Genomic DNA, 144,179 nt, shown 5'->3' with positions numbered 1-144,179 from the left:
TCCATTATCTATAGATATTCCAGGCTTTGGACCATCACACTTGTTCACTTGTGTTGAACCCTGTAAGATTTGCATTATGCACCTGTTCAGCATTTAGCACACCTGTTAGTCCTTTAATTGGGTTGTCATCCAAACCACCAAAACCCACAAGAGAGCTTTCAGAAGGCAAGATCATTTACTTTTTGCTTTTTATACACCTTCGTCATAATACTTTTGGCATCATACATTTTGCACCATGACATGATTTTATCATGCCATCATGCAAAGTATTGTTCATACCCTCTCATTTGTATAAGCATAAGAAGGGAAGATATCCCCTTTTATCTTTGAATTGTGTGGCGGATTAGTCACCTAGTAATGATGACAAAGACTCCGAAGCCCTTTAAATAGAGGGCATAGTCAAGCTAAGAACAAGTAACGCCATATGTATGCAAAAACTTTGAAGTAAGCCTAGCTTCGAGTAAGTAAAGTAAACGTTTCAGTTTTATATTTGTGTGTGTTATAAACGAAGGTTGAAGTGGTTCGTCACTTCTTTTGCCAAAATATAGTGATAGGGAATTTTATGCCTTTTGTTATGCGTGAAAGAAGGGAAGGTGTTTTTCGCTCCCAGCTCAAAACACACACATTTTTGTTTTCACGCATCAAAAAGTATAACAAAACAAACATACAAAGCTCTTTACATTACACAAATGGATTTACAAAGTTCTTTATAGAAGTGATTATTAGTTTTCCTTCAAAACTTCATCAACAATGTCATTACAAATTCTTAGTACATCTTCATCTATTGTCTTGTTCATAATATCAATAAAGGTCAATGGCTCCTTCAGCTCTAGGTCATCTTTAGGGATGTATCCTTTGGGCCACAGCGGAAGGGCATCTGCTCCAAAAATTTTATTAAGCGAGCGTGTATGATTAGAATAAGAGTTTTAGTAAACAACCTAAGTACCTTCGAGCTCCTTTAACCTTTGCACCTCCTTGATTGCTTCGGCTTCTTTAGCATCTTTATCCACCTGCAAAAGCAAAAAACACATGTAACCAATAATAAACAAAAGCCCATTTGATGTTAAGTAAAACCTTTTTCTGCAATCTTTTTGGCTGCTTCTTCAGCTAAGTGTTTTCCTCCGGCGCTCCGAATTTCTGTAAAAAAATCTTCCCTACATTGGATGCTTTGGTAGAAGGACTTCTGATGTCGTCTATGAAGGTGTTGAAATCTGACTGACCTAGAGCCTTTACGTGTTCGCATCCAACCTTTTCAAGCATTGAAGCTATGCTTCGGGTGCCCACCCATGCACAGTAGTCTCCCCAGGTTTATAGTACTTCATCGAAGGCCTCTACTTTTTTGTTGATCCATTTCACCACCCTAGTGGCGTCTCCATATACCTAATCTCTCTGATCACCACCCTTCGCCCAAATTTGTGTTATAAATCTGCTCCCTATGCTCCGTGCTTTACTGGGGATGTCAACCAAATCTGATGGAGATAGGCTGAAGTTTGGCATATTTACAATTTTTGTGTGCATACATCGAGCCTTCAGAAATGCTGCAGCTGTGCCACGAGAAGCTAGCAGGGCACAGAAGTCACCATGCCCGGCTATTACTTCGTCAAGCGCCTCCACTTCGCCTTCAATATGTTCGAAGGTGCTTGATATGTTTTCGGCCGAAGGGGTAAACTTTTCAGCACTGGCTCCAACTGAGTTAAAAACCTTTTTCAGTCGCTATACGCAGCGGCTGCCAAAATCCTGACACATGTTTCAAAGTTCTTTCAAAGATTGCTGCAGCTTCGTATTCTCGGCAACTTCGGCTTCGTATTTTGACTGCAAGCTTTTTCTCTCTTGTTCAAAGCTCTCTGATTTTTGCAGGAGTTCCCTGTTTAATCTAGCATTTTTGGCTTGCGCCTCTGCAAGGGAACCTTCCATTTCTTGGAGTGGGAAAGTTTTCTTTTCAAGAGAAGCTTCGAATTCTTTGATTTTGTTCTCTAAACCCTCTATTATAATTTCGTTCTTTTTATCTTCGAGGTCTTGTTGCATTTGTAGTGATTTACTTAGCAGCATACTCTGTACAAATAAACCTTCATCAGCAATCTTGCTTCGTTGCAAAAATAAAAAAGTAAAATTTTACTTCATCACAAGAATTCTACCTTAAAGTTGGAATAAAACAAACTACCGACGATATGTTGTCGTCGGTAGCTGCTAATGTCAGCTTTGAGCTTCGGAAAACCAACACTCTTCGGTAGAGTGCTAATTATCTTTGCCCCGGTACAGTCGTGAACGCATCCCTAGGCCTCTTCTTCGATTCCACCAAAGAGCATGGCTCCTGGCTGGTAGCCACAAGAAATGCCATATTCCTGTAGATCCTTCCTTTCGGCCTCAGATAGTTCTTGTCCGACCAGGTTCTAAAGGTCGAAACCTTTCTCCTCCGAAGCAGCATCAGCAATTTTCTTCCCTTTGTCAGGCATTGGGGCCATGACCTGTTCTGCAGCCGCAACTATTTCTTCTGTAGGCAAACCCAATATCAATTTATCGATTCCAGAAAGTGTGCTTTCCAAATTAGCAGCTTCGGCGGCTGTTGCAGCTTCGGCAGAACCATTTGCTTTAGCGGTGGCCGAGGCCGATGGCGACGTTCGCTCAATGGCTTCCATTACGGTGCTGATCCTTCGCTTTTTCTGCCCATCCACCTTTTTTGTAGTTGAGGGCTCGTCCTTCTTGTGTAAAAGCTTCGTCAGTTCTAGTCCCAGAGGACTTAGCAGCGTGATAGGTAGAGATTCAGTCATTACCTTTAAAATCTCTTCTACTTCGGCAGCAGGAGGTGTTGAAGGAGTTTCCTCTTCCACCTCAGTCACCTTTGGTTCTGGAGTTGCAACTTTTCTTTTCTTCAAAGCCGCCACCTTCGGCTCAGGACTAGATTTCCTCTTCTTTAAAGTTTTCTCATCTTCCTTCACCATTCTGGCAGCTTGCCTGCTCAGAACGCTAACAATCCTTTTTCTTTTTGCCCCTTCGGCACCTTTGTTGAGTCGCTCATAATCAGGGTATTCAAATTTTAGAGCGTCCATTACCCGGTTTAACCTTCGTTTTGGCCGGGTGCCGAAGGATGCAGTCATTAATTGGTCTTCTTTTTTGGTATAGTTCCCCAAAATTTCATTGCACATAGTTTCAATCATCTCCAGCCATTCTTGGCAAGGCTCCTTCAACTGTTTCTCAAACTTAAAGCGATAAGGCAATCGAACAAGCTCAAGTTTTTTCTTTGTTCCCTTTAACTTCAGCATGCTCCAGTCACTTGACATTGGAGATGTTCTATTGGCCATATATTCTTGCACCAGATCTCTAGTGCTGATTTGTTCAGCCACCACCCTGAATTCTGCTACAGACAGCTGGCATGCTGACCCTAGCTTCATGTTGCACAGGGGCCTAGTCATTCCGAAGTTTAGAGATAGCGGGCACATAACCATCATCATCAGTTTCCCCCTTTTCTTCTCATTAGCTTTGATATAAAACCATTCACCTTTCCAGCCGGTTGGCCACTTGGTGCGATAACTGAGAACTAGAGCCTTCGTATCCTTGCGATACACAAAATTGTAGCAACCAAAGTTTTCATGTAAACCGTCTGCCCTGGCCTTCGTCTGGTAGTGCAACTCGTGCACTCGGTAGAATGCTTCGGCATCTGGGTCCATCCCTTGGCTTTGAAGGGTAAAATGAAGATGCTGAGCCTAACTATGGCGTTAGGGGTCAGCTGATGAAGATAAATTTCAAAATATTTCAGGACTTCTCCTATCATTTCGTTTAGAGGAAACCGTAATCCTGCTCTAAAAAAACTTTTGAAAACCACTACTTCATCATCCTTCGACGCTGGGGTAGTTTCTTCTCCAGCAAATGGAACAAGTTTCCGTTCAGCTTCTCCAAAGTAGCCCAGTTTCATCATCATAGGCACATCGGCTGCAGACACAGTAGATTTCTCAAAATCTAGATGGCTTGGTTTTGATGGGATCAAAATACTATAATCTTCTTCATCTTCTTCAGTGTCTCCTTCTTCAGCAACGGTCTGCTTAGCTTCGGCAATAGGAGCACCTTCGTTAGTACCTCCCTCTGTCATAACTAGACCTGTCTGTCTCATAACTTCAGAAATTGGAGCTGTCTCGGTGGCCTCAGTCTCCTCTCCTTCATGAGTCACCCTTGCAGTCGAACGCACTTTGGCCTTCTGATGGATTTTTTGTGGTTTTTACGAAGTTGATGATTCTTTTTGCAGTTTTGACAAAGCTCACCCTATTGACGAAGTTAACTCTAAATGATGAAGTGTTCGCTTGAGAGTGCAGTGAAAAAGCTTCGGCTATGCTTAAATTTTTTAACAGCACAACAGTGCAATGACAATGAATGTTGTGGTAACTCTGCACCAACCCGTTGTTTATATAGTGCTGCAGGTGGGAAGGTGAATCATCAAACCACCTATACTCGTTGAACGGTGGACCACTCGGTATTCGGAAGGCAAACCACTAGATTGTCTGCATTCGCTGAACGGTGGACCACCTGACGCCTGGAGTATTTTAATCGTTTCTCGGCAATGAGCTCAGGGAAGGTGTTTTTCGGACCTTCGGCATTCCGAAGCCTTTGAGATTTTTCGTGGATCGAGCTCATCACGAAAAATGATCTAGCACCGCAAAGGGGCTACTGTTGGAGGCCTTCTTCTGCGTCGAAGGTCCTCTAAGCAAAAACACCTTTGGCATGACGATATGCATGCAGACATAACACGAAGGTATATGCCGAAGTTATAACCCAGAAAGCTTCAGCATAATGATGCGCCTTGAGACGAAGGACGACACCGACTTAAAAAGGAAAAGACCGTTCAGTCCCTGATAATTTGTGTCATGTTTATAATTTGTTATCAAGGAAATAAATGTAATTTCGACTGGGCTGCGTCCCGTGCCTATAAATAGGTGAACAGTAACCCTGTACTGTTCACGCTGACTTGTAATCACTCGCACTTCATTCTTGGATTTCTATCTTCCATCAGGCCGAAGGTACAAATGTAATTAAATATTAATAATGTCTGTTCATGATTATATGTAGATAATATAATGATTCAATATGATTCATGTTCTCTCCATGTTTCATGTTTTCCTGTTCATTATTATTATTACATATTGAGATGATGAAGGTATGTCCTTCATGACCTTCGTCTAAAGATCATTATATCCCAAGGGAGATAATGCTTCGAAGGATGAAGGTCTTTAACCATTAACTATTTGTGTTGCCTTGTTCTTAACTCATAGCATGTTGAGAACAAGTCCCCAACAAACAGGATGGCAAAAGCAATGAATGTTGTGCTTAACTGCTAGTGTATTGGCCTATTTTATACAAAAAAGGCAAAAAAATTCGAGGATCCACATGCACTCTATCACTACAAGTGGACCCTCTCTAATAGACTCTTATGAACGCGTATCTTCAAGAATTCATTTTAAATAACAAGCTCTAGGAAGTTGTTTATGGACCTTTGGCACGAGGCATCCTTCATTTATTCCACAGTCTGAGCACATCATGCTGGGAGCACCTAGAGGGAGGGGTGAATAGGTGATCCTGCAAAACTTAATTCAAAACAACACGAACTTGATCTAAAACATGAGTTAGAGTGAGTTAAAACCAAGTTTGAGAGTCAAGAAGAAAAAAGAAGTTCCTTTCACTTGATTGCTCTATCAAGATTTAATTTAGACTTAGAGCAATATCACAAGTGAAGAATTGGAACTAGGTAGAGATAAAATTGTGGATAAGGTAAATGGCACAAGAGACACAACAATTTTTATCCTGTGGTTCGGTCAAGCAAAATATGCTTGCCTACTCCACGTTGTGGCATCACAATGGACGACGGTTGCACTCAACCCCTCTCAAGTGATCCAAATATCAAACTTGAGTACCACAGTTCTTCCTTATATCTCACAATATCCTGGTTGTGAGGAATCTCCACAAGTTGGAGTCTCTCACGCCTTACACAAATGATCACAATCAAAATCGGAGTAAGGGAGGGAATAGAATACACACACAAGAGCACAATGCAGCAACAACACGCACAAATGCAAAGAAGAGAGTGCAATGACAAAGCGACAGAGTAATGACTCAAAAATGGGCTCAAATCTCTCACCAACACTTTAGAGGCGTGGTCGCGGAGTCTCGGAGTTGTAATGTGCTCAAAGTATGCTGGGTGTACTGCTCCATGCGCCTAGGGATCCCTTTTATACCCCCAAGAGGCCTAGGACCCATTGAAGTTCCATTTGGAAGGCCCTGGCTGCCTTTTGTCTGCTGGTGCACCGGACTGTCTGGTGGCGCACTAGACATATCTGGGACCCTTCCCGACCGTTGCGTGCTAACATGGCTGTCTCTGATCACGCGGTCGACCATTGGCGCGGGCGAAGAGCCGTTGCTCGCCTGGCGAACCGGACATGTGCGGTGCACACCGGACTGTCTGGTGATTTTTAGCTAGTGAGCCTTAGCGTTTTCCCGAGAGCAGCTAGTTGGGCCAGTCAACTAGACCAGCACCGGACATGTCCGGTGGTGCCCAGTCTTGCCCAAATTATCCTGTCTTGAGCCAAACTTCTTCCCTACTTCTTAGCTCATCTTGAGAAGTTCCCTAGCACTTAGATGAACATTATTAGCACTTAAAACAATTGACTAAGTGCTAGAAACATACCTTTATGACTTTGATTCATAGAGGTTTGCAATATTCCCATTCTCAAGCCCAAAATTTCTTTTCTTATTTTCCTCAATTTTTGGACTTGAATGCTTCAATTTGCTTTCTAAACACCTATGGTCACGCTTATATGAGGAGTGTTAATTCACAGTGGTGTGTTGAGTAGTCAATCACCAAAACACTTAGAAATAGCATAAACGCATATTTTCTTTTCAATCTCCCCTTTTTGGTGATTTATGCCAACACACCTAAAGCAACTCAGAATTTCTAACTTAACCAAATATGAGCCAACTTTTGCATATTGAAGTCAAACTAAAAACCAATAGAATAAATATGGGATTAAGCATATTTGGATCATTTTGCCACCACTTGGTTTGTTTTCACAAAACAAATTCATTTTCTAACTTCTAAGTCAAAACACTTTAGTTTTGCAAATTAAGACATTTTTCAAGACTAGTTTTGATTAAAATCCAAAAGATCTCCCTTTTCCCATAAGAAAGAGTCCCCCCATAAGAGAGGAGTTTGCAATTAGGGGGCTCCTCTTGCTGTCGAGAGGGTTTTGATAAAAAAGGTAAGTTCAAAACACAATAATTTTTGAAATTGACAAGTGGAGGTTGATCCAGTTGCTTTGGCCTTAATTTCTCCCCCATTGGCATTAAGCACCTAAAACGGATAAACTAGTGGCCTAAAACCTCATTGCCTCCCCAATTGCGAATTAAGAGCAATAATACAATGAAAACCAAGGGCAACTTGAACAATGTACATTATACCGTTATGTAGTGGAAGCCTTTTTCTTTGTCCAGGTCCACCTTTTCCCTTTCAATCCACCTTTGAGACTACAACAAAATAGTTGTAGCATATCCCCCCCTTAAGATATGCATCAATGCATAGGGACTTGTTAGGTCCGGGGATGACATTCTACAACTTGAGCACCAAAATAACACAATTAAGCTTAAAAGAACATGATCAAAGGCATAAAGATACATGTATATTATAAATAAGTCCAAGTTCCATGAATCTAAGACATTTAGCTCACTAGCAAATCACAAAACCTTCTTTCGTCTAAAGGCTTGTTGAAGTTATCGGCTAGCTGATGATCAGTGCTAACATGGTAAATATCGATATCTCCCCTGTGTCAGTGGTCTCTCAGAAAGTGATGCTGGATGTCTATGTGCTTAATGCAGTTGTGTTCAATGGGATTATCTGCCAAGCAGATTGCACTCTCATTATCACATAGGAGTGGGACTTTGCTCAGATTGTTGCCAAAGTCTAAGAGCGTTTGCCTCATCCATAGTAGGTGCGCGCAACACTGGCCTATGGCAACGTACTCGGCCTGGCGGTGGATAGGGCAACAAAATTTTGTTTCTTAGAGCTGCACGACACCAAGTACCTTCATAGATACTGACAAGTCCCCATTGTGCTCTTCCTATCAACCTTGCACCCGGCATAATCAGAGTCTGAATATCCAATCAAGTCAAAGGAAGACCCCTTAAGATACCAGAGCCTGAAGTGAGGCATATGAACTAAATATCGAAGAATTCTCTTCGCGACCACAAGATGACATTCCTTAGGGTCGAATTGAAGTCTAGCACACATGCATACGGAAAGCATAATATCTGGTCTACTTGCACAAAGATAAAGCAAGGATCCTATCATAGACCGGTATACCTTTTGATCTATGACTTACCTCTAGCGTCGAGGTCCAAGTGTCCATTTTCTCCCATCGGTGTCTTGATGGGCTTTGCATCCTTCATCCCAAACCTCTTTAGCAGATCCTGTGTGTACATTGATTTAGAGATGAAGATGCCATCCTTGAGCTATTTTACTTGAAATCCTAGAAAGTATGTCAGCTCACCCATCATAGACATCGCAAACTTTTCATTATCACCCTACTAAACTCCCTACAAGACTTTTGATTAGTAGATCCAAATATTATGTCATCAACATAAATTTGGCAAACTAATAAATCACCATTGCAAGTATTTGCATGTAAAGAGTGTAGGATCAGCTTTCCTGACCTTGAAAGCATTAGAAATAAGGAAATCTCTAAGGCATTCATACCATGCTCTTGGGCTTGCTTAAGTCCATAGAAAACCTTAGAGAGCATATACACATGGTCGGGGTACCTATTGTCCCCGAAGCCAGGGGGTTGCTCCACGTACACCTCCTCCTTGATTGACCCATTAAGGAAGGCACTCTTTACATCCATTTGATACAACTTAAAGGAATGGTGAGTAGCATAGGCTAATAAAATTCGAATAGATTCAAGTCTAGCTACAAGAGCAAAAGTCTCCTCAAAATCCAAACCTATGACTAGGGCATAACCTTTTTCCACAAGTCTCGCCTTGTTCCTTGTCACCACCCCGTACTCATCTTGTTTGTTGCAGAATACCCACTTGGTTCACACACTATTTTGCTTTGGACATGGCACCAGGCTCCAGGCTTCATTTCTCTTGAAGTTGTTGAGCTCTTACTGCATGGCCATCACCCAGTTCGGATCCTGCAAGGCTTCTTCTACCCTAAAAGACTCAATATAAGAAACAAAGGAGTAGTGCTCACAAAAATTAGCAATTCGTGAACGTGTAGTAACTCCCTTGCTAATGTCACCAAGGATTTGATCCACTAGATGATCCCTTTGAATATTGGTGCGAACTTGGGTTGGTGGTGCATGTGGTACTTCATCCTCCTCCTTTTATTCTTGTTCTTATGCTCCCCTTGATCCATCCCATCATCTTGAGGTACCTATTCCTCATCTTGTGTTGGGGGTTGCACCATCATCGAGGAAGAAGGTTGATTTTGTACTTGGTGTTCCTATGGTCACACATCAACTATCACCATAGTCCTCATTGCGGCCGTTAGATCCTCATTTTCATCTATGTCATCAAGATCAACTTGCTCTCATGGAGAGCTATTAGTTTCATCAAATACAACATCACAAGTGACTTCAACTAATCCAGAGGACCTGTTGAAGACCTTTATTCCTTTGTATTTGAATAATAACCAAGTAAAAACCCTTCAACTGCTTTAGGAGCAAACTTTGAATGCCTACCTTTCTTAAACAAAATGTAGCATTTGCTCCCAAATACACGAAAATAGGAAACACTGGGTTTGTTACCATTTAGGGGCTCGTATGTCGTCTTCTTGACGAGGCGATGAAGATAGAGGCGGTTTATGGCATGGCAAGCCATATTCATGGCTTTCGACCAAAACCGCTTTGGCGTCTTGTATTCTCCCAACATAATTCTCATCATGTCGATAAGCGTCATGTTCTTCCTCTCCACTAACCATTTTGCTATGGAGTGTAAGGGGCAAAGAACTCATGCTTGATACCTTCCTCCTCAAGGTACTCTTATACTTGAAGGTTCTTAAATTCCGATCTATTGTTGCTCCTTATCTTCTTCACCTTTAGCTCAAACCCATTTTGAGTCTGCCTTAAGAAGCGCTTGAGGGTTTCTTGGGTTTCATATTTATCCTACCAAAAGAATACCCAAGTGAAGTAGGAATAGTCATCAATAATAATGAGACCATACTTACTTCCCCTGATGCTAAGATAAGCAACGGGGCTGAAGAGATCCATATGTATCAACTCCAGTGGTCTTGACGTCGTCATTATGTTCTTGCTTAGATGACTTGTTCCCACCTATTTTCCTGCTTGACACGCTGCACAAGGTCTGTCTTTCTCAAAACAAATGTCGGTTAATTCTAACACATGTTCACCCTTTAGAAGCTTATGAAGGTTCTTCATCCCAACATGCGCTAGACGGCGATGCTAGAGCCAGCCCATGTTAGTCTTAGCAAGTAAACATGCATCTAGATCGGCATTCTGTTTTGTAAAATCAACCAAGTAAAGCTTGTCGTCTTCTTCTAAAGATAGTTACATCAAAATTTGTAAATAAACAATCATATCCCATGTGACATAATTGACTAAAAGAGAGCAAATTATAACCAAGCAATTCTACCAAAAAGACATTAAAAATAGAGTGCTTGGTAGTAATTGATATTTTACCTACCCACTTTACCTTGCCTTGGTTCCCATCTCCAAAGATGATTGTGTCATGGGAATCCTTATTCTTTATGTAGGAGGTGAACATCTTCTTCTCCTCCGTCATGTTGTTTGTGCATTCTCAATCAATGATCCAGCTTGAGCCCTCGGATGCATAAACCTGCAAGGAATTTAGGCTTGGGATTTAGGTCCCTAACTCTTGTTGGGTCATTACAGGTTAGTTACATAGGATCCCAAATTCAAGTCTTACCTTTCTTGCTTTTGGGTCCCACATTAGTACCAAAAATTTTATCATTTTTACAATGAAGCACATATGAAGCATCATAAGTACGATAAAGCATAGAAGGACCATGAGATGCAATTCTAGGCGCATGAAAACAACATTAGGAGCACCACGCCTAGGTCTACTTATACCATGAGCATGAGATGAACTAGAAGAAGCATTCATGGCATGAGGAGCAAAAACAACATCATGACGCGTATATAAATTAGGATGATCAATACAAGCATCATGATGAACATTACGAGCATTATGAGAAGCATTCTTCGCATGAACATGCAAATAAGCATGATTCTTCTTTTCACAAAAAGGATGTGAGCTTCTAGCCATAGGGACCTTCCCCTTCTCCTTAATGAAGTTAGGGGCCTTTTGGCTATGTGTCCTTGGTTCCCTTTTGAAAACCAAGTCCATCCTTAATGGAGGGATGTCTACCAATGGTGAAGGCATCCCTAGCAAATTTAACCTTATCACATTCATCTTTGCAAATTTTAAGTTGAGCATGAAGTTTAGCAATATCATCATTCAACTTGGAAATAGTAGAGGCATGATCATTGCAAGCATTGACATCAAAATCCTTGCATCTATTGCAAATGGATACATGATGCAAAGATGAACTAACAACACTTAACTTTTCTATTCTAGCATTTAAATCAACATTTAAACTCTTAAGGCTAGAAATAGAGGTATGGCAAGAAGATAACTCAAAAGCAAGCATTTCATTCCTCTTTATTTCTAATGCAAGGGATTTTTCTACTTCTACAACTTTATCATGTTCCTCATATAGTAAATCCTCTTGTTTTTCTAGCAGTCTATTCTTTTCGTCAAGGGCATCAATTAAATAATTGATTTTATCTACTTTTGATCTTTCTAAGCCCTTAAAGGGATAACTATAGTCTATATCATCATCTGAATCATCATCACTTGAGGAAGTGTTCTTGGGGGTATCATGAGGGCGTATTCTTCTCTTTTTCCATGAGGCAAGTGTGATGCTCATTGGGAAAGAGGGAGGATTTGTTGGAGATGAAGGCGGCAAGTCCCTCGTCGTCGGAGTCGAAAGAAGAGAAGTCCAAGCCCCATTTATTTTTTATGTTCGCCTCACCCTTCTTCTTCCTATAGAAGTCCTTATTCTCCTTCTTCCCTTTCTTGTCTTGGTCCTGGTCATTTTCATTATCGGGACATTAAGCAATAAAATGACCGAACTTACCGCACTTGAAGTATGAGTGCTTTCCCCTTGATTTGTTCTTGTTGGGGTAGTCCTTGCATTCCTTCAAGACAGTCTTGAAGCGCTAGATTACAAGTGCCATCTCGTCCTCATTTAGACCAGTCGCCTCATTTTGTGCCACCTAGTCGAGGAGTGCCTCCTTGCTAGCATTCGCTTTGAGAGCAATGGGTTGTGGCTCATAGTGAGGACGAGGTCCATTGGCGATGTCCTTGATGTACCTTGCTTCCTTTACCATTATGCGCCCGCTCACAAATTTACCAAGAATTTCTTTGGGTGACATTTTGGTGTACCTGAGGTTCTCACAAATAAGGTTTACAAGGTTAGGATCAATGATGGTAAGTGACCTTAGCATTAGGCACATGACATCATGATTCGTCCATCTTGTACTCCCATAGCTTCGAATCTTGTTCGCTAGGGTCTTGAACCTGTTGTACGTGTCAATTCGCTCTTCACCCCTCTTCATGGCGAACCTCCCAGCTCTCCTTCCACCAACTTCATCTTGGTGATCATTGTGATGTTGTTCCCCTCATGGGCAATCTTGAGGGTGTCCCATATCTCCTTGGCCTTCTCCAAACCACTAACCTTGTTATATTCATCCCTGCATAGAGAACCTAAAAGCACAGTAGTGGCTTGGGCATTTCTATGAATTTGCTCATGAATATGAATAGCATCATCATTGTTATCATAATGCATTCCATTTTCTATTATGTCCCAAATACTAGAGTGGAGTGAAAATAAATGACTATGCATCTATGACTCCACCAAGAATAGTCTTCCCCATCAATGTGAGTAGGCTTGCCAAGCGGAATGGATAGTAAATGAGCATTTGAACCATAAGGAATGCGAGAGTAATTAAAAGATTTCTTAGAGTAATTTTGTTTGACCGTCTTTTTCTTAGACTCAATGGTGTTGTCCTCCTTCGGTGAAAATGAAGAAGCTTTGTTATCGTAGTACACTATCTTCTTGATGTGCTTCTTCTTCCCGTCTTTCTTGGTCTTGTTGGACCCAGAGTCGATGGTCTCTCCTTCCTTGTCACCCGAGAGGATATCCTTCTCCTTCTCATCGGTCACCTTCCCCTTGCTTTTAGGATCCATCTCTTCGGGCAGTTAGTCCCTTGATGAAGAGAACTGCTCTGGTACCAATTGAGAGCACCTAGAGGTGGGTGAATAGGTGATCCTGCAAAACTTAACACAAAACAACACAAACTTGATATAAAATATGAGTTAGAGTGAGTTAAAACCAAGTTTGAGAGTTGAGAAGAAAAAAAAGAAGTTCATTTCACTTGACCGCTCTATCAAGATATAATTTAGCCTTAGAGCAATATCACAAGTGAAGAATTGGAACTAGGAAGAGATAAAAATTGCGGTAAGGTAAATGGCACAAGAGACACGACAATTTTTATCCCATGGTTCGGTCAAGCGTAATATGCTTGCCTAGTCCACGTTGTAGTGTCTTAATGGACGAGGGTTGCTCTCAACCCCTCTCAAGTAATCCAAAGATCAAACTTGAGTACCACGGTTCTTCCTTATATCTCACAATATCCCAGTTGTGAGGAATCTCCACAAGTTGCAGTCTCTCACTCCTTACACAAATGATCACAATCAAAACCGGACTAAGGGAGGTAATAGAATAAACACATAAGAACACAACACAACAACATGCACAAATGCAAAGAAGAGAGCACAACAACAAAGCAATAGAGTAAATGACTCAGAAAATGCACTCAAATCTCTCACAAACACTTCAGAGGCGTGGTCGAGGAGTCTCGAAGTTGTAGTGTGCTCAAAGTATGCTTGGTGTACTGCTCCATGCGCCTAGGGGTCCCTTTTATAGCCCTAAGAGGCCTAGGATCTGTTGAAGTCCTATTTGGAAGGCCCTGGTTGCCTTCTATCTGCGGGTGCATCGGACTATCCGGTGGCACACCAGACAACCACTGTGCAACGACCATTGAATCGCCGGATTGGCTGCCTTCCTTTTTGGGGTGGGCATCGGATTGTGCGGTGACTCTTCCCGACCGTTGCCTGCTGTCTTGGCCAGCACTAGTCGCGCAACCGACTGTTGGAACAGGCGAAGAGTCGTTGCTCGCCTGGTGCATTAGACATGTCCGGTGCACACTAGACTGTCTGGTGATTTTTAGCTAGCAAGCTTCTACATTTTCCCGAGAGCGACTAGTTGGACTTAGATGAATATTGTTAGCATCTAAAACAATTGACTAAGTGCTAGAAACATACCATTATCACTTTGATTCATAGAGGTTTGCAATATGCCCATTCTCAAGCCCAAAAGTGCTTTTCTTATTTTCCTCAATCATTTGGATTTGAATGCCTCAATTTTCTTTCTAAGCACTTGTGCTCATGCACATATGAGAAGTGTTAATTCACAATGGTGTGCTGAGCAGTTATTCACCCAAACACATAGAAATAGCCTAAAGGCATATTTTCCCTTCACATGGAAAACAAACTAATACCGTGAGGGACTACTGTTTGGGGTCCTATTTAGTTAATGGTCCTCAAAACATTGATTTGTCAATTGTTCCTAAGTCTGTTGCAGGTATATCAAAGATTAACAAAGTCTACCTCTATTTGGACATAGCGTTCGAGCAGTGCACAAATTAATACGAAGCTAATAAGCTTTGGCTTCGCGGTCTAAATGCGTGGAGAAGAACCGACAAACACAAACGATGAAACCTTAAAGGCTTGGAGAACACGTCCGATGAAGAAAAAGACAGTAGCACCCTTAGAAGATCTTGTAGCTTACATGTATAAGAATAAAGGGCACACTTGAAATTTTGTACGAAGTTGTACTCTAGTCCACCACTATAAATGGACGTACAGTGTCATGCACACACACCTCTAGGGGACGAGGATTGAATCGTTCTGCCTATGAAGTTGTGATTCCTTAAACCTTCATACTATTGTCTTGATTCATGAAGGTATACATGTGTTAATTTGTAATCATGGAAAGAGAATAAAGGATCCATAGCTTTGATAACCTTCTCCCATATACATTTTTTTCATTGCCCAAAGGTTTTTATTGATAATCTTCTTCCTCCATTCTTCTCTCGTAGATAGAATGAAGGAACAAAGCTCTTTATTTCTAATTGTGTTGCCCTGTTTTGGTCCTTATTAGGAATAAAATAGCTGACCAACACATTCTATCATTAAAAAGAGGGAATAGTTCAAGGATCAGTTGTGCAAGGGACATAATGCTCTTGAGCAATTAATCATGATAATCAAATCTACTCGACTGGAGTGAGGAGGAGAGAACAAGGAAGATGGAATATGAAATACAGTCTGATGACTTGAAGCATTGATGGTGTGATGGTGAACCTAACACCACCCACTCTGAATGCCTTATCGGATATTGCATCTCTTTTTTTAGAAAAATGCATCTCCTACTACTACTATTTTTAATGCATATTTTCTACCGTAGTTTTAGTAAAAAAACCAAATCAAGAAATAAAATAGGAGCTTATGTTACAAATCTTTTCTTTGAAGTTGATAAAAATGATATAACCAATATATTTATGTTCTTCGGAAGAGTCTAATAAAATAGTCAGAATAATAACATTATATAATTATTAAATAAATTTATCGAAATATATATGAAAAATTTTAAACGACATACTCTTACTGGCTTACATAAAATCTTAGATACGCCACTGGCGTCAGCAAGGTGGCGTAGTAACTACCCGCCAAATACGTCGCATGGAAGAGCGCAAGTCAATTCGTGGAAAAAATGGCAGAGCCCGCGCAGCGGCTGTTATCTAACGGGACGTCGTCGTCCCTGAGTCCTGACATCTAGCTAGCAGCAGTGGTAGAGATTCCAGCTTTCCAAGAGGATAGAAAAACGGCATTTTGATGGCCTGAGCGGATCAAAATTTTACAGATTATTGGACAGGGACGGCCGGACGTAGGAGAGCAAAATCCGATTGCATTTGCTTGGCCCACAACTCAGGATCGAGCGCTTTTTTCTATGCATCTCCCCCCTGGAGCTTGGAGTACGAGATAATGCCTACAGCCAGCGGTCTTTCAAAGAAAATGCCTTGGACGGCTGGATGTGTCCAACACGCATTCGCTTTCAACGCATATTCTGAAGCCTGAAAGTTCACGTGGGGGGCTAGCAGACATCCAGGTGAAAGGTTCATAGCATATCTTTTGATATCTAATATGCTCATGATATATACGTAATCTTTACTCTTTAATTAGTCGCAAGGAGCACTACCGGAATTTGGCTCTTTGCCGAGTGCCATATTTTTTGCCGAGTGTTTTATTTCGGACACTCGGCAAAGAGCTCTTTGCCGAGTGCCACACAAAAAACCCTCGGTAAAAGAAAACACTCGGCAAAGAAGCTCTTTGCCGAGTGTTTTATTTTTGACACTCGGCAAAGAGTTTCTTTGCCGAGTGTCTTTTTTTGACACTCGGTAAAGGGCTGTTTGCCGAGTGTCACAAATACAACACTCGGCAAAGAGCTCTTTGCCGAGTGTTTTTTCTCCAACACTAGGCAAAGACAATTTAAAAATCACATTTTAAAGTAGTAAATTAATTCAAATGAAAAAGTTTTCAACTACAAATTTGTATAACTCATCATGATGTACAATTTATATATTGAACATTTCTTCATATGACAAAATAAAAATAAATTTGTTCACAAAACCTATATCTCTCTCGTAGTTTATGAAACTACGAGAGAGACATATAGAATTTGTGCATATTGTTAGAACCATCATCTGAGATAAACAAATTACCAAACAACCAAAATAAACTTTGTAGATCTTGTATAGAAGTTTATAGTTGACAACTTTTTCATTTGAAGTCATATTGTCAACGAAAACTATGTCTGAATTTTAAAAATTTAAAATTTGAATTTTGAAAACGACTTCGAAAGGAAAAACCACCAACATGAAAGTTGTAGGTATTGAAGAGTTATGAAACTTTGTAGTTGACAATGTTTTAGTTTGAAATCATCTTATTATGCAAAACTATGTTTGAATTTTGAAATTTGAATTTTTCAAACTGTCTCGGATGGAAAAACCACCAAAATAAAAGTTGTAGGTCTTGAAATATAATGAAACTTTGTAGTTGACAATTTTTTGATTTGAAATCATCTTATCATTGAAAATTTCGTGTGAAGTTTTTAAATTTAAAATTCAAATTTTATAAATAGTCTCGGATGTAGAAACTATTAAAATAAAACTTTTAGATCTCAAAAAGTTATGCAACTTTATAGTTGGTCACATTTTCAAATGAACTCATTTAGTGCCTTAAATAATCAAATTACTCTCGATTTGTTATAGTACATGAGGAATGAAAACGTAGTATAAACATAATTGGTGTAGTAGTGTAGTGGTATAGGAGGGTATGCGCGAGAGAGAGGTTGCGAGTTCGAATCTCACCATTTACAAAACATATAAGTTTGATTCAAAATAATAGTGAAAAATGATAGGGCAACAGGTAAGGTGATAGGGTAGGGTTGGAGAGTTGTTTCTAGAATTTAAAAAATGTTTTGCTGTTTTTTTTTATTTTTTCGATTCTTAATTTGCCGAGTGTTTTTCTTTGCCGAGTGCTTTTTGACACTCGGCAAAGTCTTTGCCGAGTGTCCGAAAAAAAACACTCGGCAAAGAACCCTTTGCCGATGAAATCTTTGTCGAGTGTTCTTTGCCGAGTGTTACACTCGGCAAAGCCTTTGCCGAGTGTAAAATAGCCTTTGCCGAGTGTCTTAGACACTCGGCAAAGAACGCGATTCCGGTAGTGGAGATTTGCTAAAACCAAAAGGCTCATGTCTAATTTTGGTTTTAACCAACTTCTGGACAAAATGATAAGTTTTCTCGTGTGTTTTTACTCTATATTATTTTTTTATATTTGTATTTTACCTCTACTTTAGATAAGTAATTTGGCAGTTTTGGCACAGAATTGACAATTCAATCAATATAAAACTCAACATCTTTTAGAAAACAACCGGTAGCATTTTAGCTAACAATACATATAAAAAGAAATTAATATCACACATCAAATTAGATCTATATATGTAACATGTCATCATATAATACCATATTAGAGGCCAAGTTGCAAGTCCAAATGACATGTCAAACACCAACATACGGGTCTAAATGACATGTTAAGAAAAAGTAAGAACTGTACACTACTACAGCAAACCTCTGTACAGGCGGTTTGGTTCGCCTCTACACAGGCGGTTCCAGGAACCGCTTGTGGTGCACCGCCTGTGATGTAAAACAACATCACAGGCGGTCAATCAAAAACCGCTTGTGAAAGACACACATTACAGGCGGTCCAGTTCAAAGGAACCGCCTGTGATAGACACACATCACAGGCGGTTTCTTATCCTAGCCGCTTGTGTTAGCCACACATCACAGGCGGTTTTTAATATAAGTCTGACTGCATACAATATAAATCACAGACGGTTTTCAATATACAGATTCATATATAGAATTTTTAAACACAGATTATCCACAGATTTCATACACAGATTCACACAGATTGCATACACAGATTTATACATATCAAGTTCCATAATACACAGATTCATCCACATATCAAGTTCCATCGTCATACACAGATTTATACACATATCAAGTTCCATAGACAACTAAACATCTCAAAGTTCCATAGACAACTAAACATCTAAAGTTCCTAACTAAAGACCTAAACACTGTGTGATATTGTGTACAAACTTAGTTCTGGGAATTGTTGCAAATTTCCATTTGTAGTGTAGAATAGCCCTTGTTGATGAAGAACTTCACGGCGCATAAAGTAAAGCAAGTCTCTTACAACCTTAGCCACGCCGACGGAAACCATATCTCTTTCTAACCATTCAGCATTGATCTTGGATTTAGGAACCTGCAATGAAAGCAAAAAACAAGCAGTGCTAAGAGTAATGTGATGAGCAACAATATAACATAAAAATTGCAACATAGACAATGATAGCGAACTTACATCCTCACGATTGACCATGTAATGGAAGGTGACACGACACCATTCGCATACATAATAACCGCACAGGACAGTACCCGGAGGTTGTTTGTCACCATATGGAAATAATGATATTGACAAATTAGGCTTGTCCTCTAGATGTTCGCCGCCAAGATCTTTCCAATAAAAACGGTATGCACTGCATATAAGAATAGCATTGTGAGATTAAGAATACATTTGTTAAGTTGTAATAAGTACAAGTGTGCAATAATAATCATACTTCTCTAAAATCTTCAAGAAGTCATTATACGTAGCCTTTTCCATTCTCAGTGAGTCGAAGACCACGACTTTACCATCCTTTGGAAAGATCATGATACAAATGTAGTGGTCACTATATAGACATAGACGAAAACACATGTTAAGATCACGATTGCCATAATTTATAGTTCAAAATTAAACCATGTCGATAACTTACTTAAAGTGGTGCGGAGCTATTATTAAGTCCTTGCCATGTTGTACATGATTATACATGGCTCGTCCAATGTATGCCGCCATTACCTTCATTTTCTTTCTCTGATTCTATTTGACAGCTTTCTCAAATTCAGCATCATCCAAGTCTTTGTATTCTTCTCCATGCCTCCGAGCAACTTCTTTGTAGCGAGCTTGGGATATCATCAACGGGTCAAGAAACCCTGTCTTAAGTTGTTTCTTCTTATCATCCATGTATTGCATCCTACGTGTAAAAGTGTTAATCGTTAGACTCTCGTTTATGTGTGCGTGTACAAAACTAACAAATATGAAAGTTTAGAGGTACTTACAAGCAAAAGAGGGTTAAGTAGTTGGTTTCCATCCTTTGTCGGTGGTACAATGACCAGAGATCGTCAAAGAATAAATGCCGCACAGGATCTATATGATCATTGCTCCAAAATGCATCTTCTGGCACAACAAATGTGAAGTCCTCGAGTTTGTATTTGTTGCTAGCCACCATGTACCACTCATGCATTCTAATCTCCGGAGTCGACAACTTAGAAAGTTGCACCGTCGTCAAGAACGGCCTCCCATTCACAAATTTTGGAGGAACATCCTCCTTCTTGTATACCGAGATATTGGTTTTAAGACGTAATGTTTCTCGAGTATGAATCATTCCATCTTCTTCCCATACTTCGAAATTGTCTATTTGGGACCGTGTGCCTACTCCATGAGATGCTGATTCCGCTTTTGATTGATTTGCCATAACTCTCCGCAATTTATGCAGGTAGCGTGACACTGATTCTGACGGTTTCTTGACATCGTCAGTGGCGATTCGCTGATGAATTTTCTTTGAAATAGTTGGCCCTTCAACATTGGTGCCAACCTTTGGTTCCTTTTTTATGTTGACGTCGACATTCTGAGGAACAATTTTGTCTACGTCCCCCTCGTCGAGTTCCTTCGCAAGAGGCGATATGATTGTTTCAACGATTTTTTTGGAGGTCGGTGTCATATTTTCCTGCACCATGGGGTGTGGAATGATCGAACTATCTTTTTGTTGCATTGGTGTTGAATTCGGCTCATCACCCAACTTGAGGTCACGTCGATACCAAAGGACCAACTCGTTCATTGCCTCCTGCAAAGTTATGATCCCCTCAACTGGAAAATCTATCTCCCAATCTTCACAACCACTGTCTGTGATTTCTAGAACTTGGACCACAGCATAGTGTGGCGGGACAGGATTATCCTTGTAGTTAACAAGTCCTGGTTTTACCAAACCAGTAGCAGCTTGCTTTGTTTTTGTCCCAAATCGATTGATTGGAATATGAAGAAAGCAAGGCTTGTCCTCAACAATATCGTCTACATGGTACTTGGTGAAGTCTTGCACAGATCCTGTAATACCCAATTTGTAATTTGTTAGGAATAATATAAATAGAGAAACAATTTCTCCTTATGTGAGTTTGACCTTTAGGTATCATCACGTGTGAACACCATATTCAAAAACAAATAATTAATAAAAAGATATACTATTAAATTGTGCACCATGCTGGATTTTATTTTGTGTGCATTTTATGACAAAATAAAAAAAAGATGTTACAAGAATTGGAATAAAGTCCAAAGTAGAATTGGACAATCTAAAAGAAACCATAGAAAAGGAAAGAATGAAAATTTTATGTGAGTAAAAATAATACAAAATAAATAAATGACATATTATTTCTATACTATTATTTTAATGTGACACCTGACTCAAGGGTGAAACTCATATGCAAATTCAAATTTGGAGATTCAAATGAAAAGGGAAAATTCAAATAGGAGTAAAAAGAAAAGAAGAGATAAAAGAAAAGGAAAAGAAGCTTGCCTTGGGCCGGTTTACCTCATTTCGGCCCACCTGAGCATCCACCCGCACGACCCAGCTAAAAGACCTCCACGCGCCGACCTGTGGGCCCATGCCGTCATCCTCTGAGCCGCATGGCCTAAACCACTTCCACTGTTGTGCGGGCCCCGTATTCCAGCGTCTCCCGGTTGTTGCGCGGGCGCGTGGTCACGTTCACCTAGGACCCACCAGTCAGCTCCTTTCCCCCCTCCTTCGTCAACGGCCTGACGTGCTCCACACGAGTCGCGGAGGCTGTTGTTGCTCGCCCACGGCAATTCCGCCCCACGTTGGCTACAAGGGCGGACCGGCTCTACCCCATAGCCCACAGCCATTGCCTCGTTGACGTATTAGCGCCATAGCCCTAGACTCAAGCCGCCATCGTCGACCAGAGAGGAAAAGAGAGGATCCGCCGCCGACAGGCACGTGAATCACGGTCGCTCAGGCATCCGTGGGGCATTCCAGAGCTGCGCCATGGTTCCTGGGAGCTCCGTCAGCCATCAACTCCACCGTCGGTATCTCTGTGCTTGGGCAATTGCTCGCCGGGTCGGGCAATTTGCAGTTGCGCTGTCCCTCACCGTGGACGACTGTCTTGGGGGCCACCATCACTTCGGGTAAGTGGCCTAAATCCTCTAGTACATCTACGGATTGAGATGCGTTCAACGAAATTAGAAATTGGGGGCTGGGGTCGAACCAATTTCTCATCTGAACTCCATTCCCACCGCCGAATCCGCCTCGACGTGGTTGATGCCAAACTCGTCCCTCTCGGCGGGATTGAACCCCCCCTTTAGGGCTCGCCATCGTTCACTGTCACGAATCGACTAGTTGAAGGGAGGATTGGGGAACCTTGGTGCTGCGTCGTGGTTCCGGCCATGGCGCCGCCGGCTGAGCTCGGCCATCGCCGCGCGTGGCTGGTGAAGTAGGTGGGAGCGCCATTGACCGTTGGATGTTCAGCCGAGGGCCGGGATTGATTCAGGATCGTACAGATTGGTGGGAACGTAGGGTCCGTCCGATCTAAACGAATGGTCTAGGTTAGAACAAGGTTGATCAAATGTGGGTCGTGGATCATGGATCCGATGGCCAACGACGCGTACCGGTTTGTTTGTAGAAGAAACCTAATCCTATCCGTCCATAGATGATCGGGCGGCTCACGATGGCCGATACCCCTTCGGCTGTAGAACTTTCTTAAAGAGCCCCTCCCCTTTTCACAAATGAACCCGCGGTCCACTGCGGAATTAGCCTGAGTCTAGGAAATTTTACCCTGGAAACCCTGAGCTTCTCTGTATTAGTGCGCCCAGTCCAGGCAGTTAAGAAATCAAATAAATGGATTTAGAAAATGATTTTTAATGTTTAAATAATTGCTAGAATTTGTATAAACCATAGAAAATTCATATTAAGTCCAAATTAGTCCATTCCAATTTCTATAATTCTATAATATTATTGTTTATCTCATAGTACCTCTGTTTTGTCATGAAAACATAAATACAATTGATTTTCTAATTAATCCCATATTAAACACATAAAACCCTTGGAAATTCATAACTTCCTCATTTTAATTCCAAATTGATTCATTCCAATGGCATTTATTTTGTTTAAGTATTGTTTATCACCTAGTACCTTTATCTAACCATGAAACTTGATTTAAAAATTATTCACATGAATTACTCTATTCTAGGTACTTAATAACTACATAAAATCATAACTCAATATTCGTAACTCCGATTTTAGTGATTCTTGGACCCACGATCCCGTAGCTTCACGTAGATTATTATTATTCAGTTTGTTATTATGTTTGGTGTGATGTTAATTTTATCTATACCATGTTTGTTTGTATTGCTACGTCTAGCGCGAGGTTTCAAGTCACCTGAAGTTCACCCTGGTAACTGGATTCTCAAGTGCCAGGCAAGTTGTGCCCTTGATCACTTACTTTTCCCAGCCATGTTCTTATTAATTTTAATGATCTGCATAGGTTAATTTTGATGGGATCCTTTAGGTTACCCCAGTTTTGGTTATCTTTATACCTTGTTCACCACTGAGATATTTTTTGGGTAGTACCTGCTATTGCTTTATGTGGATTGGGTATGGAGATACACTATTCATGATTATTCTGTTATTATCTTGTTATTATTACTGTTCATGTTAAGATCATTAAATTAATGGGAACATGGAGCGACCACCCGGGAAAACAGTGCTACCACAAGGGTTTAATGGGACGCCCTTGACTGATTAACTAGGAAAGCTAGTGGAGGTCTTCCTTACCCGAAAGGGGCAAGGGCAGTAGGGGAGTGGTCAGTGTAGGGAGGTCCTTGAGTTGATTTTGCTGCGATGGCGGTCAGTCATGAACCCTGCACTGGAGCTTCCTATAAACTGTAGCGGGTTTTCTGAAGCTAGTGGAACTTTGTAAAGGCCTCGTAGTGTTACCCTGCCTCGCCTCCTCGGTAGAGGTGTATGGGATTGGCCATCTCTTGGCAAATGGGTAACATGACTTGTGGGTAAAGATGCGCAACCTCTGCAGAGTGTAAAACTGGTATACTAGCCGTGCTCACGGTCATGAGCAGCTCGGACCCTCACATGATTAATTTATGGAACTTAAATTTAATTTGACATTTGCATCGCATTTGGGATTATTTTACCATTACTTTTCTTTATTATTATTAAGGTTTGGTATTTACTTACACTTAGTAATTGCTAATAAAATTTTGACCAACTTATAAAAGCAATGCTCAGCTTCAGCCTCTATTTCATTGATCAGCCTTACACTACATGAACTCCCACCTTTGGTGAATTCATGCCACATTATTCCCCACGACTTGTTGAGCTATGAACATATGTGAGCTCACTCTTGCTGTCTCACACCCCCCCACAGGAGAAGAACAGGTGGTCGAAGAGGAGCCGCCTAACACTAAGGCATTCAACTTGATCTAGGTGGCGTTTCTCAGTTGACATTGGCGCCAACAATCCTTAGTTCGTTTTATGGTTATACTTTTATTTTGTAATAAGTCTTCCGCTATGTAATAAATACTCTGATGTATCGTGACATTTATCTCTATACACTCTGTTATTATATATGTTGTCTTCTTTGGCGCATGTATGAGATGCACCCGGCTTTGTTCCTTAAAACCGGGTGTGACAGAAGTGGTATCAGAGGAAATGTTGACTGTAGGACGAAACCTAGATAGAATGGACAAACCCTTACCTACTTATCTCATTCTGATTCATTCTACACTTACCTTACTCTGATTCTTTCTACACTTATCTTGATCGTGTCTCACCTTCTACTGTTCCACTCTGATCATTCTTACCTTTTCTTCTCCAAGACAAGACAGATTTCACACCTTGGAATCCCTACCCCTATGACATTCTTAAGTGTTAGGGAAGCCTAAGACAAAATTAAAACTATTTTCTCTATTTAAAAAATGTTGGTTGATTGTGCTGATGATCAATGCCTGATTTGCTTCTTTGATTGATTGAAATAGTATAGACGGGCATCTTAGCATGTACCACCATAAGGTAATGTATTAGCTTTAGTGGATAACACACTAATCTACTTAGCTAATAAATCCCCCGCAGTAACATTTCTCATAATTACTCGCCTTGTCTACAATTCTTCCTTTCTTACCCTGTATTTCTAACTCAGATGAACTACCCCTATAGTGTTAGAAGAGAGCACTATAGACGTGATCCTTTGTATGTCATGGTTAAGAAAGACAAAGGCAGTATATACACTGTGCTAAGGGAACCGTAGAACTCATCAATTCCAAAGGACAAAGATTTGAAGTTGAAGTTGCAGTAACTACCACCATTAGACTAGTGGCATTCTTAGTAGTTGAGAAGTTTGTGGGTGACAACATCCGTGTGGTTAGAGATTTTCCGGATGTCTTTCCAGAGGAGTTACCAGGGATGCCACCTGATAGAGAAGTTGAGTTTGTTATTGATCTCTTACCTAGAACCGCCCCTATTTCTAAGCGACCATACAGGATGGCCGTAAAAGAACTGAAGGAGCTTAAGAAGCAGTTAACTGAGTTACAAGAAGCGGGGTATATTCGTCTGAGTTCCTCACCTTGGGGAGCACCGGTGTTATTTGTGCAGAAGAAGGATGGATCACAACGAATGTGTGTGGACTATAGATCACTCAATGATGTCACGGTGAAGAACAAGTATCCATTACCCCGTATTGAGGATTTGTTTGATCAGATGAGAGGAGCCAGGGTATTCTCGAAGATTGATCTCCGATCGGGTTACCATCAGATGAGGATTAGACCACCGGATATTCCTAAGACGGCTTTCTCAACCCGATATGGATTATATGAGTTTACTGTTATGTCGTTTGGACTAACTAATGCACCAGCTATTTTATGGATCTGAAGAATAAGGTGTTCATGATTTGGACAGATTCGTCGTGGTTTTCATCGACGATACTCTTATTTGTTCCAAGAGTGATAGTGATCATGAGAAATATCTGAGATTGGTGCTACAGAAGCGACGAGATAATCAACTCTACGCCAAGTACAGTAAATGCGAGTTTTGGATTGGCGAGGTGCCCTTTCTTGGACATATCATTTCTAATGGAGGAATATTAGTGGTTCCTACTAAAGTCAAGGAGATAGTGGCGTGGAGCATACCCACTACAATCATGGAGATTCGGAGTTTCTTGGGACTTACAGGATACTATCGGAGATTTATTGAAGGATTTTCTAAGATTCTTAAGCCTATGACCTCGCTTCTGGAGAAGGGAAGAGAATTTAAGTGTGATGAGAAGTGCCAAGATAGCTTTGATCAATTAAAGAAGAGGTTGATGTCGCCACCAGTGTTGGTTATGCCAGATCTACAGAAGGGATTGGATATTTATTGTGATGCATGTGGCCAAGGCTTAGGATGTGTACTTATGCGAGAAGGACATATGATCGCCTACACGTCTCGTCAGTTGCGGAAACACGAGTTGAACTACCCCACTCATGACTTGGAATTGGCCGCTGTTGTGCATGCACTTAAGATTTGGAGACACTACATCATGGGAACTAAGTGCCAAGTATATACGGATCATAAGAGTTTGAAGTACATATTCACACAAAAGGATCTCAACCTTAGGCAACGCCGTTGGTTGGAGCTCATTAAGGATTATGACTTGGAGATTCATTACCACCCAGGCAAGGCAAATTTGGTTGCAGATGCCTTGAGTCGGAAGGAGCATGTTCACTCCGCTTTCGTTGTCCAGCTACCTGATGAATTAGCAAAAGATTTTGAGAGGCTCAACCTGGGAATTGTTACACATACGGGAGGAGTGACTATTGAATTGGAACCTACCTTGGAGCAAGAAATTCGTAAAGGTCAGATTGGTGATGCTAAAATCCAGGAGATCAAGGATCTGATAACAGAGGGTAGAGGCCCAGAGTTCACGGAGGATGAGCAAGGCACGATATGGTTCAAGAATCGGATTTGTGTTCCCGATAATGATAGTCTTCGGGAAACCATATTGAAGGAGGCACATGGTTCAGTTTATTCTATCCATCCTGGAAGTACTAAGATGTATCAGGATTTGAAGCAAAAGTATTGGTGGTATGGACTAAAGAGAGATGTGGCTGCACATGTGGCTATGTGCGATGTGTGCCAAAGAGTTAAAGCTGAACACCAGAGGCCAGCCGGACTACTGCATCCACTAAAGATACCTGAGTGGAAATGGGAAGAGATTGGCATGGACTTCATTGTTGGATTACCCCGCACGTCTACTGGGTATGATTCTATATGGGTAATTGTGGACAGGCTAACTAAAGTAGCCCACTTCATTCCAGTGAAGACCACGTATTCAGGAGCCAAGTTGGCAGAGTTGTATATGGCACGGATTGTATGCCTGCATGGTGTGCCAAAGAAAATCGTGTCTGATCGAGGGTCACAGTTTACCTCTCGATATTAGAAGAAGTTGCACGAGTCATTGGATACGAGATTGAATTTTAGTTCGGCTTACCACCCACAGACTGATGGGCAGACTGAGAGGACCAACCAAGTGCTAGAGGATATGTTAAGAGCTTGTGCCCTTAAGCATGGTGGTAGTTGGGATAAGAGTCTACCGTATGCGGAGTTCTCTTATAATAATAGCTATCAGGCCAGCTTGAAGATGTCACCGTTTGAGGCTTTGTATGGTAGAAAGTGCAGGACCCCACTGTATTGGGATCAAACTGGTGAAAGGCAGTTGTTTGGGCCTGAGATTATACAAGAAGCAGAGGAACAAGTTCAGCAAATAAGGGAGAATTTGAGAACTGCACAATCCAGGCAGAAAAGTTATGCTGACACCCGGAGAAAACTGCTTGAGTTTAAGGAGGGTGATTATGTCTATTTGAAGGTGTCACCACTCCGGGGTATGAGAAGATTCAAAGTCAAAGGAAAGTTGTCCCCTCGCTTTATTGGACCCTTCTTAATCTTAAAGCGAGTGGGAGAGGTTGCATACCAATTGGAGTTACCGGATCATCTCGCGGATGTTCATGATGTCTTTCATGTATCTCAGCTGAAGAAATGTCTCAGGGTGCCTGAAGAACAATTACCAATGGAAGACCTTAATGTTCAAGATGACCTGACTTATGCTGAGTACCCCATCAGGATTCTTGATACATTGACTCGAGTTACAAGAAATAAGGTTATAAAGATGTACAAAGTACAATGGAGCCATCATGGTGAGGATGAAGCTACTTGGGAGAGAGAAGAAGAGCTTCGCATAGATTTTCCCCATCTTTCCACTAGTCCTTCTTAAATCTCGAGGACGAGATTCTTTTTAAGGGGGGTAGGATTTGTAATACCCAATTTGTAATTTGTTAGGAATAATATAAATAGAGAAACAATTTCTCCTTATGTGAGTTTGACCTTTAGGTATCATCACGTGTGAACACCATATTCAAAAACAAATAATTAATAAAAAGATATACTATTAAATTGTGCACCATGCTGGATTTTATTTTGTGTGCATTTTATGACAAAATAAAAAAAAGATGTTACAAGAATTGGAATAAAGTCCAAAGTAGAATTGGACAATCTAAAAGAAACCATAGAAAAGGAAAGAATGAAAATTTTATGTGAGTAAAAATAATACAAAATAAATAAATGAAATATTATTTCTATACTATTATTTTAATGTGACACCTGACTCAAGGGTGAAACTCATATGCAAATTCAAATTTGGAGATTCAAATGAAAAGGGAAAATTCAAATAGGAGTAAAAAGAAAAGAAGAGATAAAAGAAAAGGAAAAGAAGCTTGCCTTGGGCAGGTTTACCTCATTTCGGCCCACCTGAGCATCCATCCGCACGACCCAGCTAAAAGACCTCCGCGCGCCGACCTGTGGGCCCATGCCGTCATCCTCTGGAGCCGCATGGCCTAAACCACTCCCACTGTTGTGCGGGCCCCGTATTCCAGCGTCTCCCGGTTGTTGCGCGGGCGCGTGGTCACGTTCACCTGGGACCCACCAGTCAGCTCCTTTCCCCCCTCCTTCGTCAACGGCCTGACGTGCTCCGCGCGAGTCGCGGAGGCTGTTGTTGCTCGCCCACGGCAATTCCGCCCACGTTGGCTACAAGGGCGGACCGGCTCTACCCCATAGCCCACAACCATTGCCTCGTTGACGTATTAGCGCCATAGCCCTAGACTCAAGCCGCCATCGTCAACCAGAGAGGAAAAGAGAGGATCCGCCGCCGACAGGCACGTGAATCACGGTCGCTCAGGCATCCGTGGGGCATTCCAGAGCTGCGCCATGGTTCCTGGGAGCTCCGTCAGCCATCAACTCCACCGTCGGTATCTCTGTGCTTGGGCAATTGCTCGCCGGGTCGGGCAATTTGCAGTTGCGCCGTGCCTCACAGTGGACGACTGTCTTGGGGGCCACCATCACTTCGGGTAAGTGGCCTAAATCCTCTAGTACATCTACGGATTGAGATGCGTTCAACGAAATTAGAAATTGGGGGCGGGGGTCGAACCAATTTCTCATCTGAACTCCATTCCCACCGCCGAATCCGCCTCGACGTGGTTGATGCCAAACTCATCCCTCTCTGTGGGATTGAACCCCCCCTTTAGGGCTCGCCATCGTTCACTGTCACGAATCGAAGGGAGGATTGGGGAACCTTGGTGCTGCGTCGTGGTTCCGGCCATGGCGCCGCCGGCTGAGCTCGGCCATCGCCGCGCGTGGCTGGTGAAGTAGGTGGGAGCGCCATTGACCGTTGGATGTTCAGCCGAGGGCCGGGATTGATTCAGGATCGTACAGATTGGTGGGAACGTAGGGTCCGTCCGATCTAAACGAACGGTCTAGGTTAGAACAAGGTTGATCAAATGTGGGCCGTGGATCATGGATCCGATGGCCAACGACGCGTACCGGTTTGTTTGTAGAAGAAACCTAATCCTATCCGTCCATAGATGATCGGGCGGCTCACGATGGCCGATACCCCTTCGGCTGTAGAACTTTCTTAAAGAGCCCCTCCCCTTTTCACAAATGAACCCGCGGTCCACTGCGGAATTAGCCTGAGTCTAGGAAATTTTACCCTGGAAACCCTGAGCTTCTCTGTATTAGTGCGCCTAGTCCAGGCAGTTAAGAAATCAAATAAATGGATTTAGAAAATGATTTTTAATGTTTAAATAATTGCTAGAATTTGTATAAACCATAGAAAATTCATATTAAGTCCAAATTAGTCCATTCCAATTTCTATAATTCTATAATATTATTGTTTATCTCATAGTACCTCTGTTTTGTCATGAAAACATAAATACAATTGATTTTCTAATTAATCCCATATTAAACACATAAAACCCTTGGAAATTCATAACTTCCTCATTTTAATTCCAAATTGATTCATTCCAGTGGCATTTATTTTGTTTAAGTATTGTTTATCACCTAGTACCTTTATCTAACCATGAAACTTGATTTAAAAATTATTCACATGAATTACTCTATTCTAGGTACTTAATAACTACATAAAATCATAACTCAATAATCGTAACTCCGCTTTTAGTGATTCTTGGACCCACGATCCCGTAGCTTCGCGTAGATTATTATTATTCAGTTTGTTATTATGTTTGGTGTGATCTTAATTTTATCTATACCATGTTTGTTTGTATTGTTACGTCTAGCGCGAGGTTTCAAGTCACCTGAAGTTCACCCTGGTAACTGGATTCTCAAGTGCCAGGCAAGTTGTGCCCTTGATCACTTACTTTTCCCAGCCATGTTCTTATTAATTTTAATGATCTGCATAGGTTAATTTTGATGGGATCCTTTAGGTTACCCCAGTTTTGGTTATCTTTATACCTTGTTCACCACTGAGATATTTTTTGGGTAGTACCTGCTATTGCTTTATGTGGATTGGGTATGGAGATACACTATTCATGATTATTCTGTTATTATCTTGTTATTATTACTGTTCATGTTAAGATCATTAAATTAATGGGAACATGGAGCGACCACCCGGGAAAACAGTGCTACCACAAGGGTTTAATGGGACGCCCTTGACTGATTAACTAGGAAAGCTAGTGGAGGTCTTCCTTACCCGAATGGGGCAAGGGCAGTAGGGGAGTGGTCAGTGTAGGGAGGTCCTTGAGTTGATTTTGCTGCGATGGCGGTCAGTCATGAACCCTGCACTGGAGCTTCCTATAAACTGTAGCGGGTTTTCTGAAGCTAGTGGAACTTTGTAAAGGCCTCGTAGTGTTACCCTGCCTCGCCTCCTCGGTAGAGGTGTATGGGATTGGCCATCTCTTGGCAGATGGGTAACATGACTTGTGGGTAAAGATGCGCAACCTCTGCAGAGTGTAAAACTGGTATACTAGCGGTGCTCACGGTCATGAGTAGCTCGGACCCTCACATGATTAATTTATGGAACTTAAATTTAATTTGACATTTGCATCGCATTTGGGATTATTTTACCATTACTTTTCTTTATTATTATTAAGGTTTGGTATTTACTTACACTTAGTAATTGCTAATAAAATTTTGACCAACTTATAAAAGCAATGCTCAGCTTCAGCCTCTATTTCATTGATCAGCCTTACACTACATGAACTCCCACCTTTGGTGAATTCATGCCACATTATTCCCCACGACTTGTTGAGCTATGAACGTATGTGAGCTCACTCTTGCTGTCTCACACCCCCCCACAGGAGAAGAACAGGTCGTCGAAGAGGAGCCGCCTAACACTGAGGCATTCGACTTGATCTAGGTGGCGTTTCTCAGTTGACATTGGCGCCAACGATCCTTAGTTCGTTTTATGGTTATACTTTTATTTTGTAATAAGTCTTCCGCTATGTAATAAATACTCTGATGTATCGTGACATTTATCTCTATACACTCTGTTATTATATATGTTTTCTTTTTTGGCGCATGTATGAGATGCACCCGGCTTTGTTCCTTAAAACCGGGTGTGACAGATCCTACGCTGCTAGGGACTATAGGTGGACTCATGTGGCTTGGCTTGAGTTCAAATGATATGCATTCTGTTTTCTTCATTTTGTTCATCACGTCATTAATAGCCTTTTGTACCCTTTCATCAATAGTCTCTTCAAGGGTCCTTTTCGACTTCTCGTGTTTCCTATATGACGACGCATACTCTGGAAACGCCTCTCTCCAGGAAATCTTAGAAGAGATTCCCCGAGCCCGTCCAGTGTGTTCAGGATTGCCTAGTGCTGCAGTTAGTATGTCATTCTCCCTCCGAGGCTTAAATTCTCCTTTTTTCTCTTATCTGCATATTCTTGAATTTTTGTCGAAACTTCGCCTACCAATTCTGGATGCAAAAGTTTGTCGTCCTCACTCAAACCTGCCCGACCTAAGATCCAACGAATAGCTCGCTCATTGATATCTTTTAATATTGGGTCCAAAGTGCCGTTAGCTATAGCTTCCTCGATTATCCTGTTCCACTGCACAACTTTATGGTGATATCCGATTGACCCAGGCGATGGGGGTGTTTGTTCATCTTCGCTCTCTAAGAATTAGTTTTGCCTAGTTCTTTGGCCTTCAGTTCGGTCTTCTGACGAACAAATTCCTCCCACTGAGCTTGAGTGATTTTCCCCATTTTCTTGGGTGGAGGAACCTTATTCTTCTTAACAAATTCCCTATTCATCTCGGCCTTCCACCCACGAAACATCTTGGCCATAGCAGAGAGCATCAACTTCCTTACTGCATCCTCTGTGACTTTTGGGAACTTGAATGACTCAGACAACTTAGCCCATAGCTTATTGCGGGTGTCTTCATCTAAATCCTTCCATTTTTGAAGTGTGATTGGCACTATATCTCTAACAGTAGACCCGCAGGAATTTTGAAACTTTGTAACCACGTCAAGTGGTTCTTCAGGAAACCCTCTGCATTTAATTTTGTTACGTACATAACTGCACCTTCTTTCATCTGATTCGGACCTCGTCGCCCTCGTTTCCGCTTATGTGAAACGGATGATTCAGGCATCGGGGCATCCTCCGTGTTTCGTGTAGAACATGCATCCTCTTTCTTCTCTTCATTTGAAATCTATATATTGAAACAATTAATGGCCTTTCATATATGAACATTATTTTAGAATATAGTCGGCATATTTCTATTTACCTCTTCATCGTTGGGAATATAGTCGGCATCAAGCTCATTTGATGTTTGAAGAATTTGATTGCTAATCAAGATTTTGAAGAATTTGATTGCGAAGAGATGTTGCGCCATATGGAACCAGAAATGTTGAGTTCTGTGGGATCGCAGAAAGGGCTATCTAAAATGGAGGGACTGGAAAGTGCTTCAAAAGAACCTTTATATGATGAATCAAAGGGTTGTGACAAAGAGTTTACTGCACTGCGTACAGTTCTAGAACTTCTGAAGTTGAAGGCTAGCGTCGGATGGTCTGATACTAGCTTCACAGATCTTTTGAATTTTCTGTCCCAATTACTACCAAAACCCAACAAACTACCAACAAGCACTTATAAAGCGAAGAAGCTTATATCTCCCATAGCTCTAGGTGTGCAAAAAATTCATGCATGTCCGAACCAGTGTATTCTGTATCGTGGCAATTTTGAGAACGCATCAAGATGCCCAGTTTGCAATGTCAGTCGATACAAGAAGAGCTACAATCAAGACTGTGTAAAAAAATTCCCGAAGAAAAATAAAAACAAGAAATCCACTATTGGACCTGAAAGTGACGATGACACTTTTGATGACATGGATGGGAAAAAGAAGTCAAAGAACCCAGCTTTGGTGATGTGGTATCTTCCAGTAATTGATCGCTTAAAACGTTTGTTCTCAAATCCTTGGGAGGCTGAGCTTATGTGTTGGCATGCTGAAAATCGCAAGCAGAATAACAAACAGATTCGACACCCTGATGATGCATCACAATGGAAAAATTTCGATCTTATGTATCCTGAGTTTGCCAAAGAAACCAGAAATGTAAGATTTGCTTTGGGTACAGACGGAATGAATCCATTTGGTGAAAAAAGAAGTGTACATAGCACCTGGCCCGTGACTTTAACGATGTACAACCTTCCATCATGGCTGTGTCACAAAAGAAAGTACATTATGTTGACTATTATTATTCAAGGTCCGAAATCAGCTGGTGTTGATATTGATGTGTTCCTAGAACCTCTTATGGAAGATATGACAAAGCTCTGGAATGAAGGAGTTAGAATATGGGATGAGTATTGCCATGAGTATTTCAACTTAAGAGCAATTATATTTGTTACCATCCATGATTCTCCCGGTGGCGCCACACTATCAGGGCAAAAGACTAAAGGAAAGAATGGTTGTGTAGTGTGCGTCGATGGAACTGCTTCCATGTACCTTAAATCATCCAAGAAGTTGGTGTTCATGGGACACAGACTGTAAAAACCAAGCCAAATAAGTATCTTAAGTCCTTTGGTTCACAAATATGTGGACTTGAAAGCAAAACCCTAAGTTTTGGGTTTATTTGCAAAAAGTACCACTTGACCTCTATATAGCCTAAGTCCGAAATCAGTGTTGTGAGCACAACTTTGAGCCCTTGTAACTTTCAAAGCATAGGGTTTTTGCCCTAGGTCACCACATCAAAGTTGAAGGCCAAACATAGGAGGACAACTTTGCTTAAAGGTGTGGGCATTGTTGTTAAGGAAAAGTTGAAGAAAATCTCAACCTAAGTTGGACTGTCAGGCTAGTATTGTCTGAATTTCAGACTAACAGTGGCCTAGACCCAAGTTTGAGAGCCAGTTTGACCTTGATCCAGTGCTCAAATAAGTGTAGCCCCTATAGTCGAATTGTAGTTGGTAAGTAGCACTACAACTTTGATGCAGATACTTGGGTGAGTCGCCAAGTGAAATTTGGAGAAAATCGACCCTCAACTCCGGCTGTCAGGTGCTCTGAATGAGGATTGCCATGGTACAGTAGACCCGAGTGGATCAGGTTGCCAGCGCGGCGGGCTCGTCGCTGGTAAGTCGTCGCCGGTGGTCGATCCGTTGCTGTGATTCGTGCGGACCGTGTGGATAACGTTTGGAGGTCACCGCCGGGGATAAACTTCAGCCATTAAACAACTCCGGCCACCGTACCACCGTTACCGCGGTGGATGTGGATATGTTCACCGTCGACCGCCGCCTCCCGGCCGTGCGCCGCGTGGCTTAACTCTTTTACCGTGTCGCCGTGATCTCCTCTGAAGTCTCCGTGGCTCACCGGAGTTACTGCCACGCCGTTGGCCACGAACTCACGCGGCCAGTGCTTCTTCTTCACCTCCGACCGCCGCGTGTTTCGTCCAAATTCGCGACCACCGCCCATCCTTCCTATAAATTGAGCCCGTGTCCAGCTCCGTGGGGTAGTTCGCTAGCTAACCACCGCTAATCAGCCACAATCATCCACTCATCCGCTCGAATTCGGAATTTCCCCCAACCTCGCTCTCCGCCACCGTGAAACAAGTCTCACCGTGGCCAGCCCAAATTAGGTCAGTTCATGTTGCTCGGTTGCTTGTTCTAACCTTCTCGTGTGTCCTTGATGCTTTCCAAACCATCCAATTGAATTTAACTGCCATGAATTGATTGGAACACGAACACCTATCCGCGCCGTGCACTGTCCTCGCGGGCAGAGCTTGGCAGATCACCAAGTATGAAATTGATTGGGGGGAAAGAGTCCTTGGGACTTGAATTTGGTGTCTGCTGCTCAAAAACCCTAGCCGTTGCCCCTTCTGGCCGGTCTGCTTGCTCGTCGGAGCACGGCGGTGCGCGAGCGCCGTCGTGGACTTCCAATCGGAAATAGAAAGAAACGCAGGGGCCTTTTTGTGATCGGTCAGCGACACACAGGAATAGTGAAAGAGCTCATTCACAGTTAGTCTAAAACGTGGGGGTCGTTCTGCAAAACCGCCAGGGCGCGGGGCGCGCGGGCGCCTTTTTCCTCCCTGGACCTGGGCCGCTGGGCTGAATCCGGCCCAGTTCTGTTTAACCCTTTTCCTTTTCTTTTTCAGGAAAACTTTAGAAATGTGTAGAAAAATGTAGAAAAATGCTAAAATTGTAAAACTAATTTTCCTAGGCTTGTTATTTTCCTTAGAATTTAGTAAAAATAAGTTTGTGATTTTTAGTGTAAGTAAGAAATTTTAGGGTATTTAAAGTGGTTAAAAATGTTGGTTATAGATTTTTAGAAAACAAATGGTAATTCCTAAAATGCCCAAAATTTTTATATGAGTGTTATATAATATTTAGAAGCCTTGGGTAAAGTTTGAATTGATTTGGACCTTGTTTGATCACCAAACCCCAAAACACCCCCCTGCCCTATGAACTCCTTTACCGACTCCGGAAACCCTAAGTTCCCGGAACTCCGTGAAGGAAAGTTGTATTCAAGACATAAATAATAAGTTATGCTATCTTTGCATCCTCATGAGCATCCCATAGCATACATTCTTATACATATGTATGGTTATGATTAGAACGTGAGGAAGAAATCGAAGTTACCGAAGAGGAGACACCACCACCTTCGGAGTCTCAGGCCGGGAATCATTTCTACTTTGACATCTGTGGATCTGAGCCTGATTCACCTGTGAACGAAGGCAAGCCCCGGTGCATGCAACCCCTTTCCTTGTGTTTTTAAATACTTTTGCACACTTAAGTCTAGTGAAATGTGCATTAGGTTCATAGGAGTTACTTGAAACCTTTTGATGCATTGCTTTCCTTGATATCCATACCTTTATAGATACTTCTGTGAAGTATCAAAACATGATTTACAAAAATGCTTAGCCTTGCTTAGATCTTGTGGATAGAGGTTGTCCTCAATTTAACCATGGAGAGGGTGACTTCTACCTGCAAGAATATTTTCATTTGGAGCAATAGTGGGATCTTACTGCAAAGTTCCCTGTGATGCTCTTTCATCCTCAGGAACAGACACATTCCTAAGGATGGAAATACTTAAATTGAAACTTGAGGTAGGAACAGGTGATGTTCTACCCAGGTTGGTTAAGGATTAACGCGTATGTAGGCGTGCTGACCGAGGACCCTTTAACTGGTCACATGCCTCGTCATGGGTAAGCCTTGCCTCGGGCAGACTAAGGCCGGAATAAGATAACACGAGATGGGCGTGGAGCGGTGGCGAGAGTAGCGTGTACCCTTCGTGGCAAGAGGCTGGACGGTGGTGTATCTGTGCTCTCGGTCTGCGTGAACCTGATCCGGTCTTAAGAACCCCGGTGGCGGGTTGACATATGCAAGGGTTAAGTGCTACATATGTCGTGTGATTGGAGATCCTCAGCTGAGTATAATCGATTCGGATCGCCGTACCTTCGCGGTTATGAAGACTTGGTCACTTCCCTGCAACCTAGAGTCAGAATGTGAACACTATGGATAAAACTAATGTTGTCTTGTTTTGATGTGAAATTAGACTAGATGCAAATAGAGTCTATTAATACTTAAGATGGCATTAAAAGATGGAAAGTAAGGACTCACTTTAATAAGCTTCTTCTGCAAAACTATAAGTTGATTTTTGCTAAAGCCTCTCCTTGACTCCTATTTATCCAGCATACCCTTGAGAGTCTTTTCCTTAGTCGGGTAAGACTTGCTGAGTATTCCATACTCAGGGTTTATCCCTTTGTTGTTTTTAGGTGAGGAAGCGACAAACTTTTGTTGCTTTTGCTCCAAGGTGGTACCAAACGAGGAAAAACAAGACTGAAGTGCGGGAGGACTCGGTCCTCCACTTAGGATCTTTTGTTTATTAAACTTATCGGGAGGAGTTTGTGCCTCCCTGGTTTGTATAATACTACTCTGCACTCACTATTAGCTCTGGTCTATAATAACATAACTCAAGCTTGCTTTTGAAATAAATGTAAGTTTATGTAATTGCTTCCGCATGTCTTTATCTCCGATGTTCTGTAATGTCTGCAAGACGGGTGAAACGTTCCTGGTGAGGTAAGGAAAGATACCGAGCTTGTCAAGTAGTTCAGGGGCACCTACAGAGTTGTCTGAGGTCCGTTGGACAAGGACAACTGTAGGTGGGCCTAATTACTTGGGAGGTTCTGTCACACAGACGGTTCTTGATGAAGCAGCATAAGTACCGAAAGATGAAAGCGGAATTTAACAATCAACTGGAAAGTGAAGGTGCACCAAAGCCTTATAGTGGGAAACTTGTTTTTGAAATTGTAAAGAACATTCATGTTGTATTCGGAAAGGGAAAAAACAAAGGAGAAAAGAGAAAGAGAACTGACCCTTCAACTTACACAACTTTCAAGAAGCAATCAATTTTTTTCAAGTACCTCCCATACTGGAAGGATATGGAAATTTGCCACAACATTGATTCGATGCATGTAACAAAAAATGTTTTTGACAGCATCATTGGAACCTTGCTGGGCATGCCGAGTAAGACAAAAGACGGACTCAAATCACGCAATGATCTAGTAGATCTTCAAATCAGACCGGAACTTCATCCAGTGGATAGTGGCAAAGGGAAGCCTTACCTCCCCCCAGCTAGCTACAACTTGTCAGTTGAGGAGAGAACAAAGATTTGCAAATGTTTGCGTGGGGTCAAAGTGCCCACAGGTTTCTCATCCAATATCAGCAGACTAGTCAGGATGAAGGACTTGTCTCTATTTGGCTACAACTCTCATGACTGCCATGTGATGATGACGGTGTTCCTCCCAATTGCGGTAAGAGCCCTCGAAACAGAGCATGTCAAAGTTGTCATCACACGCTTGTGTTACTTTTTCAATGCGGTTTCACAAAAAGTAATAGCTTTAGAAGACTTGGACTATCTAAAGGCATACATCATCGAGACTATGTGCAAGCTTAAAATGTGTTTTCTGAAATGTGTTTTCCTCCATCATTTTTTGATATGCAAGTACACCTAATCATACATCTCGTGGATCAGATAAAAATATTAGGGCCACTATATTTACATCATATGTTTCAGTTGGAGCGATACCTGGGAGTATTAAAAGGTTATGTGCGAAATCACGCTCACCCAGAGGGTTCAATCATGGAGGGATACACTACAGAAGAAGTGATTGAGAGCTGTATAGATTACATCAGTGACAGAACAATGATAGGTGTGCCTGTACCTAAACATGAGGGTAAACTATGTGGGAGAGGGAGAATGGGCAAGAAAACTTTTCGCGTTGAGGATTACAAGCTAGTACATTGTGCTCATGGTAGTGTACTACAACATCTCACGATAGCTGAGCCTTACATAGAGGAACACCTGGATGAGCTTCGTAAAGAAAATCAGAACCGCACAGAGGACTGGATCATGAGGGAGCACAAACATCGTTTCAGCGAATGGTTAATGGACAAAAACATCCCATTCAGAGACTCTTTGGAAGAGAAAACAATGAAGAATTTGGCTTCTGGGCCATCGTGTTTTGTGACATCATGGCAAGCATATGACATCAATGGGTACACATTCTACACTAAATCAAAAGACATGAAAAGTGTTGCACAAAATAGCGGTGTTCGTATCGATGCTTTTGACCTACATGGACAGAAGACCACATATTTTGGATTCATAGAGGAAATATGGGAACTTGATTATGGCCCAAGCATGAAAATACCCTTATTTAAGTGCCAATGGGTACAACATCCCGTGGGGTGATAGTGGATAACTACGGACTCACACTGGTAGACTTAAAGAAAGTAGGATATAAAGATGACCTGTGGGTTCTCGCTGAATGTGTTGCACAAGTGTTCTATGTACTCGATCCAGCAGATGAGAAGATGCATGTAGTTATTTCTAGAAAGCAAAAAATTGTTGGAGTTGAGAATGTGGGAGACCAAGATGAGGAATACAATAAGTATGAAGAGATGTTCGTCTTTAACGGTCTAGAGAGAATCAAGCGTGTGGAAAAGAAAATTGATAAGAACTTAAAGCCATAAATGCGGAAAAATGGTAGTTCATGAAAATTGTATGAATCAAATTGTATTTGTTATCATGTATGATCGACTATGAATTGTGGTTGCCAATTAATTTAAAATCTCTCTAGTTATCTATGTGTGCTATTATAATTCATTTAAATTGTATTTGCATATTATTGTTAAAAATTAAATATTAATTCATTTAAATTGTATTTGCATATTTCTATTAAAAATTAAAATTATTTTCATATTTAAATTGTATTTTCATATTTTTACAATCACAGGCGGTTTTTCCTTAGGGTCCGTTTGTGAAAAGGATAGAGCACCACAGGCGGTCCTAAACAAAAACCGCTTGTGATACTATTACATCACAGGCGTACCGAACCGCCTGGGACATCACAGGCGGTTTTCTAACCGAACCGCCTGTGATGTAAAAAGCCTACCACTTGTATAGAGCCAAATTGTACTAGTGGTAGTGAGTTCAGTTGGCAGCTAGTAGTGAGCTACATATCAGGAACTGAAACTTAACGAAGTAGCAAGCCTTTCTCGAGTTCTTCCTCCTTTTCCCCTCTTATTTCATATTCGTCTTCATCTTTCTAATGCACTTGCACTTTATATGAAAAAACCATAGAGTATGTTAGTAAAGGTACCAAAATATATATCAAAGATAAGTGATGCTTTCATATCTTACTTTGTCTTATTTTTGGTCTCTTCTGACCCTCTTTCCCTTCCCCTTCATCTTTCTGTACCACTTGCACTTCACAAGAACATAATAAAAGCATGTTAAGATAGTTGGGACCACCAAAATTTATAGAAAAAAAGTATTCCCTCCTTTCTTTTTTTTATTTATATCATTTTAGTTCACACTAGTACAGAGAAACTCTATAGTGGCGATCCTAGTGCAATTAGTAATGACGTTTTTAAGTGCCCCAGTGGAAATCGGCCTTTTCACTGGCAGTTTTCTTAAACAACCTGCCAGTGGAAATAACATTTTCATTGGCATTTTTATTAAGCAAACCGTCAGTGAAAATAACATTTCCACTGACGGCTTTATTAAGCAAACCGCGAGTGGAAATGTTATTTGCACTGGCGGTTTGCTTAATAAAGCCACCAGTGGAAATGTTATTTTCACTGGCGGCTGTATTAAGCAAATCGTCAGTGCAAATGTTATTTTCACGGATGGGCGGTTTGCTTAATAAAATCGTCAGTGAAAATTTTATTTGCACTAACGGTTTGCTTAACATTTCCCTCCAGTGTAAGTTTTCCCGCCTTTTTTCAAATTTTCAAACAAAACTGAATTTTATATTTATTTACACACACGCACACATATTGAAAGCAACATGGAATTAAATTCTATCATACATTCTATAAATCAAAGTCTTCTGTTTACAACCATATATGCTTCACACATTCTATACATGAAAAGTTTTCACCTATGCTCTAATAACTATCTCGTCTAAGAGATAGTCTACTAACTTCTATTAGTATTCTAAACTCTGGCATAGCTAATGTAATGGAAGCATCGTGATATTTCCCTTCAGCAGGAATGACCTCTTTTAATATGAATGTGCATAGGTCTTCAATTATGCCATACAATGCACCTTCGGTCAAGTTCTCCGGATTTCCTTGTTGAAATTCCTGCAAAGGAAGTTTATAAACACCATCTATTCACACTTGATAACACATTTGCATCTTTAATGACATAAATACAAACAAGACTATTACTAATAATACCTTGCTATTGTTTGTGATGTATCGTCCATTCATTCTCATGAACTCGCACGCATAGAACCCACATAGGACCGATCATTGTGGTTGCTTGTGGCACTACATAACGGGAGATTGGTTATTTAGTTGCAACATTGTGTATGATATGTATTCATAAATTCACATACTTACCAACCAATGATGATGGATGTCTAGTGGCAAACATTTTTTGGACGTGTTGTACTTTCCACCTTTCCACTTATAGTACCTAAATGCTCTGTTGGGGGTTTCCTTCTCTGCCGAAGGCCTTTAGGATGAAGGAATCGTCTACAACCAAAGGGACTGAGCGCCAAAGCTACAACAGGCATGCGCAAAACACCAAAGGATTATAGCTTCGGCTCAAGATGGTTACGAAGGTCAGACGTGATATTGAGCTAGTGAGGAAAAGACCAGTTAATCCTTGATACTTGTATTAGGATAATATGTACATATCAGGGTCATAAATGTACTTTTTCTTAGACTGTGTTCCTTGCCTATAAATAGATGAACAGTACCCTCATACTGTGGACGCTGGATTGGAATTGTATTCTCGCTTTTACCTTCGAGCAAGCCGAAGGTACAAATGTAATGTACATTCTGTATCACTTTATTAATATATGAAGTGGATTGTAGTACTGTTTTGACATGTGATATGAAGTGAATAAATAACATAATGTTACATCTTTAATAATGCTTTTATATTTTTGAATAATGAAGACTTGTGCTTCATGACCTTCGTCTGAGGCTCATTATAACCGAAAGGAGATAATGCTTCGAAGGACAAAGCTCCTTAACGTTTAATGATTGGGTTGCTTTATTTTTGGTTCACAACAATAAAAAACAAGTAACCAACATTGGAGCCAACCTTCGGTGAACTCACTTCCACGACCACGACAATGGCTTCGCAAAGTCATGAAGATACGTCACCTTCAGTGACGAAGCTCGTGCTTCTGATCACAGGCGGTTCAAGCTTCGAGCCAGCCAACAAGAAGCAAAAGAAGGAAGCACAAAGAAGGGTGCAACATGTCGGAGTACAAGGACCTTACATCAAGTCTAAATGGTCTCATGTGCCGATCACATTCTCTCAAGAGGACCTTCAGCTTAAGGATTATCCCTACAACGATGCCATGGTCATATCATGTGTCATTAAAGGGTTTTTGGTCCATAATGTCCTGGTGGATATAGGCAGTGCAAAAGACATTATCTTTGCAAAAGCTTTCAGACAGATGCAAGAGCAAGAGGACAAGATTCACGATGCAACACATCCCCTATGTGGCTTCGGAGGAAAGCAAATAGTGGCTCTCGGAATGATAACACTGCTAATCACCTTTGGCTACGTGCATAACACCAGAACTGAGCAGGTTGTGTTTGACATTGTAGACATGGATTATCCTTATAATGCAATCAATGGGTGAGGAAGATTGAATGCTTTCAAAGCAGTACTTCATCCAACATACTTATGTATGAAAATACCATCAGACCAAGGCCCAATTGTTGTACATGGAAGCCAAGAGGCTGCTAGAAGGGCCAAAGGAAATTGGATAGATTTTAGGGTCATTCACAACATAGACGAAGCTAAAGCTCATCAACAACACAAGTACATAAGAGATAAAGCGGGTTCGGTGGACCAGCCAAAGTCCATGCTTTTGTGTGAAGACATAGCTGAACAAAAAAGTGTTGTTTGGATCCCAGTTATCTGAAGAACAAGAAAAGGCTTTATCAATGTTCTTATTCAATAACAGGGATGTCTTTGCTTGGTAAGCCAATAATCTATGTGGTGTCAACAGAGATGTCATTGAGCATTCTCTCAATGTGGACCCAACCATCAGACCGTGCAAGCTGAAGCATTCTCTTTGCAGGATGAACAGACAAAGAAACAAGTCTCAGTTTACTTCCTCTCCGAAGTATAAAGTCCATCAGAAAGGAATTACATAGAGTTGGAGAAGGTACTATATGATGTATTGATGGCTTACATGAAGCTTCGACATTATTTTTAGTCTTACCATATAATAGTACCTTCGTCTCAACCCTTAAAGGACATCATAAGAAATAGAGAAGCTATAGGAAGGGTTGGCAAATGGGCTGCAGAGTTGAACAAATTCACCATTGACTTTGTTCATAGATCTTCGGTCCAATCTCAAGCACTGGTAGACTTCATTGCCGATTGGATGCTAGGGGCTCATGAAGAAGGACATCTGATAGATGACGAAGCCTGGACAATGTTCTTTGATGGTTTGTGGGGAACCTTCGGTGCAGGTGCAAAACTGTTTTAGTTTCACCATCAAAAATAAAAACCTGCTATCCAGCCAGGCTGAAATTCAAGTGCAGAAACAACATCGCCGAATACGAAGCAGTCCTGTTGGGGCTTCAAAAGCTTAAGGCCATGGGAATAAGAAGAGCAATACTTAAATCTAACTCTCAAGTAATCACAGGACGGGTTGACAAAAGCAGTAAGGCAAGGGATCCGAAGCTTGAAAAATATCTTGACACAGTCTGAAGAATGGAAGCCTCCTTCAAAGGATTCTCAGTGAAAAATATCCCAAGAGGGGATATTGAACAAGTGGACTTGCTAGCCAAATCAGCGGCACAGGGGCTTCCACTCCCCACAGAAGTATTCTTTGAAACTCTGAAAGCACCTTCGGTTGAACTCATGGAAAGGGTTGTGCTTACAATTTCGCTTGTGCATAGCGAAGATTGGAGAACAGAAATTTTATCCTTTCTCCAGGGCAATTACCCTTCGGATAATGAAGCTTACATAAAAGGATGCATGCTAGAACAAGGCCATATATGATGAAAGAAGGGGAATTGTTTTAGCAAGGAGTATGCTTCCCATTGCTAAAATGTCTATCCAGAGCTGAAGGCCAAGAATTGATGAGGGAATTACACTCAGGAATGTGTGGAGCCCACATTGGCTCCCGGCCACTCCTTGGCAAGGTTTTCAGACCAGGGTTTTACTGTCCGAAGGCTGCTTCAGATGCAGCAGACCTAGTGCAAAAATGTGAAAATTGCCAGAAGTGTGCTAGGGACTAGAAACAACCTTCATCTCTAACGCAATTACAACCCACTTGGCCATTGTAGAGATGGGGACTAGATTTGCTGGGACCACTTCCACCAGCCCAAGGGAATTTGAGATATGTTGCAGTAGCAGTGGAATATTTCTCAAAATGGATCGAAGCCAAACCACTAGCTCAATAACTTCAGCTATAGTCCAAAAAATTTTCTGACAGACTATCATTTGTCGCTTCGGCGCGCCGAAGGCTATTACAGTCGATAATGGAGCCCAGTTTGACTTCTAAGCGATCAAAACTTTCTGTGATCAGATTGGAACAAAAATACACTTTGCATCAGTAAGACATCCATAATCCAATGGCTTAGTAGAGCGAGAAAATGGAATCATTATCACAGAAATAATGAGATCAATTTTTAATTTGCCAAAGGGAAAGTGGTCATATGAGCTAGTAACGTGGTGTGGAATCATAATACTGTCGTCTCAAGATCAACGAGTTTCACCCCGTTTAAACTTTTGTTCGGTGATGAAGAAATAACACTAGAAGAAGCAAAGACATGATCAATAAGGACTTTAGCTTTGGCAGAGGACGAAGACATTTGGAAAGTGTCGAAAGACTCTATAGAAGGGGTCAGAATTCAGACAATAGATCATATTAATAAATACCAAGCCGAAATAGCAAAGTGGCAGGACAGGAAAGTTAGATTAAAGAACATCAAGCCAGGACATTTGGTGCTTCGAAGAATAGCTAACCTAGAAACAGTGGGGAAGCTACAACTCAAGTGGGAGGGCCCCTTCTTGGTAGTATCTTCATCAAGACCAGGATCATAGAGATTAAGAGACATGGATGGGAATGATATTCCAAGATCCTAGAACGTAGAAGAGCTTTGGAGATACTATGTGTAACAACTATGTAATTTTCTTTCCCTATGGTACCTGTTGGGGGCCTTCGGCTTCCGAAGGTCCTCAAAAACATGATTTAACAATGTTTCTGGAGTATAATACATGAACAGGTACCTTTAGACTTGGATCAAAACCACAGTGTGAAGAAGGACAAGGAATACGAAGGATGGCGCATAGCCGAAGCTATGCGCAGGGGAGCTTTGGCATGATAGCAGAAAAGGAAACCGACTTAAAGATGAAAAGGCTATTTAGACCTCGATGGATTACTATAAAGTTGTTAGCAAATGTAAAGGGCATGGGTGTAACTTTACATGGGCTGCGTCTCGTGCCTATAAATGGATGAATAGTGCTCCCGTACTGTTTACGCTGACTTGGCATTTGCTTTTGCGTCACGCTTGTACTTTTACCTTCTTTCAAGCCGAAGGTACATTTGTAATTTGATATCATTTCTATTTTTCCATAGTAATAAAATAGAAATGAGCTGATAATAATACATATCCGTTTGTGTTATCTTTATATTTCATATGATTCCTTCTTCATTATTATATGTCGTGTTTATGAAGGTATGTCCTTCATGACATTCGTCCTAAAATCATTATATCCCAAGGGAAATAATGATTCGAAGGACGAAGGACTTTAATATTTAACATTTTCTTTGTTGCCTTGTTCTTAACTCATAGCATTTGAGAACAAATCCCCAACATTGGCGCCCACCTCCGATGAATGCTTTTCGACCACCTTCAGCAAGCATTGACCTTCGTCATGCCACCGAAGAAAGCTTCAGCGACAGGGGCTGCTGCTCTGCAGCCACTGGACCCAAACCAGGAGACCCTTTCTCTTCGAGAGGCCCGAAGCCAGAAGAGGAAGGCCACCAGTCCAACGCCCTAGGAGGATGAGTTGGACCAAGAGATTAGGAATATGGAGATGCTTCATCAGCAAGTGCAAAAGAAGAAGGAAAAAATGGCTCGGCTAGCTGACCTACAAAGGCAGATTGACGAAGCCACTGAAGAAGTACGTCATCTTGCTCAAGATGAGCAAAACCGAAGGCCCCAGCACAGAGAGCTGCACCAAGAGGGTTTCTACAACGAGGATGAATGGTATGAAGATTTCCATCATGGAAATTTTGCTTTTAATGATGCTTCTCCTCTGTCAGCAGAACTGCAGGCTACACCTTGGCCCCCGTCATACAAGCCACCCTAGCTCCCCATGTATGACGGACACTCAGATCCGAAGCAGTTTCTGATGAGCTACGAAGCAACCATATCTTCGTATGGTGGCAATACTGCAGTCATGGCGAAATCTTTCGTCATGGCAGTCAAAAATGTTGCACAAACCTGGTACTCCTCTCTTCGGCCAGGAACAATCACATCATGGCAGAAGCTGAAGGACATGCTGATCACCAGTTTTCAAGAGTTTCAGACGAAGCCGGTTACTGCTCAAGCTTTGTTCTAGTGCACGCAAGATCACGAAGAATACCTTCAGGCGTATGTCCGAAGGTTCTTGCGTCTGAGGGCGCAAGCACCAACAGTGCCCAATGAAATCGTCATTGAGGCCATGATTAAGGGGCTTCGGCTAGGACCTATGGCCCAATACTTTGCCAGGAAGCCCCCTCAGACCCTGGAGAAACTGCTTCAGAAGATGGATGAATACATCCGCGCTGATAATGACTTTTGACAGAGAAGGGAGGAAGCTTACAGGTTCTCCAAAATGACCAGGGGCTTCGGAGGGAGAATCCACCCAAGGCACATCAGATCAATCCACTCCACTCAGAGTGACGATAGAGGAAGTCAGCAACAGAGGCCGCAATATTCCTCCCAGGCTTCGGGGCAGCAACAAAGCTATCCTCGGCCCCCAGCTACAAGGGGCAGAGGCGCCAGGGGCTTCGGTGGAAGGTTTGTGGATCAGCCCAGGAAAATTTATTGCCTATTCTGCGGTGAGGACAAGGCCCATACTACAAGGATGTGCCATGTCACCATTCAGAAACAGAAGGAGATAGCAGAAGCTGCAGCCCAACAAAACCAGCCGAAGCAGGTTATGCACACTGCTTCGTATCAATCACCATACATACCAGAGTATGTGGGTAACCATCCTGCAGCTTCTGTTGCTTCGGCAAGCCAACCAAAGGCATCTTGGCAACAGCCTCCACCTCCACCATCAATACAACCCGCATAATCCCGAGGCCAGCAGCCAGAAGGGAGCCATCATACTCACCAGCAGCGAGACTTCAGGGAGGAGTCCGAAGCTCACACAGTCAACAGTACTGTGCCAGAATCGAAGCATATCTACTAAGAGATATCCTACCTCTGAAACAGTTTTTGCATTCGTCATCATTTTCTTTTTTAATAAGGAGCAATCATTGAAAGCCTAGTTCTTTTGTTGTTTTCAATTTCTTGTAATAGCTTCATTATTGTCATGATATAATATACCTTCTTCACAGACTCACGAAGTTCCAAAAGTCGGTGAAGCACGAAAGTTGTTCTCAACAGAACGCGGGGTTCACAATCATATTACAAGTTTTGCCGAAGCAACAAAAAGTCGTTCTAAGGAACGCAGCGTAAGTTTGTCGAAGCAACAAAAAGTCGTTCCTAAGGGAGCGCAGTGTAAGTTTTCTGCTCAAAAGTCGTTCCAAAGGGAATGCAGAGCTTACAGCGAAAAATAAACGCTGATTGCGCCGAAATATAAGGCGAAGCGCGAAAAGTCAACGTGAATACCGCCGAAATAGAAGGCGAAGAAGTTCAAAAGACGTTCCTAAGGGAATGCAGAACTTACAGCGAAAAGTCAACGCTGATACATCGAAAAATAAGCGATGAAGCCGAAAAATAAATGGCAAAGAGATTGTGTATTCTACTGTGGGAATGTGTGTGTATCTTCGACACAAATATCATTTTGCATAGCATAACATCATCACATCATTCGCATAACATAACATCATACATCATATTGCATCAATGGCATAAGAAGGGGATACAATGTTGATCTTCGGAAATTGCTTCGAAGAAGTTGTGCCAAGGCACAAAATAAGTTTTGAAGAAGTACAGCTTCATCAACTCTAATATGAAAGGAGATCTATTGCTTACAAAGTATAATGTTTTTACGGAGATTGGATGTTTTTATGGAATATGGATATTCTTCACGAAGCATGAAAAGAAGGGAAGGTGTTTTTTCGCCGAAGGCTCGAAAACGGTATGTACGTAAAGTTTCATGCATCGTAAAGAATTGAATTACAAACAGCTTATATATTACATTCAAAACTATAAAATGTTACACACTTTGTTCAACAAATATTACATTCCAAATGTTTTCACAATAACAACTATTCTTCTTTTAAAACTATTTCCGCAGCTTCGTTTAGCAGTCGAGTAACAACTTCGTCCATAATAGCTTCGGCTTTAGTAATTTCATCTTCTTTCTTTGCTTCTGGGTTGGCCATTGACTCGAAGGACTCTAGAGGAGGAGATAGTTCAGCTGTGATATAAAACGTAAATAAGTTCGAAGTCACAAAAATAAAGCATAAAGTTAAAAACAATTAGGCAATACCTATCCGTCTTTCGAGTTCTGCAGTTTTTTTAGCTGCCTCCGCTGCTTCTCTTGCATCGTGAGAATCTTTTTCGCCCTTTTTTATTATCTCGTGGGCCATCCCTCGGCCATCATTCTCCCAGATGTCAGTAAAGAATTTTCCGCCAACTAAGCTCGCTTCAGCCGAGGGGTTCTTCATGTCATCAATAGATAAAGTAGCTTCGGCTTGGGCCAAAGCTTTCACATGATCGCAACCTGACTTCTCTAAAATAGCCGCAATTCCCCTGGTACCTGAGAAGGCGCAGACATCTCCACGACCACTCAAAATTTCCTCAAAATCTTCGGCTTCATTGCTAATCCAGTTAATTGGGCCCTCAGGATCGCCTCTTACGAAGTTGTCTTCAATGGAGTATGCGCCAACATTGGCGAAGCTAGTTTTTATTTTTCCCACACATTCTATGGATTTTTCATAACATTTTTCTTTTGAAGAGCGAAGTTCTACAACCGTTTTCTCCCAATAATTTTTCCAGTAATCACTGGCTTCTCGGTCAGCTTCGACGATAGCACATTTTAATTTTACTTCAGCCAGCTGTTTTCGAAGATCCTCAATTTCGCACTTCTGGGCTTCAGCTTGGGCTTTGGAAGTAGCTTCGTCTTCTTTTATTTTATTCACCAATGAGTTTAATATTTTATCTTTTTCAAGACCTTCGTTCCTTAGTTCAATTACTTCGGAACGAAGGTTGTTCAAAGCTATAGTGCATCCTTCGTCTTCAGCACTTTTTTTGCGCCCTGAGGGCGTTGCTAAGAATAAGGCCCTACAAAAGGAGTGCGGTATTAAGTATAAGCAAATGGAAAAATTTTGTTTTTAAGTACAAAAATCTCATTCTCTCACCTTTAAACTATTGTATGTTAAGCTGTCGGCCAATTCATCTTTTTATAGCACCGAGAGCCCGTCTTCTAGTGTCGGGAATCCAAAGCTCCTGCACATCTCCCGGCAGACAGAAATCTCCTTGCTGTCTAGGAGACAATACAAGAAATCTTCTTCTCCGCTGCCGTTGAATATCAATGCCCCCTTTGGATATTTCAATTTTTGGGCATAGAATTGAGCTTCTCGCTTTTCTTTTTCAGACAACCTTTTTCCCGAAGCATGTCGTACAATATAATCGAGAATTTCGGAAGATGCTTCAGGAGTAGGAGTGGTAGTTTGTTCAGACAGAATCTGTTCTGTAGCTTCTTTTTCCGTTTCTTCTTCTCCGGTTTCCAAGGATTTCTCCTTGGCGGGCTCTGAAGGCCCAGCTTCGGTCTCGGCATGACTCTTTGTAGCTTCGGCTGTTTTCCCTAGAGTAGAGCTTGAAGTCTTTATTGTCTCCAGTACATCTAGTATGTTGACCATCCTTTTCCTCTTGGGGGTCGTTGTAAGATCCTTTTGCGCCTTCGGCATTGTCACCTCTGTCGAAGGGCTTATAACTTCTAATATTTTTGTTCTTTCGACCTCTGCCTCTTCAATATTAATGGCCTTTGGCTCACCTGATTTGGCTGATGATGCCTTCGGCATTGCAGCCGGCTCTTCAGTCTTCTGCGTAACCGCAGGTTCTTTGGCTTCAGTAGCCGAAGAGGTTTCACCGCTAAATTCGGGCATTATGGCCGGTTCAATGAAGCGCGGTCAGTGAGTAAGGACTTTCAACTTTTTCCTCTTCGGCGCGGGCTCGCTTGGAGCAGCTGAAGCATCAACTTTCCCAGAAGTTGCACTTTTCTTTTTTGCCCCCGTGACGGGTAGCGGTAGTCAGGGTACATGAACCCAATAGCATAAAAAACTCTGTTCAGTCTCTTCTTTTTCCGGCTTCCGAAGGCCGCAGATAGCGCATTATCTTCCGCTTTGGAATACGGCCCAAGCAGCTCATCACTTGTAGCTTCGACACACTTTAGCCAGTCATCGTCTGGCTCGACAAATTGGTCTCCAAACCTGAAGGTATATTTTAGTGGAACCAAACCACCTTCGTGGGGGTTGCTGATGGTTTCTTTTGGCATCTCCCAGTTGACTACCAATGGCCATATCCTGTAGGCCACGTGCTCCTGGACCAAGTCCCTTGTCCCGATGAAAGAACAAACTATGCTAAAGGCCTTTCGACATTCTTCGGCTGCTTCATCAATTTCCACCTTTGGTTTTCGAAGGCCGAAACACTGCTAGATAGGACGCATGATGATCTCCTTAATATCCTCTCGTGCCTTTAAATCATTTTTCACATAGAACCATTCCTTCACCCAATCTCCGGGCCATCTCTTCCGAAAAGTCGGCATGGGGCAGCTTGACCCAGAGCGAGCAACGAAGCTATAGTAGCCAAAATTGTTATGATATTGCTCTTTGCCCCAGGGTTTCGTCTCATATAAAGTTCGTGCATACTGCAGAAACTATTTGCATTTGGCTCCAAGCCCTGGCTCCTCACGGCCCAGACGAAGATTCCCATTCTTATGATTGCTTCGGGAGTAATTTGATGAAGGTAAACCTAATATATCTTTAAAACTTCAACCACAAAATTGCTTAGGGGGAACCGAAGCCCAGCCTTGAAGAAGCTTCGGAAGATCACGACTTCATTCTCTTCGGGAGCAGGAGAAGTCCTGTCTCCGTTGTCAGCCCTCACGATAGACACATCTCGAAAATATCTTCCCCTCATATTGTCGAGATGACTCTGTTTAATAGTTGATTTTCCGAAAATTGTAAGGCTTGGTCGCCATGGTCGATCTTCGGAGTCTTCGCCACCACTTTCCACATCATAACTGTCACTATCACCGGTGTCTTCAGATAAACTGTCGGGGACCATAATTAGGGGTACCCCCAAGACTCCTAAACTCGGCTGGTAATCACCATCAGCACAAGCTGCAAAGGCCTGATGGGCGCAATTCAGGTCAAGGCTCCGTCCACTCAAGGGACACGATCTCGCCTCGCCCGAGCCCAGCCTCAGGCAGGAACAGTAGACCCAAGCAGATTCACGCCTCGCCCGAGGGCCTCCTCAAGCAACAGGCGCACCTTCGACTCGCTCGAGGCCCAGCTCGGGCAGGCTTCGCAGTGAAGCAACTTTGGCCAGATCGCCTCGCCAACTGACCGTATCGCAGGAGCATTCAATGCAAGGATCGCCTGACACCTTATCCAGACGGGCGTTCCTCAGTCGGTAGGGCCGAAGTGACCGCAGTCACTTCGCCCCTCCACTGACTGACCTGATAGGAAAACAGCGCTGCCTGCCCTGCTCCGACTGCTGTGCCACCCGCCAGGGTGAGGCTGACAGCAGCCGAGTCTAGCCTCAGGCGCCATAGGAAGCTCCGCCTCGTCAGACCCTAGGGCTCAGACTCAACCTCGACCTCGGAAGACGGTCTCCGCCTCGCCCGACCCCGGGGCTCAGCCCCAACCTCGACCCCGGAAGACGGTCTCCGCCTCGCCGGACCCCAGGGCTCGGCCTCAACCTCGACCTCGGAGGAGTCACCGCCTCGCCCGACCTTGGGCTCGGACCGACCACGTTGCAGGGGGGTACATCATTACCCTACCCCTAGCTAGCTCAGGCTACGGGAAACAAGACCGGCGTCCCATCTGGCTCACCCCGGTAAACAAGTAATGATGGCACCCCGCGTGCTCCCATGACGACGGCGGTTCTCAGCCCCCTACGGAAGCAAGGAGACGTCAGCAAGGACCCGACAGCCCCGACAACTGTGCTTCTACAGGGCTCAAGCGCTCCTCCGACGGCCACGACATCACATGCACAGGGCACTAACACCTCTCCAACAGCCACGTCGGCATGTACATAGGGCTCTGGCTCCTCTCTGCCGGACACGTTAGCACATTGCTACACCCCCCATTGTACACCTGGGCCCTCTCCTTACATCTATAAAAGGAAGGTCCAGAGCCCTCGTACGAGAAGGTGGCCGCGCGGGAGGACGGGCTGACGAGCAGGCTCTCTCCCTCCCTCGCGAACGCTTGTAACCCCCTACTGCAAGCGCATCCGCCCTGGGCGCAGGATAACACGAGCCACGGTTCCCTTTTTTCCCCTTGTGTTCCATCTCGTGACGACCCATCTGGGCTGGGACACGCAGCGACAATTTACTCGTCGGTCTAGGGAGCCCCCGGGGTCGAAACGCCGACAGTTGGCGCGCCAGGTAGGGGCCTGCTGCGTGTTGACGAACAACTTTCCGTCAAGCTCCAGATGGGTAGTCTCCAGCAACCTCTCCGGCCCGAGATGCTGCTCCATTTCGGGAGTCTTGAGTTCATGTCCCTCGACGCCAGCTACGACATGGTACTCCTTCCTCCGCCGCACGACAACGACAATGACGGCCGTCAGCCCGCCCGGCGGCGGCGGAATCGACGACGTCTTCACCCCATGGCGGAAGAGCAGCATCTGGGCCTGTCCCGTCACCTTCCCCGCCGTAGGAGGAGGAGGCGGGGCAACCATGGCCAAGCAGGAGGCGGCACCTCGTTGGCTGTCGAGCGAGTCGACGACACCGGCGCCCCAGTGGGGGACACATCGGGCGTTGACTTCGTGCCTGAGACGAAGACGAGCGTCGATTCCCCGCAACATGCCAACCCCAAGCGGACGGATGACATCAGCACGCTCGCGAAGGACTTGCTGGGCGTTAGCCTCGTACCTGAGATAACGGTGCAGTCCGTCCCCGACGCGACTTCGTCACCATCCGTCGATCAAGAGGTACCGTCCGTTTTCCATCCTGTGCCTTTTAGATTCAGCTTCGACCCACCAAGCGACCCCGCTTCGGTGGACGCTTTCATAAAGCCATATCCTAACCTTCCGAGGTACCATATGTGGTCAACCTGGGACTGACTGACGGTCGTCTCGACCTACGGGCCCCTAGGTTCCGAGGAAGATGATGAGCCCGACTCTGGTTGGGATTTCTCTGGGCTCGATAACCCTAGTGCCATGCGAGACTTCATGACCGCATGTGACTACTGCCTCTCCGATTACTCCGATGGTGGCCACAGCCTCAACGGCGAGGACTGTGGCCCAAGCCGCGAATGTTTCCACGTCGATCTGGGGGGTCTCGACGAAGGCAACCACCTTGGTATGCCGGAGGACGGCAATCCCCCTAGGCATGCGCCTCGTGTTGATATCCTTCGGGAGCTAGCTGTGGTCCTAGTCCCTGCGGGGGGTCAGGACACACAACTCGAGCAAATCCACGAGATGCACGCTAGGCTCGATGAGGAAGCAGGACAACTTGTGCAGCTCCGGCAGAACATCGGGCAGGAGTGGGCAGGCCGAGCACCAGCCGGAGAAGCACGTCATCTGGCCAAGGACGTCCAGCACCGCATCGCTGACGATGCCAGGGCAAGGCTGCCCCAGCATCCAGTGGGGTCGGCCAGAACCTGGCTGCAGCAGCAATACTACTCCGAGCGATGCCGGAGCCATCCACCACCGAGGGGCGGCGTATCCAGGGAGAACTCAAGAATCTCCTGGAGGATGTCGCGGTCCGACAGGCCGAAAGCTCTGCCTCCCGAAGGCAGGGGTACCCTCCGGAGCATCGCATCGTGACTTCCCGATTCACGCGGGATGCCTCGGTCCACATCGGGCGCACGCGGGACGCAATGCCTGCAGCCCCGGGTCACCTCGGCAACGAGCACCACCGCCGCGACCGTCGAGCCCACCTTGACGAGAAGGTGTGCCGAGGCTACCACCCAAGGCGTGGGGGACGCTATGACAGCAGGGAGGATCGGAGTCCCTCGCCCGAACCACCCGGTCCGCAAGCTTTCAGCCGGGCCATACGACGGGCGCCGTTCCTGCCCCGGTTCCGAGCCCCGACTACCATCACTAAGTACTCGGGGGAAACAAGGCCAGAACTGTGGCTCGCGGACTACCGGCTGGCCTACCAACTGGGTGGAACGGACGATGACAACCTCATTATCCGCAACCTCCCCCTGTTCCTTTCCGACGCCGCCCGAGCCTGGCTGGAGCATCTGCCTCATGCGCAGATCTCCAACTGGGATGACCTGGTCAAAGCCTTCACCGAAAACTTCCAGGGCACATACGTGTGCCCTGGGAACTCCTGGGATCTCCGAAGCTGCTGCCAGCAGCCAGGAGAATCCCTGCTGGACTACATCCGGCGATTCTCGAAGCAGCGCACCGAGCTGCCCAACATCACCGACTCAGATGTCATCGGCACGTTCCTCGCCGGCACCACTTGTCGCGACCTGGTGAGCAAGCTGGGTCGCAAGACTCCCACCAGGGCGAGTGAGCTGATGGACATCGCCACCAAGTTCGCCTCTGGTCAAGACGGGTCGAGGCCATCTTCCGAAAGGACAAGCAGCCTTAGGGACGCCAGCAGAAAGACGTCCCCGAGGCGTCCGCTCAGCGCGGCACAAAGAAGAAGGGCAAGAAGAAGTCGCAAGCGAAACGCAACGCCACCGACGCAGATCTTGTCATCACCACCGAGCACAGGAACCCTCGGAAGCCTCCAGAGGGGCCAACCTGTTCGATAAGATGCTCAAGGAGTGGTACCCCTATCATCAGGGCCCCGTCAAGCACACCCTTGAGGAGTGCGTCATGCTTCGGCGCTACTTCCATAAGGCCGGGCCCCCGGCGGAAGGTGGCAAAGGCCATGACAACGATAAGAAGGAGGGCCACAAAGCAGAGGAGTTCCCCGAGGTCCACGACTGCTTCATGATCTACGGTGGGCAAGTGGCGAACGCCTCGGCTCGGCACTGCAAGCAGGAGCGCTGGGAGGTCTGCTCGGTGAAGGTGGCGGCGCCAGTCTACCTAGACTGGTCCGACAAGCCCATCACCTTCGACCAAGGTGACCACCCCGACCGCGTGCTGAGCCCGGGGAAGTATCCGCTCGTTGTCGATCCCGTCATCGGCAACGTCAGGCTTAGCAAGGTCCTCATGGACGGAGGCAGCAGCCTCAACATCATCTACGCCGAGACCCTCGGGCTCTTGCGGGTCGATCTGTCCACGATCCGGGCCGGTGCGGCGACCTTTCACGGGATCATCCCCGGGAAGCGCGTCTAGCCCCTTGGGCAAATCGATCTGCCCATCTGCTTCGGGACTCCCTCCAACTTCCGAAAAAAAACCCTCACGTTCGAGGTGGTCGGGTTCCGAGGAACCTACCACGCAGTGCTGGGGAGACCATGCTACGCCAAGTTCATGGCCGTCCCCAACTACACCTACCTCAAACTCAAGATGCCAGGCCCCAACGGGGTCATCACCGTCGGATCCACGTACCGACACGCGTACAAATGCGACGTAGAGCGCGTGGAGTACGCCGAGGCCCTCATCGCCGACCTGGAGAGCCTCTCCAGGGAGGTGCCAGATACGAAGCGCCACGCCGGCAACTTCGAGCCAGCGGAGGCGGTTAAGTCCGTCCCTCTCGACCCCAGGAACGACTCCTCCAAGCAAGTCTGGATCGGCTCCGAGCTCGACCCCAAATAGGAAGTAGTGCTCGTCGACTTTCTCCGCGCGAACGTCGAGGTTTTTGCGTGGAGTCCCTCGGACATGCCTGGCATACCGAGGGATGTCGCTGAGCACTCGCTAGATATCCGAGCTGGAGCCCGACCCGTGAAGCAGCCTCTGCGCCAATTCGATGAAGAAAAGCGCAGAGCCATAGGCGAGGAGATCCACAAGCTGATGGCTGCAGGGTTCATCAAAGAGGTATTCCATCCCGAATGGCTAGCCAACCCTGTGCTTATGAAAAAGAAAGGTGGGAAATGGAGGATGTGTGTAGACTACACTGGTCTAAACAAAGCATGTCCGAAGGTTCCCTACCCTCTGCCTCGCATCGATCAAATCGTGGATTCCACTGCTGGGTGCGAAACCCTGTCATTCCTCGATGCCTACTCAGGGTATCACCAAATCAGGATGAAAGAGTCCGACCAGCTCGCGACTTCTTTCATCACACCTTTTGGCATGTACTGCTATATTACTATGCCATTCGGTTTAAGGAATGCAGGCGCGACATACCAAAGGTGCATGAACCACGTGTTCGGAGAGCACATTGGCCGAACGGTCGAGGCTTACGTCGATGACATCGTAGTCAAGACGAGGAAAGCCTCCGACCTCCTCACTAACCTTGAAACGACATTCAAGTGTCTGAGAGTGAAGGGCATGAAACTCAATCCCGAGAAGTGTGTCTTTGGAGTCCCCCAAGGCATGCTCCTGGGGTTCATCGTCTCCGAGCGGGCATCGAGGCCAACCCGGAGAAAATCGCGGCTATCACCAACATGGGACCTATCAAGGACTTGAAAGGACTACAGAGGGTCATGGGATGCCTTGCGGCTCTGAGCCGCTTCATCTTGCGCCTCGGTGAAAGAGGCCTACCCCTGTACCGCCTCTTAAGGAAGACCGAGCGCTTCACTTGGACCCCCGAGGCCGAGGAAGCCCTCAGGAACTTAAAGGCGCTCCTTACAAGCACGCCCATCCTGGTGCCCCCCGCTGCCGGAGAAGCCCTCTTGATCTACGTAGCCACAACCACTCAGGTGGTCAGCGCCGCGATCGTGGTCGAGAGACGAGAAGAAGGGCATGCATTGCTCGTCCAGAGGCCGGTCTACTTCATCAGTGAAGTACTGTTCGAGACCAAAATCCGCTACCCGTAAATTCAGAAGCTACTGTACACGGTAATTCTGACGCGGCAAAAGTTGCGACACTACTTCAAGTCTCATCAGGTGACTGTGGTGTCATCCTTCCCCTTGGGGGAGATCATCCAGTGCCGAGAGGCCTCGGGTAGGATTGCAAAATGGGCGGTGGAGATCATGGGCGAGACAATCTCGTTCGCTCCTCGGAAGGCCATCAAATCCCAAGTCTTGGCGGACTTTGTGGCTGAATGGGTCGACACCCATCTTCCAGCAACTCTGATCCAACCGGAACTTTGGACCATGTATTTCGACGGGTCGCTGATGAAAACAAGAGCGGGCGCAGGCCTACTCTTCATCTCACCCCTCGGGAAGCACCTCCGCTACGTGCTGCGCCTCCATTTCCCGGCGTCAAACAACATGGCCGAGTACGAGGCTCTAATTAACGGGTTGTGCATCACCATCGAGCTAGTAGTTCGGCGCCTCAACGCTCGTGGCGACTCGCAGCTTGTCATCGACCAAGTCATGAAAAACTCCCACTACCGCGACCTGAAGATGGAGGCCTACTGCGACGAGGTTCGGCGCTTGGAAGACAAGTTCTACGGGCTCGAGCTCAACCACATCGCTCGATGGTACAACGAGACTACGGACGAGCTAGCTAAGATAGCCTCGGGACGGACAATGGTTCCCCCGGACGTCTTCTCCCGAGACCTACATCAACCCTCCGTCAAGACCGACGACACGCCCGAGCCTAAGGAGGCCTCGGCCTAGCCCGAGGAGGCCTCGACCTAGCCCGAGGCACCCTCGGTAGCTGAGGGTGAGGCACTACGCATCGAGGAAGAGCAGAATGGGGTCACGCCTAATCGAAACTGGAAGACCCCATACCTGTAATATCTCCACCGAGGAGAGCTACCCCTCGACAGAGTCGAGGCTCGGTGACTGGCGCGGCGCGCCAAGTCGTTCGTCTTGCTGGGTGACGAAAAGGAGCTCTACCACCGCAGCCCCTTAGGCATCCTCCAGCGATGCATATCCATCACCGAAGGTTAGGAGCTATTGCAAGAAATACACTCGGGGGCTTGCGGTCATCACGCAGCGCCTCGAGCCCTTGTTGGAAACGCCTTCCGACAAGCTTTCTACTGGCCAACCACGGGGGCTAACGCCACTAGGATTGTACGCACCTGCCAAGGGTGTCAATTCTACGCAAGGCAGACACACCTGCCCGCTCAGGCCCTTCAAACAATACCCATCACCTGGTCGTTTGCTGTGTGGGGTCTGGACCTCGTTGGTCCCTTGCAGAAGGCACCCAGGGGCTTCACGCACCTGCTGGTCGCTATCGACAAATTCTCCAAGTGGATCGAGGTCCGACCCCTAAACAGCATTAGGTCCGAACAGGCGATGGCGTTCTTCACCAACATCATCCATCGCTTTGGAGTCCCGAACTCCATCATCACCGACAACGGCACCCAGTTCACTGGCAGGAAGTTCCTGGACTTCTGCGAGGACCACCACATCCGGGTGGACTGGGCCGCCGTAGCTCACCCCATGACGAATGGGCAGGTAGAGCGTGCCAACGGCATGATTCTGCAGGAACTTAAGCCGAGGATCTACAACGACCTCAACAAGTTCGGCAGGCGATGGATGAAGGAACTCCCCTCGGTGGTCTGGAGTCTGAGGACAACGCCAAGCCGAGCCACGAGCTTCACGCTGTTCTTTCTAGTCTATGGGGCCGAGGCTATCTTACCCACAGACTTAGAATACGGTTCCCCGAGGACAAGGGCGTACGACGACCGAAGCAACTAGACCAGCCAAGAAGACACACTGGACCAACTGGAAGAGGCTCGGGACATGGCCTTACTACACTCGGCACTGTATCAGCAGTCTCTGCGACGCTACCACGCCCGAGGGGTTCGGTCCCAAGACCTCCAGGTGGGGGACTTGGTGCTTCGGCTACGATAAGACGCCCGAGGGCGCCACAAGCTCACACCTCCCTGGGAAGGGCCATTCATCATCGCCAAGATTTTGAAGCCCGGAACATACAAGCTGGCCAACAGTCATGGCGAGGTCTACAACAACGTTTGGAACATCCGACAGCTACGTCGCTTTTACCCTTAAGATGTTTTCAAGTCGTTCATATACCTCGTTCTCTTTACACACACAAATAGAGTCTAACCGTCAAGGGAGGGTCAGCCTTGCCTCGGCAAAGCACGACCCTCCCTCGGGGGCTAGAAGGGGGGAACCCCCTCTGCGTCAAAATTTTCCTCGGAAAAAGTCTTTATGCCAGAACGTCTTTCGCGCTTTTCGACTACTTCGATAGTGGGATCCTGAAAACGACGGAGTACACGTAAGCGGCAAGGCCGACCGAGCCAAGGGACTCCTACGCCTCCGGGATATGGATACCTCACTCATCACCTTCTGCGATAAGTAACTCACGCTCAGATAAGCGATTCTGCTGACCGAACAAGTCTTAACACTCGAAAACTTTTCTGTCAAAACGATTTTTCGTGCCTTCTCGACTATATCGATAACAGAATCCTGCAGACGAGCAAGAGTACACGTAAGCGGCGAGGCCGACCGAGCCGAGGGACTCCTATGCCTCCGGGATACGGATACCTCACTCGTCACCTTCCGCGATAAGTAACTCTCGCTCGGATGAGCGATTCTGCTACCGACAAACAAGTCCTGATACTCGAAACAAGGGGAAAAGAAACACAACTTTATAACACGACAATGATATGTTTGGGCCTCGGTGGCCGCAAAAAACATAAGCACACTACAGACAAATTGTTCCTGCAGGTTCAGACATCAATAGGGGGAGCAGCAGCACCCTCGGCATCGTCTCCACCTTCGGCGGAATCTGGCCCGGCCTCAGACGGCGACACGGGCGAAGGATCTCCACCTCGAAGGAAGATGTCAGCACCGCGCCTGGGCCATCGCTGCCAGGGTCTCCTCCAGGAACCCGGCCCAAGCAGACGGCTTGACCGACCGCTCCGTAGCCTCAGCCAGCTATCCCCCGAGGACATCAGCCCGGCTCATGGCCTCGGCAGCCCGACTCCGGGGTTGGTCCCGCTAGTGGACGACCTGGCCAGGTTCCAGCCGCCGCTGCTACGCCTCCTCGGCCTGGGAAGTCCCCTACTCCTGGGCCGACGAAGCCTCTTCTCGAGCCGACTCCGCCTCCGTCCACGCTGACACCGCTGCCTCCGGCTCTAGCTCATCGCAGAGCGGCCGAGGGTTTCTTTAACTGAGCAAGAGAAGCCTTGGGTGGCAAGGCCGACCGAGCCGAGGGACTCCTACGCCTCCGGGATACGGATACCTCACTCGTCACCTTCCGCACAGGGCAACTCACACTTGGTTAAGCGGACCAGCTAGCCGACAGGCGAGTCCTGGTGCTCGAAATGAGGAAGAAACACGGTATTGCACTCAAATACCTAGATGTTCAGGCCCCGACAGCCATAATGAACAGACACCGGCACTCAAGATGCCATTACTAACGGAACTCTGGTTCCACTCCCGCGGGTATGAACAACCTCCACATCGGAGGGCCTGCGGGACGACAAGCTCCGGGTGGCTCGCCGCCGACCACTGCAGCAGTGACAACGACCTCCGTGTCGCGTGGCTAAACAGCAGCAGCGATGACCTCAGGGCAGACGCTGCTGCGACAAGGCCCTCGCCCACTGTTGGGGCGAAGGCAAAGACGCCACCCTTCGCTCGTCGCCCTTCGCCGCAGTCGCTGGTCTGACAAAGACAAAACGGGCAGGGACACCCTTCGCTTCATTCAGCACCAGACGAAGGCCTGCGGTGACGTCTCCCCGTAGCACGGCCTCGTCCTGCTCTGAGGCCCACGTGTGATCTGGCCCATTGTAACGGGCCCCGCGTGGCCGCCTTTGTGTTACGGGCCTAGTTTGTAAAGGCATTCTTGTAATTACGGCTTGTAACCCTGCTTTATGGGAATATTCTGGGATAAACTAGGTGTCTGAGGGCACATGCGTCCTTAACACAAGGCGCTGGGCACTCAGATACCTATAAATACCCCCGCACAGTGCCCGTGAGAGGCTAGATCAACAGAGCTATTGCCCCCGTGCACGTAACCCTGTTGTCACCACCGTTCACCCTTGTTGGCTTCCTTGCTGCTGAGAGCAAGTTCCAACATTTGGCGCCCACCGTTCGTGCTACAACCAAACCACCCGCGATGGCACCCAAGAGAGCTAACCCGAAGGCTGACGAGGCTGCGAAGGCAGCACTGCTGGCCGCAAGAAAGGGCAAGGCCCTCGCCCTTACCCAATCCACCCACCAAGAGCCCACTGAAGACAACATCCCCCGCACCTGCGAAGACGACACCTTCCGCACCTGCGGGCCCGAAGGACAATCGCAGCCGCCCCCAGGCTTCGCCCCAGTGGAGGGCGCGGATCTCACCAAGGACGGCGAGGTCCTCGGCGTCTCAACAGAAGAACAGTTACAGCTGCGCGCCCTGCGCCTCAAGAACCGCAATCTCTAGAGGCAGAAAGAGATACTGGAAGCCAAGCGCCAACGTGTGTCCGCACTAGCCAAGGTGCGGTAGATGATACACGACGAGGAGCAGAAGGCCCAAGACCTCGAGCGCGAGATCGCGCTGATGCAGCGCGAAGGCCACCTCGGTCTACAGCAAGAGCCACCCCTCCAGCAGCGCGCGCAACCGGAGGACACGCGCGAAGGCCACCTCGGCCTACAGCATGGCCCACCCCTGCAACACCGGGCGCAGCAGGAGAACCCGCGTTTCCCCCAACATGACTACGCCTTCCAGCACGGCGCGCCATTCCAAGGGGTCAACTACCTCGACGAGCGAAGTCCCCTGGCGCCACACCTGCAAGTGACGCCTTGGCCAGCTAACTTCCGAGCAGGGGCATATCCCAAGTACAACGGCAGCACCGACCCGGCGCAATACATAATGAGTTATCAAGTCGCCGTTGCATCCGCCGGAGGGGACGACGCCACAATGGCGAAGTCTTTCATCATCGCCCTAGAGGGCCCAGCACTCACCTGGTTCACCAGATTGCCTCCGCTGTCCATTGATTCGTGGAGAAGTCTCAGGGACAAGTTCCTTCTCAACTTCCAAGGGTACCGCCCAGACACCGACGCTTTGGCTGAGCTCTCGCTTTGCAAACAGCTGGAAAAGGAGACTCTGCGGGAGTATTACCGCAAATTCTTAACGCTCAAGTCACATCTGCCCTCCGTCGATGATCAGATCGCTATCCACTACGCCATCAGTGGCCTTCGGGCCGGCGTCCTCTACAGCCACTGTATCAGAGATCCACCTAAGAACCTTCAGGAGCTATATCAGCTCTTTGAAAAATATGCCAAATCCGAAGAGCTCCACCAGCGCAAAGTTGAGTCACAGCGGAAGCCCAAAGATGCCCCGCAGTCCAGCCGCACATGGACGAGGACTCCGCAACCAGACTCCGGCCGAGATGGCCGCAGTCAACAGCAAGTGCACAACATCGCAAACTAGCAGCCTGCTGCTGACCCCCCTCGTCGCCAGGAATATCCCCCCCAAGGCCGCGGAAACGGAACTCGTGGCAGGGGCCGAGGGCGCGCGCAGCCGCCGCGCCGGTTCTACTGCCTTTTCCACGGCGAAGACTGCGCCCACCAAACCAAAGACTGCCCCGAAACGAAGGCCACCAGAGACAGAATGGCGCGGGCGCAGCCAGCCTACAATCCCAGAATTGTCGCGCATAATTACCAGCCACCCCCCCACCATATATCCACGCTCCCGCTCCGCATCCACCGCACCACGCTTACCAACACCATCAGGAAGTACAAATCGTACCTCCTCCACCCCCACCACCACACCAGCAACACCAAAACATCCCCCATGCCCCAAAGCAGGAAGACTTCGCCGATCAACCATATCGCGGAGTCATTCACATGATAACAGGGGGGTCCAGCACTGACTTCGACACCAAGCGGCAGAAGCGAGACCACTACCACAGCATCAACCATGTCGCGGTCACCGGCCCAGTCGTGCAGACGAAGTGGTCCCACATACCGCTAACCTTCGATGCACGAGACGTCGACCTGCGCAGCGCCCCCCACATCGACGCTATGGTCATCAATTGCAGCGTGGCAGGCTGGGACCTACACAAGGTCCTAGTCGACAACGGCAGCCAGGCGGACATCATCTTCCTCCACGCCTTCGACCGCATGGGTATAAGCCACAGTCTGCTCAAGCCTTCGGACAATCTGTTGTATGGCTTCGGCGGCAAGGGCACATTTCTCGTTGGCAAAATAGAGCTTCCCCTCTCCTTCGGTGTAGCACCCAATGCCCGAAGTGAGCAAGTAACCTTCGACATTGTCGACATGGTATATCCGTACAACGCCATCATGGGCCGGGGCTCCATCAATAAGTTCGAAGTTGCCATCCACGGACTGTACCTATGTATGAAGATATCAGGTCCGCTAGGCGCTATCACGATCTACGGCAACCAGCAGACGGCGCGCAACATAGAGCGGGACTTCGTGTCTGGTCAGAGGAACGTACACTGTCTCACGACCCAGCGCGAGGTCCCCGCGCCCGCCAGCCCAGCCGACAAGCAGCACGAGAAGGCACAGTTGCAGAGCCACGATGGAACCAGGACTGTTCCCCTTGATCAGGCCACGCCCAAGCAGACAGTCACTATCAGCGAAGACCTTACGTCACATGAAGAAGAGAGGCTTCTCTGCTGCCTGGCCAAAAATAAAGATGTCTTCGCCTGGTCCGCCCTAGACCTGGTCGGAGTCAGCCGATCCATAATTGAGCACAGCTTGGGAATTGACCCTTCGGTGCGACCAAAAAAGCAAAGGCTCCGCAAAATGTCCGACAAAAAGACAGAGGCCGCCAAGGCGGAAGTGCACCGCCTCCTAGAAGCTAAATTCATCGAGCCAGTGGCTTACCCCACGTGGCTCTCCAATGTCGTAATGGTACAGAAAAAAAGCGGGAAATGGCGAATGTGCATAGACTTCACCAGTCTCAATAAGGCCTGCCCGAAGGACAATTTCCCGTTGCCGCGGATCGACAAAATAGTCGATAGCGCGGCCGGATGCGAGGTCATGTCACTCCTCGACTGCTTCTCCGGCTATCACCAGATATACATGAAGGAGGAAGACAAGGCTAGCACCAGCTTTATAACACCCTTCGGCACTTATTGCTTCATCAGGATGCCGGAGGGACTCAAGAATGCGGGGTCCACCTTCTCCAGACTCACCAAAACAGTACTCGAAGGGCAGGTCGGCAGAAACATATTTACATATGTGGACGACATCGTCGTCGCCAGCAAGAATAAGGAGGACCATCTCGCCGACCTCGCCGAGACATTCGCGAACATGCGAGATGCACGACTCCGCCTGAACCCGGAAAAGTGCGTCTTCGGTGTTCGCCAGGGCAAGATATTGGGTTACCTGGTGTCACACCGCGGCATCGAGGCCAACCCAACCAAGATCCAGGCCATCGTCGACATGTCGCCTCCGCAGTCCGTCAGGGACGTCCAGCGTCTGACAGGCAGATTGGCCGCTCTCAACAGATTCATCTCCAGGTCCGCCGAGCGAAGTCTCCCCTTCCTTAAAACACTTCGCGGTGCGAAAGACTTCGCCTGGGGGCCGGAGCAAGCAGCGGCCTTCGCCTCATTAAAACAGTACTTATCGGAGCTGGCCATCCTCACAAGCCCCGACTCCTCGCTCCCCCTATTGCTCTATGTCGAGGCTTCGCCGCACGCGGTCAGCGCGGCACTAGTGCAGGAGCAGACTATTGAAGGCACAGTCAGACAGTGCCCTATTTACTATGTCTCCGAAGTCCTGACACCGTCCAAATGCAACATGACAGAGCTGGAGAAGATCGCCTACGCAGTTGTTATGTCCTCGCGCAAATTGCGCCATTACTTTGAAGCATTCAAGGTCCGAGTCACCTCTGACAGGGGGCTCGGCGAACTATTCAGAAACCCGGAGGCATCGGTGAGGATTGCCAAGTGGGCAGCCGAACTCTCCGGCTACCACATCAGCTTCGAGCCCAGGACAGCCATCAAGTCGCAAGTCCTGGCAGACTTCGTCGTCGACTGGACTGGGCCAGTAGCACAGCCGGACCCGTCCACAGAAAAGGTCTGGACCATCCATTGCGACGGCGCATGGTGCCATGCGGGGGCAGGCGTCGCTGCAATTGTCACCTCACCAACCGGAGTCAAACACAGATATGCAGCACGCCTCAGCTTCGCTCTGGAGTCCGACAGATGCACAAACAACATCGCAGAGTATGAAGCGGTTATCCTCGGCCTCCGCAAGCTAAGGGCCCTCGGAGTCACCACATGTATCATCAAGACAGACTCCAAGATAGTTGCCGGCCAGATCGAGAAAGATTATGCAGCAAAGGACCCCACGCTCATGCAATACCTCGCGGCTATCCGAAGTCTCGAGAGACAGTTCAAGGGATTCACCCTGCAGCATGTGGATAGGGCCAAGAACGAGGAGGCCGACGCATTGGCCAAGGCTGCCGCCAGGGGCGAGCCCTTGCCCTCCGACGTGTTCTTTCACACCATCGGCACGCCCGCCGTCCGGAGCCCCGAAGGGCTCCAAATAACTAATGATAGCGAGGGCCACCGTATAGTCAACCTAATCATGACCGAAGACTGGCGGGCACCAATAACCCTGTTCCTACAGGGGTACTATCATCCAACTGACGTCAGTGAGGCAAAGCGCCTCAGACATCGAAGCAGGGACTTCGCACTGATTGAGGGCCAATTATACAAGAAAGGGGTCAGTCAGCCAATGCTGAAATGCGTCACCGAAACCGAAGGCATGCAGATCCTACGCGAAGTCCACAGTGGCACGTGCGGCTCGCACGCAGGGCCAAGGGCCCTAGCTGCCAAGGTGATCCGACAAGGGTTTTACTGGCCCGCAATGATCTGCGCCGCAAATCGGGTCACGAGGTCCTGCGAAGCCTGCCAGAAGTTCTCTCCTCGGTCAGGCAACCCCTCGCAATATACAAAGCTGATTGCCCATACATGGCCTCTCCAGCGCTGGGGCCTCGACATCGTCGGGCCCCTGCCCACCGCCCAGGGGAACCTTAAGTTCGCCTTCGTAGCCGTCGAATACTTCACCAAATGGATTGAAGCAAGGGCTGTTTCCACAATCACATCAAAGACTGCCCAAAAATTCTTCTGGCAGAACATCGTTTGCCGCTTCGGAGTACCGTCCGAGCTAACAGTTGACAACGGCAAGCAGTTCGACAGCCAAGATTTCAAGGATTTTTGTTTCTCCATCGGCACCAAGCTTGCCTTCGCTTCAGTCTATCATCCGCAGTCCAACGGGGTCGTGGAGCGCGCCAATGGGAAAATATTCACAGCTGTCAAAAAGATGCTCCTCGATGAAAGAAAAGGCAGATGGACCGATTTATTACCGGAGGCAGTCTGGGCGCTAAACACAACTGAGTGCAGGGCGACCGGGTTCACTCCTTTCCGCCTTCTATACGGATCGGAGGCAATGACCCCGCAAGAAATAAAGCATGGGTCCCCGCGTATAGTTCCGTCAGCCGTCCCCGACGTGGATGAGCCAACTTCAAAAGATCTCATTGACGGAGACCGGGTCTTCGCCCTACAGGCCCTAAACAAATATCAAGCCCAAACCAAAGCATGGCGCGACCGCGCAGTCATCCCGAGGGAGTTCAGCGAGGGGGACCTCGTACTCATCCGGACAGCTCGGACGGAGTCCAAGGGCAAGTTGGAGCCCAAGTGGGAGGGCCCCTTCATAGTCAAGTCAAAAGCTTCCCCCAGCGCTTACAGGCTCACAACGCCAAACGGCGAGGACCTGGAGCACTCCTGGAACATCGACAACCTTCGCAAATTTTTTGTTTGACCCATTTAGGGCTGATTTCGCCCTTGTAATTCGCCGCAAACAATCTTGTACCGGCCCGCACTCTTTTCCTCCCGGGGGGTGAGGTTTTTAACGAGGCGGAGCCATGTAATATATGTGAAAAAAAAATCCCCCGCAAAAACATGTGTCGAAAAAAGACCGCGACAACGGTCTTCGGCATTCGACCAATTCGATGTCACCGCGAGGCTAAGCGCTAGCCACCCTCGCGTGCGACAAATCCGCGCAGAAGTCGCCTAAGGGTGCAGCCGGACTTAGCACAACAAGTGCGAAAAAATTCCGATGTCTATCGCGAAGACTATCCGCGCAGAAGTCGCCTAAGGGTGCAGCCGGACTTAGCACAACAAGTGCGAAAAAATTCCGATGTCTATCGCGAAGACTATCCGCGCAGAAGTCGCCTAAGGGTGCAGCCGGACTTAGCACAACAAGTGCGAAAAAATTCCGATGTCTATCGCGAAGACTATCCGCGCAGAAGTCGCCTAAGGGTGCAGCCGGACTTAGCACAACAAGTGCGAAAAAATTCCGATGTCTATCGCGAAGACTATCCGCGCAGAAGTCGCCTAAGGGTGCAGCCGGACTAAGCACATCAAGTGCGAAAAAATTCCAATGTCTATCGTGAAGACTATCCGCGCAGAAGTCGCCTAAGGGTGCAGCCGGACTAAACACATCAAGTGCGAAGAAATTCCGATGTCTCTCGCGAAGACTCCGCGCAGAAGCCGCCTAAGGGCGCAGTCAAACTAGTACAACAAAAGCAGGAGCGACAGCATCAAACCATCCGCGCTAAGACCGACTATAATCACACCAGCACAGCATAGCCAACCATGCCACACAAAGTACACAGCGCCCTCGCAGGCACAGGCACGCGAGGGCACACAACTTCATCTTACAACCTTTTACACATATACAAGCGAGGGCACCACACTCTACATCGGCTCCACCTTAGGAATAATCCCCATCTCCCTATAATTAAATAACATTATCCTAAGCTCCTCACCCGCAAAAAGACTTCGCAGTTCCCCTTCCCCTGTGCTCGTGGCGGCCGACAAAGACAACAGTTCCTGCCGACCACCCCTACTCACGCGAAGCCGAGCCCCTTCCTCCGCACTAACCCTACGCTTTGCAACCGCCCTTCGTCGTCGGCGCCCGGTGCTAGGACCCAGCACGTCTGGCGCGTCCGCGGCGTGTGGCGAAGCCTCCGCCCTTCGTCGTCGGCGCCCGGTGCTAGGACCCAGCACGTCTGGCGTCCGCGGCGTGTGGCGAAGCCTCCGCCGCAGCCACGTCCAAGGCCGCAAAATAATCCAAGTCCTCCTCCGACGACTCCTCAGTCCACTCAACCGAGCTCCCAGAGTCAGTAAAATCAAAAAACTCAGACACAGACCCACCATATTCATTTCCATCTTCCGCGGTCGAAGCCGCCAAAAACCCAGTAGTAGCGGTTGCGTGCGCAGGCCCAAAATCTTGAACCTGCGCAGCAGCCAAAATTCAGTACAACATCCAAAAAGTGCCCAACCCTAAACACCCACTACGCCACCTGCGAAGGCCCTGCCGCTACGGGAGCCTCCGCTGTCTCCTCCGCCGCTGTTTCCGCCACCACCGCCGCGGAATCTTCAGCGCTCGGCGCAGCAGCTGCGGGGGCGTCAGGCGCGCCTTCGGCCACCTTTGGGGGCAGGTCTTCGCCGGCCACAGCAGAGGTGGGCACGCTCGGCGCGTCTTCCGCAGGCTCCGGGGTTGTTTCCAGGGCGACTCCAGTCGCGGCCTCCGCAGGGGTCGGCTCCGGGCCAGGCAGCGCGCTGTTCAGTGCCCCGAAGTCGTCCACCCGCTCGCCACGCTCCGCCTAAGACAACACACACAAAAGTTCAGCAAGCACACGCACAGAACACATCCAGCAAACACCGGACAAACGACAACGTTACCTGAGCCCTCGCAGCCTCGGCCCGTTCCCTGACCACCTCACGACCGTACAGACCCCACATTCGGTCATAGAGGGCCCCGGCGGATTCCTTCACCACGGGGTCTTCGACCTCATAGATATCTCGCCCAAAATCTTCATCTACCTGGTCGAGGGCCTCAAAGTGCCGGCACCCTTCGCGAGAGAGCGCGTTCATCGCCCCCTCGCAGGTGACCAGGGAGGCGTACGACATCAACCCCCCCACGACGGCTGGAAGTTCCAGCAGCTCCTCCTGTACCCACTGCAGACAGCGAAGGCCGGGCTCTCGGTCCGGCACTTCGAATTCACCGGTCCGCGCACCCAGCTCACGATATGTATCCATAAGCTGCGTGCGCGTCCGTTCGGCCTCCGCATGCACTGCGGCCTCGGCCTCCTTAGCGCGGCTCTCCAGGGCGGTGAGCTGCTCTTGCAGATGTTCGGCGAGCTCCTTGGCAAGATTGCCCTCCGCCCGCGCCAGCTTGGCCTCCGCCTGCGCCGCCTGCCCCTTGGCGATGGCCTCGTTAGCTTCCCTCCTCTCCGCCGCCAGTTGGCGCCGGAGGTCAGCCTTCTCCCTCTCCAGGGCGGCCACCCTGTCCGTCAGCTTACGGCACTTGCTGTCGGAGGCCGACTTCTCACGGACAGCGTCAGCATGTTGTGTCCGAAGTCTCTCGACTTCGGCAGACACAGCCGCCGTGAGGGCCCCTGACGCAGTACGGCTGGCGAAGTCAGCCACCTGCAGGGCCGCGACGCAGTACGTAAGGCCGTTACCCCAAAAGAGGTGGGGGAGAGAGTATAGCTCAACGGACCTGACTCAGCGCCTCCGTCGCCTGACTCAGCGCCTCCGTCACTCCCTTCAGCCGGCGGGTCGCTACGCCCGCCTCGCCCCTGACCACGGCGAGGGCCGACACCTCGCCTCCGGCGTCAAGGGCCTCGCCCCTCGCCTTCGGCACCATGGCCGCCGTCGCGATCTCCGCGCCAGGCGCAACCATAGCAAGCTGGCCCTCGTCCGACCCTGCAACGCATCTTCGAATAAAAAAAATAACAATAACAATAATAGGCCAGCGACTTACCACCAAGATAGTCGTCCACAGTAATGTCGGTGCCGAAGTCGGCAACACGTTTGCCCGCCAGCGGCAGCGCTCGGGCCGCCTTCGAAGCCTCCGCCACTCCGCTGGCCGGGGGCACCACCTTCGCTGACTTGGAGCCTCCGGCGCCCGCCGTTGCCTCCGGCGCCTTGCTAGGTGCAGAGGCGCCCGCCTTCGCCGCCAGCGGCGGCTTACCTCCGCCGGAGGCCACAGCCTTCGCAGTTCCCCGCTGCCTTTTCGGCCGAGCTTCGTGAATCCTGACAGTCGCCTGGCGTTTTTGCGCCGCCCCTTGGCGATCCTTGTCCATCACTGTCCACACAATAGCACCGATATTTCGCCCGTAAGGAAAAACTCTCCACCGATGAACCATACGAGATGTAAAACAGTCCTCCTCAGTCGCGCAGGGGATAGGAACATTTTTCGGCCAGCAGCCCCCGGTAACCCTCAGCATCCGAGCCGAAGACTCCCGGAGCTCGGGCGAAGACATCCTTTCCCCCGGAGCCACACACGTCCTCATTAACTCTCTAGCAAAACTATCAGACACCCCAAGTCCCCCCATCGCAGTACCTAATTTTCTCTTTTTTGAGGAGGGGGCGGCCGCCAGCGTAGGGTCGCCTCCAGTCTCCACCGCCGGTTTCTTCCCACGGCGGTCCGCTTCGTCTTGACCGGGATAGCCGTCGTACGGCAATTGATTTAATTCGAAGACCCTGTTCAAGCGGTCATTCGACCCGCGGATATCAAAGCTGCGCTGGCCTTCCGTCCTCGGCACGTAACGTCCCACGAGCCGCACCGCCAGGTCCTCCGCATCACGCACAAAGGCGGCCGGGTCGCGGTTTCGCAAATTTAGTGCGAAGGCAGGACTTCGCACCACCCTTCCTCCGTGAAAAGGCATCTGGCGAGGGCACACTTCGCCCAACGCCCAGCCGTGCGCCAAGGGCCAGACCCCGTATGCCACGAACTCTTCAACTAAATCACGCCCACTGCTCTGACCGGCGGCGCACCGAAGGGCCCCTTCGTCTGCATCCTCTTCTGCCACTTCGAAGGGAGGATACGCAGAGTAATAATGAGAGCACATCTCAGACACGGGGAGTCCCACATGGCCTTCGACAGCACCCTCAGCAACGTAAAACCAAAATTCATTCCAATTGCCCCACTTGTTGCGGGCGCACGGAACCAACTCCACTACTGGCATTGTGGTCTTGCCGGTCTTCGGCGTGAATGTGCATGACCCGAACTGGGCAACTCCGTCCCCAACCATCCTCTTCTGCCAATGCAAACAATAATTCTTCGCAAAGACTTCAACCGACGGCTGTCCGCCGTACGAAGTCGTCGCCCAGACATACTTCGCCAGCGCCACCATGGCATTCGGTGTCAGCTGATGTATTTGAACATTGAATCTACGCAGGACTTCGCCAACAAACCGGTGCGCAGGCAAGCGGAGACTGGCGGCGAAGAACGCCTCGAAAACGACCAACTCACCCTCCGGCTCGGGGACTTCCTCCGTCCCCGGAGCACGAGCAACTCCGCCGCCAAAGTAGCCCAACCGCTGCATATCTTCAACGCGGGCTGACGTCATCCGTGACACACCAAAATCAACAGTGTCGCCGGCGCGCAACTCCTCCACCATCAAGCTACTCAACGTCTCCTCAGACGAGGCGGCCGCCGGCGGCGTGGTGTCGGCGGAAGAAGAAGAGGACGGCATTGCTACGTACCATCGGCGGCGGCGAGCGGTCTGCTTCACTCGGGCCAGATCTCCGGCGATCAAGAGACGGCGGGCAGACGAGCAGCAAGACGGCGGGCGGCTAGGGTTTTCGCGGAGCGCGGAAGGCAAAGTTCAAAAAGCACCGACCCCCGCCCCCCTTTTATAGGCAGGGCGCGGCTCTTCGGGAAACCCGCAATCCGACAGGGCGCGGCGCTTCGGGAAACCCGCAATCCAACAGTACGCCGTCCATCAACGGTCACATCGAAAACCCCCGCGGAACCACTTCGAGCGAGGGCAGCGTCTCCGCCATCTAGCGACGTCTTCGGCACCAGGTGACTTTGTCGAACTGGTCCCTCGGAGGGCAAATGTTGGGGCGAAGGCAAAGACGCCACCCTTCGCTCGTCGCCCTTCGCCGCAGTCGCTGGTCTGACAAAGGCAAAACGGGCAGGGACACCCTTCGCTTCATTCAGCACCAGACGAAGGCCTGCGGTGACGTCTCCCCGTAGCACGGCCTCGTCCTGCTCTGAGGCCCACGTGTGATCTGGCCCATTGTAACGGGCCCCGCGTGGCCGCCTTTGTGTTATGGGCCTAGTTTGTAAAGGCATTCTTGTAATTACGGCTTGTAACCCTGCTTTATGGGAATATTCTGGGGATAAACTAGGTGTCTGAGGGCACATGCGTCCTTAACACAAGGCGCTGGGCACTCAGATACCTATAAATACCCCCGCACAGTGCCCGTGAGAGGCTAGATCAACAGAGCTATTGCCCCCGTGCACGTAACCCTGTTGTCACCACCGTTCACCCTTGTTGGCTTCCTTGCTGCTGAGAGCAAGTTCCAACACCCACATCCCCACTCGAGGGGCGAGGACAAGCTATCAAAGCCAAAGAGCCGGAGGTCGGTCCACGGGTGGCGCCGACAGCTTGTCAGCGGGGAAGCTTTCTCCAGCTGTGTGATACCCGGTTTGCAAAGAAGAGAAGTTGGGGGTTGTTCTTTTTGTTTTTTTTCCTCATCCGGTTGTTGTTTTGGGGATTTGGGATTTTGTGGAAAACATTCACAACTAGGGCAGTAGAATTTATTTGGTTTGACGCTTGCGTTGCGGTCGGGAGCTGTCGCGTGGGTTAGTTGGACCGCAATTGGAGTTTCGGCCCATTAACCCTCCCAAACCCTAGCCGCCTCCCTCCTAACCCCCTCCCCCCATGTGCAGCCGCCCCCCCCCCACTTCTCTCCCCCCTTGGCCGCCGCCCCCCCTGCCCATCTCCTCCTCTCTCAATTCTTGCAGCCACCAAACCCTAGCCGCCCCCCCTCTCAATCCCCTCCTCCCAAGGTGCCAATCCTTGCCGCTCGAATCATCGTCGTCGTGGTGCGAGTCTTCAATCGTTTTGGTGGAGGGAAGAAGGGAGGAAGGAAAGGGGGAGAATCCAAGGTGATTTTTGTGTTCATCCCTTGTTCATTTGCGCTGCAATTTAATTGATTAGAGGTTGTGTTTGCGATTGGGGTAGAGGGGGGCTGTCCAGAATTTTAGGTGGTGGGTGAACAGCAGTAGTCTAGCAGTTTCTGTTTTTTTTCGTGAGGAATTAAGGGAAATCATTTTGGGGATCATGTAGAACTTTACCTTACCTTTCCAACGAGTATTTATGCGCTCAATTTGGAGTTATAAATTGAAAGTTATCACCGTTTGAATCCGGGTATGTGGCTGTCCAAAAAAACAGATTTTTCAGGTGGGTGAACAGCAGCAGTATTAGCAGTTTCTGGGGATTTTTCGGGAGTAATTAGTGTTAATCAGTATGATAATCATGTAGGGCTTTATGTTATCTTTCCAACAAGTACTTATGCGCTCGATTCGGAGTTATAATTCAGGAGATATCGTTGTTTGAATCCGGTTATGTTGCTGTCCAAAAAAACAGATTTTTCAGGTGGGTGAACAGCAGTGGTATTAGCAGTTTCTGGGAATTTTTCGTGGGTAATTAGTGTTAACCAGTATGGTAATCATGTAGAGATTTGTCTTATCTTTCCAATGAGTACTTATGCACTTGATTTGGAATTATATTTTAAAAGATATCTCTGTTTGAATCTGGGTATGTCGCTGTCCAAAAGACAAAGAAAAACAGATTACAAGGTTCATCTTGTGGACTGTTTTGGGCTAATTAGATATTAGAATTTAATTATAAAGTGTATACAAAACTTGTGGGGAATTTTATGTAGATGCCTCTGGAGTTTTTGTTTGTTAACACTGCTGTCATAATTTTAAAGTTATGAAATTATTAAGCAGCGCCGCTGCAGTTTGGTGGGTGTAGGGAGAGATGTAACCCACGGCGGGGTTTGAGTTTGTGCGTAGGTGCGGCGTCGCTTATAAGCCTGATTATGTGAAATTGGTGTACTAAGTTGGGTGTCAAAAACAGGTGGTGGACTTCCGGATCGTACTTAGGGATTTGCCCGAACTTCCGGTAAAGGCAAGTAAATACAGTGGTGGTTGCTACAGTTTGGTTTGCATCCTATTACCTATCATTGAGTATGCATAAGTTCTAATTATGTTAATCATTGAATTCTATGATGAAGTTTATTTGTTTGGAAGTATTAATTCTCAATTGTCTAATATTGTGGATGATCATAATTTGGTAATGATATATGTGGTTGATTCCCATCTGGATGAAGTTGAAGTGTCTTTTTGAATCATGTTATATGAAGTGTTGTAGGCATGACATGCACATCGCATCATCCATCTTGCATTTTGAAGTTATGTCGTGATCTTATGGTCCGACCGTACCGGTACATTTTTAGCATCGTACGTTGCCCGAGGAGGGGTACGATGCGGCTTCATATCCTTAGAGGTATGAAGGCAGAAGTCATCCTTGCATTTGCAGACATTTGCACTCATGAGGAATATATGAAGTGTGACATTACTATGTTACTATTGTGGTTTCTACCTGCGAGGTGTGGTAACTAGGTGCGTTGTACGTTGTATACGTGCTGCACCTTCGTAATAAGAAGGTTGTGGAATTAAGTGGTGGTAAAACAAGGTTCTTATGTGGTTAAACTGTTTGATATTATTTTACTTGCAGAGATGTGTCATCTCACTCTTGCATTACTCAATGCAGGTACTTGATACATGTTGGGAATGAGGGGAGTAGCAGCACGTCCACTTTCACTCTCACAATAACGCTGCCCAGGCGCAGCCATGATTTAATTAGAAACTTATTGTCAAAGGAAGTTTGTTTATTTTTTTTTATGGTCATGCGCACTGGTTAATTCAGTTCAGGTCGTATGTTTATCTTTCCTTGTTAGCCGAGTAATAATACTTAGTATGTTTTAGTCATGATATATGTTTATACTCTGTTGCTCCCTCTTTTATGCAATCTTGCAAAGGGGATGCTGCCGAAATTTTATATATGGACGTCGGAAGTGTAGTACAGTAGCATACCGGGTTGTTTGTGGAACCTGGAGTGTTACAGTTGGTATCAAAGGATAGGCTTTAGATTCTACGCAATTTGAAGATAAATTTGACACACTTGCACATATAGGAAGGGTATGGGTTCATATATCTTTCATATTAGTATTTTATTGTATAGATGACTAGAATTTCCTTACTCCAAACCCCTTTATGGTTTGATGAGGTATGTCGTTAACGACGTAATGGGATATGAAATGTTACTTCTATTTAATATTGGTTTCTTGATGTGGTTGTTATTGAAATTATTATGCGAGTGAAGCTACTAATGTACTTGTTTTATATACATATCGTCATGATGTTTTTTGGGATGCAATGTTTACTAATCTCTGAGCTATTACCATCATATATTTCTATATGCTTGACTGTGGATGTTTTTTCCCAAAAGGATTCTTGGGTTCTAGTACTTGTAGGACCGATTGTTTATTGAGCTTGTGTATAGAGGATCTAATCCGACTTGGTGTAGTGTGAAAACACTATACAATAAAGTTTTATGGTGTTGTTGAGTTGGATTGACTGTTGGGTTACAACCCAACTTATCAATGTAATATTTCCATGGGTGCAGTGCTTTACACCTCACCTTTTTTTGGCTAGTGTGGCTACTTGCCAACTTGATCTTAGAGTACAATAGGTTTGTCTCCATAGAGCAAAGGCAATGTTGTACTGTCTATGAAATCTTGAGACTAGAAGAACTCAAGTGAATTTGCAAGATGACGTGGGTAGATAAGTCCAACCATGTTTACATGATAGGTTTTCTTATTGTGTGCAACCTTATCTTTAATAATAAATAGGGTGATTTCAAGTGGATTTTATGTCTATATTATAGTTGAAGAGGCATGCATGTTTTCCTTCTATGGTTTGTTTCTATAGCCAAAAAGGTTATGCATAATTTCTATTTGTTGGAGGCTAGTCATGCGGACGATATGGACAACCTGTTTTATATTGTTTTAATCGCCGATGATACATGGTAGTTTTTTTTATATGATCAGTTCTCTATGCATGCTTGTGGAATTATTATTTGGACCGCTTTATCTTAAACAAAGTCAATGTTTAACTGGAAGTTGCTTATGTTTGTTAGTCATCTATCTCTATAATGATGTGGTTGTTGCATTAGATGGAGATTTTTATTATATGAATGATGGTTTGATAGATCATGTATGTCTTCTACTTTGAATTCATCCTATGACATCACTAGGTACAAATTGTTCAAGTGCAATAATAGGAGGTATTGTTGTATGTGAGGTTAATCAAAGTAGTTGGGTTAGGTGGATTATCTTATTGAAGTCCAATTACTCCTGTTGAGCATAGTATCGTGTTATTATTTTAGTGTTGAAAGTAATATTTATGAAGCTTTTGCATGAGTCTGTGTCAAGAAGTACATTAGTTTTTTCTTGTTGTTATCCCTCCATTGCTTTATGAGTATTGCAAATTTTATCTCTTTTGAGAGGGGGAAAAGATGTTATATGACATGAGCACCATTTGCTTCACGTCAACAGAATAGTTTTGGAGATTTCTAGTAGTTGGATTCTAGTGTAATAACAACCATGTTTTATAGAGCTGGAGACGGGTATGTCAGGTGTTTCATACATTGTCGGTACATGGATGTTTGACCTTAGTGGCATTAACAAACGAGGTTGTTGAATTCATTGATTGTTGTGCTTAGTGTTCTAACCTATTTGGTAGAGTGTTATTTAAAGACTTTGTGGAGTTGCATCCCAGTTTGGTAGTGGAAAATCCTAGTGTTGATGGCACTTGCCAATGACTTGGGTTTCATTTTATATTGTTTTTTTATTGTTGATAATGTGTTGTTTGGTTTCGGGAGGCATTTTAAATTAGTTGGAGCCTGAATCAGGCTTCACTTATCTAGAATGTTTTGTAGTATGTTTCTGCATCTTTCCATAGGATGCTTAATCACCATGTTTGGTCTAAACATTTGAGAGATATGGGTTTCTTAAAACATCTTTGTTGGTGTCTCTACAGAGTGAGTCTTTAATTTTGTACGGAAGAGTAGACATTGAAGACGGTATAATTTGGTCTTTGTGGATTATGAAAGTTTTAGTAATTTCATGATCTTTTCAAAGAGTATGGGTTTCTAATTCTCATTGCATATAATTGGAGTTAGGTTGCTCTGAAGTTGTTGCACTGTTGTGTCTAAACTTTAGGCGTCGTTATAATCACCAATAAATCGACCGCGTTTTGATAGTTGCAGAGCACAAATTTGCGAATTCTCTTTAAGCAAAACTTGTAGGTATTTTCAGTACCTTTTTAATGGGTATTTACTTGTAGCTGTCTGTTAAATAGATTTGGAGAGGTGGTTGCCCGGATATAAGTCGAATCTCTAATGTGCAGTATCTCAGGCTGAGTTTAGATGTAGGTCATGCAGAGTTGTGGGCTATAAGGATAAATTTGGGTGCAACTTTATTGCAAAAGTCATGGACAATTTTCAAAACTTTTCCAATGTGTGTTCGTTGTAGTTTAAGTTGAGTATAGCAGGAGTTATAGGTTTTTGAATTTTAGTTGTCCATTGTTTCAATCTTATCAGTTTTGAAACAAAAGAGTTGCATTGTTTTATCGGTTTGGAAACCAATTCCGAGACACTCATTATAATAAAAGTTCTAGGGAATGTTATAATCTTTTCAGTGAGTTTATATTTGCAAAATTTTGTTAGCTGCAGGGAGTTATGATATCATGTATAGAATGTGCTTGGATGAATATGTGGGCAGACATAACATGCTTAAATTGATTCTTGTTTGCATGATGTGAGATTAGACTTAAATGATTTAAAAAGTTATCATATTGCTTCTATACTTATATTCGTTCTAGGTGTCTCGTAATGAAGAACCTAAAGTTATTAGTCTTTCAATGAACGCTTAATCTTAGAAGAGTAATGAACCTGATAAAATCTATTGCTTGCTATTGGGACTGCATGACCAGTTTTAGTTATGCAGCTAGTTCAGTGAAGTAAACCATCTTTTCTGTAGAGATGTTATATATAAAAGTTGTAGCCAACTTATTTATCTTACTTGTGTAAAAATTTCATGACCATAGGTCTAGTAGTTTGGGAGTTATGATTTTCTCAAGTCCAGTCTTGAAATCTGTGCAGATTCTATACAGATTTCGAAGCTGACCTTGTTTGCCCAATTTAAACTTCGAATAACTTATTATAAATTATAAATAAGTTGTAGTACTTTTCTTAGTCGTTACAACAAATTTTGGATTAATTTTTTTTGGAGATCTATAAGTTAAGTTACAGCTGTTTTAAGTGTGGTCTCTGAATCTGTCCAAATTTGGACAGCAGAGCCTTTCTCATGTCTTTTGACCTTAATATGCATTGAATTAACTTGATATGTTTATAAATGAATTATAGACAATTCTACTAGCTTTCTAAAAAGTCTGGGAGCACCTGAATTGGATGATTGAGACTCCAATTATGGATTTTTGAATTGAGTAGTTGAATTATGTCCAAGTCTGGACAGAATTTACGTTTAGCACTGTTTGACCTTTCTAAGTGTCAAATCTTGTTGTGATGATAATACCATGGGTATAGTGGACTTTATAAGTTTTCCATAAAGTCCTAGTTTACTAATTTTCGATGCATATTTTTGTGAGTTAGGAGCAAAACAATTAACCGCTGTGCTGCTATCTAGAAATATGCAAGCATTAAGTTGCTCTCTTGAAGTTGCTCTTGTGTGGCTAAGTTTGGTTTAGCCTATAGGAACATTATATGCCTTGCATTCATATATACATTCCTTGAAGTACTTGCATATGTCAATGATTGATTTGGTGTTAGGAAAGCTTGGTCCGAGGTATATAGGACCGTCTGCTATCTTGGCCGAGTTGGCAGCTGGGCTTAGCACATGTAACTGTCGGAATCTGTGATCAGAGTACACCAAGTATTCCATGTCTTTTTGTTGAGGAAGTATTTGCGGAATCCAGACCATCAAATCGAGCTAGAGCCGATTCCTGTGTAGCAAGAGCAGACTCTAGAGTGTCGTCTGCTGCGTATCTTAGAATCCTAGGAGCTTGAGGAGCTGATACGGCAGAAGTACTCGAACTTTTCTTTATGTGTGAGTTTTGTTGATTCGTTAACCTTTCTTTTGTTGTTCCGATAGAAGCGTCAGAATTCGAGGTCGAATTCTTTTTAAGAGGGGTAGAGTGTGATACCCGGTTTGCAAAGAAGAGAAGTTGGGGGTTGTTCTTTTTGTTTTTTTCCTCATCCGGTTGTTGTTTTGGGGATTTGGGATTTTGTGGAAAACATTCACAACTAGGGCAGTAGAATTTATTTGGTTTGACGCTTGCGTTGCGGTCGGGAGCTGTCGCGTGGGTTAGTTGGACCGCAATTGGAGTTTCGGCCCATTAACCCTCCCAAACCCTAGCCGCCTCCCTCCTAACCCCCTCCCCCCATGTGCAGCCGCCCCCCCCCCCCCACTTCTCTCCCCCCTTGGCCGCCGCCCCCCTGCCCATCTCCTCCTCTCTCAATTCTTGCAGCCACCAAACCCTAGCCGCCCCCCCCCCCCCCCTCTCAATCCCCTCCTCCCAAGGTGCCAATCCTTGCCGCTCGAATCATCGTCGTCGTGGTGCGAGTCTTCAATCGTTTTGGTGGAGGGAAGAAGGGAGGAAGGAAAGGGGGAGAATCCAAGGTGATTTTTGTGTTCATCCCTTGTTCATTTGCGCTGCAATTTAATTGATTAGAGGTTGTGTTTGCGATTGGGGTAGAGGGGGCTGTCCAGAATTTTAGGTGGTGGGTGAACAGCAGTAGTCTAGCAGTTTCTGTTTTTTTTCGTGAGGAATTAAGGGAAATCATTTTGGGGATCATGTAGAACTTTACCTTACCTTTCCAACGAGTATTTATGCGCTCAATTTGGAGTTATAAATTGAAAGTTATCACCGTTTGAATCCGGGTATGTGGTTGTCCAAAAAAACAGATTTTCAGGTGGGTGAACAGCAGCAGTATTAGCAGTTTCTGGGGATTTTTCGGGAGTAATTAGTGTTAATCAGTATGATAATCATGTAGGGCTTTATGTTATCTTTCCAACAAGTACTTATGCGCTCGATTCGGAGTTATAATTCAGGAGATATCGTTGTTTGAATCCGGTTATGTTGCTGTCCAAAAAAACAGATTTTTCAGGTGGGTGAACAGCAGTGGTATTAGCAGTTTCTGGGAATTTTTCGTGGGTAATTAGTGTTAACCAGTATGGTAATCATGTAGAGATTTGTCTTATCTTTCCAATGAGTACTTATGCGCTTGATTTGGAATTATATTTTAAAAGATATCTCTGTTTGAATCTGGGTATGTCGCTGTCCAAAATACAAAGAAAAACAGATTACAAGGTTCATCTTGTGGACTGTTTTGAGCTAATTAGATATTAGAATTTAATTATAAAGTGTATACAAAACTTGTGGGGAATTTTATGTAGATGCCTCTGGAGTTTTTGTTTGTTACCACTGCTGTCATAATTTTAAAGTTATGAAATTATTAAGCAGCGCCGCTGCAGTTTGGTGGGTGTAGGGAGAGATGTAACCCACGGCGGGGTTTGAGTTTGTGCGTAGGTGCGGCGTCGCTTATAAGCCTGATTATGTGAAATTGGTGTACTAAGTTGGGTGTCAAAAACAGGTGGTGGACTTCCGGATCGTACTTAGGGATTTGCCCAAACTTCCGGTAAAGGCAAGTAAATACAGTGGTGGTTGCTACAGTTTGGTTTGCATCCTATTCCCTATCATTGAGTATGCATAAGTTTTAATTATGTTAATCATTAAATTCTATGATGAAGTTTATTTGTTTGGAAGTATTAATTCTCAATTGTCTAATATTGTGGATGATCATAATTTGGTAATGATATATGTGGTTGATTCCCATCTGGATGAAGTTGAAGTGTCTTTTTGAATCATGTTATATGAAGTGTTGTAGGCATGACATGCACATCGCATCATCCATCTTGCATTTTGAAGTTATGTCGTGATCTTATGGTCCGACCGTACCGGTACATTTTTTAGCATCGTACGTTGCCCGAGGAGGGGTACGATGCGGCTTCATATCCTTAGAGGTATGAAGGCAGAAGTCATCCTTGCATTTGCAGACATTTGCACTCATGAGGAATATATGAAGTGTGACATTACTATGTTACTATTGTGGTTTCTACCTGCGAGGTGTGGTAACTAGGTGCGTTGTACGTTGTATACGTGCTGCACCTTCGTAATAAGAAGGTTGTGGAATTAAGTGGTGGTAAAACAAGGTTCTTATGTGGTTAAACTGTTTGATATTATTTTACTTGCAGAGATGTGTTATCTCACTCTTGCATTACTCAATGCAGGTACTTGATACATGTTGGGAATGAGGGGAGTAGCAGCACGTCCACTTTCACTCTCACAATAACGCTGCCCAGGCGCAGCCATGATTTAATTAGAAACTTATTGTCAAAGGATGTTTGTTTATTTTTTTTATGGTCATGCGCACTGGTTAATTCAGTTCAGGTCGTATGTTTATCTTTCCTTGTTAGCCGAGTAATAATACTTAGTATGTTTTAGTCATGATATATGTTTATACTCTGTTGCTCCCTCTTTTATGCAATCTTGCAAAGGGGATGCTGCCGAAATTTTATATATGGACGTCGGAAGTGTAGTACAGTAGCATACCGGGTTGTTTGTGGAACCTGGAGTGTTACAAGCTGCCACCATCTCAGCACCGACGGCGGCGTCCACCTGCCCACCAACACCGCACCAGCGAGCGCCAGCCGCCCCAAAGCACACTGGCAGGTCCTCACTCCCGTCCTCGCCACGAAACGAGAACGGGACCGTCCCAGAACACGAGTACCGCCCTCACGGCGTACGACGTGTTGTGAGACCCTCCGGTGCGGCCGGCCACAGTCGCCCCGACAGAGGACGGAATGCTGCACCCTGGTCGGGCCGCAGCAGTTCGCCTTCCCCCTGCATGGCTGGAGGACACCTCCTCCGCAGAGCTGGAGGATGGTTTCCACCCCCAGATGCCGGAGGAAGAAGCGGGACGCTAGCCCACGCGAAGGCAGGCCCCGGCTCGCCCCCCGCCCCAGCAAGGATGATGAAGATCCTTGAAGCTGAGGGCGGGGCAGAGGCCGCAGCCCGGCTTGCTTCTCCCCACCATCGAACTGGTGGTCACCATCCTGGGTGACCATTGGTGAGGGGATGCAGCCGGGCTGCCTGATTAAAATCCTTGAAGTCGAGCGATGGCTGAAAGGTGCCAACCTCCACGAAGTTGCGCCCCTCCAACAGCAGCAAGATGAAAGCAACGCGGGCGCTTCCCATCCGGGGGCTCGGAAGGTGGAAGGGCGCAATGCATGAGGGGAGTGCGAAGGCGTGGCTGCCACCCAAGGGGGTCGATCCCTTTTTAAAGGCGACTCTCCCCACTCGCGTCCTCAGGCGTCATGGACTAAGTCTTCACCAACGCGCTCCAGGGTCCTCCCCCTACGACACGGGGGCTGGGTCCCACGCGTCATGCGAGCTGGCCTAGGACAAAAGAAGCCAAACCGCCGCGCGCGGAGCGTGTAACCGCTCCGCGGTTACAAGCACTCCTCCATCTTCGCCTAAACCAGCGCGTGAAAGGGCGGACCGCCATGCAGGCGGCATTCAACTGCACCACGGGGATGCACCCTTTCGACTTCGACGCATCCAGCGTGGAGGCCCAGGCCCACACGTCATGTAACCGGCGCGCCAGTTACTACGTGCGAAAAACTGCACCGCCACTTACGCCAATGTCGCGCCTTCTCGACTGCGGAACCAGTGCCGCGACTCGAGGCAACCCTGCGCATAGCCCAACAGTGCCAACCAAGCGCATCGGTCACGGATCAGTCAGCCGTGGGCGGAGGCAGCAGTCAAATCGTCTGCAAGCTCACGTCCCCTCCTGGGGCAGTAGGGGAGCCCTCTCCCACGGCGTGAAGACGACGCGCCCGTGTTCCGTTCCTCGAACGGCTCGCACAGCGGCTGCCCCGCGAACCACCCGTCCCATCGCATTAACTCCGCGGCAGGGCAGGTGACACCTTTGGCAGGCGAAGCGGGCGACGCTTCACCTCCGCCATGATGACCGCGTCAAAAAAGGTGTGCCACATCATTTAATTTTGTATCCTTTTCCTCTTACCCTTTCTCTCTCTTGCTACAGGGACCGGGAAAGGGGATACTCTGAAGGGGATCCTTCTCCGTGAAGGAAGCGGGCTCTGCGCCCACTACTGATCAGAGGTTCGAAGGCTGGCCCCTCGGAAGGGTTCGACAGCCGCCTCAGAGCACTCGGGCTCCGCGCCCACTACTGATCAGAGGTTCGAAGGCTGGCCCCTCGGAAGGGTTCGACAGCCGCCTCAGAGCACTCGGGCTCCGCGCCCACTACTGATCAGAGGTTCAAAGGCTGGCCCCTCGGAAGGGTTTGACAGCCGTCTCAGAGCACTCGGGCTCCGTGCCCACTACTAATCAGGGGTTCGAAGGCTGGCCCCCCGAAGGGTTCGACAGCCGCCCCAGAACACACAGAGCGAGGGATGACTCTAGGTACGTCCGATACATGGCCGAGGCTCGGGCTACGATCCCGAGGTACCCTAAGACATTTCCGAGACCAGCAGGAGCGATTCTGTAACGGACTCCCATCAGAGGGAGGCATCGATCCCTCGAACCCTATCAAACGGGACCGGGTCCGGCAAATCACCTGCAGGTACTTTTGGAGCGCGCCTCTGGGCCACCAGCCGACCCTTATTGAACGGGGCACGGGCGTCCACTCGAATCACTTGTTAGCAACTCACTAGAGACACCATGTTCGGCGCCCTCTGAGGGCAACATGGCGCTTCCCCCCCCCTCCTCCTTGCGGAAAGGCGACGAAGGGGTGTATGACAAAAGCCAAGTCAGTCCTTGACCGACCTCTTGCTCTGTGCAGAGGCTCGGGGGCTGCTTCGCAAACCCGGCTCCGGCCAAAACCGTTGACAGCGTCAACATACCAGCCCGAGAACTCGAAACCTGACCATGCACCTGGGCTACGATCAGATCGCATGAGGGAACAACCAGACCGGCCGAGGCGTCATGAAAGGCACTAAGACCTCAGAGGAGTCAAACCACTCCTCCGAGGCCTCGGGGGCTACACCCGGCGGGTGCGCTCGCGCGCACCCACCGGAACAAAATGTAACCGAGAAAGGTCGGTCCCCTTGCAAAAAAGTGCGACAAAGCCTCCAAGCGAGTACCAACACTCCCTTTGAGGCTCGTGGGCTACTGTCGGGGACCATAATTAGGGGTACCCCCAAGACTCCTAAACTCGGCTGGTAATCACCATCAGCACAAGCTACAAAGGCCTGATGGGCGCAATTCAGGTCAAGGCTCCGTCCACTCAAGGGACACGATCTCGCCTCGCCCGAGCCCAGCCTCGGGCAGGAACAGTAGACCCAGGCAGATTCACGCCTCGCCCGAGGGCCTCCTCAAGCAACAGGCGCACCTTCGACTCGCCTGAGGCCTAGCTCGGGCAGGCTTCGCAGTGAAGCAACCTTGGCCAAATCGCCTCGACAACCGACCGTATCGCAGGAGCATTCAATGCAAGGATCGCTTGACACCTTATCCTGACGTGTGTTCCTCATTCGGTAGGGCCGAAGTGACCGCAGTCACTTCGCCCCTCCATTGACTGACCTGACAGGAAAACAGCGTCGCCTGCCCTGCTCCGACTGTTGTGCCACACGCCAGGGTGAGGCTGACAGCAGCCGAGTCCAGCCTCAGGCGCCATAGGAAGCTCCGCCTTGCCCGACCCTAGGGCTCGGACTCAACCTCGACCTCGGAAGACGGTCTCTACCTCGCCCGACCCCGGGGCTCGGCCCCCGCCTCGACCCCGGAAGACGGTCTCCGCCTCGCCCGACCCCAGGGCTCGGCCTCAACCTCGACCTCGGAGGAGTCACCGCCTCGCCCGACCTTGGGCTCGGACCGACCACGTTGTAGGGGGTACATCATTACCCTACCCCTAGCTAGCTCATGCTACGGGAAACAAGACCGGCGTCTCATCTGGCTCGCCCCGGTAAACAAGTAATGATGGCACCCCGCGTGCTCCCATGACGACGGCGGTTCTCAGCCCCCTACGGAAGCAAGGAGACGTCAGCAAGGACCCAACAGCCCCGACAGCTGTGCTTCTACAGGGCTCAAGCGCTCCTCCGATGGCCACGATATCACATGCACAGGGCACTAACACCTCTCCGACAACCACATCGGCATGTACATAGGGCTCTGGCTCCTCTCTGCCGGACACGTTAGCACATTGCTACACCCCCACATTGTACACCTGGGCCCTCTCCTTACATCTATAAAAGGAAGGTCTAGGGCCCTCGTACGAGAAGGTGGCCGCGCAGAGGACGGGCTGACGAGCAGGCTCTCTCCCTCCCTCGCGAACGCTTGTAACCCCCTACTGCAAGCGCATTCGCCCTGGGCGTAGGATAACACGAGCCGCGGTTCCCTTTTTCCCCCTTGTGTTCCATCTCGCGCCGACCCATCTGGGCTGGGACACGCAGCGACAATTTACTCGTCGGTCCAGGGACCCCCCGGGGTCGAAACGCCGACATAAACCTTCTAAAATCTCCCTAGTAATCTTCTCTGTATTTGTCTTTGCTATTGATTCAATAAAGCCAAGATTCTACTCCTCAGAAAGGCTCAGCTTCGTTTCAGCAACGGTTTTTTATCTTGAGACATCTTCGGAAATGCTGAAAAAGTGCTCTCAAAGCCGAAGCTTAGAAAATTTAAAAAACCAAGCAAGTGTTGGTGCGCAAGAGCTAAAAATTGAGCAAGCAAGAGCAGATGGCAAAAAAGCGTGCCAAATGAGCTCGTGGTGTGCTCTTATTTATACGCCTAGTACGTTGAAAACAGGAGGGACCCGCTTGTCATTGACTATTGCTATTCTAGCAAAGGGAAGGTGTTTTTTCGGACCTTCGTCTTAGGGCCTTCGTCCATATCACAATCTGAATTTATCATTCTAACAAATTAATATTGCGAGGGGCTACTGTTGGGGGCCTTCGGCTTCCGAAGGTCCTCAAAAACATGATTTAACAATGTTTCTGGAGTATAATACATGAACAGGTACCTTCGGACTTGGATCAAAACCACAGTGTGAAGAAGTACAAGGAATACGAAGGATGGCGCAGAGCCGAAGCTATGCGCAGGGGAGCTTCGGCATGATAGCAGAAAAGGAAATCGACTTAAAGATGAAAAGGCTATTTAGACCTCGATGGATTACTATAAAGTTGTTAGCAAATGTAAAGGGCATGGGTGTAATTTTACATGGGCTGCGTCCCGTGCCTATAAATGGATGAACAGTGCTCACGTACTGTTCACGCTGACTTGGCATTTGCTTTTGCGTCACGCTTGTACTTTTACCTTCTTTCAAGCCGAAGGTACATTTGTAATTTGATATCATTTCTATTTTTCCATAGTAATAAAATAGAAATGAGCTGATAATAATACATATCCGTTTGTGTTATCTTTATATTTCATATGATTCCTTCTTCATTATTATATGTCGTGTTTATGAAGGTATGTCCTTCATGACCTTCGTCCTAAAATCATTATATCCCAAGGGAAATAATGCTTCGAAGGACGAAGGACTTTAATGTTTAACATTTTCTGTGTTGCCTTGTTCTTAACTCATAGCATTTGAGAACAAGTCCCCAACAGTACCCTTTTTCCTTTCAAGAGGGAAGAAAGGTTTTTAACGGGGCCATAGGTTGTAATTTTCATTTCCTTTTCGCAGCCCTATTCAATACAAGGGAAAATTTCCCCTATATGTAAAATTTAAAGATATGAGATTACACCATCGAGTGTAAAAATATGAAGAAGCTACAAAGTCGTTCCTACGAGGATGCAGAGCTAAGATACCACCTAATAAAGGTGAAGAAGCTCCAAAGTCATTCCTAGAGGGATTTAGAGCTAAGATACCACCTAAGTAAAGGTGAAGAAGCTCCAAAGTTGTTCCTAAGGGGATGCAGAGCTAAGCTCCAAAGTCTTTCCTAAGGGGATGCAGAGCTAAGCTCCAAAGTCCTTCCTAAGGGGATGCAGAGCTAAGCTCCAAAGTCGTTCCTACAGGAATGCAGAGCTAAGATACCACCTAATAAAGGTGAAGAAGCTCCAAAGTCATTCCTACGAGGATGTAGAGCTAAGATACCACATAAGTAAAGGTGAAGAAACTCCAAAGTTGTTTCTAAGGGGATGCAGAGCTAAGCTCCAAAATCGTTCCTATGGGGATGCAGAGCTAAAATACCACCTATTAAAGATGAAGAGACTCCAAGGTCGTTCCTAAGGGGATGCAGAGTCTGGGTGTGTGATTTTTTTACCTTCGGCATACACTTGCATACAACATCACATCATACTTTGCATTCATACAAGCATTCATTAGACATCTTTTAGCTTCGTCGCACCATGGCACATTGCATGAGACACTAACGAGAAAGAACGAAGGGTGTTCTTTGCCTTCGGCTCAAGAATGCTTCGTTGCTAATAAAAAAGAAGGGTGTTTTTCGCCTTCGGCTCAAGAATGCTTCGTTGTGAACGAAAAGAAAGGAATGTGTTTTTCGCCTTCGCTCAAAAAACGGTAACACTGGTTTCGTCCACCGCAAAGCAAGTAACAACAGAAGAAAGGTAATATTGCAAGGTATTCATAAGTATTTACAAAGATATTACATTCTTCGACAAATCTTTTGCTGGATATAATGTTTTTCAATTACAAAAAAAGAGCTCTAAGAGTATCTTTCAGGACAACTGGCAAAATTACATGACAGCCTCAGAAGCATTCTTTAGAACTATTGGGACAAGCTTCGCATTGTCATTCTTCATCAATCTCGCACTAGAAATAACAATATGCCAAAAAGACATTCTGAAACATTAAGAAGCATGAAAGCAGGAAAATCTCCATACCTTGTTAATTAGTGCTCTAGCTTCGTCTCCAACAACTTCCCGGCCAACCTTTGTCCAAATTTGAGTAATAAACCTATTGCCTATGCTTCTAGCCTCGATCGGGATGTTGTCTAAGTCTGATACTGAAAGGCCAAAGGTTGGTTTATTGACAGTTTTCAGGTGGTTGCATCCAGCCTTGGCAAAAACACCGGTCGTTCCACGAGCAGCCACTATTGCACATAAGTCACCGTGGCCGACTATAACTTCATCAAGATCTTCAATTTCTTTTTTCAATCCATCTTATTGCCCTTGGGATATCTTTGGCAGAATGATTAACTTCCTTAGATGTAGCCCCAACATAATTGAAAATGCCCCTCAGCCGAGAGGAGCACTGCATCACGAAGCCAAAGCATCGGTCTCGAAGAGTTTTAAATGTTTCGCTAAGTTTAAAGTTCTTCTCGGTTTCGACCTTGACTTTCATATTTAAAGCTTCAGATTCACGGTTGAATCGGCTCGTATTGTCTTCCAAAGTTGTTTTTGTTTCTTTCAGCTCTTTATTCAACCTCTCAATTTTTGCGTTTTGATCTAAAATTTGAATGCTTTGCTTCATATTTTGAAGACGAGCTTCAGCAAGAGAGCCTTCGGCTATACTGAGCAGAGAGTCTTTTTCCTTCAAAGAATTTTCAAGGTTCTCAATCTTTTGCTCCAAATCACTGATGATAAATTCGTTCTTTTTGTCTTCATTTTCTTGTTGTAACTTCAAAGCTTTGCTCAAAAGTAGACTCTGTGACAAAAGATGAAGTTCTATTAGTTCTTCACTCTTAAAACACTGAAGCTAATTGGACGAAGGAGAAACAACAGAAAATTGTACCTTAAAATTTGAATAAAACAAGCTATCAATAATATGTTGTCTTCTATAGTTACTTGTGTCCCTTTCAAGCTTCGGGAATCCGATACTCTTGTCCAGGGTATTCATAATTTTTGCTCTGGCGTGGTCAAGGATGCATCCCAAGATTTCTTCATCTACGCTGCCGAAGAGAACGGATCCAGGCTGGTAACCACCAGACACAACAAATTCTTTTAATTCTGATATATCCTCTTCAGAAAGTTGTTGGCCTCCCAGGTGTCGTAAGTCGAAGCTTCTATCTTCCGAAGAGGCTTCTTCAGTCTTCTTCCCTTTTGATGCTGAAAATTCAGGAGCAACCGTTCCCTCAGTATTCTTCTTAGGTACCATGTCATCAATAATTCTATCAATCTCTGATAAGGTTGTCCCGAGGGGACCGCCACTACTTTCGGCCTATTGAGGCGCTTCAGTAGTTTTGTCAGTAGCAGAGGGGGAAATCCTCTTTTGAATTGTCGGTGGGGGGTATCAAGAACGACCCTCATCACAGTCATCATACGATGCTTCTTTTGGGTATTTCCTCCATTGGATGCCGAAGGGCCTTTTTCTGTCTCTACTTCGGCAGTTTCCCTAGCATCTTTCTTCTTTGGCTATAATAAGCCTGTTAGCTCTAATCCTAGAGGGCTTATCATGGCGAAAGGCAAGGGTTCAGTCATTACCTCCAAGATTTCTGTTACACCAATAGAAGTTGCAGAAGGGGTTTCGATAGAGTGCTTCGACGGAGAAGACTTTCCTTCTTCACCACGGCTCGATTCTACAATCTTCCGTTTCTTAGACACCGAAGGTTCTGGCGACGTCTTCGATCTCTTCAATAGCTTTTTTCTTTTTGCCCTTCTTGATAGATCTCTGAGCTTGTCTTTTCGGATGCTTACAACTCTTTTCTTCTTCACTCCCTCGGCCTCTTCGTCAAGTCTATCATAATCAGGATACTCGAGGTCGAGGGCATCCATCACTCGGTTTAGCCTACGTTTCTCCTGTGTGCCGAAGGCAGCAGTCATCAGCTCGTCTTCCTTCTTAGTGTAATTCCCAAGGATTTTCATTGCACATTGTTTCAATGACCTCCAACCATTCGGCACAAGGGCTGCTGAAGGTTTTTTGAAACTTGAAGCGGTATGGCAGTCTCATAAGTTCAAATTTCTTTCCTTTCTCTTATTTCTTCGGCATTCCCCACCCACCTGATGTGGGAAAAGTTTTGTAGACCAAGTAATCTTGCACTAAGTTTTGAGTACTGATGTGCTCGGCCACAACTCCGAATTCTACCTCTGCTAACTAGCACGGGGAACCGAGTTGCATGTTGCATAGTGGTCTCGTCATGCCGAAGCTTAACTTCAAAGGACTCATCGCCATGCTCATAAGCTTCTCTCTCCTCTTCTCGTCAGCCTTTACATAAAACCACTCATTTGTCTAGCTAGTAGACCATTTGGTGCGGTACCCAATCTAAGAGGCTTTTGTATCTTTTTGATATGCAAAATTATAGCATCCATTGCTCTCGCCTTGGTTAGGTAGTGAAGTTCATGAACTCTGCAAAATCCTTCAGTATTAGCACTCTTTCCCTGGCTTCATAGAGCCCATATGTAGACGCTAAGCCTTACTATAGCATTTGGTGTGAGCTGATGAAGATGTATCTCAAATCTTTTCAATACTTTGCCAATCATCTCATACAACGGGAATCGAAGCCCGACTCGAAAGAAGCTCTTAAAACCCACAACCTCATCATCCTTCGGCTCTAGACTTATCTCTTCACTCGTGAACCTTATCAAGTTATCATCATTCTTTCTGAAGTAACCAAGTTTCTTCATTAAAGCTAAGTCTTCAGGTTTCATGGTGGATCTACCAAACTCGATATGGCTAGGCTTGCTTGGACTCTGTATACCATCATCTTCTTCGTCATCACTTCCAGCTTCGACAATAACATTTTCCGCTTCGGCATTAGGGTTATCCTTCTCATGAAAAGCTTCTCCTTCCTCTTGAATAACCAACCTAAAGCGTCTCATGACTTCTGAAATTGGAGCTGTTTCAGCAGTTTTAGTCTCCCCACCCTCATTTGTCAGTCTTATAGTAGATCTGATTCTAGCCATTTCAGTCCCTAAGACGAAGCTAACTTCCAAATGATGTTTGATTCAAAGACTAGTCAGTAAGTGCACAGAGCGCAGAAAGCTTCGGCTTCAGTACAATTTTTCAGCAGGACAACGATGCAATAACAATAAATGTTGTGGTAACTTCTTATCAACTCATCTGTTTATATAGTCATGCATGCGAAGAAGGCGAACCGTCATGCTGCTCATACTGACTGATCGGTGGACTGGCACAGGCCATAACTTTTTATTCGTTTTTATTAACAAGCTCAAGGAAGATGTTTTTCGGACCTTCGGCATTCAGAAGTCTTCTTGTGTTTCGCGGATCGAGCTCGTTATGAAAAAAAGAACTAGCACTGCGGAGGGGCTACTGTTGGGGGTTTCCTTCTTTGCCGAAGGTCCTTAGGACGAAGGAGGCATCTACAACCAAAGGGACTGAGCACCGAAGCTACAACAGGCATGCGCAAAACACCGAAGGATTATAGCTTCGGCTCAAGATGGTTACGAAGGTCAGACGTGACATTGAGCTAGTGAGGAAAAGACCCATTAATCCTTGATGCTTGTATTAAGATAATATGTAGGTATTAGGGTCATAAATGTACTTTTGCTTGGACTATGGTCCTTGCCTATAAATAGATGAACAGTACCCCGTATTGTGGACACTGGATTGGGAATTGTATTCATGCTTTTACCTTCGAGCAAGCCGATGGTACAAATTTAATGTACATTCTATATCACTTTATTGATATATGAAGTGGATTGTAGTACTATTTTGACATGTGATATGAAGTGAATAAATAACATAATGTCACATCTGTAGTAATGCCTTTATATTTGTGAATAATGAAGACTTGTTCTTCATGACCTTCGTCTGAGGCTCATTATACCTGAAAGGAGATAATGCCTCGAAGGACAAAGGTCCTTAATGTTTCACGATTGTGTTGCCTTGTTTTTGGTTCACAGCAATCAAAAACAAGTAACCAACATGCTCTGTGATCTCAAATAGAATCTCCATGTTATTTTAAAATTCTCATCGATATAAGTATGCATGCATAGAAAAGGCTTACAGCTCAAAGATACTGAGGAATTTTGCATAGGTCGAAGGGTCGTAGTTCAAGGAGTCAAGCACCAGCACCTTTCCAACCATAGGATAAATGAGGAAGCATATCCAGTGGTCCCTGTACGAATCAAATTTGTGATTCATGTGTATTGAAAATTATTAATTTTATTTATGCAAAATCACACTTACTTAAAGTTGTACCGGCCATTATGGCTTCCCTATCTTGAAATTGAAGCATTGTGTTTGCTATGTAGGTGGCAAATCTTGTTTCAAAATCCTTCTTCATAATCTTTAGATGCTCCTCAACTTCTTCGTCCATCTTTTCCTTTAACTCTCCATAGTCTTTCCTGATTCTAAAAGTGTGGCTTTCCTCAGATATCAGTATTGGGTTGAGATACCCAATCCTTTTACCGACACTAGCACCGGGTTTGGTACCGTAAAGGATCTCCTATTGATCGTGTTGCATTCTACAAGTCATACATGCATGCCAGATTTTGAAAATTTATATAGCTCACTAATAATAACACATATATGTGGAAGTATGAGCGACACTTACTGACCGTCTCAAGTTGCACATCGAGTCTCTGAAGGTTCATCATTAACCACATGTCCTGGAATACAACAAAGGCCTGTTGGTCTGAACCAATAAAAGCATGGTCTGTTATATGCACACTAATGGTGTCAATGCCAACTGATGATACATGCATGTACCAGTCATGCAACCTTTTAATACCAGCCGGAACCTTCCTCAGTTTCTCAAAAGGTAGTAGAGGTCTGCCGGCACATATTTTTAGGACATTTTTATAATCTGCCTTAGTTGGGATCTTTATCTTTGCGGCCATAGCCTCAGCCTTTTTTGCAGACTCCTCGTGCTCGGCCAAACGAACTGTATGTGACGTGAGGTCCCGTGCAATCCCTTTTAAAAATCGAGCGGTGCCAGCAGTAGTAGCTTTACTCTTCTTTTTCTCGAACGTGGACACCAATTTTGGTATAGGGAATTTAGATTTCTTTGATGGTCGTGAATCCCTTGATGGCTGTGGAGAAGGTGGATCCCTTGCTGGTGGTGTAGACAGTGGGTCTCCAAGAGGATGAGGAGGAGAAGGTGGTGGATCCCTAAATGGCAATGCTTGTGGCGAAGACGGTGGGTCAGAAAGAGGATGAGGAGTAGCATGTGAAGATTGAGGAGGTGATGATGGATGTACAATAGGAACTAAAGTTTGAGGAGGCGGAGATGGTTGGGGATGCGACGACGACGGCGGTGGTGGTTCAACCAATTCGACATCCCTTCGAGGCGAAAGGATGAAATTTTTGATGGCTTGTCCAAGTGTCTCGATACCTTCAGGACCAGGGATGTCTAGCATGTCATCCTCGGATCCTTGGACGACCGTTGTCACTTCTACCCTGCAATTATCATCTGGAATGTTGCTTCCATGAAACTTGCGTCCTAGGATCGCAATGCCTATGCCTACTTTCATCTTACGATGATTGTTAATACCATATCTTATAACCAGTGTGCACGCCACAGGCCTTGTGATGTTATCAACTGGATAATGGACCTTATTTCCCGTTGACGCGATAGAGCTTGGGAAGGTCGTACAATCGGTCGAAGCTGACGGTTGAGCTGCTGGAATTATTTGCATCTGTGGACTGGTCATCTGTTGAACAGACATTGCACTCTCCAACAGCTACATCAATTTTGGAGGAGGGTTTTATAGCATTTGAGACATCAGGTCTTTGAACTCTTTCTTGGCCTCCCACTTAAAATAATCTGACATCTCTTCTTTGTATCGATCACGTTTCTTGTACAAACCTTCCCACTATGTTCCGAATCCTTCCTTCCATCCTTCCTTAGATGAGATTCCTCGTACACGACCAGGATGTTTAGGGTTACCGAGACCAGCCGTTAGGATGTCTCTCTCCCTTTGTGGTTTAAATGTTCCTTGTCTCTACTTAGCTGTCATTGCATATATGTTTTTTTGCCGCTTCTTCGACATTTGGATCATCAAAATATACACTAGCCTCGGTTTCTCTTGGTTTTCTAGCACAGATCCAATTAGTCGTCCTTTCACCAAGTTGCTCGGACAGCGTCGGTAACCATGCGGCCTTCTTCTCGGTGTATCCTTGTCTCCATTTAGAAATATGATGTTTGTAACAACCTGTGCCTAAGTGGTGGTGGTACTTGTTCTTCTTAGATAGTTCCGAATTTGCCTCGCTTAGAGATATGAAATCAGGGCTCCTCCTATGCTCCAGAAATATTGCCCACTGACCTTCTGATATTTTATATTTTTTGTCGGGTCTAGGCCTTTCTTTGCAAACTTTGTATTCATCTTAGACCTCCAGTTTTGAAAATTCATTGCAAGCTGCTTCATCGTGTATTCCTTCACAAGTTCTTCTGAACCCCGAGGCAGAACGAACCTCGTTAATAGCTTATTCCATATTTGATTCCTGACCTCAACTAACACATCTCTCCAATGTCGGATTGTGACGTCAAGATTATCTCTAATTAAGAACCCAAGTGCATTTCGGAACTTATGTAGTGCCTCTTCTGGAGCTAGGGCTGACCTTTCAGACTCACATCTGAGATTTTATATGTTTTGTTAGCAAACTTGTTCAGTCCCATGTCACCTCTTTTTTATCGCTCTGCTTCCTTTTCCTTGACCTCTCGGTGGTTGTATCGGTCGGTTCCGGTGCGCTTTCGTCTTGGGTCAGCTCAGGTGCACCTTGGTATCGTGTCGCGGCTTCATCAAGTATCGCTCAATATTGAGACAAGACCTCCTATTCATATAATAAAATGCAAATCATGCATGTGTAATAGACATGGTGAAATCATCTAATTAGGTACACACACGAAACTAAAGATGTGTACTTTACCTCACACTCTTGCGGATCATAATTAGGGTCACGTTGCAACACATGGCGAGTGGCCCTATCTATGCTAGGAAAGGGTTGCTAGGAGTTTCATATCCTTCATCACTAGAATGTTCTTGAGAAACACCCTTGTTCATGTGGTCGGGCATTAACCCTTGGTCCTTAATTAGAGAACTCATTGAGGTATATATATACACAAGATTGCAACAAAAATTCATAAAATTGAACACAAAGATTGGAACAGAAGATTAGGACACAATATATATAATACTAAGTTCTTACATAATACGCAGTCCATCATATTAAGTTCTTAGATAGTACGTCATCCACAGACTAAGATTAGAACATATATCGTAATTTCTACTCGTCGTCGTCCATCAATGTCATCCAATCGATCTCCCCATCTTCATCGTCGAAGAGGATGATGCCTGTCGCTGCTGGCTCCATATGCATGGGCACGGAGACAACCTCGCGTGCAATCATCGAAGTCGAGGAGCCCACATCATGCTGGTGAGTAGATGGGCCTGCGACGACGCCACTTTGACGGCGACACTTCTAGAGAACTCTGCAGGCACACATGGAAATACGGCGTACAACGTCTTGATGACTGAGCCTCGACTGGCACCAGGGCTCAAGGTGGCGGCGATGCATGAGTCATGCCATTGCCAGCCGCCTCGCTAGTGTACGTGCCTTGAGGCACACTGCGATGACATCCACAGGGTCCATTGAGGTTGCGACGATGGAAAAGGATAGCTTGAACTATATACTAGAGGCTAACCACGGGGTCCATTGAGGCTGTGACGACGGAAAAGGCTAGCTTGAGCTATAGCTTGAAAAATAATCAATTACAAGACAAGTTTATAATCTAGGGAGCTATTGTTTTGCCTTGTCCATTGTGGCATACCCAGGGCAACGATTTGCGTGGGATGCTTCGCTCAACATTCCTTATCTTGGTTGGATGGTCTATGAAAAAAGACATGTCGTTGAATTAGTTAAAATCCTCCAAATCAGATACACCATCAACTCCTATAGCTTGTTGTTTTCTAGGAAAACTACATGCTTCGGTTTGTCGGTGCTTTTCTTCTCATTGTTAGAAATGATTTGTTCAGCATAGAAGACATGTGCAGCACAATTAACAAGGATCCATGGGTCATCTTTGTAACCTAACTTACTTAGATCAAGAACTCTCACCCCATAGTTGTCTATCATGACATGTTTGTCTTCAACCATTGACATTGGAAAACTGAGATCTGAAATGTACCAATCTAGTTCCCATATGTACTCCATAAAGCCAAAATATGTAATAGTCTCACCAGTTTCATCGTCTATGGCCTCGCATCGAACACCACTATTTTGTGACATGCTCCTTTTGTCCTTGGACTTGGTACATAATGGGAATCCACTATTGTCATAGGTTTGTCATGTCGTGATCTGGCGTGATGGTCCAGATGCCAACCCCTTGATGGTTTGTTCTTCTATTGTTTCTCCATGTGGAATGTCTTTCACCATTAGCCATGTGTTGAACCGCTGCTTATGTTGCTTCATTACCCAATCATCCGTATGCCTAGGATTTTGCTCACGAAGCTCATTGATGTGATGTTGGATAAATGGCTCCATTATCGCTAGCTGATTTTAGGATGTTGTGATGTGCCCCAAGTATTGTATTGTAATCCAGTGGGATGAAGGATTTCCATCCCATCCTACCGCTTCCATACAGTCTACCCTCGTGTCATGATGGAGGCAAACCTATTGCAACCTGGTCTTTTAGTATACTATTGTAGAATGGACCTCTGGACTCAATGGTCTCTGTGGTACAGTACCCTCTATCAAGGATGCCTCGGGACAAGCACGGGTTGATACATAGCCATTCAGTATTGACATGAAACAATCATACGTCCACATTTCATGCAAGTACATAGGACCCAATGCCTCTATTTGTGGCACCAAGTGCACCACAAGGTGCACCATAATATCAAAAACAATGGAGGGAAACACATCTCAAACTGTGATATTGTCTCCATTGTGAATTCCTGAAGAGACGCCAACTCATCACGGTCAATTACCTTTTGTGAAATTCTATTGAAAAAGTAGCACAACCGTGTGATTGTCATCTTTAAAAACAGAGGATTTATAGCCCTGATGGCAATAGGTAGCAATGTAGTCAACATTACATGACAACCATGTGAGTTGTAGTTGGTGACTGTCAAATCTTTCATTGACACAATACTCCGTATGCTAGAGCAGAATCCAGATGGAACTTTCAAATTCTTGAGCCAAACACACATCGCATGTTTCTCATCTACATGAAGATTCTAGCTTACTGTTGGGAGATGGTACTTCCTATTTTCTTGAAGAATAGGATGTAGTTCCTTTTTATGCTTAGATTTTCCAAGTCCATGTGTGAATTGAGCCCTTCTTTTGTTTTTCCCTTTATGTCTTGCAAGGTGCCAATTATGCTTTCAAACACATTCTTCTGAACGTGCATACCATCGATCGCATGCCGCACATCTAACTCTTTCCAGTAAGGCAAGTACTCAAAGAAAATAGACTTCTTGAATATAGCCCCCGGAGCTGGTTTGGCATCGTTCCTTGTTTCCCCGTCTTTTGTCTTCTTCATGAAAACAAAGTTGATATTCCTGACTATTTCAAAAACTCTATGACATCTACTGTTACCCAATGGAGGAGTAGAATGTAGTTCACCATTATTGTCGAAGTACTTATCCATCTTTCGCATGTGGTACATGTGTCCTTCCAATAAAAGCGTATGTGCCTCATGTACACTATCTTCTTAGATGCAGTAAGGGACACGTAAGAAGTCCCATCAATACATACTGTGCAATCAACCTTTCCCTTAAACTGGCTTGATAATGTGAAGAGAGTAGGGTAATCGTTGATCATAATAAAAATAATTGCTCTCAGTGTGAACAAATCTAGAGTCAACGGCTGGAACTAGATGGCGATTGTTTTTTGCAATATTCATGAACTATCCTATCATACGAAGGCCACTGGAAAAGACCAATATCACAACAACTTTGGATGCTACACCTTCATGTACCGATCAGATGTCCGATACCCTGTGCCAACTTTCTGAAAGAAATGACCAGGTTCATGGATGAAACAATGGTTTTATGTGAAAAATGACCTAAGTCAGAGGAACGATGTGAAGTATGTAAACTAGTGTCCCATTCGATCCAGCTTCGGGTTAAAGAGACCAACTATTATGAATACAGAAAAATCTCAAGCCTGCCTAGTGGCGCTTAACGCTGTGTGCAGCTACATTGGCACTAGAGACCTGGTGCAAGAGCACATAGCTTTCAAGATATGGCCCCTAGCTGCCAAGTGGGAAATGCTGAAGGATACTGGAGCTGATACAAGTCAAAATGCTGGAAAACACAGTTTAGTTCATTTGAAGTATTCTTATCGGTACAGAAATCAATTTGGTGAGCCTGACGACTGGCTTGATGCCATCAAAGCAACAAGTGATGAGCTGTTAGGGGCCTACACCAAAGCTGAAGACGAAGCTATGAATTCTGCTTTTGGTGCCCGAGGAAAGAGGAGATTAAACATGGTTTTTGATGATATTAGATTTATTTACCCTGATTACTCCTTCCCTGCTCGGAAGAGGGGGCTAAAAAGGAAGAGTGAATTAAAAGCTTCTTCTGCTGCGTCGAAGCAGAAGAAAGTAAAGATCTTGACCCACCGGTCAAAACATATTATTCGGAGAGGGCAGCAGAGTTGCCTGCTTCGCCAGCTACTGAGTCTGTGAGTGATTTATCTTCAAAGGTAACCATTTTTAGCTTTCACTTTAAACTGTCCTACTAGCATTCTTTTTGAATCCTTTTGAATTTTTGAACAGGGACAGGAGGAAATCAAGAAAGCCTCTACTGATTTGTCTGTTACGGAGCCGAAGATGTTGCCTTACAACAGCTTGAAAGTTTGCATATTTCAATTTTTATATTTACATATATTTTTTTTCTTTTAGACTTATAAATTTTGTAGGATGCTTTACTGTAGTACTTATTATTGTTTTTTATTGTTATGGTTACTCTTATTAGGGTCTTATTCTTAACAAGGCTTTCAAAGCACATAAATATGCCAAAGACGAATGCACCTGGATAGCCTTCAGTAATCTGCAGTCCTAGGTCATCGACCTTCGGCACCAAGCCGTCGAGAAATACAAAATTCTTCTTTCTTTAATTGAAAAACTGAAGAAAAGCTAGACTGATTTGGCTGCATTCTCTGAAGTAGACCAAAAAAATCCGAAGATTGAAAAAGAGAAAGAAGTAGACGCAAAACATATAGCGGACATGAAATATGCCTTATCTGCTCAAGTGTGGAGCTCCACAAGTCTAAAGTGTTAAGACTAGAAAAGAAACTTGCCGAATTTAACGGGAATTTTGAAGTTGAAAAAGAGAAACGTGAAATATCCAAGACTGAGCGAAATAAAGTTCAAAAGAATATTGGAGAGCTTCGTCAAGCAAAGGAAGAATGTTTTTATGTTACTATGCAATGTTCTAACAAGTTGAAGAGTACTTTTGCTAAAGTTGGCGCGTTCTCAACTGAACAAAATTTTATCTGTGGTGATCCCGATTGTGTAATTAAATGGATCGAAGGTAAAGTTGAAGCATTTGATGAAATCCTTACTGGCAGAGGGGATTTCTGTGCCTGTGTTGGTGCCCAAGGGGCCTTGTCGATACTTGAAAAAGATGGCTGTGAACACGCCAAGGCTGTAATTCAGCCAAATTTTTAAGTTTCAGCGAATGATATTAAGGAACCTTCAGCTGATTTTACTCTAAAGTCTGGATGAATGCCAGAAGGTAGATAGCCGACGAAGCTATCAGACTAAATGCAGAGGAGACCCATCGAGCTTCAGAAGAGGCCAAGAGAGCTAAAAAAGCTGCGGAGCGAGAGACTTATAGGTATATGTTTATACTAAGCTTTGGCTTTGTAATATTTTTAACTTCCTATTTGACAAGACTTTGTTATTTTTTATAGCGGAACTCTCCCCTCGAGAACCGTATGATCCCGACGCTGATCTAGCACTACGAGGAATTCTTGATGAATTCAAGGTGGTCAATGCAGCAATACACAAAGATGTTAATACTTTGTTAAACGAAGCAGCTAAAAAAGTTTTGAAAGAAAAAGATTGAATTATTGTAAAAAAACCTCGAATTTTGTATGTGGAAATTATGTAAATACATTCTAAAGCATCTTAATTTTGTAAAGACAATTGTATGTTGTGTCCAGTTGTATCGTATGTTATATTTCTTTATGTAGCGTGAAATAATAGTACATACCATTTTTGAGCCAAAGACGAAACCTTCCCTTCTTTTCACGCTTCGTAAAGAAAATCCCCTTCTTATCCGAAGGTCTCAAAATGCTGTAAAATGTCTGTTACCAAAGCCAAGGCATTGTACCTTTCTGCATGATGTTGATGACGATAACTGTAGCATATTTTCATTTTATTTCTCCCCCTGCTTTTAATCCATAATTCTCAAAAAATCTCAAATTTAACTTTGTAGCTGAGCCGCATCTACAGATGAGGGAACCATTCCCCTTCTTTTCACTTCAAGGATGATGCAATATGATGTATGATGCCAAATGATGCAATGATATGATGCAAAAAATGATTGGGTAAAAATGATGATGTAAAACATATTATAATAAGACTCTGCATCCCCTTAGGAACGACTTTGGATTCTCTTCACCTTTACTAGGTGGTATTTTAGCTCTGCATCTCCTTAGGAACGACTTCGGAGCTTCTTCACCTTTACTAGGTGGTATTTTAGCTCTACATGCCCTTTGGAACGACTTTGGAGCTTTACTAGGTGGTATTTTAGCTCTGCATCCCCTTAGGAACGACTTTGGAGCTTCTTCACATTACTAGGTGGTATTTTAGCTCTATATCCCCTTAGGAACGACTTTGGAGCTTCTTTGGCTTTGTTGTTACACTCGATGGTGTAACCGTAGGTTTATTACAAAGTGTCGAAGGTTGCACCTTCTCAAATTGTTTTAAGGCAAAAATGTAAACTGTGGGAAATGAAAATTACAATACATGTGTAAAAAGTTATTGATCCAGCCCCTCTATTGCTTCAGTAAATATGCCTGGACTCTGAAACAGTATTGTTGATTGTTCGAGCTTCGGAGTCTTCTCTTGTATCACACTGCTATTGAACTTGACACTGCCCCTGAGGCTGCTGATTATGAGATGAAGTTGGAACCAATGCAGGTGGTTGCGGTAAGACCCACCTAGTTGGAGAGTGACTTGCCGAAGCAACCGAAGCTGTAGGTTGTGAGAATGGTTGTTGGTTACCCACATACTCTGGGATGTATGGGGAGTAGCACGAAGCGGTGTGAAGAACTTGCTTCGGTTGGTTCTGCGTGCTTCGACCTCAGCTATTTCCTTCTGTTTTTGTATCGTAACTTGGGAGGTTCTTATTGTATGCCCCTTGTCCTCTCCATAGAATAAGCAGAAAAGTCTTCTTGGTTGAGAGTTGTATCTTCCGCTAAAGCTTCGTCCTCCGCTGCCTCTTGGGGCTGGCGGTCTGAAGGAGCTCTATTGCGCCCCTGTTGACTGGGAGCTGTGATGCTGCCCTTGATTATGATTGTTTTTGTCTTTGTTTTGACTAGGATTGTGGATTGTTCTGACATGCCTTGGATGAAGCCTTCTCCGAAGCCCTTGGTCATCTCAGAGTATTTGTAGGCTTCCTCCCTTCTTTGTCGAAAATCATTGTCAGCTCTGATGTACTCATCCATTTTTTGGATAAGCTTTTCCAAGGTTTGAGGAGGCTTCCTAGCAAAATACTGTGTTGTTGGACCCAAGAGAAGTCCTTTGATCATGGCTTCAATAACAATATCATTTGGCACCATCGGCGCCTAGGCTCTGAGGCGCAAGAACCTTCGAACATATGCCTGCAAATATTCTTCATGATCCTGTGTGCATTGGAACAAAGTTTGAGCAGTTACTGGCTTCGTCTAAAATCCTTGAAAGCTAGTGACCAACATGTCTTTCAATTTCTGCCATGATGTATTTGTTCTTGGCCTGAGAGAGGAATACCAGGTTTGAGAAACACTCCTCACTGGCATGACGAAGGATTTTGCCATCATAGCCGTGTTGACACCATATGATGATATGGTCGCTTCATGACTCATCAGAAATTGCTTCGGATCTGAATGGCCATCGTACATGGGTAGCTGGGGTGGCTTGTACGAAGGTGGCCATGGCACAACCTACAGTTATGTGGCTAGGGGAGAAACATCATCAAAAGCAATGTTGTCATGGTGAAAATCATCATACCACATATCATCGTAGCTGGGGCCCTCTTGGCGAAGGTCTCTTTGTTGTGTTTTATTCCCTTGCTCAGTATCCTATGCGTTATGTCGCATTTCCTCGGATACTTCGTCAATCTTCTTTTGTAGCTCAGCCAGCCGAATCATCTTCTCCCTTCTCTTTTCCACCTGTTGATCTATAGCTTCCAGGTTGCTGATCTCTTGGTCTAGCTCTTCGTCTTATAGAGTTGGGATGGTGAATCCATCATGGCCATCATGGGTTCAGCATCGGAAAAGATGTACCTCTGACAGGTACCAAACTTTGGGTTTTAAATAATAAAGCTGAGACCGGGCGGGTGACTTGCACGAGAAGGAAGTCTCGGTGTAGTGTCTCCGTCTAAGTCGCTTAAGGACCGTGTTGATGTGGGCCTGCTGACCGAGGACCCTTTAATTGGCCACATGCCTCATCATGGGTAATCTTTGCCTCGGTTGGACCAATACTAGAAAGGCCACCACACAATAGGAGTGGAGAGATGGCGAGAGTAGCGTGTACCCTCCGTGGCAAGGGGCTAGACGGTGGTGTATCTGTGCTCTCGGTTGGCGTGAACCCATTCTGGTCTTGAGAAAACAGGTGGTGAGTTGACATATGCAAGGGCTAAGTGCTACATATGTCATGTGGTTGGAGATCCTCAGCTGAGTATTAATCGATTCGGATCACCGTTACTTCTCGGACATGAAGACTTGGTCACTGACTTACACGTAGCAATCCAGTGTACTAAAGGGGTGATAAAAAACGGCTAGTGTAGGCCAAGTGCTTGAACTAGGATAGAAAGAACTTTAGATGCAGGTAACTTTACTTAACCTGATAATAAAACTGGATTTTTAAGGATCCACTGTTAGTAAGCATTTCTGCAAACAGAGTCTTTGAATCTTGACAAGCTTTACCTTGAATCCCACAAGCCAGCATATCCTTGAGAGTCTTTTCCTTTGTCGGGTAAGACTTGCGAAAGTACACTCCGTACTCCGGGTTTTCGAACCCATGTTGTTGTAGGTGATGAAACAACATACTTTTGCTATTTCTACTCGAAGGTGGTGCCAAAGGAGGAGGCCAATCAGTAAACTGTTTGGGGAGTATGTGTTGCCTCCTGTTTTAAAACACTAAGCTTTTGTGTGGGAGGATGTTTTACCTCCCTGTTTTGTAATAATAAGTTATGCACTCATAACACCCGATATTGTAATAATACTCTCTCTATACTTTACTAATGTAAATTATGTTACTGAATACGCTTTCGCTATTTCTTTACTCCGGATATGTGTGTAATGTCTGTGTGATGGGTGACGTGCTCTTGGGCGATATGATGGCGATACAGAGGACCGAACTTGTCGAGTGATTATGTGAATCTACATGGTTGTCCGAGGTCCTTAGGACAAGGACATATATAGGTGGGCCTAATACTTTGAGAGGTTCCATGACACCTCTGGCTGGGGCACACAGGAGGGCTGCCTCCTAGACTCCACCTCCTATTGATGTGAGGGGAAGAGTCCTGCTGCTCCCGCTCCTGGCTTCGATGTTCCTGCTCCTCGTGTAGGCGGTGGTGCAATCTCTCTAGGTGACTCGACTGTCCTGCAAGGCAAGAGGGCAGGAAAGGGATCAACGACTTATGTGCAGTGCATCTAAGATGGGCCATATACAAAAGATGTCGTAAGCACAAGAGTGAGAATATAACTATATGACCAGCAAGTAAACCAAAAGCAAAATAAGATAAAGATTTTGTAAGGTGAGTATATATGTAGTAGTATAACATAGAATTGGTCGAGATGACCAACTTTTGAAGTGATACCAAAGGTCATGGTGAGAATAAGGGTCTATAGTCCTTAAGATGACCATTCTAGTCTAGGTTAGCGATCCTACAACCAGCAAGGCTTTGATACCACTTATGTCACACCTGGTTTTAGAAGGCAAACCGAATGCGAACCATGTACGTGCCAGGATCAAAAACTCACGTACACAACGATTGCATAGTTGGACATCATCATACATTTCTCAAAATAATAGTGGAATTAAGTACTTTATTACATCATGATGTCCAAGACATCCGTAGAGTCATGAACTTAACATAGATCAAAGTGCGAATACGAAACATAGTATGATAAGGCATTCATAGGCAACTGACTGGGGGGTGCCACTAATCTAGTCTAGAACTCGTTGAAGTCCTGAAACTCTTGAAAGTCCTCCATGTCGCCTTCATCTCCTCCTGAGCACTAGTTGCAATGGGGAAAACCTGGGGTTTGGTGTTTTTAAACAAGGGTGAGTACACATCAACGTAGTCAGCAAATGTCCCATTTGGTTAAAGTGGGCTAGCTGTATGTGGGGTTAAGCTCAAAGCAGTTGCTTTTAGTTGGTCAGGTATTTATTACTAGTAGAAAAGCCAAGTTTTATCAATAATCCCAGGTTATTAAGCCAAATAGTACTCCCTCCAAGAGGAAATACCAAGTACCATAAATATAATCATCACCATTAAGCATCATCATAAAAGTATCCAGAGTAACTCTAATCAAAGGAGCTCCCAAGGCTACTCATAATCATGAGCACGTCTGATATACCAGTTTCTAACACTCTGCAGAGGTTGCACACTTTACCCACAAGTCGTGATCCCTTCCCAGCATAGGTCGTACAGACCTGATCTTCACTACCAAGGTGAATGGCCAGAGATACACTATGTAGCCTTTACAAAGATTTCCCTACTGTGTAGTCGTCCGTTAGGTTTCGCCAATCGTACAAACACAGTACTCCTCCCTAAGGTGGGTGACTAACAAAACCAAATCGAATGAACCTCGGCACCCACCCTTAGCAGAGCAAGCACTATGCCCCAGCCCCCATTGACGGCACTACGGTGAAGCCAACTACACCCCAAGTACCTCCAATTAATCAGCGAAGGGTATCCCATTCCACCCTCATGGTTATACTGTTTTCTCGGGTGGTCATCCAACGAACACGTCCTTGCGGAGAGGTACTCGGGAAACAGACCGAGTCCCCTAAAGTATCACATGTTCATCAACATAATTAAGATATCATCAATGTATCATAAATGTTCTCATCATGTTCATTGATTAAAGTAAAGCAGTAGCATGATAGTAATCATAATAACCAATTCCCAAAGGGTAAACAAGGACATGAAAACAAAATACTAGTTAATCCTTAGGTTGTTCATGGTATGGGGGACATTGAATTATAAAGTAGATAGGACATAATGGGTCAGAGGACACTTTACTTCACCAGGTTGCTGCTCAGGGAAGTCTCCTGCAACACACTCGAAAACCTCAGACTGCTCATTGTCTATGCAAAACAACCATTCATTCAACACACTTGGGAAATGACAAAGGAACAGTGCACCAATCATATGCAACAGAGTAAACATAGGTTCAGTGGAAAGTACAAACACATGTGAACTCTAGGTTCTAGGGTAGATTAACATACCTAGTGGTCTGTTGTTCTGCAACTACTGCCTATCTCAGTAGATTAACTACCTAACTATGTCTATCCTAGTGAATTACATATTTAGATAAAGTTGTTCCAGGGATGTGATTACATTAACTGAGATTAGAATCTACAAATTTAGGCAAATGAATATTCACTAGGGTCCTACCTTTTATTTTTACTTTAATAAATATTTATCACTTTAAGTTAACCTGGAGTCTAGCCACAAAATTAAGACATGCAAATAGTGATTGAATATAATTTAAACAAATAGAGAATAACATTATAAACATTTTGCAATTTGAACCACCCAATTTGGACTTCATATGCAAAAGATATGAAATTTACAAGTTTTAGAATTCAAAACTCTAAATTAAACCTATTTCTGTGATCAAAATAAAGTCCACGAGCCTCTCTGCAAGAAACCAGGGGCCTGGGTGCAAGAAAACAGGACTGCGGGTTGTTTTCTAAGAAACCAAGGGGCTCTTTAACAAATTTACCAGGCGAAGGGGATACAGGGCATTCCTGGCCATCCGATCAAAAATCAACGGTCGAGATCAGGTCTGCGGGCGATCAGCGGTCCGGAGTGAGGGTGGGCTGACTGTTGGGGCCTAGGGGCAGAGGCACGCGCTCGAATCGGTATCCGAAGATCTGGGCTGTTGGATCGGGAGCGGGCGGTTAGGATCGGGCACCAGGGGGGTTAAAGGTGGCGGTCAGCGTCGCTCCGTCACCGGCAGTGAAGACACCGGAGCCAAGGCAGGCACAACCCAAGGGGATTCTGAGGTCGCCGGAGTTTGCCAGGACCGATGAGGGGGCCCGACGAGCTCAATTGTGGGGTTCCGGCTGTGAGAATGCGACTGGGACGAGTGAATGGCGGAGGAGGTGCTCCAGGCGGGTCGGGACTAATCCGACGAGCAATCCCAGCTGCGAGGAGGGGGAATCGGGTGCGCCGAGGCCAGTGCTAGCTCCGATGAGGGGTGAGGAACACCTCGAGCCAAAGCACGGGCACGGGGCGGTGCTGAATCGGTCCGACGTAATGTGGGCGCGACGAACCAGCGCGGCAGATCTCCGGTGAGCGCAAATTCACAGCAGAGGGAACGTAATCGAGGCAGGAAGGGCACAGAGATGGTTCCTTACCTCGGGACGGCGCTCAGGTAGAATTGGCGCGGCGTCAGGAGCTCTGGGTGGCCGGCACGGCGGTCGCTCTTCTCCTGCGAGCTCAGGCGGTGACGACTCAACGTGAGAGAGGGCGAAAGTGGGCGAAAAGAGGCAGGTGAGAGAGCGGGTGCGATCGTGGCTCAAAAGGGAGCTGGGGGACGTGGGCAGGTGACGTGGTCGGGTTTCTCGGTGTACATGCGCGCGGGTCAGCGGCGGTTTGCGGGGAGGATGGAGCTGATAGGGTGGCCCCACGACACAGAGAGAGGGAAGTGCGTGTGGGGGGAACGGTTCAGCGCTGACTGACTGGGCCCGCTGCGCAATGGGGGAGCGGGGCGCGCGCGAGGGGGGAACGGCGCCGACAGGTCGGGCCCGTTTGGCAGAGGGAGAGAGGGGGGGGTGTGCGCGCGAGCGAGCTAGGTCTGGTGGGCCGAATGGCCGAGAAAGGGAGGTTTGGGCTGCTTTCTGTTTTCCTTTTTCTTCTGAATTTTCTATTCCTTTTCTTTTTATTTTCTGTTTCAAATTCAAATTAAATCAAACCATAAATTCAAATTTAAATATTTCAAACATGTGCATTAACCAAACATCATGATGCAACAATTCATGTTTTCCCTTAGTTTTAATGTTCTAAAGAAATAATAGACATCCCAAATAATTACCTAAAATTCTATTAAAAAGAAGAGAAAGGAAGTCTATAGAGATGAGAAAAGGAGTATCATTTGAATTTGGTAGATATTAGAGGAAATTTTGTAACCCCAAATTCAAAGTGTTACGGGAGAGGAGACAGCGCCGAGGGAAGATAAGACGTCGAGCTCCATTAATGAGGAAGAGAGAAAATGCCGAGCGATGAAGGATGGGACTATGGGAGAGGGCACAGTGGGGAGAGAGATGGACGGTCTTTATCTCCACTTACGGCAGACGAGGAGGCAGCAGTCCGGCGAACGGGCACCGGATCCACGGAGGCAGCGCTGTTAGGCTGCCGCTAGAAAACGACTGCGTGTGTTTCCTGCTGTGTAGTGATGAAGGGGATAAATCTTACAAGCGGGCCCCACATGCCATAGAGAGAAAGGGTAGAGCAGGGAGGCTACAACCTACAGGGAGAAGACGTGAGGCTTACTGGACCAAGGCTGGGCCGGCGTGCGTGCGTTGTGTGTTTTGTTTTTTATATTTTTATATTTATTTTTTGGGAAATTTAGATCCATACCATTAAAAGATCACGACTTTGGATTCATACCATTACTATCTCACTTACATGTGGGTCCACATGAGTAAATGACATGTAGGGTCCATGGTATATATCTAAAGTTTGGATCTTTTAATGGTATAGATCCAATTGTTCCTTATTTTTTAATAGAATAGATATATATATTTAAAAACTATAATAAATCCAAAGATAATATTTTATAAATAAAATACCTAATTTTAGACAATAAATTATTTTAGTCAAAAGTCTATTATTTAAATAGATTGAGCTCTACAAAAAGAAAATTGAAAAATGAAATTTTTACAAATACCCACAAACATAAATTATTAAACTACCAAGATACATATTTTTCAAAAAAAATCATTTAAAAACATTTATTATTTTAATAATTCATTAATATAAAATGAGATTTTCTACACAAGATTAAATCCAAAATTGGATTTGAACACCAAATCAAACAAAAAATGCTACGACATGAATGATTCAAACACTTGGTAAATTTTATCTATTCAAGAGATTGTTTAATTACTTATATCACCATTTCATTATCTGAAAACATAAATATTTTCCTTTCGTCTGGAAATTAATAATATAAACTAAGTTACCTTTAATTGATGGACTTAGGGTGTTACATCGCGCTACCGGCACCTTTGTTGCTCAATACTCATAATAGGGGTTACAAGCGAGAGAGGGAGGAGCTACCAAGTCTCTTATGTGTGGTTAGACCTAAGGACTACGAATCTGGTGTTCTCTACTAAGCCTTAGGCGTCGTGGTGGTTCACTCCTTGGCTTCAGCCTCCGTGGTCCTCTAGGTCTTCTGGTGTGGTCGTCCGTCAGTGTCCGTCTTTGTCTCCTGGCTGACCTCATTTTTATAGAACAAGGTGGGGTCGGCTATCGATAACTTCTCAATGAAGGAGCTACGACGCTACGGTAAAACAGGCGTTCTACCTTGGTGAAGTTGTGCTTGTCTGTATGTGCCTCAGTCTTCTAAGATCGCGCCCTTTATCGCTAGTGGCGTGGGCGGCGAAGAGCTCCAACATCATCATTGTCATCCGTTATGACTGGCGTGCAATATGTGAGACGCCGTAAGTGCGCCATAACAGCTAGTTAGTTGCTATTTTATTGGCTGATTTTTTGCTAGGTTGTTGCCAGCCGTCTAGATAGGATTAGTTGGAGAATAATTTGGACATCCACATAGATATAGGGAACTTAGTTTATCAGATAAGCTAGAAGGGGACTATATATACTGGTTGTTGTCATTAATGATAAGGTCAAGCAGGGCAACCCTTACCTTCTGCTCCCAACCACATCTCTCCATGTACTGTAGCCCTTTATCTCCCTCTCTCACTCATGCCTAGGCCAAGACCACGACGACCAGACGTCGTGGTCCAGGCCCTCGCCCCCCTACTCACCACCACTACCAACCCTGTAACTCGAGCTCTACGAATCTACTATCAGAGATGCCAGGTTCCAACAAAGTCCCCCAACCCCGAGCTCCACACCAGCGGCGACGGTGCTAGAATCTGCCCAGCCGCTAGCGACCCGCAGTAGGCCACATTGGACTTTACCAGCGCTTCGTGGTGTAGCAACTCACATTGCTCTCCTCCTGGATGTCCTCCATGGAGCTGCAGCTTCCCGGCATATCCTCGGTTGGGACGTCCTCATCCGTTCAACCAGCCAGCTACCCCTACGGCCTGCCAGGTTATGACACCATTCTAGCAACCACCACCATGTCCACCACCGCACCCGCAACCACACAATCCCCACACCTGCCATCCCACACCAATGGGATCATGCCACCAGCCTAAACCCTGCCAATTCACCTAATCCCCTTCCCTCACTCCCCATCCCTACCACCATTCACCGATGACTTGACTACACCACATCATGATCCCAATACCTTTCACAAACTCACTTTCCCCTTATTTGACGGCAAGGAGGAACCGTTGAGCTGGGTCAATCGCTGTGAGCACTATTTCCTAGGCCGACGCACACTCGAAGGGGACAATGTGTGGCTTGCCTCCTTCCTAATGACCAGTGTCACTCAACACTTGTACTATATGCTCAAGTGTGACGAGCCTAGCTCCAATGGCCATGCTTCAAGGAGTTGTGCTATCAGCGTTTCGGCCCGTCTGCTCGCCATAATCCAATGGGCGAGCTTGCCTGGCTACCATTTTCACATCTGTGGTGGATTATGCCGAGCGTTTCATGGATTGCTCTACCAGACAGAGCCACTCTTGACTCACGTGCGTGTCCAACTCTTCACGATCGGCCTACCCGAATGCCTGCGCATCGATGTCGAGCTATGTGCGCCCACTGACCTCCAGCAGGCCATGGCCTGGCACGCGCTTATGAGCAGTGCGCACAGGCTTCGGAGGGACCATACCAGGGCGACATCCGTGCATGCAACCACCGCCGCCCCACGATAGCTCCGCCGTTGCATCCAACATCGGCCGCCCCAGCAACGCTGGTGAACTCAGGCCATGTTTTCAAGCGGCTCACCAATGAGAAGATGGCAGAACATTGTTGCCAAGGGCTCTGCTACAACTGGGATGAACCTTTCATCCACATACATCGCTGTCAGTAACTGTTCTACCTCAAGGTGGATGACAAGGACGAAACAAAATCGGCGCTAGAGGAGTCTCCACCAGAGACCGTGTAGCCCACAATGTCTCTCCATGCCCTGGATAGGGTGCACACATCGGACACCATGTAGGTCGTGGTATCCATTCATGGGCACTAGCTTAACTCTCTCATGGATACTAGCTCCACGCACAAATTCATCAACACCGACATCGCGACCACGGTCGGCCCCCTTCTTCACTAACAACTCTTCCATTCGTGTTGTCATCGCCAACGGTGATAAGGTGCCTTACTTCGGCCGGGCCCTGGATTTTGACATGCGCGGGAGCCTCGACGGTTTCCCCATCACCTGCTATGCCATTCCGCTAGGAGGTTACGACCTCATGATCAGGGTCACCTTCCTGCGTGCCTTGGGACCCATCCTCTAGAACATCCATGATCATTAGATGGTGTTCTGGCACAGCGGTCGCCAAATCTCGTTGCACGGCCTAGGGGCATCAGCACATCCCACGACCAGGGATGCTTTACACGCCATCTCTGACAGCGACTAGACCCTCTTGGAGCACCTCCTCGATGGCTTCGCCGACGTCTTTGCCACACCGTCGGGACTGCCCCGGTGTGGCTATGCGAGCACTGCATCCACCTCCTGCCCGACATTCCACCGGTGGCCATACACCCATACCGGTACCCGCAACTATAGAAGGACGAGCTAGAACAGTAGGTGTTGGACATGCTATCTTAGCACATCATCTGCCATAGCACGTTGGCATTCTCGGCTTCAGTCCTCCTTATCAAGAAGCATGACAGCTCATGGCGCTTCTGCATCGACTTCTGTGCCCTCAATGACCGCACTATAAAGGATAAATATCCTATTCGGATCATTGATGAACTCCTCGATGAGCCGCAAGGTGCCCGCTTCTTCCCCAAGCTCGAATTCTGCTCTAGGTACCATCAAGTCCGCATGCATGTGGAAGATGTGGAGAAGACGGTGTTCCGCACTCACCACAAACACTTCGAGTTCTTGGTGATGCTGTTCAGGCTGACGAACGTGCCGACAACATTCCAAAGCCTAATGAACACCATCATGCACCCCTTTCTGCGTAGGTTTGTGCTTGTCTTTTTCGATGATATTCTCATCTATAGCCCATTCTAGTCACAGCATTTGCAACGCATCAAGGCAGTCCTCACCACTTTGCATGCCAACTCCCTCTTCATCAAGCGCTCCAAGTGCTCCTTCGACGCCCCCTACATCGCCTACCTTGGCCACGTCATCTCGACCAAGGGCGTCGCCATGGACAATGACAAGGTGATGACAGTGGTCTTATGGCCACATCCGCGCTCGACGACTGGTCTGTGCGGTTTTCTCAACCTCGCCAGATACTACCGCAAATATATCAAGGATTTCGGGAGCATCGCAGCACCCCTCATCGGACTGCTGAAGAAGGACACCTACCAGTGGGGGCCAGACACAGACGAGGCCTTCCAAGCGCTCAAACGCACTTTGTCCACAACGCCGGTACTACAGCTGCCATCGTTCGATGTCCCCTTCATCGACGATTGCAACGCGACAGGGACTAACTTCGGCGTGGTGCTGCATCAGGGCATCGGCATTGTAGCCTTCTTCAGCTGCCCCTTTGCCCCGCGCCATCGGAAGCTCGCGACGTATGAGGGGGAGCTGATCGGCATGGTACATGCTGACCGTCACTAATGCCCATATGTCTCACCCGATTTTGGGGGCAAACCGAATGCATATCATATGTGTGCCAGGATCCATTTTCCACACATATGTTGACGTCGCAAGTGTAATATATCAAAAGACAATGCAATTAAGGCATAAAGAGAGTAGAGTAACTTTATTACATCATCCAGACATAAGTGTCTTAAATAGTATCATCATCAAAGTACAGCGGATAAAACATGGACGCTCTTCCACAGAAAGATGACCGGCACATTGTTAGACTTAGTACTCGTCAACATCATCTGCAAAGTCTTCTTCATCACCCTCTGATCAAAATATTAGCAAGAGGTGAGCTCACTTATGGTCAGGGCTCAGCAAGTGGAAGGAGTAATGCAAGTTTAACAAGGTAGGTTGAGGATAAGCGATAAGAATTTTAATTAGTCAATATTTTATTAACAACGCCTGACTCGCTAATTATAAGTGTATCCCAAAATTCCCAATTAAACATAAGTACATGATTATATCTCAAAAACACTTAAGTGAAACCACTAAAGCAAACCATTTATGAATCATCGGATCATGATTTATTTTCCATCTTTAAGTTCAATTGTCATGTGAGGGTCTAGGTTGCTCTTAACCGTGAGCACGCTGACATATCAGTTTTACACTCTGCATAGGTGGTACAACTTTACCCACAAGCCATGTATCCCATCTAGCCTAGGTTGTACGGACCCGTAAACACTGCTGAGGTGAATATCTAGGGATCCATTATGAGGATTTCACAAAATATCCTTAGTACAAAGCCACCCGCTAAGATTTCCACGTCAGTATTGATGGCCCTCTGGGCGAAGTAACTTAGCTAAGACTACCACCCCATGTTAACATGAGCTGCCACCAAACCACTGCCGCCCCCTCTTGCCCATCTTTAATACGAAATGATCTTGTTTAACCATCAGGTTAACATCATATTAAAATTTCATTTCTAGAACAATAGTATCATTAAAGAGTGACATCATAATTATCAAGTTGAGCAGTAGAACAAATTGCTAAGCATAGTATTTATCCTAGGGTAATCAAGGAATAGGGTTGGTATTTTTAGGAAATCCTATTTAGGCAAATCCCATCAAATTATGCAAATATCCGAAAAGTAAACATTATTATATGCATTACTTGAGTACAAACAGAAATGCAGAGGGAGAATCCACTTGCCGTGCTCAAACGTGTCCTGCGGGTCGTCTTCGAACGTATTCGGTTCTTCTACCACACAGTCAGCTTCTAATATCGATTCGCATATTGTACATACAAAAGAAAACATACACCAAACAAATAAACATACACCATTACATGGGTAACATTCACCATTATATGAACAATCATATACCACACAAACTATACCTATAAATAGTGCCTAAAATAAAACCTAATTCATATTTATTTTATTAATCCACTAAAATCTCTACTTTGGATTGTCACTGGTGAATCTTATATGGATATGCGACTACGAAAGTATTTTACCTAACATAGCTTAGATATAATGACAACCAATTCGACAGAAATAAATTGCCAATTAATTATTTCTATTCTGAATAATGATATCCTTTTAGTTTGATCCTTTCATTCTAAAAGAAAACATCATTACAGTAATCAGAGGTCAAAACATCTAATCATAAATTAGACCACTGATTAACCTATAATTCTTGCATTATGATGAATTCTACACCACTTACTAATTCCGTGTTACGAAGTTTCCATTATTTAGTTAGCGAGCCTAAATGAACCTTTGATTATAACTTCTAGATAAACTCTAAAATACATCGTAAACAGAATTAACTTAGAAATCACTTATCTAGTATTCTTACTATTAACACATGTCTACCAAATCTTGTCATACTTCTTTCTAATCCAATATTCTAAAATCATTGGAAATAAATTACATGACTAATAACAATTCACACATATATATACCCAATAATTCACACACACATGAATTTCAATCAGGACACTTCAATATTACAACAATAATTTACAAAATTCATAAACTAACTCAAAACGTGTTTTTGAAAATTAACAAAACTATTTTTAGGTTGTCCTCAACCTTACGACGAACGGCGAGGAGTGGCCGAGGGTTCGGCGCGGCGGCTCAGGCGGCTTTCACGACGGCGGACGGTCCGGCGAGAATGCGAACGGTCCGGCGAGCTCGGGCGAGGTGCGACCGAGGCAGGGGCTCGGCACGACGGGGCTCGGTGCGGCCACGGACGGTCCGACGAGCTCTGGCGTGGGCGCGGCCAGGAGTGGGGGCAACGACTGTGGCTTGGAATGGGAGATGAGGGCGAGCTAGGCAGGGGAGAGGGAGAGGGCTGGCTTTCCGTTTTATAGAGGGAGAGGGGATGGGAGAGGGCGTCAAGGGAGGGAGAGGGCCAATCGGCCTTAATGGCGGCGATGGTTTCTCTCCATTAATGAAGAGGAGAAGTGGGGGAGGGAGAGAAGGAGGCGACCACGGCGGTTTCGCACGTAGAGGGAGGTGAGGGGCCGGTCGGGGTCGGCTCAGCCAGGGAGGCTGAGTGGCGCAGGGCAAGCGAGGCAGAGCCGGGAGGCCAAGCGGTGCGGCGGCGCGTTCGACCGCGCTCAGGCGCACTCGCGTGGGGTTGAAGGTGACCATGGGGGCGAGCCCACGTGCTAGCCAAAGACGGCTGGACATGGGTGAGGCGCACACCGGTTGCCCTAATGGGCTTGGCTGGGCCGAAATGGCCAGCCAGCGGTAGGGTTTCCCTTTTTATCCTTTTCTTTTATCTTTGTTTCCCAAAAACATAAGTAAATATATTTTTAAATATCTCTATAAAATTCATAGTAATACCAAAGTTATCATATTAATTAATTGGGTTCTCAAAAGAAATTTTATAAAAACAAACATCAATCAAATAGGAGCAAACAAAAATTATTCTAAAGGTAAGTAAGGTCAATGACTTGAAATAAAAATTCTTTACTATAATTACCACTAATAATTTAAATGCATTATTGTTTTAGTTGATGGTTTTGAGGTGTTACAAACCTACCCCCTTAAAAGAATCTTGTCCTCGAGATTAAGAATCTTCTAAAAATAGTTGGGGAAATTTTGTTCTAAGTTCGTCTTCTCCTTCTCAAGTGGCCTCATCCTCCAAATGATGACTCCACTGAACTTTGCACATGTTGATAACTTTACTCTGAGTAATTCTATGGGATGTTTCTAGAATTCTAATAGGGTACTCCAAATAAGTCAAATCCTCATTAAAGTTGAGTTCTTCCATAGGTAATTGTTCCTCTGATACTCTTAAGCATTTCTTAAGTTGTGATACATGAAATACATCATGTACATCTGATAAATTGTCAGGTAGTTCCAACAGATATGCTACTTCACCTTTTTTCCCAAAATTTTAAATGGGTCGATATAGTGAGGAGATAATTTACCTTTAACCTTAAATCTTCTCATTCCTCTCATTGGTGAAACCTTAAGATATACAAAGTCTCCAACTTTAAAGATCAACTCTCATCTTCTATTGTCAACATAGCTTTTCTGCCTTGACTATGCTATTTTCAAATTCTCTCTTACAATATGCACTTGCTTCTATGCTTCTTGGAGAATTTCTGGAACAAATACTTGACCTTCTCCCGTTTGATTCCAATATAGCGGGGTTCTGCATTTCTATCCATAAAGTGCTTCAAACAATGCCATCTTTAGACTTGTGCAGCGTCTCGACCATATTTATAAGAGATCAAGTATGCAAACCACTGGCCCCGCAGTGATTTTCTCACACTTGAGCCCATATAACCCCAGGGTCTGGTGAAATCGTGAAGGATCTCAAACATTTCCTTCACAACCAAGATCGTAATGAACTAACATTCACTGCATCAAGTGTTACAACATTCCATAGAGTTTTCAACATAAATCAGAGTACGTAGAGTTATTACAATAAGGGTGGCACGCAGGCCCCAAATAACTCCAAGTAGCATTCACCGAAGTGATAAGTTTAGCGGGAGCATTTATTTAACTAGCACCCACAACACTTGCGGGGTTTTGGAGATACTGTGCCAACATTAGGTATGTTAACCCACCAAAAGCATGAGACAAGAATGGGGAAACCCTGCCCTGGGCTTAGTCATCTCCCGTAGCCGGGTATAAGCAATGCTCGCAGTACCCGTAGTACATCTGACCATCTGCAACAAATCATTGAGAATAGCACCCTGAGTACTGAAATGTACTCAGCTAGACTGGCCCATCCAAAACTAGAAAATAAGAAAGTAAAAGACTTCAAGGAGTATGCATAGCTATATCTTGAGTTGGCTCCTTGCTTTTCAAGAGTAACGGGAGTTACGAAACTTATTAACAACTTAAGGGGAATTACAAAATTAATTACTCCATTTTAGCAGGTCGAAATTAATACCTACTTTATTGCAGACTAGGTTTTGCATCTGATTCTCTAAGTATTTAATATCACACTTGATACATGTCTAGTTACCACTTTAGTGGATGATCAAGTTGAGAGAGTTGAATTCAAATTTATCACATCAAGTTATCATGTCCCTTAAGCATAATTGGGATTAACACCATTTCATATCCTTTTCAACAAATCTTATAAAGTGCAGTTCTTACTACGATGAGATAGCTCAAGTCAAGTGCTCACTATCCAGGAGCGATCGCGATTCGAATCAATTCCTAACCAGCTAGTGGGTACTCCTAACACAAATCATACCCACAGTACTTCGTGAGATACAATCACCACTGCACTCATTCCAGTAGCAATCTTGCTGCACATCTCGGATTCCACAGGGCCACCATACCCAGGGACCGCCTGACTACCAGAGGGTTAGGGCGTACCATCCACCATGGGTCATCTCGCCGTGTCCCCGTCACTCCTCAACCACACCAGCAGGTGCACCACAAGGTCGAATCCAGCTAGAATGGTGTTCTGGCTTCACGGTCGGAACGAGTTATCCGGCCAGCTAAGTGTATAGGCATAAATTCAACATGACTCGAGGGACCACAACAGTATGGTCCTTAATTGACACAGGCGATGTCACTATGGCCTACAAGGCACCCATAAGAGTTCGCCCGGTCTCATCTTAATTCTTTGTTTCAATCATGGATATTGCCCAAAGACTTCTCCCAATCAAACATAAGAAATCATCTATATCTCGTAGGTGACAGGAAATCACCCGACTTCTACCATCTAAGCAGGCCTAAGCATTTAAGCGTGCTTACTTTAAATAGGTGGAAAGGATAGGGTAAACAATAGATCAAGGGTATATGTAGCAATTGATTTCAATAAATTCCTATACCTAATGCAACAATATAGGTAGGCAGTGAATAAATTAAAGTATTGCAAATATAGGAAGTTAGATGCTGGGGCTCGCCTTTCTCAAAGGAACTGGGGCGGTGATCAGGACACTCCTGAGCTTTGGCTTCGGGTTTACCCTCTTCCACGAGAATCCCTGGCAGCTCCTCGACAATCCCCACTGGTACTTCCGCCTGCAATCATAAATGATGTATGGATGCAGTATGAGGATACATGATGCTTCATGCAAGAGATGTATGATGCGTATGGGTGCATGTGATGTATACACATGTTTTAAACCGATCCATTACATACGAGTTTCTACAAGATAGTCTACATCGTCCAAGAACATGTAGTCTGTCTTTTCTTGGTTGGTCCTGCCTATTATTTAAAGAATCCACACAACTTAATATAAGTTATGTTATAATACATTTTGAATTACCTTACACCTATAGGTTTAGACACACTAAGTCATATTCTTCATTTAGCCTCCTTTTCTTTTAGAGATTAGTTATTTCTTAAAAAAGGGATTTGTTCAACTCTAATTGCCTCAACAGTAAGTAGCCCCTAACTTATTTTGGACTAACTTATTATTGAACTAGAATCATTCCTAATTATCTAGACTTTTGGTATATTATTGAGTTGGACTTATATTGAGACTACCATTTGATTACTTCAAAATGTATTACAAAAATTCTAGCAGATAGTATTTCACTACCATTCTTTACCACATAAATTTCAATGGTTTTGTACCCATGCTTTTGACTGCAAAAAAACAAGAAATGGTGTAGGAAATAAATTAATCTACTTTCCAATACTAAACCAGTCGAACAGTCAATGTCATAATTTTCCCATACCCTACTTGGCCTAACAACATGTCATAAAAATTTGTACAAAAATTTCCTTTTTAAATCTTTTTCCATGGTTTTCTAAAGAAATCAACCTTTTCTGTTTTAATTTATTATCTCAAATTTCTCTACATGATTGCTGGTTCAAATTAATTTTAGAGGTGGTTGTTGACATATGCTCTGCTCATAAAAAGTCTCACAACAATATTAGAGGTTTTGCTATTTATTTTCATATTTCTAAGGAATCAACAACTTAACCTTTTAATTCATGATCATAAATTTACCCCCAAATTATTTATCACAGGTAGACAATAACTAAAAAAACTAGTAAAAATTGAACTCCTATTTTTCTAGCCTCGGATTTATTTATTTTATCAATTATAAAGAAACTCGATTTTCATATTTAAATTAAAACCATGAACAAAATTATTTAAATCTTGACATGCAACATTTTTGAACCGTAGATCTAACTTAGAAGAGTCCTACAAAATTTGTTTCACCATTTTTTGAGTACAAAATCTCGAGTTACCATTTTTCCAAGGTTCTCTGCGTTTTTAATCGAAAAAGTAAAAGGAAAACAGAAAACCACTTTGCATGTTAGTCCCTCGGGTTCTGGCTATCTGCAAATTGTTACCCCGAGATCCTCGGTCACTATTCACTGGGTCTATGACAGTCCATAGAAAAACCCTCGGGTTTTGTCTTATTCGTGCGCGAGATCCGTCATCTTCCTCAAAACAGAGAGAGAGGGAGAGACGAGCGTGCAACTCGGTTATCGGCTTACTTGCGATGAAGTGGGCTAGGCGAGGCGGTGAACAAGCGTGATCAACGATGGCGAACGAGGTGGTGTCCTCGGCTCGGTGGTTCGCGGACGGAGATGTTCGGTCCACGCGCGCCAGCGGGAACCGAAGAACTGCGGCGTCGACGGTGGTGCTCGAGCCTTCTCCGAGCTCGAGCAAGGGCCTCGTGTTCACGCACTTGACGATGAAGTAGTTGTGACTTGGTTCGGGGACAACGGTGGTCAGTGGAGGCGCGGGCGCGAGCTAGTTTGCGTCGGCCATGGCGGTCGGCGTCGGGTGGAAGAAGAGATGAGGCGAGGGCGAGTGAGAGCGAGACGAGAGCAGAGGGAGAGAGTGAGGCGTGTTGGAGTGCTCGACCAAAGGAAGCCAGGCGCAGCTGCTGCGCTTGCCCACGCGCGAGGACAAGGCGCTGCGCATGCCAGGACGGGCGCTCCACGCGTCCACGCGAATGACACTTGGCGATCGCCATCTGCTCGAGCTGCAGACGAAGTAGGGACAAAACGGGAGCACGAAACGTCGTCTAGCTTCACCAGTTTGCTCTCCTCTCTACTGGCTACAACATTTCTATAGGGATTCGAGTGGTTCAGTTGCTAGATTTTGAATTATAGACCTCCAAACTTTGGTTTTCAGCACTGCGCAAAACAGTGGAAACCGACTGTCTAAGTGTGTCAAAACATGTCAAACGGATTCAAAAGTTTACCCTTTTTACAGAGCGTGTCCTAAGTAATTATCTACAACTTTTGTAATTGGGGCAATGTGATTTGAAGATTATTTCTATTTGAACATGCTAGCGTTTGAAAAGAGGTATGAGATTAGATTTAGAAAAAAATCAGGGTTGTTCCCATTTCTTTAACCATTTCCAAACCTTTCATTCTTGGTTAAGATTCATTTCATTAGGGATTTGAGTTCTTATAATTAATAGTTTCATATGCCAAATGCTTGCCTCGTAAGTTTTGGTTTTTGAAGGAACTTCATTGATCAAGTGTTGTTCACTTGTTCTCAAATAGTGTGAATCAAGAACAAGGCAACACAGTTAGAGTAGGGACCTTCGTCCTCCGAAACACCATTTCCTTTCGGATATAATGGTTCTCGGACGAAGGTCTTGAAGGACACACCTTCATCATTCACGAGAATAACAATTCATATATATATAATAAACATTACCTTTCATATATCAATTCAAATATTTATTTCTTGATAAACGTATGAAGAAGATTCCTGTTACATTGATACCTTCGACTTGCTCGAAGGTGTTGACGCGAGAGAAATTACAATCCAGCGTGAACAGTACGGTGGTACTGTTCACCTATTTATATGCACGGGACGTAGCCCGGGTAAAAATACATTTATGACCTTGACATTTGTTCATAACTGTAGCCTAAATCATTAGGGTCTAGCTAGACTTTTCCTCTTCGGCTCAGCATCATGCTTGATCTTCGGCACCACTCTAAGCCAAAGCTGTCACCTTTTGATTATAGCTTCGGCGTTCAATGTTGTCATTTTCGGGCTATATCTTTGTCTTGAATACCTTCGACAGAGGAGTAAACTCCCATCATGAACCTTTGTTTGTGACAAAGCCCCTATAATAATCAACATTATGCTAGAAACAAATGGTTAGTTGTACTTTTGAGGACCTTCGAAAGAGGAAGGCACCCAACAGTAGCCCCTCACAGTATTAGTTTGTTTCTTTGTAACAAATTTAGACTGCGATATGAATGAAGGCCTTTAGTGAAGGTCCGAAAAACACCTTCCCTTTGCTAGAATAACGAATCGTTCTAAATCGTAGGACCCACCGCTCAGTGGTGTTTTGTGTATATATACAGAGGCTTACACCACAAATATTTTTCATGTTGTCTAGCTCTTTGTGCTATGATTGCCGTTTTAGCTTTCGTCTTCTGTGAGCACAACTGTTTTTTGAGTTTCAGCTTTTTCTATGATCACTGTCGAAATGGCGGAAGATAAGAAGACTGTAGACCCCACACTTGTTGGTTTTTATGAAGCTATGGAAAGAACCAACGTCGAAAAGATCACTGACAAAATGTTGGCTGGGCTGTCTGGGGATTCCAGTGATAGTGACAGTTTCAATGTTGAGAGTGGTAATGAAGATGCCGAAGATCGGCCTTGGAGATCAAGCCATGTTGTTTTCAGGAAATCAACTGTTAAGCAAGGACAAATTGAAGCGATGAAGGGAAAATATTTCCACGACATATCCATAGTGTGGGTTGGAGGAGGAAACACCATTCAACTTCCTGAAGAAGATGAAGTGGTAGTATTTAAAAGTTTTATGAAGGCTGGACTTCGTTTTCCATTGCACAAGATGCTGGTTGAGGTACTGAAGACATTTGAGATATACCTTCATGAGCTTACTCCCGAATCTTTGATGAAAGAGGGGGTTTTTATTTGGGCCATGAGAAGCCAAGGGTTGGAGCCAGATGCTAAATGTTTCTGCAACATTAATGAATTATCCTACCAGACAAAAGCAACTGGGAAGGAACAGTATCACAATAACTTCAGGTGCTACAGCTTTGTGCCCCGCTCTGATGCGAGGTACCCTGTGCCGACATTTCGAAAGAAGTGGCCAGGCTCTTGGATGAAACAATGGTTCTATGTGAAGAATTATCTGAGTGAGAGGGAAGATGTGGAGAGCATTATCCAACGTCCCATACGATCATGCTTCAGCATCAGAAGGTCGTCCATTGCAATTAGGAACGAAGTGCAAGCATGTTTGATGGCTTTTAACACTGTGTGCACCTACATTGGTACCAGGGATTTGGTACAATAGCATATTGCTTACAAAGTGTGGCCACTTGTGAATGACTGGGAAATGCCGAAGGAAACTACTGCCGGCTCCAGCAAAGGTGGTCTAGTTTACTTAAGATACACCTAAAGCTATAGAAGTCAATTTGATGAGCCAAATGATGATTGGCTTGAGGCTGTTGATGCCACCAGCGACGAGCTGTTGGGAGCTTATTCAAAGGCAGAAGACAAAGCCATGATAACTACCTTTGGCTCCCGCTACAAGAGGAGGTTGAATAGAGTTTTTGATGTGATCGGATTTTTTTATCCTGACTACTGCTTTCCTGCCCGAAAACAAGGGTTAAAGGGAAAAGTGGCAGCTTCATCCTCTTCTGCTGCATCTAAGCCAAAAGAGCAAAGGTTCTGACTCACAGGCCGAAGTCATGTCCTTTAGAGAAATAGCTACAGTGCTTGATATAGAAAAGATAGAGAATGCTGAACTTGTCAAAGCTATCCCCTTAGCTCCAGAGACAATTCCTACTGCGATATTTGAAGCTAGGATCGGCCCGACAGAAGAGCATCCAAAGCTGTTGAATCCCCCAATCGTAACTGAGTTGCCGAAGCTAACATCTACTCCAACCACAACAATAACTCCTAAGAAAAGGAGGATGGCCAGTGTTTTGGATGCTGTTTTGAAATCCACGAAGATGCCAACTCCTGCTTCTGCCGAAGCTTCTGACAAGAAAATTGAAGATGTAAGGGAAGTGATGGCTGCAAGCGCTTCTTCTATTCATATTGAAGTGGGACCTTTGGGAGCTACGCCAGCAGAGCTAGTGAAGGAAAGCCTTCCAGAAAAGCCCACATCACCTGTTCCCGTGGCACCTGCCCAAGGTGATTTGGACTATATTGTTCGACACGCTTCGAGAAAGCGAATATCAGAAGAACAAATTGCCGAAGTGCAACACTATGCCAAGGACCTGAAATACGCCCGAGGGTCCTTAGTATATGGAGGAAATGACGAAGATGACTTCCTTTACTGTCTACCAGATAGCAAAGAGATAAATGTCTGTCGAGAAATGATGGACAACATAAGATATCCAAAGCTTGAGCTTGGCCTATCTGCAATGACGAAGGATCAACTTGCAGACAACCTTGCTTACAATAGCTTGAAGGTTTGTATATTTTCATTTCCGCCTTTACTGATTTTTGTTATGCAAGCTTTTCGGCAAACAATTTGTGGCGATACTTATTAATATTTGTATATATATTTTTTATTGGTCAGGGTCTTATCCTCAGCAAAGCTTTGAAAGCCCAAAAAGATGCAGAGGACGAAATCACTCAGAAAGCTTTTGGGAACCTTCGCTCATAAGTTATAACGCTTAGGAATGAAGCTCTTGAGAAGATAAAATCTTGCTATCCTTGGTTGAAAGGTTAAAATCCAGCGAAGCTAGGCTGTCTAGCCTTTCTGAAGCAGATCAAAAAGTCAAGGAGTTTGAAAAGAAGAAAGAGACAGATGCGAAATGAATTGCTGATTTAGAATATGCACTATCTATTCAGGTGGATTTGCACAGATTTGAAGTGCAAGGGTTGGAGAAGAATCTTGATGAAGTAACTGAAAATTTCAATGTAGAACAAACAAAACGTGAGACATCTGATATGGAACGATTAAGGGTGTAGAAAAATGTTGAGGAGCTTCGTCAGGCTAAATAAGAATGCTACAAGGTTGCTACGAAATGTGCTAACAATTTTAAAAACAATTTTGCTAAGGTTGGCGCATTCTCCTCAGAGCAGAACTTTATCCGTGGTGATCCTGACGCGGTTATCTAGTGGATTAGTGGCGAAGCTGAAGCTTTTGAGGAGATCCTCAGTGATAGAGGAGACTTCTGTGCCTTTGCCAGCACCCGTGGAGCTGTGTCAGCCCTTGAGAAGGTTCATTGCGAACATGCCAAGGCTGCAGTTCAGCCAGGATTCTCGCTCTCAGCCAGCGACATTAGAAACCCTTCGGCCGAAGCCGCTGCACTAAGTGGAAAGTTTTATTCTGAAATCTGGCTAAAGGGTGTCTGAGAGATAGCTGACGAAGCTATTAGGAAAAATGAGAAAGAGTCTCATGATGCCTTGGAAGAGGCCAGAAAAACTGAAGAAGTTATTGAACGTGCAAGACTTATAGGTATATCTAACGTGACTTAGCTTCGTAAATTATTTTAGTTTTGGAACTAACAGACTCTTGTACTATGGTGTAGCTGAGCTCTCTCCCCCTCCAGAGCCATATGACCCTGAAGCCAATCCATCTCTGAAAGGGGCACTTGACGTAATTAGAATAGCTAACAAAGTCGTTGACGAAGATGTTAATCGGCTACAGAACGAAGATGCGGACAAAGTTTTGAAAGAAGATGACTAGAGCTTGTCTATTGTGACTTTAGAATTTTTGTATACAACTTTTTTTTGTAAGAAACAATTACCAACTATTTGCACATGTAATATATTTCTTTGTGAGGCGTGAAATCTTCATATGTACCGTTTTTAAGTCATAGACAAAAAAGCACCTTCCCTTCTTTTCATGCTTCATAAAGAAAAGAATTCTCCTTATTTGCCGAAGCAACTCTGAAGGTCTCACCGTAAATGTTGCATAGGACTGTCATTGTCGAAGGTATAAACCCCGTATAAAAATAGCTCCGTCAAAGGCATGGGTCTTGTATTATTGATACGTTCTTTCGTGACTCTTTTGGCGAAGATAGACTTAACCTCATGGGTTAGCCGGTATGATTTGAAGGAGTAATTTCCCTTCTTTTTCCACTGCTTCTGTCGATGCAAAATGATGTATGATGCGATGTCATGCAATTATGATGTGATGAAATGATGCAAATGATGTCGATGCACGAATCATAAAAAATAAGACTCTACATCCCCTTAGGAACAACATTGGAGTCTCTTCTTAGGTGGTATTTTAGCTCTGCATCCCCATAGGAACAACTTTGGAGCTAAGCTTTGCATCCCCTTAGGAACGACTTTGGAGATTCTTCACCTTTTACTTAGGTGGTATTTTAGCTCTGCATCCCCATAGGAACGACTTTGGAGCTTCTTCACCTTTTACTTAGGTGGTATTTTAGCTCTGCATCCCCGTTGGAACGACTTTGGAGCTTCTTCACCTTTTCTGCTACACTCGATGGTGTAACCCCAAATTCATTACAACAAATCGAAGGTTGTACCTTCTTATATTGTCTTTAGGAAAAACATAAAGATAAGTAAAGCAAAGATTACATTGAACATGGAAAATATTTGATCGAGCCCCTGTATTGCTTCAGTAAATGTGTCTCGACTCTGGCACAGTGTTGTTGACTATCCGAGCTTCAGATTCTTCACGCGTATCACACTGCTGTGCCTGGCAATGCCCTTCTATCAGTTGATTGTGAGGCAGGATTGGAGCCATGGGTGGTGGTGGTAGTGGGGTCCATGCATCTTGTGAATGGCTTGCCAAAGCAACATATGCTGTGGACTGTTGGTTGCCCACATACTCAGGGATGTATGGGGAATAGCACGAAGCAGTATGTAGGACCTGCTTTGGCTGATTGTTCCATGCTTCAGCTTCAGCCATTTCCTTTTGTTTCTGGATCATGACTTGGCACGTCCTTGTTGTATGTCCTTTGTCTTCTCCACAGAATAAACAAAACAACCTTCTTGGTTGGGAGCTGAACCTTCCACTCGAAGCTTCTTCTTCCTCTGCCTCTTGGAGATGGTGGCCTAAAGGAGCTTTGTTGTGTTCCTGATGACTGATAGCTGTGCTGATGCCCCTAAGTATGATTTCCCCTATCACCATTTGAGCTAGGGTTATGAATCGTCCTGACATGCCTAGGGTGGAGCCTTCCTCCGAAGCCCCTAGTCATCTTGGAGTATCTATAGGCCTCTTCCCTTCTCTAACGAAAGTCATTATCAGCCCTGATGTACTCGTCCATCTTCTGCAGAAGCTTTTCCAAAGTTTGTGGTGGCTTCCTAGCGAAGTACGACACCGTCAGTCCTGGTCGGAGCCCTTTGATCATAGCCTCGATAACAATCTCATTTGGCACTGTTGGTGCCTGGGCCCTAAGACGCAGAAACCTTCGGACATATGCTTGCAAGTATTCTTCATGGTACTGCGTGCATTGGAACAGAGCTTGGGTAGTTACTGGCTTTGTCTAGAAACCCTGAAAACTAGTTACCAACATGTCCTTCAGCTTCTGACATGACATGATCGTTCTCGGGCGGAGGGAGGAATACCATGTCTGAGCCACACTCCTGACTGCCATGACGAAGGATTTTGCCATGACAGCCGTGTTGCCACCATATGATGATATGGTCACCTCGTGATCATAAGGAACTGCTTCATATCAGAATGCCCATCATACATGGGAAGTTGCGGTGGTTTGTAGGATGGTGGCCATGGGGTAGCGTGCAATTCTATTGCTAGAGGAGAAGCATCAACAAAGCAAAGTTACCATGGTGGAAATCATCATACCATACATCATCATAGCTTGGACTCTCTTGCCGAAGCTCTCTCTGTTGTGGCCTTTGTCCTTGCTCATCTTGCGTGATATGGCGCATTTCTTCGGTAGCTTAATTCGTCAATCTTCTTCTGAAGTTCAGCTAGCTGAAGCATTTTCTCTCTCTTTCTCTGTACTTGTTGGTGGATGACCTCTAGGTCTCTGATCTCTTGGTTGAGCTCCTCCTCCTGTGGTGTTGGGCTGGTGGCCTTCCTTTTCTGATTTCGGGCTTCTTTTAGAGAGCGCCCCTCTTGGTTGATGTCCAGCGGTGCAAGGGCAGCCCCTGGCACTGTTGCCTTCTTCGGCGGCATGACGAAGGTGAATGCTTTAGATGTTGCCGAAGGTGGTCCTTTGAGTTCACCAGAGGTGGGCGCCAATGTTGTTCACTTGTTCTCAAATACTGTGAATCAAGAACAAGGCAACACAATTGTTAGATATTAGGGACCTTTGTCCTCCGAAACACCATTTCATTTTGGATATAATGGTTCTTAGATGAAGGTCTTGAAGGACACGCCTTCATCATTCGCGAGAATAACAATTCATGTATATATAATAAACATTATCCATTCATATGTCAATTCAAGTATTTATTTCATGATAAACGTATGAATAAGATTCATGTTACATTGATACCTTTGGCTTGCTCGAAGGTGTTGACGCGAGAGCGATTACAATCCAACGTGAACAGTATGATGGTATTGTTTACCTATTATTTATAGGCACAAGACGCAGCCCGGGTAAAAATACATTTATGACCTTGACATTTGTTCATAACTGTAGCCTAAATCATTAGGGTCTAGCTAGTCTTTTCCTCTTCGGCTCAGCATCATGCTTGATCTTCGGCACCACTCTAAGCTGAAGCTGCCAACTTTTGATTATAGCTTTAGCGTTCATTGTTGTCATTTTCGGGCTATATCTTTGTCTTGAATACCTTCGACAGAGGAGTAAACTCCAATCATGAACCTTTGTTTATGACAAAGCCCCTGTAATAATCAACATTATGCTAGAAACAAATGGTTAGTCGTACTTTTGAGGACCTTCGGAAGAGGAAGGCCCCCAACATCAAGCACGACAGTCACTAAATCACATCATCACATATAGTTTAAGAAACTATCATCACATGAACTCTAGAGTTGAAAGATCAACCATTATCAATCCAAATTATCTAAGTGAATTTACTTACACACTAGCACTCTATGATAATCTATGTCTATGAGACCTAGGTCTTCTATTGATGCAAGCAAGGGTTCACTTAACAACCATTGGTGACAATTTACAATTTCAATGCAAGTGATAAAATGATTGATGATGCTCATGATAATGCTTTTATGATGCACATGCCATGAATGAGTATGACAAACACCAGGGGTGTTACAATCCTCCCCCCTTAAAGGAATCTCGCGCCGAGATTTTAAGATTACTAACCATTTTTGGTTAAAGTCAGGATAGACTTCTCGCAAATAGGCATCCGTCTCCCAGGTTGCATCACGCTCGTCGTGGTGACTCCACAAAACTTTGTATGTCTTGACCGTATTATTCCTTATAATTCGATCCTTCGTGTCTTAAACTTCGATGGGTTGTTCTAGATACACTAGGTCTGACCCAATCTTCAGATCTTTGACTTCTACTCTCTCTTTGGGTATTCTGAGACATTTCTTCAGTTGAGACATGTGAAACACGGGAAAGATCGTGCTCATGCCCTCTGGCAACTGAATTTTGTAGGCCACTTCTCCCTTCCTTTCAATAATTTGGTAAGGTCCTACATATCTTGGAGCAAGCTTCTTCTTTACCCCAAACCTTTGCACGCCTTTCACTATTGATACTTTAAGATACACAAAGTCTCTGACTTGAAATGTAAGAGGTCTTCGTCTTTGGTCAGCATAACTCTTCTGGCGATATTGCGTTGTTTCCATATTTTGACGAATAACTCAAACCTTGTCTTCGGCTTCGACAATTAAGTCATTGCCATTAAACCTTCGCTCTCCGGCTTCGACCCAAATGAGAGGTGTTCTACATCTTCTTACACACAATGCTTCGAATGGAGACATCTTGATGCTGCTTTGGTAGATGTTGTTGTAGGAAAACTCGGCCAATGGTAGCCATGATTCCCACGATCCTTTTGATGATAGCACATAGGCTCTTAGCATATCTTCAAGGATCTGGTTTAGCCTTTCAGTCTACCCTGATGTTTGAGGGTGGTAAGCTAAGCTGTGCACGATCTTAGTTCCCAAACCTTTCTGCAATTGTTCCCAAAAGTGAGCGGTGAATTGTGTCCCCGATCCGACACAACGGTTCTCGGAATTCCATGTAACCGAACAATTTCTGCGATATAAATGTCCGCATACTTTGGTGGTCGATATGTAGTTCTGACAGGCATAAAGTGAGCTGATTCGGTGAGTCGATCCATAATCACCCATATTGAGTCATTTCCCTTTGGAGTAATAGGAAGCCCGATAATAAAATCCATACTGATCTCCTCCCATTTCCATTTAGGCCCAGATAACGATTGCGATAGGCCAGCTGGCTACATGTGGATAGCCTTGACTCTGCAACAGTGATCACATCTCGTAACAAACTTGTAACACTATAAAAACCAACAACTAAAAATAATGCATTTAGTTTATTAATGGTAAATATGGTAATGAATTTTTTTCAAGCGTTTGATTTTTATTTGCATTTAGAGTAATTTTGTTTGCTCATATTTGATTTTTGGATGTTTAGTAGAATTTCTTTCATATTGAAAATCCAATTAATTAATATAGAAATATTGGTCCAAAAATAAATATTTTAGTTATAAATAATTTTGGTATAATTATTATGATTATTGAATTATTTAAAAATATATTTATTTATATTTTTAAATAGAAAAGAAAAGAAAAAAAACGAAAAACCTAAGACCCTAACCGGCCATTCGGCCCAATAGGCCCAACAGCCATCGCCGCCCCTTTTCCCCCTCCTTTCTCTCTCTTACACGTGGGGCCCACCCGTGGGCCTCCCTCCTTCTCCCTCCCAGGCGCGCGCACCGCGCCTGTCCGCCTCCCCTGCACCGAAAAACTGACGCGCGGATTCTCCTCTCCCTCCGACACGTTCTCTCCCCATTAACGGCGCTGTTGGGGGTCTGCTTCGTAGCCAAAGGTCCTGTAAGAAGAAACACCTTCAGAAGATCAGCATGGAAATAACGCCGAAGCCACCTTATAGGGAACTTCGGTATAACGACATGCCTAAGACGAAGGGTTGCACCGACTTAAAAATGAAAAGACAGATTGACCCATGATTGTTTGTGTCATGAATGTAATCAATTGTAAAGGGTATAAATGTAATTTCACACATGCTGTGCCCTGTGCCTATAAATAGATGAACAGTACCCCGTACTGTTCACGCTGATTTGTACTCGCTCGTGAATCACGCTTGTACTATCTCCTTCTGTCAAGCCGAAGGTACAAATGTAATTCTGCATTATTTCTGTTTATTCATGATAATACAATAGAAGATGAGTTAATAATGTTACATAATCATTCATGTTGTTTTTATGTTTCACATGCTTCTTCTTTCATTAATGTATACTGTGATCATGAAGGTATGTCCTTCATCACCTTCATCTGAAGATCATTATATCCTAAGGGAAATAATGCTTCGAAGGACGAAGGGCCTTAACCTTTAACATTTTGTGTTTCCTTGTTCTTAATTCATAGCATTTGAGAACAAGTCCCCAACATTGGCGCCCACCTCCGCTGAACTCACTTCCACACTTGAGCTGATGGCTTCGTTCAGCAACCAAGCCGAAACATCTTCGGCTACGAAGCTGGTGCTTCCAATAATAGGCGGCTCAGGTTCAGAGCCGGCTAACAAGAAGCAGAAGAAGGAAGCACAGAGAAGGGTGCAACATGTTAGGGTGCAGGGACCCTTCATCAAGTCAAAATGGTCCCACATCCCAATCACCTTCTCCCAGAAGGACCTTCAGCTTAAAGATTACCCTCATAATGATGCTATGGTCATATCTTGTGTCATTAAGGGATTTCTAGTCCACAATGTTCTGGTTGATATAGGCAGTGCAGCGATATTATATTTGCTAAGGCCTTCAGATAGATGCAAGAGCCAGAAGATAAGATTCATGATGCTACACATCCTTTATGTGGCTTCAGAGGAAGGCAAATTGTAGCACTTGGCAAAATCACAATGCCAGTAACCTTCGGCTTTGTTCACAATACAAGGACTGAACAGGTTGTGTTTGACATTGTTGACATGGAGTACCCCTACAATGCAATCATTGGTCGTGGGACACTTAATGCTTTCGAAACAATACTTCATCCAGCATATCTATGCATGAAGATACCTTCGGAACAAGGGCCCATTGTTATTCATGGCAGTCAAGAAGCTGCCAGGAAGGCCGAAGGAAACTAGATAGATTCAAAGGCAATCCATAACATAGATGGAGCCGAAGCCTGTGAGCAGTATCGATACAAAAGAGAGAAGGCTGCATCGGCGGATCAACCGAAGCCTATGCTTCTATGTGAAGATATAGCAGAACAAAAGGTACTGCTGGGGTCTTAGTTATCTGAAGGGCAGGAAAAGAATTTGCTAAGATTCCTATTCAACAACAAAGATGTCTTTGCTTGGTCAGCTAATGATCTTTGTGGTGTCAACAGAGATGTCATTGAGCATTCACTCAATGTGGATCCATCTTTCAGGCCAAGAAAACAAAGGCTTTGGAAAATGTCTGATGAGAAAGCTGAAGGTGCTCGGACCAAAGTAAAAAGGCTTCTTAGCGCTGGAGTTATCAGAGAGGTCAAATACCGAGAGTGGCTAGCTAATACTGTTATGGTGAAGAAGGCCAATGGTAAATGGAGAATGTGCATTGATTTTACAGATCTTAACAAAGCTTGTCCAAAAGATGAGTTCCCATTGCCAAGGATAGATTCTCTAGTAGATGCAGCAGCTTTGTCAGAGCTCATGAGTCTACTAGATTGTTACTCAGGCTACCACAAAATCTGGATGAAGAAGGAAGATGAGCCAAAAACTAGCTTCATAACCCCCAGTGGCACATATTGCTATCTTTGGATGCCTGAGGGGCTCAAAAATGCTGGAGGAAGCTTCAGCAGAATGACAACCAGAGTCCTTCATTCTCAAATAGGCAGGAATGTGTTGACTTATGTTGATTATATCATAGTTAAAAGCACGAAGCAAGAAAATCACATTGCTGATTTGCAAGAGACATTTGCCAACTTCAAGCAAGCTGGTTTGAAGTTGAATCCAGAAAAATGTGTTTTTGGGGTAAAGAAGGGCAAGTTCCTTGGCTGTCTAGTATCAACGAAGGGAATTGAAGCTAATCCAAGCAAGATTGAAGCTATCCTTCGTATGGAACCGCCAAACACAAAGAAAGGAGCTCAACAGCTGGTAGGTAGATTAGCATCATTGAACAGATTTATATCCAGATCAACGGAAAGAAATCTGTCTTTCTTTGAAATATTAAAGTCAGCCGAAGTCTTCCAATGGGGTCCGGCTCAGCAAAAGGCCTTCGAAGAGTTGAAGCAATATTTGATTGATTTAACAACATTAACTCCACCTTCGCCAGGGGCTCCATTGCTCTTATATGTCGCAGCTTCACATTCTGCAGTAATTGCGGCACTTGTATAGGAGAAGCTAGATGGCCAAGTCAAAAAGGAAGCTCCAGTGTACTTCGTCTCCGAAGTTTTGAGTCCGTCAAAGAAAAATTACACAGAATTGGAAAAGGTGCTATATGCTGTGTTAATGGCCTCTAGAAAGCTTCGACATTATTTTCAAGCATATCACATAATTGTTCCTTCGTCACAGCCTCTGAAGGATATTATGAGGAACAGAGAAGCTACTGGAAGGATTTGGAAATGGGCTGCAGAACTTAATGAATTCACCATTGATTATGTGCATAGATCCTCAATCCAGTCCCAAGCGTTAGCAGACTTCATCACTGATTGGACGCCAGGGGCTCACGAAGAAGTAAACAAAGATGCCGAAGCTTGGACAGTGTTTTGCGATGGTTCTTGGGGAACCTTCGGTGCAGGAGCGGCTGCGGTCCTAGTGGCACCTTTAAATGTCAAAACTTGTTATGCAGCCAAGCTTGATTTCAGTTGCACAAATAATATTGCTGAGTACGAAGCACTTCTGTTGGGGCTTCGGAAGTTAAGGGCAATGGGAATAAGAAGGGCCATTCTGAAAACTGATTCTCAAGTTATTTCTGGCCATGTGGACAAAAGTAGCAAGGCAAGAGATCTGAAGCTTGAAAGATATCTGGATACAGTTTGAAGGTTGGAGGCTTCTTTCGAAGGTTTTTCTGTTAAGAATATCCCAAGAGGTGAAAATGAGCACGCAGATTTACTAGCCAAATCGGCGGCCCAGGGGCTCCCTCTACCTTCGGAAGTATTTTTTTGAAACAATAAAGGCACCTTCGGTTGAACTCATGAAGAGAGCAGTGCTTACTATTTCTCCGGTACATAGTGAAGATTGGAGGAATGAAATTATATCTTTCCTCCAAGGTAGTTGTCTTTCAGATGACGAAGCTTATAATAAGAGAATGGAGGCAAGAACAAGACCATATGTGATAATAGAAGGGGAGTTATATAAACATGGAGTCTGCTCTCCACTTCTCAAGTGTTTATCCAGAACCGAAGGTATAGAGCTGATGAAGGAAATATATGCAGGTTTGTGTGGATCTCACATTGGGTCTAGGCCTTTGCTGGGGAAGGTCTTCAGACAAGGATTTTATTGGCCGAAGGCAGCTTCGGATGCGGCAGATCTGGTTCAAAAGTGCGAAAATTATCAAAACTGTGCAAGAGACCAGAAACAACCTTCGTTGCTAACCCAGTTAATACAACCAACCTGGCCATTGCAAAGATGGGGCCTGGATTTGTTAGGTCCACTTCCACCAGCACAAGGCAATTTAAGATATGTTGTGGTGGCTGTAGAATAATTTTCCAAGTGGATTGAAGCGAAGCCTTTGGACACAATAACTTCGATCACAGTCCAGAAATTCTTCTAGCAAAACATTGTTTGTCGCTTCAGCGTGTCGAAGGCTATAACTGTGGACAACGGAACACAGTTTGATGCCGAAGCTTTCAAGGAATTCTATGATCAAATTGGCACGAAGATTCATTTTGCATCAGTCAGACATCCAGAGTCAAATGGACTTGTTGAAAGAGCAAATGGTATTATAATGACAGGAATAATGAAGCTAATCTTTAATCAGCCCAGAGGAAAGTGGCCAGAGGAGTTGATTAAAGTCACTACAGGAAACACATAAATTTTCGTGGGCCGGGATTTTTTCGTCGGCCGGCCCACAAAAATACGGAAGTTATTTTCGTCGGCCTCGTGACCGACGAAAATGTGGAGTATTTTCATGGGCCGGGGAATATGTTCGTCGGCAGGCCCACGAAAATACGGAAGTTATTTTGGTCGGCCTCTGACCGACGAAAATGTGGAGTATTTTCGTGGGCCGGGGCCGTACAGACGAAAAGAAGTCATTGACCGACCACTATTTTCGTCGGCCTTAGTGAGGCCGACAAAAATAGAGGCCCTAAATCGTCCCGGTCGCGCGCCCACAGCTTCTCTCTCGCTCGTTTTGCTGTTTTGAATCACCGCGCCGCCGCGTCGCCGCCACGCCGCCCGCACTCCCCTCGCTGCGCCTCCCACACGCACGCCCGCCGCGCCGCCCGCACTCCCCTCGCTGTGCCCGCCTCCTTGCCGTGCCCCATCCCCGCGCCGCCCCTCGCCGCGCCTGGCCCTCGCCGTGCCCGCCTCCTCGCCGTGCCCCATCGCCGCGCCGCCCCTCGCCGTGCCCGCCTCCTCGCCGTGCCCCATCGTCGCCTCCTCACCGTGCCTGCCTCCTCGCCGTGCCTCCTCGCCGTGACCCATCGCCGTGCCGCCCCTCGCCGCGCCCGGCCCTCGCCGTGCCCCATCGCCGAGAACTTGCCTCTTCAGCGTCATCGCCAGTAACAAGGTACTTACTTGGTCTTTTTTTATTTTCATTAATTGTTATCTTGTTATCTTGTCATCTTGTGATTAAGATTTGAGTTAACTTGTCGAGTTTAATTGTTGATTGCTTTAATTCAAATTCATATTTGTCTTCGAGATATTTTTTAATGTTTATAGTTTAGTTTTAATCATTAACCGTAGCGAACCGTATGCGTCACCCGTTCGGGAACAACGAACGTCACATTGGCTTGTGAGGTTCGCCGTTCCAGAATTGTCCACGTATTTTGGACAGCCGGAGAGTGTAGGCCGATGCTTGTGATTTGTGACATGTGCCTTACGATTGACGCGGAATTTTGGTTGTGTAACCCAGTTGTTCTCCAACACACCATGTTCAGGCGTGTGCTTGGAGAGCAGCGGGGTTATTCTGCCGAAATTTCGTGGCAATCGTAGGCTACACATCACAAATCACAAGCATCGACCTACACTCTTGGGTGGGTTTAGGGCCTTTACCTAATAGGGAGTTCACCTAAGCCACGGACGATCGTTGATGTTCTTTGTCTTTTGTTTAGCCTTTGAAATGGACGGTGATCGAAGGGTGATGTATGACGGGTGGAGAAAGGATGGGGCACATTCGAATGAATGGATGGTTGTAACAAAGGCTTTTCTTGAGCATGCTTTCAAAGATGCAACTGGTCGTCTAGTGAAGTGTCCTTGCAATCGCTGCGAGAACAAGTGGCCTCAGAAGAAGGAAGAAATGGAGAAACACCTTTGCAAAAGTGGGTTTATGCCGAATTACCTTGTATGGTACCGGTATGGAGAGTCTATTAGACACGTTGACGTAGAGGTGGAACTTGATGACGATCATGATAGGATGGACGACATGTTGCATGTTCTTGGTAGGGAGGTTGAAATGAACGCTGAGGAGCTAGGGCAGCTTCCACGCGATGCTCAGGAATTCTTCTAGCTACTCGCTGCGGGAGAAGAGAGACTGGACGAGCACACTCAGATGTCAGTTCTTGGGACTCTCACAAGACTAATGGTGATAAAGTCGAAGCACAACATTTCAAACAATGCTTACAATGACATCGTCCAACTGATGGGCGAGGTTCTCCCGGAGAATCATAAGTTGCCAAAGAATATGTACTTCGCAAAGAAGATGTTGGCTGGTCTTGGGATGACATATGAGAAGATCGACGTGTGTCCCAACAGTTGCATGCTATTCTTTGAGGAGGATGACAAGCTGGACCATTGTAAGCATAGCGAAGCTTCTAGATATGTCGAGGTGACAAATGACGAGGGTGAATTGGTAGTTATGAAGGTCGCAGCTAAGCAACTTTGTCGGTTGCCCATCATTCCTCGGCTTTCAAGGTTGTTCCTCAACAAGGAAATAGCTCTGCATATGACGTGGCCAAAGAATGGTGTACGTCTCGTCACTGATCCAGACATAATGGTCCATCCGTCGGACGGTGATGCGTGGAAGGCATTTGACGAGTTTGATCCCGAATTTGCAAACGACCCTAGGAGTGTACGGCTTGGTCTATCGACGGATGGATTCACACCTTTCAATAGCAGTGCAAGCCCTTACTCGTGTTGGCCTGTCTTCATTGTGCCATATAATCTTGCTCCTGAGTTGGTCAATAAAGAAGAGTTCATGTTCCTTGCACTAGTCATCCCAGGCCCCGAGCATCCAGGGCCAAAGCTGAATATGTTTGTTTGCCCTTTAATTGAAGAGCTGAAACAATTGTGGAGAGGTGTGAAGGCTTATGACAGCCATACTGAAAAGGAGTTTACCATGCGCGCTGCTTATTTGTGGTCAGTGCATGATCTACTGGTGTATGGAGATTGGTCTGGATGGTGTGTTCATGGTCGGTTGTGCTGTCCCATATGTATGAATGATACAGATGCATTCAGATTGAAGCATGGTGGGAAAGTGTCATTCTTTGATGCTCATTGACGTTGGACTCCATTCAAGCATGATTTCAGGAGTTCGCTTACTGCATTCAGAAGTGGAGCCAAAATCAGAAATGGGCCACCAAAGAGGCAAACTGCACCGCAGATAATGGCATGGCATGCTTGTCTGAAGCAAGGAGAAAATGATAGGTTCCAAGGCTACGGGGAGGACCACAACTGGACCCATATTTCATCAATATGGGAGCTTCCGTATGCAAAAGCCTTGATCATGCCGCACAACATAGACTTGATGCACCAAGAGCGTAACGTTGCTGAAAGCATCATAAGCACATGTTTCGATGTGACTGATAAAACGAAAGATAATATGAAGGCAAGAAAAGACATGGCTGAAATTTGTAAGAGGCCGATGCTCGAGTTGAAAGTAAGCGATAAAGGGCATGAGAGTAGGCCGCGAGCTGATTACTGCCTCAAGCCGAATGAAAGGAATGAAATATTTAAGTGGTTGAAGAATCTGAAATTTCCTGATCGATATGCGGCAAATCTGAAATGGGCAGTCAATCTGAAGACCGGTAAATTGATCGGTTTGAAAAGCCATGACTACCATATTATTATGGAGAGGCTGATGCCCGTGATGTTTCGAGGCTATTTTAAGGATGAGATTTGGAGCATATTTGCAGAGCTGAGTTACTTCTATAGGGAAGTATGCGCAAAGACGGTATCGAAGAGGTTGATGCAGAAATTTGAGAAAGAAATTCCAATTCTGATTTGTAAATTTGAAAAGGTTTTCCTGCCAGGATTCTTCAATGTGATGCAACATCTAATTATGCATTTGGCTTGGGAAGCTTTGGTAGGCGGACCAGTGCAATTCAGGTGGAGGTATCCTATAGAAAGGGTGTTGAAAAAGCTCAGGGCGTCTGTTCGCAACAAGGCTAGAGTTGAAGGGTGTATTGTGGAGGCTTTTGCCCTTAAGGAGATATCTCAATTCTCAACCAGGTATTTTGCTCGAGCCAACAATGTGTTTGCGCCTTTAGTGAGACTTCATGTGAAAATGAATCACCCCAAATCACCCTTCAAATTTTTGCGAATTCGGGTAAAGCAGTTGGAAAAGGGAGTGTACGTCACATTGAAGCATCAGATTTGAACACACTAATGCTATATATGTATAGCAATATTGACAGCATACATGAGGCGTTCGAGTAAGTCTTCCTCATAGTTACGTCCATTTTCTCATCTCATAATTTCTATAGTGTGTAATCTCCATGTTTCGAATATGTCTAGCATGTTTGATGAAGAATGTTGGAAATCTACTAGTAAACCTACGGCCATCCAATTAGAAAATCTTCGACGTGATGGGTTGAAAGGTGGCCCAAACTTCGTGCAGTGGTTTCGTAATTATGTTAGTAATTGTCGTTCTCTCATTGTCCATACTTAATCTTTGAATTTTGGACTTGGAAGATATAATGCATATATATACTAATTCCTTGTATAGGTTTCCAAAAACTCTGTGCACCCGGACTTGCAGCAAATGGCACATACCTCTGTGTCCGTCAGGAACTATACTCGCTATGATGTAAATGGATATCGCTCCTGAACCGCGAAATTGGAGAAGAGTCGACCATTGGCAGCCACCACCAATAGTGGTGTGTTGGCAAGTTCATATGTTGACGATGACAAAGTAGTGGACTATTACAGTGTTCTTCAAAACATTGTAGAGTTTATTTTTGATGGCCCCAAGGAACTTAAAGTCGTGTTTTTCGAGTGCGACTGGTTTGATGCTCATAGTGGGACTCGTGTCGACAAGTATGGTAATGTCGAGGTGAAGCATAGCTCTAGGATTCCGAGCAGTATGAGCGATGTTATCCTTGCAAATCAGGCAAAACAGGTGTACTACCTGCCATATCCTCACCCAAGCCTTAGGGCTTGGTGGGTTGCAATCAAAGTCATCCCACAAGTCTTCGCTCCAGAGAGTGCTGACTATGTGAGTACGAGCAGGGACAACGATGATGCTGTTTTTCAACCGGAAGCGGCGTTGAATCAAGACATAGCTCACCGATTCCATGTGACCAATGGAGAAGGTCTTCAAAATCTCTGTACCAATTCAAGTGACTTAATTGAAGAACCTAGCTCAAAGCGCAAACGACCTATCGTCGTTAGAAGATCAGTAAGGATCCAATGAAATCAAGAGTGTATGAATAAACAACGAGCCGAAGAAGCATCATCGGATGCGGATGACTTTTGATTAGTATGTTTTTTTAGTTAATCAATTAAGCTATGTATTGCAATTTTCACATTATTAATTTTCATATTATTTGTTTCATATACTGTGGTTTGACATTAGGTTTCATATTTATATACAGTTGAACATGTTCAAGCATAGGAGATCGAGGAGGAGTGGGGGCAGCGCGGCCAGCGAGGACAGCTCGGGCAGTGGGCTTTTTCAGGGCACCTCATAGAGCCGACAGAGGCAACAGTAGCTTCTCGACTGTCTAGACGAAGTGCAGGGTGAGGAGGGTGAGCAGGAGGCTCCTGCGGAGGATGCTCATGTGCAGGGTGAGGAGGGTGAGCAGGAGGCTCATGTGCAGGATGAGGAGGTTGACCCTATGGGGACAGGCCGCGCGGGCGACGCATCGGATGGTTCTATGTCCTTCAGGTATTATTAATTAATGTTGATTCAACTTACTTATGCATATTAGTTTTTAATCATTTCATCATATTGAATTTACTTATATATACTTAGGTATAAGAAGAGCAATGCACTTGGTCCAAAACCTGCCGAGAGGAGGCTCATCCGGCCGCATGGAGAATGGTGGGGCTTATTTCTGTTGTGTTAATTTTTTAATGTGAAACGTGATTGCACTGGTTTACTTGTGTTATTAATGTTTGTAGGTCATGGGAAGACTTGACTTGGGACTGTACAGGCAGACGTCCCAAGGTGAACGCGGTGTTGGGTAGCCTCTGTCGCTTCTACTACCCTGGCATGGTGGAGCTCAATGGCGAGAGGTTCGCGGCTATGTAGTGGGTCGACTGGGGTCTGAAGGACTATGTCCAGCCAGGGGAGCCAGGGGAAAGCAGTAGCGGAGGGGGAAGTTCGGAACAAAGACGAAGGACTTGTCAGGTGGCTGTGTGGGACAAGTTCTGGGTGAGTTTACTTTCGTATATAAGCAATTCACTGAATTATTGCTTCTCCTAATCTTACTTTAACTTAACATCTCCGTTGATATGTAGGAGAGGTTCCAATTGCCGAATGAGATCGAGGAGGATCAGGCTCAGTGGGCACGTGTGAAGAGGCACTTTCGGAAGTGCGCTGATAAGGTCATCAAGGATGCCATGTACAATGCTCACATCGCGGCTGTCAACTACTACTACAAGAAGATAAAGGGGCAGAACATGAGCAAATCATTAGGGCCAATGAGATCTATCTCACAGAGGAGCAGTACCTGGAGAGCGTTGTGGATTGGCTTGCGAAGGACATGGAAGCCTGGAGGTGGTTGGCTAAGAGATGGGCATCGCCTGAGTGGATTGCAGAGTCCCCGAAGCACCGTGCCAACCGTGGCACTGAAGGACTGGGGCACAGGTACGACGTCGATGGACACCTTGGTACCGCACGCCACATGGTAAGTATATAAATCAAACTTGTATGTTACATCTATGAAAATTCTATGGTTTAACTCTTCTTTTTCATGCAGGAAGCTGAAAGTGGAGTTGCTCCAAGTTATATGGAGGTTTACGTCCATGGTCACCGTGGCCCTGATCCGGCGAACCCTGATGTGCTGTGCAGCGAGGCGGCAAGGGAGAAAATGGTAAACAAGTTTGTATTTACGAATTAAATTGCATGTTTTGTGTCTAACTCCAACTCTAACTTTCTTTGTAGAATGCATATGGGGAGGAAATGACTCAACACCATGGGCCTGACTTCGACCGGATGCATTCAGACTTAGATGCCTCGGCGTTGTACCATAGTGGTGGGGGTAGAAAGCATGGCAGGCGAGGTGTTTGTGTTTGATTCGACAATTTCATTAACAAGAATGTGTCCACTTAATGGCTCAACTATGTGTATCATGAAAGTTTGCCTTTGGCACGAGCGTTGTGGAGTATAACAGGACAATAGGTCAAGGGAAGGCATCGTCTTCGGTAGGGAGTTCTCGCTCCTCCAGGTCTGCTCGAGAGGCTCAGCTGGAGGAGGAGACTCGGGTAGCACAGGAGCAGGCTCAAGCAGCACAGGAGCAGGTTGGACAGCTGACGCAGTATATGGCTTATTATTTTCAGGTAATTCGTCTATCTCATCATGTGTCATTGAATTCAAAGTATAATGTTGCGATTCTAACGTTTCATCCATTTGCAGGAAATGACTACTCGACTCGGCCCTGATATGAACTTGCCCGCTTTTCGCCCTCCCCAGGTAACACTATCTGAACACTTCAATTCCATAGCAACTCTTTTTTTATTATCAAAAATGGCTCGCATGCAGAAGGATGGGGACAGTGGCCAGGACAAGCTCCAGTGTCGCAGCCACTGTGGACCGGTGTTGGGTGGACACAGGCACCTCCAGGCACTTAGACGGCTCCACCACCCCAAGGATCACAGCTAGTCCCGGGATGGGTGCCACCGGTCTCCCAGCCACCGGCGGGCTCTCAGCCATTTCAAGCGTGGATGGCACCACCACCGACGGGGTGGGTGCCACCACCTCAGGGGTGGCCAGCACAACAGTACCCGTGGATGCATGCACAGCCTCCTCATCACCATGGATCACATGTGACATTCCATGTTTAGTTTTATGCAAATAGTGACCAAACATAACAATGTATAGGTATAGGGATAGCAAAACACAGCCTTATTTGAATGATTGATGAATTGTAGGGTTCAGTGTCACATGCTTAGGGATCAGAGGGTGTTGTCAACGTCCAAGACTTCCTCGTCCATGGTTCTGGAGGGAGTGGCCACCTTCCTGGTGGCGGAGGAGGGAGTGGCCAAAACTCCCACAGCCCGCAGGAGTGAGTAGTGAGTTTGTTTATGGACTATGTATGGACTATGTATAAACTATGTATAGACTATGTATAGACTTTATTATGGATGTGATTATGGTATTGAAACTATGTATGGACTATGGACTATGTATGGACTATGGACTATGTATGGACTATGGACTATGTATATGGTATTGCTTGTGAATGTGTTTTGTGAAATCTGTATTGCTTGTGAAATCTGTATATGTGATATTGTGGATTATGTGTATTTTGCTGTGAATTAAAAGGTGCAGAAAAATCTGTTTGGGGGGGGGGTATCATGAATTTGCGTCGGCCTGTTCGGAGGCCGACGAAAATACATGCAGGCCGCCAGCTATTTTCGTGGGCCACCGGGGCCGACGAAAATAAAGCTCCTATTTTCGTCGGCCACCGAAGCCGACGCAAATACCAAGCCGAGCACCTATTTTCGTCGGCCTTGGGGAAGCCGATGAAAATATGTCATTTTCGTCGGTACCGACGAAAATAGTTGCCTATTTTTGTCGAACATATTTTCGGAGCCTGTTTTCGTCGGTTTACGCTTATTTTCGTGGGTTTTTGGCCCACAAAAATTTAGGCATTTCCTGTAGTGAGTGGTGTGGAGCCACAATACGACCATATCAAGATCAACAGGTTTTACGCCATTCAAGTTATTATTTGGTGATGAAGCTATAACCTCAGAAGAAGCTAAAGCGGGGTCAATAAGAACAACAACTTCGGCAGAAGACGAAGCTGATTATCACGTGGCAAAAGACACTACAGAAGGGACCAGACTTCAGGCTGTGGAAAATATCAATAAATATCAAGCCGAAACAATAAAATGGCGCGACAGAAAAGTCCGGTTGAAAAATATCAAGCCAGTGCATTTGGTGCTTCGGAGAGTGGCTAATCCGGACACAGTAGGCAAACTACAGCTGAAGTGGGAAGGACCTTTTCTGGTGGTATCTTCGTCAAGGCCCGGTTCTTACAGGTTGAAGGATATGGACGACAATGACATTTCTAGATCTTGGAATGCGTATGAGCTTCGACGATATTATGTGTAATCTAATGTAATCTTTTTTCATTTTTTCCTATGGCGTCCTTTTCCTTTCAAAAGGGGGAGAAAGGTTTTTAATGAGGCCATAGTTTTTAATTTTTCGTTTCTTATTCAGCTCCATGAGAGCAAAATCCCCCAAAAAGAATGTAAAATGTAACATCTGAGCAGGCACCATCGAGTGCAGAGTGAGAAAAAAACAGGGAGAAGCTCAAAAGTCGTCCCTAAGGGGATGCAGAGCACGATGAAGCTACAAAAAGTCGTTCCTAAAGGAGCGCAGCGTAAGTTTTTCGCTCAAAAGTCGTTCCTATAAGGGAATGCAGAGCCAAATACCGCCGAAATATAAGGCGAAGAAGTTCAAAAGACGTTTCTAAGGGGATGCAGAACTTACACCAAAAAATAAGCGGTGCAGCCGAAAAATAAACGGCAAAGAGGATTCAGTCATTCCTAAGGGAATGCAGAGTTTGGATGTGGCTTCGTAAGCTTGCGTTTGGACATTCATTTGCACAATACATTACATCATTCATTGCATTCATACATATTCATTTAGACATTTGTAGGATCATCATCATCATATCATAGAAGTACAGACAATTGCTTCAGCTCTAATGACAAGGCTTCGGCAAGAGAAAAAAGAAGCAGATTTATGCTTCGTTGTGTACGAAAAGAAGGGAAGGTGTTTTTCGCCTTCGGCTCAAAAAATACAAGTTTCGTCCACATCAAAGCAGTTCATACATGGACAAAAAGGTAAAAATATATTACAAGGTATGGACAAATTTACAGAGTAGTGTCTGGTTCCTAAATTACAATATTTTTTACAATGAAAATTCAAGAATTTCTCTAAAAAGATTTTTCATAGTAGTGTCTTCAGCTTCGTCACTTCATCACCATCCGCTAAAAGCTTCGGTTCATTGCTCTTCGGCTTTGTCGTCCTGTACATAACAAAGCGTTATAAGGTAAACTCAAGTTTCAAGGAAAAGGTAAGCATCAGGTATGAGTTTATTACCGGCTTGAGGTGACTTCGAGCTTCATCACCAGCTAAGCTTCGCCCACCCTTCGTCCAAATTTGTGTTATAAATCTATTTCCTATGCTTTAGGCCAAGCTAGGGATATCAGTTAAGTCTGCTGATGATAAGCTGAAGTTAGGTCTATTGACAATTTTCCCATGTGTGCAACCAGTTTTCATGAAGGCAACAGCTGTGCCCCGAGAAGCTAGCAGGGCACAGAAATCGCCGTGCCCAGCTATAACTTCGTCAAGAGCATCAACTTCGCCCTCAATGTGTTCGAAGGTCCCTGGCAGGTCTTCAACTGAAGGTTCAAACTTCTCAGATCTGGCCCCAACTGAGTTGAAGACCTGCTTCAGCCGCTGCACACATCGGTTGCCGAAGCCTAGACATTTATCTTGAAGCTCTTTCAATGATTTCTGTAAATTTGAACTTTTTTCAACTTTAGCCTCAAGCTTCACATCAAATTTCTGCTTTTCTTGTTCGAAGCTTTCTGTCTTTGCGAGGAGTT

The sequence above is a fragment of the Zea mays genome, chromosome 6, assembly GCF_902167145.1.
Source record: "Zea mays cultivar B73 chromosome 6, Zm-B73-REFERENCE-NAM-5.0, whole genome shotgun sequence".
NCBI classification, from domain to species: Eukaryota; Viridiplantae; Streptophyta; class Magnoliopsida; order Poales; family Poaceae; genus Zea; species Zea mays.
This window is presented reverse-complemented; position numbering follows the sequence as displayed.